This window comes from Rhineura floridana, chromosome 9, assembly GCF_030035675.1.
Source record: "Rhineura floridana isolate rRhiFlo1 chromosome 9, rRhiFlo1.hap2, whole genome shotgun sequence".
NCBI lineage: Eukaryota > Metazoa > Chordata > Lepidosauria > Squamata > Rhineuridae > Rhineura > Rhineura floridana.
Genome location: NC_084488.1, coordinates 39,450,610 through 39,561,721, shown reverse-complemented (window position 1 = coordinate 39,561,721; position 111,112 = coordinate 39,450,610). Strand labels below are relative to the sequence as shown.

At 41.7% G+C, this 111,112-nt stretch overlaps 2 protein-coding genes across 3 annotated transcripts; both read left to right on the top strand.

The window, feature by feature from the left end:
• Positions 1–16,710: 16,710 nt before the first annotated feature.
• On the top strand, positions 16,711–39,453 carry LOC133364189 (cytochrome P450 4V2). The gene is made up of 11 exons (XM_061584396.1): positions 16,711–17,005; positions 23,128–23,240; positions 29,116–29,201; positions 30,638–30,828; positions 31,953–32,022; positions 32,564–32,690; positions 33,327–33,518; positions 35,683–35,785; positions 37,144–37,278; positions 37,392–37,571; positions 38,894–39,453. Exons 1-11 carry the CDS (start codon positions 16,810–16,812, stop codon positions 39,064–39,066), a joined length of 1,566 nt encoding a protein of 521 aa, XP_061440380.1. The 5' UTR covers positions 16,711–16,809; the 3' UTR covers positions 39,067–39,453.
• Positions 39,454–47,116: 7,663 nt separating this feature from the next.
• Positions 47,117–82,783, top strand: KLKB1 (kallikrein B1). Of its 2 annotated transcripts, XM_061583855.1 has the most exons (15): positions 47,119–47,266; positions 50,094–50,152; positions 58,012–58,171; positions 58,431–58,534; positions 60,188–60,347; positions 64,142–64,251; positions 66,210–66,366; positions 67,747–67,856; positions 67,972–68,131; positions 68,246–68,361; positions 74,706–74,880; positions 75,643–75,818; positions 76,045–76,140; positions 78,658–78,797; positions 80,512–82,783. In XM_061583855.1, the coding sequence occupies exons 2-15, from the start codon at positions 50,095–50,097 to the stop codon at positions 80,665–80,667; spliced, it is 1,878 nt and encodes a 625-aa protein (XP_061439839.1). In that variant the 5' UTR covers positions 47,119–47,266; position 50,094; the 3' UTR covers positions 80,668–82,783. The 2 variants fall into 2 exon arrangements, with proteins under 2 accessions (XP_061439840.1, XP_061439839.1); XM_061583856.1 differs by lacking the exons at positions 74,706–74,880; positions 75,643–75,818; positions 76,045–76,140 and having other exon boundaries at positions 47,117–47,266.
• The last annotated feature ends 28,329 nt before the right edge of the window (positions 82,784–111,112 follow it).

The following is a 111,112-nucleotide window of genomic DNA, read 5'->3' as shown; positions in this document are numbered from 1 at the left end:
TGAAAGATGGACAGTGAAAAAAGCAGATAAGAGAAAAAATAAACTCATTTGAAATGTGAGAGCTTTGCAGATTCCATGAACTGTGAAAAAGACAAATAATCGGGTGTCAGAACAAATTAAACCAGAACTATCACTAGAAGTTAAAATGATGAAACTGAGGTTATCATACTTTGGACACATAATAAGAAGACCTGATTCACTAGAAAAGACCATAATGCTGGGAAAAACAAGGGAGTAGAAAAAGAGGAAGGCTAAACAAGAGATAGATTGATTCAATAAAGGAAGGCCTGAATGTACAAGATCTGAACAGGGTGGTTTATAACAAATGCTCTTGGAGGTCGCTGATTCATAGGGTCTCCATAAGTTGTAATTGACTTGAAGGTACATAACACACTGTAATCAAGCTGTCTAGATAATAATCGTTGGAATGAAATTACACCAGCAGTAGCCAATGTGGTGACTTCTAGATGTTGTTAGACTACAATTCCCATCATCCCTGATCATTGGCCATTCTGGATGAGGAGAGTTGTAGTCGAACGGCAGCTGGAGATTACCATGTTGGCTATTCATCTTGTGTACTTAACAAGATGTATAACTGCTTCCTCCCCCCCCGATCTAAACACTTAAAAGGCCTCACAATTTTCCATCTGTGCAGATAAATGTGTGCAGGGCATCCTCCCCCCACCCCCATCAGTTCTGCCTAGTTGCTTGCATCCTGCCTGGGTTTTCAGAAAAAGCCCTAGCTAGCAGCAGTAAGGAAGAAAAGCACATCATCAACATAAGTTTGAGCTGGATAAATTCAGGAGGCATCTTATGGTTGATAGAATGTCTTAGCTATGACAAAGAATATTCCCTCTGAAGTTCTTGCGAGGAAGAGCTTGGGTTTTAATCACTATTGAGAGAGACTGCTACAGCTGAAGGTGAAAACTGGATGGATGGACAAGTCCAACAGAAGCAGAGAATCTTCTTTTGGAGGAGGAAGAACTTACGAGACTGGGTTTGCTTGGATGTTCAGGCTTTGGCCAGGTCTCCACAACTTTTTGCTTTAGGGCTGTACCCAAAAGTGTAAAGAACATGAAATGAGAGGTTCGAGAATAAGAATTAACTATGCAGGAACAAAACAGGTCACTGTATCCAACAATGTTCACCTCTGGGAAGTGATAAACATCCCTATAATTTGTCCCTAGCCTCTGAAAAATAAAAGAGACAGACAGTGGCTCTGAATATGGACTTTCCATTCTTAAATATAGAAGCTACTGATGGATTCATTCTCCATTAATACCCAACATCATAGGTGCTAGTGTCCATTACGACAGCTTGTTGAAAGTAAATTCCATAGTTAATTTGTGATTTATGGAATTATTTTTGTTTGTCCTGAATCCACTACTAATTAATTTAACTGGAAGATCCTGAGCACTAGTGTTTTCAGAGAAGGAGGGGTGGGAAAGAATCATTTCCCCCACATTGTTCAGACAATATAGCAGACCAGTTTTTGTGTGTGGGTAGAAATAGCTTTTCTTGTGTGGAGCATGCCATACATCTTATATCTATACCATGTAGACAGGAGAGCAGAGTATGATCTGTACAGATGTGCTTTGTGTTGAAATCAGGTGGACTAAAATAGCATACCCAGAACATAAGCCTATATACAGAGACATTACCTAAGGGACACAACACATTGCAAAAATTCTACAAGAGACATGAGGTGACATGTAGATTGTTACATGTTACCATTGTACCTCGTGTGGGTTTTGCATCATGAACACAGCAAAAACAAAAAATGAAGTATGTGTAACCATCTCCCGTAGCAATAGCTTGTATATTATTTTGTACACAGACGTTCCTTTGTTGAAGGAATTTGGTAATATGAAATTGCCCTTATTAGGGGATTATCTAAATGGATAAATGTTTATCCATTAATGGATTCCTTTTAAGTGGAATGTTTCTGATATTGCATAACAGGTGCCTTTTTTAGTACCAAGTATATAAAATGAATGGACCATGATATGCCTAGGTATCTTCAACCAGAGATAAAGAGGTACAAATTACAAATAGTATGGCATACTTCTAAAAAGCTAAATTATTTGTAATATGGATAAGGCACAGGTTAAAATGAATTATTGAATGTTTAAAGTAGGCTTACAGTTGTTAGACTCCTATTCTCCTGACAGTGGCCAGAGTGGTTTAACAGTCAGTCCCTCTTCAGGGGATTGTAGCTCTGTGAGGGGAATAGGGCCTCTGCTAGCAACTCTCAGCACCCTTCACAAACTACATATCCCAGGATTCTTTGGGGAAAGCCATGACTGTCTCAAGTGAAATAAAGGTCTGGTGTGGATGTGGTCAGGGACAGCTTTGGTTTAAATTTGTGTGGGAGACTACCTGTGCCTGCTGTAGAATAAAAAGGTGGGGGAAACCCTGGAAAAGAATGATACTGTTCACAATGTTTTCCTTTTGGAAACGAAAGGGGCTTTTCCTCTGCCCATTGCCCACCCACCCAATCCCCTCCCTCTCCTCCCCTTTTCTCCTCCTTCCTCCCCCTTTGTGCCTCCCATTGAACTCAGTAAGCATACAAATGGTCAAACCTCCCCTCCCACCTGCTTCCCTCCCGTTCCTCCACTCCCTCCTCTTCCCCTGCCCTTCTTCCTCCCCTTCTCATTCCCCCATGGTCAGCTTCACCTATCCTATGTATGATTCCAGGGGAGTAAATCCCATTGAACTCAATAAGCATGCAAATAATGCATTCTCAGCAAACTTGCACAGGATCCCATTTCTTACCTCCTGGCTTAAAAAGCAGAGGCACAGGTTATCAAATTATTCCAAGCTGCACAGGAAGTGGATTGGACTGTGAAAGACCAACTCAAATTGTGTTTGCATTTTGACAAATTTGTAGGGAAGCATGATATCTCAGAGAGGAGGTCAGGTCTCCTGCTCCCCTGGTGCATTCACTATAGCTGCCCAATTTCCCTGCTTTTTAAAGTTTGATAGAAATATCTGTTGGCTATAGGTAAGTTCTTAAACCACAAGTTTTTTTGCCTATTAGTGAATAGTTATGTGGATGGTGGTCCTTATCTCCCTGAATTTTACTCCCTGGGTATTAGAAATTGTTGGGACATAACTAAGAAAGAAAGGTTAGAGTGAGCTGCTTCTGTACTGTCCCATGTCTTCACCTCCCAATATTTCATGTAAAACTTGAGTACGTATACTAAGGATGAAGCATCCTTTTAAAAAACTGCTTTATATTATTCCAAGGATGTAGCTAATGAAACTACTCTAAACATGCTGCTATTCCTCTTGTAGATTTGGATTAAGGAAAAATTAAAAGTGTGTTTCACTTCTTATATTTAGCAGGGTGTGCACACCCTGTTGGAATGTATGAGGTTCATGTGGGTTGAGGCTGCATGGGGCTAAAGGCGTAGCTAGAGAGGAGACCTCTTGGTTGCTAGGCTATACCTGTCATTTGATCTCCTGCTGTCTCTTCCTTCTTGCTAGACTGATATGCAAGGAATGTTGATCTCAGTTCCTTCCTGCCTAACCAGTGTCTTTCTTCTTTCTCGAGAGGGGAGCAGACATCTTTCCTTTGTCTCTCCTCTCTACCAGCATGAGGGCGAGTACTGGGCGCAGTGCTCGTTGCTCCGACATAGCTAGTTAGCTAGATCTAGAACTCTTTCCTATCAAGCATGTACTTCCAGAATAAAGTAGTTCTTTCTTATTTTAAAGCTTAAAGTCTCTGTCTGACTGATTTGCAGGGAAAGTAGAATCTTAGCAAAGATTCAAACACGCACACATAAGCTCGCTCAATACTCTCCGTTCAGCTACGCAACTCTGCAGGGTCCTACAGGACATTGGGCCCAGCCTCCTATACACCCTACCTTTTTTCCTATAAAGAAAATTATGGATGTTCTCTGCACTGCTTTCTAGAGTGAGTGGTTCATGTAACTGCCATGGAGCAAGAACTATGCACCACAGTTTGGGAACCTCTGATCTAACACATGATTTCAAATATTTTAATTTTGCAACATGTCCAAAACATATCTTTAAATTTTAATTTACCCGCCCTTCACCCTGAGGTCCCAGGTGTTGACCATTGAACCGCACTGTCACTGAATCTGTTTTCCATCAAGTCTGAAAAACTGTAACTAGGGGGAGTTATGTCTTTGCCCAGTCTGGGAATGGACTGCCAAGGCCGTTGCTATGGTAGCCATCACGATAAACTGGGAAAAGTTCTAGCAGCTATTTGTGTTGAGCTGAGTCTTCTGTGTATTGCCTCTGAACTGAGAGGTTGTCTTCTGTGTTTACCTTTGGAGAGAGAGGTACCAGAAGGGGGGTGACTGAAGAAACTCTACATGTATTTACTCTTAAGCCTTTGGCCATAATGTCTTAATAAAGATTCTTAACATGATCTAATGCTCTGAAGAAGTTTCTTGCTCAACTTAACTCCAACGTAATGTATGCTGTTTCACGCAACAACGCACACACGTCAACAGGGTTGCAACACTTATTTTAAATACATCAGATTAAAACCACAAGTCTAGTTACTATGATTTAAATGTTGCGCTGTGTGTAGTTGTGTTGCTTAATTTCGTTTAAAAGCAGCACCACAGCAGCAGAGAGTAACAGCAGATGCTGAAATGCGAGTGTGCCAGCGTGTGCGTGCATTTGCCTAAGAAAGCAGGCTTTTACCCTGCATCAGCATCACTGAGACTTGAAACTTAGTAAAATAAGAAAAGCTACTTTATTTATAGAAATACATAGTAGATAGAAAAGTAGATAGTTCTAACTAATGAGCTAAGTTGGAGGCATGACGCCCAGGTGTAGAAGTTAGCCCCATGCTTGGAGAGAGAGCAGAGACAAAGGGAGTCTCCTCTCTCCTGGTCAGCCGGAGGACAAAGGAGTGGAAAGGGCAGAAGGAGGAGGGGCAGGTAAGCTTCCCTAAAGGCGTCACAGTCTAGCGACAGAAGGAAGTCAGTCAGAGCATCACAGGTAAAAGGTAAACAAAGCCTATCCATCTGGAGGACCCTAGCTCTATCTTCCCTCTGGAGCTTAAACAAAAGCAGGAATTGCTGTTGCCCCACTTCCAACATTAAATTGTATATTTGTTTTAATTTATATGATGGGGTCACCAACCTGTTGCCCATGGGCACCACCATTTCTGCAAAGGCCTTCAATGGTGCTCCAGCAGGAACCCCAGAATCTGAGCTTTCATTTTTTAAAAAGCAAGTCTCTAGCCCACTAAAAAGAAAGTTATGGAGCATAATGTGCAGGTACCCTTCTAAGTGATTTATGTGAAATGAGCCAGCCTGGCTGCTCCTGCCTGTCAGTGGTATTGGCCAATGAGTGAAGTAAGAACTGTGAGTTGTTTGGACACCAGGTAATAGGAATCCCTGGGATCATAAAGAGCTGCTGGTGTGCCCTATCATTTAGTGCTCTTTTCCTGTTTCTGTCTTTTTTCCCCAGTCCTTGCAATCTCTATAGTTTGCCTGTCTTTCCCCCCAATCCTTGCAATCTCTATAGTTTGCCCTTCCCCCCCCAGCAACCAGGAAGTAAGTCTGTTTGTGTTTAATGGGGCTTACTTCCAGGTATGTGGGTACAGTATGGCAGCCTAGGCTTTGGTTTAGGGTTGGCACTGGGGAGAAATGGTTCTTGTGCCTTTAACAGCTACATGACAGACAGAGACTGAACAGGTCAAACCTTTTCTAGTATGGAAATACAATTATGTAAGAAGCTTCACCATGTCTACTCTGTTTTGTATTATGCCATCCTCCTATGGCAACTATTTTGTATTATGCTGCACCCTACATGGCATCCATTTTGTGAATGCTGCCCCCAGCACTCTCTCAAAATGTGAAATGTGCCCTGTGGAAAATAACCACTGCAAGCCTGGGAAATAAATAATACATGTTATAATTTATTCTAACTAATGCCAAAGTAATAAACCAAGTTTATTACTCTATTGTTACAAGGTAATTGCCACATTTATTGAACTGGCAGCTACAAGGTTATCCATTTTATTTGAATCCACAGCACAGGGTTGAACATCTTCAGTCTGTTGGACCTTGGGCAAACTCTTAGAAGCGCCGGCGCAGGATCCTAGTTCAGATACAGGCAGATAAGTGGTGGTATTCAGTGTACTTGTTCCATTAGCACAGAGAGGGGGAAGAGAGGGAGTAGTTCCACTGCAGAACAGAACAAGTTACTTAGCGCTACATTGGATTCAACCCAAGAACCAGAGATATGATCACAGACAGGTTAAAGATCTGGCACTGGATCAGTCACATGAGAAGCAAAGTTCCAGAAGCAATAGGTATGCTCAGAGAGGTACTACAGGATCATGCAGAGAAGAATCAGAGACAACTGTGGACTTGAAGCTGGGTAGAAGATCATGTTTGAAGGGAGCAAATGCTTGGAGGAGCCATGAGCAGCTATAAGATCAAAGGCAATTCAATTCAGAACAATGATCAGGAAAAGGAAGCAGAAGAATAGGATGATTTATTAGTCCCCTTGAAACATAGTTCTCAAGTTGTCATGCAATAGTGTAAAGAGAAGCAAAATTAAAATACAAGTTACATATAATACAAATGAACTGTATAGATTGCAGGGAGAACAAAAACATGATGCCAGTCACAAGCAAGTCACCTAACCATGCAGATTTATTTATTTTTATTTAAAGAATGTGAAATAAATACACATTTTTAAAAATAATAAACTGCCAAAACATAAAGGGCTGACAACGGCTGTCAAAAATAGAGGCTAATAATATTTATCTTGAAAAGATGCTGGATGTATCTTTTATGGTAAGCCATAGACCATGACTTACTGTGGATTACTCTAACGTTGCTCCTTCCTGAGTGGGAGCAACAAACTATGTTCTCTTGCTTACCGTGTTGTCTGCACTGCGATACAGTTTATTTCTCCCGAAACAGCAAGGCAAGAACACATCTTGGTTTCTGACCATAGTTTGTTTTTTGGTTTGGACATCACAGGCAAGGAGGTTCATAGTTTGTTGTTTCCGCTGTGCTAGCATGAGGGCAAAGCAAGGGCATTCTCCTTGTTTATGGCTAACCATGGTTTGCAGCTTACATGATGTGCAAATGCAGCCACTGAAATAATGATGTTAGAAGACCTGGGAATATTTAAAAAGTATTTTGCCTGGCTGAGTATTCACACTGAAGACATTATTCAATCTCTCTCTCTCTCTCTCTCTCTCTCTCTCTTTCTCTCTCTCTCTCTCTCTCTCTCTCTCTCACACACACACACACACACACACACTGCCTTTCACTTCAAAGTACCATGCCAGCTTACAGAACATTGAAATGACATATAACAACAACCATATAAATAAAACAGTAAAAATTTCAGTTTCAGTTACAGTAGCCAGAGATGCAAGGAGCCAGTATTAACAACCAGGAGTAGCTGGAGTTAACAGGTATGTTTTAGTTGTATTACATAAACATGTATTGTAAAATAGAATTATATTTTACTAATTCCTGCCCACTAATTATATTTGATAACAAAGTGTTCCAGTTAGGGATGGGTGAGAATTTCAATTCAGTTCGCATTTCAAGCCGAATCTATCAAATCCGCACTTTCTGAAAAAATACAAGAATCGAAACATGGCCATCCTTTGGAATTTGCACTTATTCAAATTTTGAAATGCAGTTAGCCAACCAACCAATGCTTACAAAAATGCATAGATTAGGAGAAAGCATGCATAATATATATATATATATATATATATATATATATATATATATATATGAGGGGAAATAGCATGCAAAAATGCATTATTTTGCTGCCCTGCTGGGAGGAAGGGCGGGATATAAATCAAATAATAAATAATTATATGACAAGAAATGGCTTGCAAAAGTGGCTACGTTAGGCAAAGCTGATTACAAAAATGTGTGTATTGGAATAAATTTGCACTAAATTGCTGGAGAATTTTCATGAGGATTTTTTTTTTATAAATAGCAAATTGCTGCAGAAATATGGAGAACTGAATTTAAGGTTGGAAAAATGAGAAATGGAGAGAACTGAAATTGACAGATCTTCCCATCCCTACTTCCAGTGGAATGTTGATGCTGGAAGTGGGGGAAGAGCAACTCCTGTTTTGGTTCTTTTGTTTGTATTCCAGAAGGAAGATAAAGTTAGGGTCCTCCAGCTGGCTAGGCTTGCCTACCTTCACCTGTGCTCTTCTCTGCCTAACTTCCTTCCATTGTAAACTGATATGCTCAGGGAAGCTGACCTGCCCCTTCTTCCTTTGTCGTCTTCTTCAACTGTCCAAGGAGAGAGGAGACATCTTTGTCTTTGTTCTCTCTCCTGAGCCATGAGGGCAATACCCAAGTCTGGGCATTGCACCTCCAACTTGGTTCGTTAGTTGGAACTAGGTATGCCTTTCCTATCTACTATGTATTTCTATAAATAAAGTATATTTTCTTATTTTACTAAGTCTCCAGTCTCAGTGATGCTGATGCAGGGTAAAAGCCTGCTCTTTAGGTAAATACACACACTGGCACACATGCAGTTCAGACGCTGAGTATCTCTGCATATTTCCATAACGGTTGAAATGGGCCTTAGGCTGTTTAAGTCCTCCTGTGGATCATCATTGCCTCTTCAGAGTCTTCTCTGCATCATTTCTATATGTCATTCATTTGCACAATATGTTTTATTTGCATGGTGTGTGCTCCAGTATTGCTAGATTATTCTTGGAGCATACTGGCATGAACAGCAACCATTATGCCACCTGCATTTCTGTCAACCCCCTACGAAGTGTCAGATCAGGCCCCTTTCTTTCAGAGAGCACATTGGTACCTGCTCTCTAATGGGATTAGAACCTCATCCTTCTCAAAGTGTGCTACTTGCTCATACTATAAGCAGTTCCCTCTGAAAGAGGGTGTAGACTTTAAACTGCTCATTAGGTAAATGAAATTGTTTTGTTTTTAGCGCAGGTAAGTTGACATTTTTAACATATTTTCTCTGCATTTATTATTTTGCAAAGAGACTGATTTTTGTCTTTTGAACATAGCAGACAGGCATTGTTTGCCAGTGAAGAAATATATTACTCTGAAGGATGAGTATGTGAATGAACCCTTGATGGTATGGCTGTTTGGTGTGCCTGCATGACACAGCTAGCATCTGGGGTTTGTTGCAGGACCTAATTTCCAGGTTTATATGTCTATCGATATATCATTATTGCTGCTGTGTTGCTGTTTTAATTTAGCAGGCAGTACGTGAGGAGAAGCCTACCATCTAAGGCCTGTGTGAAGGAAATCCAGGATTAAACATCATGGATGACATGCTGGAGCAGTTTTGGCTGAACTTGATAGCAAGTGATGTTCTGTCACTACTACTTCTAGGCCAGCCTTTCCCAACCTAGTGCCCTCCAAATATTTTGGAATACAATATTGGCCATGTAATAGTCTAAAATATCTGGAGGACTCCAGGATGGGAAAGGCTGTTCTAGTCTGTGCCTGGGTATCATTCTGTAATAGGCTGTGTCTATCAGTCTGGCCTTGTTGATCTGCTTTGTCACTCCAATGGGTGGATACTGTAGTTTGAAAAATACATGATGGAAATTCTTCAGGTGTGAGCTCTCTGACCAAAGAACTGGAACAAATAGTTTTATCATAGGACGTATGCATTCTGTGGTGTGCTCTGGGTGTTGCAGGAACTGTTGTTGCTGTGACCCAGGCTGGGAGGGGAAGGATAGTCGAGGATGATACAGACGATGATAACTTGGACTGTGAAACCAGAGAAGGGACTAGCAGCGAGGTACACCACAGCGTGCCCTAACCCCTGACATGGACAGTACAGCGCCCTCCGTTCCTGGTCCCCCTGTAGAAGTGCAGCCTGAACTGTCAGACACTGCTTTGTTGGACACGCCCCCGCTGCTCGTGCCTGGGACTCAGCCTTGCCCACCAGACATCTCCCAGCCAAGCGCCCCACTGCTTCCCACACCTGAACTGGCAGACAGCTCCCCTCTTTTGGAGGGGGAGGCTGAGATCAAACCACTTTTGCCCCATGCTCAGAGGTGTCAGAGGCAGGAAATTCAACAGATGGAGCTGAGGAGGAGTTTTCATTTGTGTGCGTGATTCCAAGCCTACTTAAGTTTATGCAGAGGAGGGGCCTAGTTGCTGAGTCAATGTCTTAGAGCTGCAAAAACATGCTTAGTCAGTGTTAGTTCAGGACAAAGGTTCCTAGAAAATGTGGTTAAGTTAATGAGGTGCACCGCTTTTGATGTATCAATAACTTTAATAAAAAGAGAAAAAATCACAGACGCATCTGAGACTGAGTTCTTTGACTTCAGGCAGAACAGCTGTGATCATAAGGAGAGCCTACTGGATCAGGCCAGTGGCACTTCTAGTCCAGCATCCTGTTCTCACAGTGGCCAACCAGATGCCAATGGGAAGCCTGAAAGTCGGACCTGAGCACAAGATCACTCTCCCCTCTTGCGGTTTCCAGCAACTGGCATCTGGAAGCATACTACCTCTGACTATGGAGGCAGAGCATAGCCATCATAACAAGTAGCCATTGACAGCTTTATCTTCTATGTATTAGTCTAAACCTCTTTTAAAGCCATCTAGGTTGGTGGCCATCACTACCTCTTCTGGGAACAAATTCCGTAGTTTAACTGCGTGCTTTGTGTACCTTGAATTTCCAGTACAGGATGGTGCCTAAATGGTCATTTTGTAATTGCACAATAGTGTCTAGAAAATTAATCGTCTGCCTAGAATCATCTAGATAAAAGTGGCTGAAGTCCTAGTGGAACTTCTCATTATATTCTTTTATATTTGTTAGCAAACTAATGTGCAAAAACTCTCCTTAGCAGAGGGGGCAAGGGACTGGAACACTGGACCTAAAATGTTTAAGCCTGAAGAGAGCATTTAACTGATGACAATTTAGAAGAGCAAGAGGAAGACATTTTATTACTGCAACAGAGGGATTGCCTACAGTAACAACAGAATACCTATAATAACTAGGAAAAGAAGTTGATGAAACATCAACTGGTGAAAAGATAAGGTGTTGACCGTATTTTAGTAATGTTGGATTGCATCATCTCAGTATTTACTATTTAATGTGCTGCCTTGGATAGGCATCATATACAAATTCCTATGCATCTTTTCCAGGTCACAGATTCTTATTTGTTTGCTAGCTCTCGTTTCTTCCATGGGTGTTTCCAGGTAAGCGGCTTCTAGCACAGGGATTGCCAGTCTTTGGGGCTTATAGGGATTTTTGCAAACCAGAGCAATCTTTGTGGTTGCTACACATCACACTGCAACCAATTCTACTAACTATCGTAGAATGCTTCTTCATGCCTACTGTCAGCAGGGGGAAAGAAGAGAGGATGCCCTGTGGACACCAGAGAAGGCCTCTGTGAACACGTGTGCACTTGTGGGCAACATGTCAGCAACCCTCTGTTGTAGAAGAGCACTACTTTACTCTTTCATTTCATTTATTTCATTTTTAAACCGCCCATAGCGAATAGCTCTCTGGGCAGTGAACAAAACAAGATTAAAATACAATATTACAATAAAATTACAATAAAATCAGCAACAAGTTAAACTCTTCCGCATCCCTCACTAACAACATAAGCTTGGTACATGTGCATTAAGAAGTAAGCACATTTTAATTCAATGGGCCTCACTCCCAGGTAAATGTGAGTAGGATTGCAGGCTTATTGTCCCAGGCAACTTTAACAGGGAGCTTCCCTGTAGAGCTGCATTAATATTGTTTGGCTACAAATAGCTCACTTTAAATCAGTTCTCAATGAATGATCACTCCTCATGCATTTTGTGATATGTCCCTAGCAGTGGCCTTTGGGATCTGTGCAGGTTGTGTTGGCATGATGTCTCTACTATGTCTCATCATCACTGCTGTTGCTAGCGCACATCGGCTCTCCATTTGGCTTCACCAGCTGGTTTCTTTGCAGCTATAATTGCTACCAGGTCCTTTCCCATTATCAGGTGCACCAGGGCAGGGAAGGGTGTGGTCGAGAGAAGGAGATAAACATTGTTTCTATGGAGTCATGTGCAGAGCTTGGAAGACTATTTTTAAAAAATAATTACAATTACTGTTACATGGCCCCCAAAAGTAGTAATTACTGTTACAATTACAATCCCTCTGAAAGTAACTGATTACTTTACTGTTACTCAAAAGTAATCACTACAATTACAGTTAAGTTACTTTTTTAAAAAAAATTGCCTACAAGGTGCTGGCCTTGGCTGTTGCACATCTAAAGTAGCCTAAAACAGCATTAAACACACACACACACACACACACACACACAGAGGGTATTAGAATATTTTTTTTATCCATAAGATTGACAGAATGGCATAACAGAATCTCGCATCCCCCCAGCAATGATGATACCCCAACACACATATAATTCAACTGAAATCAAATTTTACACTTGAAGTGCTGCTTTTACAATGCATTTCCGTTATGTCTCAAAAGAACAAGATGCTCAAAGAGCACATCAGACAAGGAATGTCTTTTTACAGTCGTTATGTTCCCACTGGTACTGAACAGGCATTCTACTGCGGCACTTGAAGGCATACCTGTGCTGTGCCGCAAAAAACACCGCAGCACACATGGAAAGCCATGGAATGATGACAGTTCCCTGCTGGGAGACCTCAGGTACCTCAATTCCTCATCAGCAGTGTCCACTGCTGACTTCTTGCCCTGGGGTTGGATGTTAAAGAAGTCATTTTCCAAGTCATCTCCTTCCTGGTCTTTGTCTGAAGACTGATCACTGTCCTCATTAAGCGCATCCATCTTTATTTCACCTTTCAACAAGGCTTCCATTGTGTATCTAAGAGAGAGGATATGTTAACACATATATGTTAGGAAACCACCATTGCTCTTGATTTCCTGATGCTTGTCATGTCCCTTGATTCAGGGTCCAACTGTCAGCCTGAGCCTGTGGATGATGACATGGAAGGTAGGAAGGTGACCAAGTCATCACACTCATGGGGCAGCACAGCAGGCCCTTAAGGATTACCTGCAGCACCCAAGGTTGTGATGAAGAGCCATCTGCATTTGATTGCTTGGGATTAAACAGTGGCAGTATCGAATCAACAGGGAGTTCTGCATACAATAATTAACTTTAATCCTTTCAATGTTACTGTAATGCAGATAGGTCAATATCTGAGTTCAATTTCATATGATGAGAAACTGAGATAGTGATCAGGAGTCATTCATTAAATGGATTCCAAGGGTGGTGTGTGTGTTGAAGAGCTCCTGGCACCAGGCACACTCCCCTTGCTATTTTGGAACTTGAGTGAAACGAACAATTAGTCCCAATTGCTTTTGTAAACAGATTTCTAAACTACACAATGGTCTTTCAAGCTCTGTGATATCTCTGGACAGATTGGTTTTCTTAAAATGATGATAGAATCACCATGTTTTCTTTCATTGGTCCTTCTTCTGTCCCTCTCAGCAGCCTGGCACATGGAAATTTAATAGATGAAGCCTTTCCTGTCACTTTTTCATGAAAGCAAAAGCAACACCTGCTAATTTTTCTTTTTCTAGCATGATGATAAAGGGTGCCTTCAGACTGTTGCTATTTTGTGGAGAGGTTCAAACACATACCAGAAATTTATACTTGTGCAATCAAAGCAAATTAAAGTGCTCTGTTGCTCTAGTGGAACAAATCCACTTTTTAAAAAGGATTTTTTTGTGGTTCGGAAATGCCCTGAAAAGCATAATAATTAACAAATTATTAAGAAGATCCCATAAGTAGATCAGGATGAGTGCTCATTGTTGCATAACATCCTGCAAACAAATCAGACAAAGTGCTCAATAAAAACTGGGTGTAGTCTAACCTTCATGTAAGTGTACTGCAAACAAATCAAGATAAATGATTAATAAACAAGTCTTCTGGAAGAGCCTGCTGGATTGGAAATGCTTCATCTACTAAATGTCCATGTCCATGAAATGCTGCACCTACTAAATGTCCATGTCCATGAAACGCTCCACCTACTAAATGTCCATGCTGTTAAAGAAACAGGACCAGTGGGATGGGGTGGGGAGTTGCCAATTCTAGATGAACTGGCAAAATCTTTTTGGGAAGATGACAAAAGAGATAAATATACACAATCCACTCATTCACAAACAGGAGCAGGATCATCCTCACTGACTGCATGGCCCCTACTGGCACAGTGTTCAGGGTCAATGTGAAGGGGCCACTTACTCACATGCGGCCAATGGCGGCTGGTAGTTCCACATCAGTGGGGCAGTGGAATCTACTCCGGGTTTCAGTCTGAACTTTCAAGGATCTGTCCAAGGTGCTGAAGCTTGAAAGTTTGGACTAAAACATGGAGTGGATTCCACTGCCCCACTGACATGGAACCACCAACCACCACTGCATAGGGCTCCTCCATGTTCAGCCCTTTCACATTAAACCTAAATGCCTGCTCCTCCCTTGTGTTTGTGAATGTATAGGACAGGTCATGTGAATCCCCCAGAGCCATTCTCAGATATAATAGGCTTCCTTTTCTTCTCTGTAATCTAACAGTGCAATCATATGCATGCTTACTTACAAATCACTCAGTTCATTGGGGCAATTGTGCACAGGACTGGGATCTAAGTGCTAAGTCCTTTTAGTACAGGGCTGGGGAACCTGGCCCAACTTATGGTAAATAGCATGTTCAAGCTTTATCATCCTATTTTTCCAGGAGTGTCTAATCCTCAGTTCAGGGGCTTAATGCAGCCCTACCCTCTGACCCTATTTATTTGGGCAGTGGCAGCAGCAAAAAGGCCATACATTTAAAGTAAATGCAGCACTGGGGTGGGTAGAGCCCAGCACCCTGATGGGAATCAAACTGATCATTTGATGAGCAGAGAATGGTAATAAGCCAGAGGTTCAGCATGGGGCGGGGGCTGTGCACATGTGTGTCTACCTGTCTGTGTGTGCAGGAGAGTGTATGGGGTGGCCACAACTACTTGGCCAACAAGTGTGGCCATGCTTTGTGGTGTTCAGAGGTGTAGTTGTCCAGGGTCTCAGTGGGTCGTAATTGTTGTTATGTGCCTTCAAGTCGATTACAACTTATGGCGACCCTATGAATCAGTGACCTCCAAGAGCATCTGTCATGAGCCACCCTGTTCAGATCTTGTAAGTTCAGGTCTGTGGCTTCCTTTATGGAATAAATCCATCTCTTGTTTGGTCTTCCTCTTTTTCTGCTCCCTTCTGTTTTTCCCAGAATTATTGTCTTATCTAGTGAATCATGTCTTCTCATGATGTGTCCAAAGCATGATAACCTCAGTTTCATCATTTTAGCTTTTAGTGATACAGTAGGGCCCCACTCATACGGCGGATTACGTTCTGGACCCCAGCTGTAAAGCAAATACCACTGTAAAGCGGAACCCATTGAACAGAATGTGGCATGATGCCCCCAAACCGCCGTAAAAGCGGAACAAGCGCCGTATGAATGGGGCTTTAGTCTAATTGTGTCTAGTTGAGACCGCTGTATTAGCAAATTGCTATAAAGTGAAGCGCCATAAAGCGGGGCCCTACTGTAGTTCTGGTTTAATTTGTTCTGACACCCAATTATTTGTCTTTTTTGCAGTCCATGGTATGTGCAAAGCTCTCCTCCAGCACCACATTTCCAATGAGTCGATTTTTCTTGGATGCTTTTTTCACTGTCTAACTTTCACATCCATACATAGAGATGGGGAATACCATGGTCTGAATGATCCTGACTTTAGTGTTCAGTGACATATCTTTGCATTTGAGGACATTTCCTAGTTTTCTCACAGCTGCCCTCCCCAGTCCTAGCCTTCTTCTGATTTCTTGACTATTGCCTCCCTTTTGGTTAATGACTGTGCCAAGGTATTGATAATCCTTGACAAGTTCAATGTCCTCGTTGTCAGCTTTAAAGTTACAGAAATCTTCTGTTGTCATTACGTTAGTCTTCTTGACGTTCAGCTGTAGTCCTGCTTTTGTGCTTTCCTCTTTAACTTTCATCAATATTCGTTTTAAATCACTAGTTTCTGCTAGTAGTATGGTATTGTCTGCATATCTTAAATTATTAATATTTCTCCCTCCAATTTTCCCACCTCCTTCATCTTGGTCCAATCCCGCTTTCCGTATGATATGTTCTGCATATAGTCGTGGACCCCTTACTTTTTTGGGAGCAGGATCCGAGCAGGGTCCCTATGTCTCCAGCATCCTACGAACCCATCAGCATAAAAAGGGCGTGAGGTATAGCCACTGAGAAGAAACTTTTAACATGCTTCCTTGTTCTTTCTTGCTGATTGGAGCCAATTCGAGTGAAAGTAGGTGAGAAGACTTCTCAGTAAGTACCAGCCTCCTCTTTAATGCTTGTTGACTCCTGGGGATGTCTGTTGTTGTGGGAGAAGGCATTAACAAGGATCTCATTCTCAATCCCGCAGCAAAAAATGGGGGTGGCTGTAACATGAAGGGACCCCTGCACTTCTGCATTTGCCACTACACTACTGGGGGTGTTTGAGGACTATCATGAGGAGGGGCACTTCCACATTTACCACGACACTCCCCCACTGCTGACGGGGTCCCAAAAGGCATCTCAGGACTCCTGTTGCAATTCCTCCACGCCCGCCGGCAGTCTGAACTGTTTTCCCGGGCTCGATGGAGGCGACCCCGCCTCTCTCTGTCCTTCCTTCCTTCCTCCTGTCAGGCGTGACCTTTTCCCTTCCCGCAGGCCTGGCCCTCCCTCGCTCCGCCTCCGCCTGCCCCTGCCTCGGGGCGTCTCTCCGCGGTAAAACAATTCGCTTCACGAAGCGACGGGGAGGCTGTTCGGCACTCGGCTGCCGTTGAGCGAGGTGGGGCTTTTGGAGATGGCCTCGGAGGGCGAGGGGCTCCTCTACTGGGTGTCTGTAGCGGCCTCTTTGCTCGCCACGCTGCTGGCCGTCTTCGCCTCCTGCTTGCTGTTTGAGCAGTTTTGGACACGGAAGAACTTGAAGGCCATCCCGAGGGTAGTTCCCTGGTATCCAGTTCTGGGCAACGCTCTGATCTTTGAACGCACTGGGGAAGGTAAAGGCAGACAGGTCCCCAAAAGCGAGCAATCGCCTCTTGTCCGGGCAGCTGTTGCGCCCAAACATCGCTTCCCCCACTTCAGGAGCCGCCATTGCATTAATACTCAGGGCGGGGTGGGGATGCAAACAGGTTTTTGGGGGGGGGGGCAGAGAAAGAGAAGATGCAATTGGCTCCGATTTCTCAAAGTTTGAAAACAATCATCTGAGCACCGTGACGAATTATTTTATATTTCTGAGAGGCATCACATTGTAGCGGCGTTTCCTAGGGCATGCGCAACAAGAAAGCATTGGGAACCAGCCACCCTGCGTCTCCCAAAGGTCATCTCTTCCCTGACAGAGTTTGAGGGTGTCTCTTTTCTTTTTCTTAATTTTTCCCCATTGAATTTCAGTAAGGATCCTTGTTCCACGGCACATTTAATTTGTTCCTCGTATGCAGAATGGGGGTAATTTTGGTATAGCGATACTTCTTTTTGCATTGCAAATGCACAAATAACCCCCCCCCCTTAAAGTTAGAGATACTTGTGAAAGGGCTTTTCTTCATCGTACCAATGCAATGAAGGGTGGACTCCAAGCCAGTCGTGAATATGCCATGGGTGTGCACGTGTTTGATTGTCCAAATTAATTAGCAGACTGCAAGAATGTGATCTGGTATGTGTTATATAATTTGGGAATGAGTTAGAAAATCAGAAATCGAGTCACAGAATCGAGTGTGCAGAATAAAAAGATGTGTTCTTGTTTATAACCTCTGTGGAAGTTTCTTCTTTTTAATTATCAGTATTGAGGCTGGATAACCGAGAGCTTTTTGACAGACACTTTAAAAGCAAAAGTGCACTTTGATTGTAAGCATGGAGTGGTGCCCTTATCTGTCATCTCCACTATGGAGTGAAACCTACACTTGAGGCTTCTTTGACCTGAGCTCCAAGCAGTCAGTTACTTTGTGGGCTTCAATCTTCAAAACCTATCCTTTATTTTGGAGCAATTGGAGCCAGTTTCTACAATCAGTAGAACTGAGTGTGCAGGGCTTTCCTTGGACAGTTGTTTCATAATGCCGGATGACGACATGTGATTTAATGTTCACCTGCATCAAAAACAACTGCAGCAGCAACAACACAAACCACCTTTGCAGTAGTGCAAATCTTTCAAATCTTCAAAGCATATTGAACTTACCAAAGCTACCGCATTAAGATCATGCGGAGCGATTCTCAATTTTTACAGGACAGCAGGTGGCAATCTTATTGCCCCAGCACTAAAAGTTTTTCAGTGCAAGGTTCTCGCACAGATCTTGTATGGGGCAGCAGTCTGGGGCTGGGAGGATTCTTATCTCTCCAACCTTGAGGCTATCCAAAATAACTTTCTAAAAAAACTCTTGCGTTTACCTATTGGTACTCCGGCGACGCTACTTTGAGCAGAGACCGGATTACCTCCAGTCAGAGCTCGTGTCCAGTGTGCCCTTCTTACTTTCTGGGGATCTATAAAAAATGCACCAGCAAAGCTAATATTGAAATCCTGCTACGAACTGGCCTCAAAGGATAAGTTCTGGCTATCCAGACTTTCTCATTTTTATCAATTGTATCATATTCCGGCCCAGGCTTCAAATCTGCCCAATAGAGCGAGGTTGCGGGAGACAATTTTCCTGCATTGATTCTGGATAGATAGATTGGCGATTATTAATGCTAAATTCTCCAAGTGGTACAGAGAAATTAAACAGGATCATCTGCAAGCAAGATACCTGACCTACCCCATATCAATAAATTTAAGACAAGCTTTCACAGCACTCAGGTTTCAGACAATGCCGACCACAGTCCTGTCAGGCCGTTACCTTCAGCTGCCATGGGACCAGCGGTTGTGTATTTGTGGAACAGCGGTGGTTGAGGATCTGCCCCATTATTTGCTGGAGTGTCCTTTGTACTCTCAAAAGCTCCGATCTAAGCGTGTTGCAGAGTTGGCATGTGATTGATCAACAGTAGTGCAGTTAGGTAATTTCAGGCTCTGGATTTGATAGTCTTATGTTCTTCCATCTCTGTAGTCTTACTTCACTTATTTCAGCATGTAGTAAACTGGCCCTGCAACATTTGCAAGCCCTCTGGCTTTTCCTGGTGAGTAGGGCCTTGGACAGCTGCCCCAAACTAAGGATGGAAGGATCTGTCAGTTTCGGTCCTCTCAGTTTCTCATTTTCCCAATCTTAAATTTGGCGCTCTGCATTTCTGCAGCAGTTTGCATTTTTTTTTAATTCTTATGAAAATTCTCTAGCATTTTAGTGAGAATTTCTCCTACAAAACACAATTTTGTAGGTAGTTTTGACTATTGTACACATTTTTGCAAGCAATTTCTCCTAACATAATGTAATGTTGTATGTTATTTTCACTATGTTCATTTTTGCACACACTTTCCCCTAATACTTGTATTTGTGCAAACGTTGCTTAGTTGGAGAACTACATTGCCACATTTGGAGAAGTGCAAATTTTGACAGATGGCTGTGTTTCAGTTCTCAAGTTGGTTCGGAAAGTGCAAATCTTACAATTTTGGCTTTAAATGTAAATGGAATCAAATTTGTCTCCCACCCCTACCCTAAACTCTTGCCTTTACGGCACCAGTGCCTCTTTGCATATACAAAACTTGGATGTCAGGACCAATAGTTCACATTTGCCTTCTCCATGCTAGAAATCGCCCCATGATCAGGAACCCTCCATGATCAGGGTTCTGTGTGCATTCAACTAATCATGCTTAGAAACCTTTCAAACCTTTCCACTCGATTCTGGAAAGTCAGAGTGGAGTGGATGGGGGGAAAGGGACATTGGGAATGGGGCTGCTATGCATAGCTCCAAGCCCCCTGCTCATGTTGTAATTCTATCTTCAGGCATAATGCCTGAACAGGGTTAAGGAGCAAGTCTAATTGATCCCTACTTGAAAGTAAACTTTGTAGTTTTCACAATAGTGAACATCTCCCAGAAGAATTAAAATGTTTCCAAACAAAGTTTGTTAAGAGCATGGAGCAGTTACTTGAAGAGTAGGAAAGAAAATACTTCAAGGAGTTGGGTCAATTGGTGCAATAGGATTTTAAAAAAAGTATTCTTTTAAAAAGTTTTCCTAACCAACTCTCAAAAAAACTTAATAGTCTCCTGAAAGATTTCCTTTGCAAGGCTGAAGGATGTGCAGCCTACAGTATTAGGCTTTTTTTTTTTTGCCGCTCACTTATTACAAATCTGAGACACCTCTCTTTTTCTTTAAAGAACATTTTAATCCTTACAACTCCATGCAAAATGTAACAGCTTTTTCTTTTCAGAGGCTCAGAATTAATGAGCAATGCATGATTTCTAGGGGTATTTTTGTCATTTTGAACTGCTTCACTGTGCAGGCTATAAAATTGGAAATGCCAGGGCAACAGGTTACCATGTCTGGCAAGGCTCTATTTGCAGGGGAGTATGAGTTAGGTAGAAATACTTGTCTGAAATGGAAAGCAGAAAAGGGAGCAGTAGATGTGGGACTTCAGGCGGGGGAATTGTTGTAAGCTAAAATACTGAAAAATAATCTCTGTAACAATTGTACCTACATTTTAGACAGATTAATTATAAACATAAAGCTACTACCACTTTCCCCCCATAATTTGTGAACATAAAATATATATGTGAAGTTTCAACTTTAAAATGTCTACAATTTCATAAGTCTGCAACTTTTTCCTGTCCAGGTCCACATGCTGATAGTGGGCAGAACCAGAGACAATAATGGGCAGAGCCAGAGGCAAAAGTATTCTAGATTCACTAATTTTGGGGGAGGAAATATTACCGTCTTCAATTTTCACCATGGCTATCTCAGATTTGAACTCCCAATCATACGCATCAGGCAGCATCAGGAGGTGTTGGGGGATGCCTAAAATAAGGGTGGAGGCTGTATGTGTGTGCCCCTGCACTACAGGTTGCCCACCTGTATCCTAAGTACTCCAAGAAGTGGCTCTTTTAGACTATACATTTATAAAAAATTATAAAAGTCTCACCTGGTGGATTAAGTCATGTTACTATTGTGTTACTATTGAACAATGTAGTTGACACCCCTGACAAAAGTAAGAGTGTTCCAGCTTTAGGGTATGAGGCACCTTCTTAACCTGGAAGGGGGAGGGGGTCATACAAAGCAAGGTACTGCCTCTGACCTTTCTGGGTGCCTTGTTCAAAGCCAGAATAGTCTTGGGTCTCCTGTGAATACTTAAGCTTGTATCCTCTAATGTCTGGGATAGACAACATGGTGCCCTCCAGATGTTTTGGACTGCAAATCCCATTAGCTTCAGCCAGATGGCCAATGGTCAGGGAATATGAGAGCTGTAGTCCACAAACATCTGGAGGGCACATGTTGACTACTACTCTAATGCAAAACACGTACTAACATTGTAGTAGAAAGCTGTAATCTGAATGCTCTGAAGTTGCTTTTAATTCTGGGTTGTTCCTCAAAGAATTAAAATAGTAGACTTAAAGTAATCTCCGAGTCTAAAGCTCCATGTCCCAACCAGAGTTAAGACTACCTGAACCCTATTTAAGATACGTTGGCATAATCTCAAAAGTTGGTCCCTTCTCCATTATGGTGTTGAGCATATGTCTGGTGTAGATACTGAATCGCAATTTCATCCCTCTGCATCAGGGGCTGCCTACCTTTTTGGACCCATGGGCACAAACTAGAGTTGTTTGGGGCAGTGCACATGTGCGTGCATGCACACACACAAGAAACCAAGAATACTTCATTCAGGCCTAAATTCATTGGGAGGAATGGGTGGGGAGGGGGACCTCGTGGGTACCAGGGAAGGCCTCTGTCCCATGAGCACCTATGAGCATCACATTGACCACCCGACCCTACCTGTTTATTGTATTCACACCTGCACAGAGCTATAGGCAAGCAGCAAATTATTGAAAGATGAGCCATGAGAACTGAACGTCAAACCTTTCAGATGCCTTTTGAATAAATGATTTGTTTGTTTATTATATGGCATTTGTATACCGCCCTTCATGCAAATATATCCCAGGGCAGTTGCAATAAAATGCAATTGCATAATTAAAATCTCACAGATAAGCCATAAACATAATTGCAGCAAGAAACTACAGCAATTTCTTATTCAACTTAGTCTTAGTTTTTCCCCTCTAACCTTTTTTAAGTTAAAACAAGTTTTTAAAAACTAACTTTTTTTTTTTTAACAGAATGAATTAATTAACAATAGCATTTTAACCAGTGCCATCAAGTATTTCCAATACAGGATGTCATTGTAAGGAATAATGTTCTGTGTTGTTAGGTGTTGTTACTGGTGGTTCAGTGTCAGTGGAGCAGTGGAATCTGCTCCAGGTTTTAATCTGAACTTGCAAGTTTGGCCTAAAACTCAGAACGGATTCCACTGTCCCACTGACATGGAACCACCAGCTGTCACTGAAATTAAGGATAGCAGGGCTGTGCTGTAAAGCCATCCTCCAGTGTAACATCTGTTTCCATGGCTCCATACTCTGTCCCCCATGCATCAAGAGTAAGGCTGGCTCCTTCACTTGATAGGAAGCTTGGGGCCTCCATGAGTAAAGTCATCTTTGCCTTCACACCTTCTCTCAACACATGGAGAGGCTGGGGGACAGCGCCAAGCCAGCAGGTGCACTGTCAGAGTGGTGCCCACTATCCATTAATCACATGTAGCACCTTTGTATGGGATAGCGCATGAAGGTGGCTCATTTGTATGGGCAAAATGAGTTACAGGCAAATGTATACATGCTCTAAGAGTTTTTAATGGTCACAGGGAAAGCTTGAACATGATGCATAAATTAAAACATCATCTGAAAAGATGTTGGAAAAAGGCCCTTACTATCTCCTGCAATCTGGATTTAGGAAGAGAAATCTTCTGCTATGTGGTTGTTGATTTAGCTTAGAGTATACTGGGTGACCTTGGGCCAGTCACTGCCTCTCAGCCTCAGAGGAAGCCAATGGTAAAACCACCTCTGAATACTGCTTACCATGAAAACCCTATTTGTAGGGTCGCCATAATTCAGAATCGACTTGAAGGCAGTCCATTTCCATTTTCACATGCTATTCTCATGAGAACAAGTAGCATAGCTATGAGATCATTGAATTTCTCCTTTTTAAACTGGATGCATGCTTTTCCAGCTTTCTTTAAGCAGTTGATGGATTACACTGATAAGTTCCGGAATATACCACTGGTACAGCTTTGGCTCGGACCACAGCCCAATTTGATCTTAATTCATCCAGATACTGTAGAGGTGAGTCTCTCATTCTTGGTCTTTATGGCAGGGCTGGCTTAACTCTTTCCTCCACAGCTACCCCCTCCCTGTGTGCCACCCACACAGCAGTTTTTTTGTTTTAAATGCAGTTTGCAATTTAACATCTATATGAAGCTGCTGGGAGTGGTCATCAAAAGGTTTGGAGTAAGGTGTCATCAGTATGCAGACGACACCCGACTCTGTCTCTCTGTTCCATCTGAATTGGGAAGGCAGTTGAGCTGTTGAACCGGTGCTAGGAGGTGGTGATGGGTGGGATGTGGGCCAGTAAATTGAGGCTGAATCCTGAAAAGACAGAGGTGTTACATGTCCCAGGTTCTCATGTCCGAGAGATGGAGAGACAGCCTGTTCCGGATAGGGTTGGACTCCCCTGGAAGAAGCAGATCTGCAGCTTGGGATACTCCTGGATCTAACATTGTCACTGGAGGCTCAGGTGGCATCAGTAGCTAGGAGCGCCTTTTTCTAGCTCTGACTGGTTCACCAGCTTTAGCCCCTTTTGGACAGAGATGACTTGGCCACTATACTCCATGCTCTGGTAACTTCCAGATTGGATTATTGCAGTGTGCTCTACCTGGGCTGCCCTTGAAGATGACTTGGAAACTTTAATTGGTTCAAAATGCAGTGACCAGATTACAGGCTGGGGTTCCATTTAGATCTCATATAACCCCTGTTTTAAAACAGTTGCATTGGTTGACATTTCGTTTCTGGGCTCAATTCAAGATGCTCACAGTAGTGTTTAAAGCCCTAAATGAAGGGCCCAAATATCTGAAAGACTGCCCCCTTCCCTACAGACCCTCTCGGATCTTAAGATCAGCAGAGGGGGCCTTCTTGGTAGTTCCACCACCCTCAGAAGCCCAAGGGGTGGCCTGGGAGGGGGCATTCTCCCTGGCGACCCCTAAGTTTTGGAACTCCCTCTCCACCGAGGTGCATTTGGCAACTTTACTGTACCGTTCTTGGTGAATGCTGAAAATGCACCTCTTTACCCTGGCCTTTGATACCTGAGATGTATGTTTTTAGATCCTACCTTATTTTTTGTGATGTTGTGATTTTGACGTGTCCTGAGTTTAAGTTGTTTTTAATGGGATATTTTAAACTGTTGTAAGCTTTTTAGGGACCTCAAGGTGAGGGGCAGGTAATAAATTAACACCATCATAATAATATAATAATGCTTAAAACCTGCATTTAATAAATTTAGCATCAAGTGTAATTTGGCTCTAAGATCTGACTCTGGGGATTGTCTGGAAACTATGTGAAAGCTTTTTTTTGGAAATTTGGACAAAGAACATACACGTGGGCAATGAACCTCTATAGTCCTGTGTCATAATAACCTTATGCAAATACCACTTCCATCTATCTCATTCAAATAAACTGTATGCCTTCCAGGCCATTTGGATGGATAACATGTAACCTTTTTTAAAAAAAGTAATCTGAATGAGAATTCAGTTAGCTGTCCTTTCAGTTGAGAAGATAACTTAACAACTGTTAACATTCTAAGACAGACTTGGTCATCCCCTGGTTATAAAACCAAATGAACCCAACACAAGTTATGTAGGCCTGTTCTAGGCTGACTGTCATTTTTATGCCATGAAAAACTTTTGCCAAGTAAGTACTAGATTTGGCATATGCATGCCTTTGTTACTGCAGGGAGAGAGAGGAAATAGGAAAAGGGTGTTGAGATTCATCTGCTGACCTAGGTTTAATCCAGTAGATGCCTACTCAGAAGTAAGCTCTATTGGGTTCAATGGGGCTTACTCCCAGGTAAGTGTGTATTGGATTGCAGCTTTAGGATAATCTGAACAGACATCAAACTGGGGATAGATAGAGCTGTAGTAGGGTTGCCAGGTTCAGTCCCTGAGACTGATCCTGTATCTTTAGGAGAAGAGAAAGTCAGCCAAGTGCAACCCTGTAATGGGAAAAAGCACAAGGTGGAATTCTCCCTCTCCCCTGCACAACTTTTAAAGATGCAAAAGACCTCTTGGTTGCCAGGCCCAGCCTCCAAGAGGTCTTTTGTATCTTTAAAAGTTGTGCAGGGGGGAGGGAGGATTCCACCTTGTGGCTTTTCCTGTTACAGGGTTGCAAGAACACCTGCACTTGGCTGACTTTCTCTTCTCCTAAAGATACAGGATCAGGATCAGGATCAGGGATTGAACCTGGGAACCTTAAGCTGTAGGTACATCTTGCTCAACTGTATCCTAATGAAGTTCATTTTCAACCAAGTAAAGAAAATTAAAATTATTCAGAAATAAGTTCCATTGTGTTTAATGGGGCTTTCTTTGTAGTGTGTGTTTAGGATTGCAAACTAAGGCTGTAATCCAATACATGATTACTCAGAAGTAAGCTCCATTGGGTTCAATGGGACTCACAAGTAGGTGTGTATTGGATTGCAGCCTAAGGCACACTTACCTAGGAGTTAGCTCCATTAGACTCAGTGGACCTTATTTTTGAATAGATTCATATGGGATTATATTTTTAAAGGCTACAATCCTCTGCATGTTTACCTGGGAGTAAGTTCTGTGGAAGCCACCAGGACTTTATTCTTAATAAACATAGATAAGGTTGCTGGGTCAAATTTTGGGTCCTGCTGACTCTTCTGTTATCTGAAGCTACAAGAGAGAGAAATTGTTTTTCCAATGCTTGGACTCTCAAAAACCTTTGCATAATCAGCATAAGGGTTACGTTGAATGCAGATGTTGTGTTAATAATCCACTAGTTTCTAAACCTTAACTGAGTGCTTTCTATCATCTGTGTACATATGTTTCTCCCCCCAAGCAAATGCTATTAAAGTGATATGCATTTTCCATTAAAAAAAGCCAGTGGAGGGTTTTTTCGGCAACTGTTTTATTGCAAATTACTGTGTATAGCTAAAGTAATCAAAATAACATCCACCAGTCACATTAACGGACTCAGTATAAGATTGCTGCCACTTATACTGGACAAAGAGCTTTAAAGCAGATGGTCCCCTTGATGTTGGATCCCAGCTCACATCACCGCTGACTATAGGCCATGCTAGCTGGGGCTGATGGGAGTTGGAGCTTCTCCACTTCCACTTTAAATCATGCAGTGCAGCAAGAGAAGAGCTGCCACATTTGTTCCTCCAGTCCCATCATCTGTTCCCCCATCCCCATCTGTAAAGCATAGCTGGCAGCCTTGCTGCAACAGATGAGGGAGGTAGACAGCAGCAGCAGCAGCTGGGAGTGAATGGGTGGGAGGAGGGGCTATGGCTTCTTGATTCCTTGAGATTCCAAACCAGCCCCGTAATCCGAGTTCTGGAATATGTGATGAAATTCTATAATAAAAAACCTCATGGTTCAAGAGCATATCTATAGCTACCAAACTCTAAAAAGCAGCTATAGGGAATGTGCCAGGGGAGTGGGAGACCAGACCTCCTCTCTGAGATATTGTACTGGCCTACAAATTTGTAAAAATGCAAACACAGTTTGGGCTGGTCTTTCACAATCAAATCCACTTCCTGTGTAGCTTGGAAGAATTTGTTAACATGTGTCTCTGGGCATATGGTGAATGCTGGCAAAACCTGCAATCAGGCCAAATAACAGAAACAAAACATGTGACACAGGAAGTGGATTCGGAGCCGGCTGCATTTGATCGGGGAGGTGAGGAGGAAGATTTGGGCCTGTTGCCTTGTCCCCTCAAATGACCAGAAACCTATAGATTGAGGTGACCTGGAGAAGACCCCCAAAACCAGAGTATCCAGGTGAAAGCCAGAGATCTGGCAATGCTATTGCACTCTGTGACGTCCTTCCTTGGTTCTCCCTGTCAGGTTCCCACCTGCTTGTGGCTACTGCCTTTCACTAGGCACCACCAGGGATACCACCAGTCCGGACCGTCCTTTATATGGTTTCTCACTCCACTGTAGCACAGATCTCACTAGATCCCCCTGCTAGGCAGCACCACCAGTCACGTCCTATAACCAATACTCCCAGAGACTTTGCCTGAGTCTCTCTCTAGCTGGTTACTTTTGTGACTGCATGCTTATGCTGTTCCCAACCCCCTTGTATCTTTATAGATAACGCATACAACTCTGGGTTGCTCTGGATACTTGAATTGTTATTATTCCTCCCTTCACCGCTGCCACCATTAGATACTGCTTCTGTTCAGCCTTGGTAATTACCTTGCCCTCCCTTCTGGTCTGTATATCCCCCAGCCAAGGATCAGGCCTTTGGTAAACCAAATAAGTATTTATTAAATATCAGAAATAACAAGATTAGTTTTAGAATGTTTCACAAGCGTATGGTTTCATCTATTCCTGTTTTGTCCTTGACTTATTATTAATCAGAACTCCAACTTCCTCTTTCTCCACACTCCTGACCTCCACCCTCAAACACCTCTTTCTCCACACTCCCAACATCCACCCAGATTCAACTGTCATTCTTCCATTTATACTCCCAGCCATTCAAACGCTCAGCCAATCATCCGGCATTCTACTGCTCATGTACTCCCCCCTCCTCTTTCACTCCACTTACCATATGTCTTCTATATAAACAGCACTTACCATATTTACACTATAAGCAGGAACATCACACACTCCCATACGTGTATAATGATTACTTCAAGACTAGTTTGCAGGCGCTTGCATTCATGTGGATGGCCAGATTCAAAAGAGGGCAAGCAGGGCTCCAGCTCTTGTAAAATTCCCTCTCCTACATACCTATTAAACTTGTAGGAGACCTGTCCTCTTTTGCATATGGCCACCTTAGTTCCAAAGCAGGTCCTCCAGGTCAGATGGAAGGACTCCCAGGCAGGCTAGCGATCAGCCTCCTTTGGTTATGAACTAATAGCACAGGCTATTAACCTTACAAAGCTGTCTGAGGGTGGGCTGTGGGGGTAAGGACAGAATTGACATAGTGAAAGAAACACTCAACAATTAGGCTGGAGAGAGGCTGTGCTATTACCTGCATCTCCCTATGCAGGCCAGCCTCACACTTGGAGAATGTGCGTGTAATGCTGCAGGAACCAAGAAAAATTGCCCAGTGTGGTCTTGTCTGCAACATTCACCTTCCTGATCATCTCAGCTGCTTCTGCTGCTTTGCTTTAAAAATAAAAACTTGGTTATAGAGAACCATTTGAAAATGCACAAGCAATCTCTGATGAATATTAGAAGCCTACTAAGTTGATCTTAGTTGATTCATGTGACACACATGGGGAAATCAGTGCTTGAGTGGAGGGGTAAGTGCGAAGGGACTTGATTGCACCTGCAGGCCTTGTCCTTTTGACCTCTGTACATTGATTTTAGTCTTCTGAACACAGCCTATGTGTGAATGAGCTGTGTGCTCATAGGCCCTCTCCTTGTGTTCTTATTCTGTGTGTAAGAAATGTATGGGGAATCAAGAGGTGGGCTCAGTGGGCATTGTCCTGCTTCTCTCTTCCCTTTATTCCATGTGTTAGTATTGGCAGATTGCGAACAGAGCTTTGCTGGATAAGATTTGCCATGGTCAGAGTGTAGGGCTTCAAGGTGCTGTATAGGTCTTACCAGTTCTCAGGAGAAGCAAGAAACTCAGCTAAGAGCAATACTAAAACAATAATAACACCCCACAGAATAAATTGTGCAATATTTAATTTGATTTGCATACCCTCTACAGAGTGCACTATTTAGTTTATGGTATCAGAATTTGGCATACCTTGGGGCAGAATCAAGCCCTGCAGGAATCTAAAGAGAGAGCAAAGGTGCCTGTTGACTGCCTTGCTAACCACTGGGGAGTATCGATTGTCAAATCTGCTAAAGTCATCGTTTTGAACTCAAATACGATACATTTAGGTAGAAGGCTTTGAAGGCGGAATAACAGATAGCATAGAAAGGCCAATTCTCAAGGTATTATGTTTTGTTCTCTTCTGTTGGCAGGTTGTTTTGAGTAGCTCTAAGCATATTACCAAATCCAGTTCCTACAAGTTTCTTCAACCCTGGCTAGGCACAGGACTTCTAACCAGGTAAGGCGGAACTCAAAGGTGGTTGGGCAGTGTATCCTTTGGCCATACCTGTTGAAACACAGTCTAGCTGGAGTGTCCAGAGCTGGTTGAGTTATTAGTCATGTTTGCAAGCCCCCCCCCCGAATAACGAAGGAGGACGTTGGACTGAGACCCTAGGCCACATGCCGGACATCCCACTGGGGACATCCCGACCTCTGTGCGTTTTACTGAATGTGTGAAAAGAGACCCTCCATGCATTCAGCTGCATTTACTACACCTAGGAGACCCCTCTCAGATGTGGACTTTGGAGGTGGGGCCAGTGGGTACAGTCCTGCTCCATTTGCCCCCTGTTCACTATCTGCACATCCTTTATTTTTTGATCAAGAAAAAAGTATTGAAAAGCTGATTGGTGCTGACTTTAAGCCCTGCTTTCGGCAGAGGTAAGCTGCTCGATGAAGTTTCCCACTGCGAATTCTGTAGTGCAGCTGATTATAGAAGGCTTGAAATCCTTTCCAACCAGGTGATCAATACTGATTTTCACGCTCTTGATTGTTTTTTGGTATCTGTGTCTCTACCTGCCCAACACTGGATATTTCATATGGCATCAAGTATGGGGCAGGTGGCCATGGTTTGGGGGAAATGGCCTCATGGGCTAAATTGGGACCCATGTTGGCCAGAGGTTTCCCACCCTGATATTAAGGAACATAAAACTAGTCTGGAGAATCTGCATGCGTACTGAAGGGGTAGATAATTTGAGGCTATCTTTTGTACATAAAAATGCCTGTAGCTGAGATATAGGCAGTCTTGCTACCTTGAAATGGAAGTTTTGACAGGATATGCTTCCCAAAGTAGTAAAGCTGAGGATTGTGCATTGAATCTGGAAGTAGAAGTCATGATATTGAGATTGTGAACTGGAAGCTCTGGGCTGGTAACTGAAGCAGAAAGGGATAGAGAGAAGGAAGAAAAAGCCTTAGGGAGTGACCCCTCATTGGTGACTAATCCAGAATTAGTGTTGAGATCCATGACTTGGAGTTTTGAGAAGTGTTTTAATGTAGGGACATAATCATCTCTCATGCTAGTGGTCTCAGTTCACCAAATGCTGGTCCTTATGCAGTCAAAACAGCACCTTTTATGTAGCCTAAATGAGAGAGGCATCAGCAAGTTCAGGGGAACCCTAAAGTTTGCCAGACCAAAAATCTTTTTTTGTGAGGGGAAGGGAAAAAACCCAACAAAAACAGCCCAGCGAGGACTGACTATGCTCAGTTACTGTGGGATGCCGACCAACTGTTAAGAGAAAAAAAATGAAAAGATAGAGGGAAATGCAATGGCTGTAAATGTGAATAGGAGCACTGTGTGCGGCAATATTTTGTTGCAGGGCCTGCTGGTAGGCATTAAATGCATTTTGTTTGAGATCTGGTTGTGTAGAGAGAGATAATGTTTAAGTCTTTGTTTTGCAGCACTGGAGGCAAATGGCGGTCCCGAAGAAAAATGTTAACACCTACCTTCCATTTCGCCATATTAGCAGATTTCCTTGAAGTGATGAATGAACAAGCCAGTATCCTTGTTCAGAAACTTGAAAAGCATGTGGACAAGGAGACATTTGATTGTTTTTCATACATCACACTGTGTGCCCTTGATATAATCTGTGGTAAGTCCAGTGGTTTCTATAAAGGTGTTGCAATAAGTTGAGGTTAAAAAATTCATGCTTGTTTGCTAGAAGAAAGATTTCTGTGTGTGTGATCCAAAGAATTGTTTGCCTTGTTAACAATATCATTACGTTTTGCTATGTAAATTGGGTACATTCCATTTTTAAAATAATGTTAACAGCTTGCTATTCGCTTAAATGCTGACTCAACCATCCATGGTGGAGAAATCTACGCTGATAGTGAAGGAAAATGAATAATTGTCCAATTGTCCAATCAGTTGGAATCAGTGTCAATTTGTAGTCCATCTCAATATGGAGGAGGGTTGAGACACAAACGTACATGTGGGGGGGGGAAGGGAGGGGGAATCCCAAGAGAGATTGGCTGCAATGATTGTGCATTATAGGGACAGGATGCCGTCGACTACAAAGTGACCATATAGCTCAGTGGCAAAGGTCATGCTTTGTACATAGCAGATTCCAGGTTCAGTCCCTGGCACCTCCAGATAAGGCTGGGAAAGGCCTGTCTCTGAAGCCTGGGAAACCATTGGAGTTCATTGTAGACAACCTTGGGCTAGATGGGCCAATGGTCTCAGTCAACAGAAGGCAGCTCCCTGGGTTCCTTTTATTCATTATTGGTTTGTAGATGAAGGGCTTTTCTTTTAAATAATTTTATTGAATATATAATATACAGAACAAAAAGAAAAACCGAACAAACGTTAAACCGAAACAACAACCGTAGCCCAGGATCACTGAGGATATATATATGTAAAAGACAGAGCTTGGAAACGTTACTTTTTTGAACTACAACTCCCATCAGTCCAATCCAGTGGCCATGCTGGTTGGGGCTGATGGGAGTTGTAGTTCAAAAAAGTAACTTTTCCAAGCTCTGGTAAAAGAATAACATTATTTCCTCAATACATTGAGAAAAAGAGTAAGAGAATTATAAATACACTTTATAGAATGCAATTCAATATTTATGAATTGGTTAGCAAAAGAAAATTACGAAAAAGGAAGTTTCCTTTTACTTTAAGAAAACCAAATAGATCTAGCTGTAGATGGTAGTTAATCATGTAAACCATGTTTCGTTGATGAAGGCTTTTTTTGATTTCTCTTTCTCCTGTTGATAGAAACAGCAATGGGCAAAAACATAGGAGCCCAGGACCATAAGGATTCAGAGTATGTCAGAGCTGTCTATAGGTAAGTGTAAAGGTCACAATCTGTCCCAGCGAAGCAGAGATGAAGATTATGGGATTATGGGAGTGGGAGTCCAGCAACATCTGAAGTGCTATAGCTTCTCCACCCCTGCAGCAGAGCCTTGCTCAGCAATTCCTTTTACATGGAGAAAAGGCTGTTTTCCCTTCCGTGATGCAGATAGCCTTCAGTCTGCACTTGGCTATCAGCATGATGAAGTTCATAGAGGCTCGGTTTGTGGGATCTCCTCCCCACCCCTTTTTTTGAGGCAGATTGCACAAACTGGGCCTCTGTGTGGGTTGAATGCTTTTGTGGAAGCCCAGTTCACTCTGGAGATGATTTGTGCAGTGGAGGGTCGGGGTGCTGCCCCAGCTGCATGTAGTGAGCTGGGGTTATGCCTCCCTGTTTTGCATGCAAGCCATTTTTCTTGGCCTCTTTGCATGACACTCTGTTTTGCTCAGCCTAGCGACAAGACACTCGGGCTCATTGCTGTGCTTTACAATGCTTTCCTAGAAAGATAATACAGCATTGTCGCTTGTTTCCTTAGGATGAGTGATCTGGTTCATCATAGACAGAAGTCTCCCTGGCTGTGGCCCGACCTTTTGTACCTTATGTTCCAAGAAGGAAGAGAACATTACAGGAGTCTGAAGATCCTTCACAGCTTTACTGATTCTGTGAGCTGCTGCATTTTCCCTTTCGCATCATGTTGCATAGGCAAAGCCACCAAACCGTATTCCACTAGCAGGCACAATTGTGGCTCTCCCAGGCTCATAGGCCTGCTTCAGGCATTCATCCTGAACAAGTGAGGGCAAAAGTCAGCCGAGGGACAGGGCTGTGTATGTTGACGTCACCCCCAACATTGCGGGGTGTGTCCTCTCCAGTCATGGCCTTTGCATGTTTAGGGCAAAGGTCTGAAAAAGGCTTGTAAGTGTGTTTGCCTGAATGCCGTACAAGCCCCAATTCCCAGCACCCTTAACTACAATTCCCAGGATTCTCTGGGGCAAGTTCATGTGTTTTAAATGTGCTTTAACTGTCTGATGTATATACAGCCTTAAATGCTTTGTAGCCTGGTCCTATGTGTGTTTACTTAGAAGTAAGCCCCCATGTCCATGAGAGTGTTCGCGGAATTGTACCGTTTAGACAAGTTGAGTGCCAGTGATAATATTTCTTCCCTGCTTGTCAGTGCATTGCATATTGCTAGGTCCAGGGTACGCTAGATATAGTTAATCATTTTATATAGCACTGCAGGGAGCACCCAATGGATTGTGCAACCTGATATATGAATGGCGTTTTTGTTTTTAATATCTAAGGTTATTGCAGAAAAAGCTCGTGAACTAAAAAGCCGGGAGCAGCATAAAAGCGATGTTGCCAGCAATGGAGAGCAAAGTAAAGGCAAAATCAGGAGAGCTTTCCTTGATATGCTTCTGAATGCCATTGATGATGATGGGAACAAGTTGAGCTACCTGGACATTCGAGAGGAAGTGGATACTTTCATGTTTGAGGTATAGAATTTACAATACAGAGTGCCGGAGTAGCATGGTGGTTAAGGTTGCAACCTGATACCCACAATGGAAACCTCAGGCCCAGGCCACACTCCACATTGTCCTTGCTTTGCACCATCCTTGGGTGTTTTCCTGGCCTGAATGCTTCTTGCTTGCATGGGTGGAGCATAGAGAGGAGTGTTTAGGTGTGTGGAAGGGCTGTGACTCAGTGGTAGAGCATGCGCTTTGCATACAAAGATCCCTGGCATCTCCAGGTAGGGCTGGGAGAGACTTCCTGTCTGAATCCCTGCAGAGCCGCTGCCAGTCAGTGCCAACAATACTGAGCTAATGGTCTGACTCAGTATAAGGCAGCTTCCTATTTTCCTATGTGTGGAAACTAGCCAACTGTACCAAGGTGAAATTCACTTTCATTTTCCTGCCTATTTTGCCTCTGGCCCTGCCCACCACCGGTGTGTGACCCCTAGAAGGTTGCTCAGAAGAGAATGTGGAACTTGAGCTGAAAAATATTCTCCACTCCTGATTTAAAGGGTTACAACAAGCTAATTGTTAACCAGTGGACTTGACCATTTAAGGTATATCGGTTACTGCCACCAAATGACAAACGCATTAAAATAAGCTGAAAAGAGTAACTCTATAAAAAATGGCATCCAAACAAAATGGATTCACAAAAGTTAAAATGTTGAAAAGCTTGGGAAAATAAGAAATAAGTATTTTCCTGGCTTCAGAAGTGAGCCTCTCTAGGGAGAGTATTCCAAACCCAGGACACCACCAGTGAAAGGGCTCTTTCCCCAGTATTTATTTACTTTTTTTATTATCAATATTTCTATACTGCCCAATCACAACCTCCTCTGGGCAGTTAACAATGAAATCTTGCTATAATTCTCTCCCAAACATTGACTAAAAATAGACAAACTTAGATCAGCCACACATCCAGCTAAAGTAGATGAAACCACCACCAGCAGACCACTGATGCAGGAAAGCAAAAACTAACAATCATTGATGCAGGAGAGCTAAAATAAAACAAGTCTTCACCTGGTGCTGGGAAGACCATAATGAAAGGGCAAGATGAGCCTCTCTGGGAAGGGTATTCCACAGCTGGAATGCTTCATGGTAGCTATTCACCACTCCTGAGAGGGTGGGGGAACCAGGAGAAGGACCTCTGATGAAGATCCAAAGTGTGCGCAGGCAAGAATATAAGACATAAGTGGAGCCCTGCTGGATCAGGCCAAAGGTCATCTACTCCCGCATTCATTCCTCACAGTGACCAACTGGATGCATGTGGGAGGACGGTAAACAAAACCTGAGTGCAACAGCATTCTCCTCACTTGGGATTCCTATCAACTGATATTCAGAAGCATACTGTGCCTCTGACAGTGGAGGTAGAACACCGCCATCATGGATTGTAGCCATATCTTTCATGAATTTCTCTGACCTATTTTTAAAGACATCCAAGTTGGTGGTCATCACCACCTCTTGTGGAAGCAAATTCCAGAGCTCTTTCAGAACTATGGAGGTGAAGGAGCTCATGATGATATATGGTTAACTCATTTTATCCTTACAACAATCTTGTGGTTTAAGCTGAGAAAATGTTGTGACCCAGGTTGGGAGGGGAAGCATTGACGAGGGTGATACCGACTTTGAGGACTGGGGCAATGAACTGAGAGAGGGGCCAAGCAGCGAGGAGAGTTCATAGCGCGCCCAGTCCCCTGGACTTCCTGCTGGAGCGCAATCTGAACTATCAGAGACTGCCCCATTAGACATGTGCCCCTCGCCCACGGCACCGCCTTGTCAACCTGCTGTTCCCCAGCCGAGCTGCCCACGCTCGAGCAGACAGTTAGCCTCCACCAGTAACCATACTAACAAAGTATTTTTAGATATGGGAGTGACTCAGGAGTGTCATTTTGCCTTCAACACATGGGAAGTGATCAGGGCTGGAAGAATTCTAGGCACCTGGTCTTCCCAACAAGTTTAACATTTTGAAATATTCACTCTTGCATATGAGGATGGTTCCTTTGAATTTTGGATTTGCTCTAACAAAAAACAATGCTGGTACCGGAAGATTTGAAATATTTCCTGTTCAGGCCCAGGAATAGGCTGGCATTATAGTGGCTGAGAATCCTAATTTTTGTGATTAAAATATTCACTTTTAATTATCTCCTCCTAGGGTCATGATACCACTGCTGCTGCGATGAACTGGGCTATTTACTTGCTTGCAAGTCATCCAGAAGCCCAGAGAAAAGTTCACAGTGAACTGGATGAAGTTTTTGGTAATTTTTCCTTTTCTCCAGGCCAACATTGGACAAGTATAGTATGCCCATGTATTTCTTTGTAAGGGCACATTTATGACCTAGTTCCTCTAACACAGAGATGGGAAACCTCTGGCCCGTGTGCCTCATTATGCTGAGAGTTGGTCTCAGTTTGGCCCACAAGGCTGTTTTCCCCAAATCACGCTCACCTACTCCACATCTGATATAGTATGTGACTTTGGGGGTGGAGCAGCTAAGGTTGTTACTACAAAGGAACAATTGGGAGCTTGAAGTGAGAATGACCACTGTGATTGGCTGTGCTAAGTCCCTATTGGGAACCAAGGGGGTTCTCTGCCAGTGCCAATCAGCTGAACAACATTTTCTGCAGAGGAAAAATGTCTGTTTGCAGATGTGGTTTGAATTCGAACCGCACCTATAAACAGACTTCAAAGGGGCTTGCTGTAACCACTGCTCGGTGGTTACAGCAGGCCCTTGTGAATTTTGGAAGGCAAGTGGTCCCACTGAGGGGGAGGGAGGGGGAGGATTAAGGGTCTGGCCAGATCCATTTCTCCAGACCTGCTCTAACACAGTAGTGGGGGACCTGTGGTCCTCCAGACATTCTTGGACTCCTAACTCCCATCAGCCCCAGACAGAATGGTGAGGAATGATGAGAGATGTAGTCCAGCAACTTTTGGACAGCCACAGCTTCCCCACCCCTGTGCTAACAGGAAACCTTTAAATAAGAAACTCTGTAGGTGGAGCCTTTTACTGGCTTTGCATAATCATCAAAGGCTCCCAGGTGACATTCCCAGGTGATCGTAAAAACAATCAGTGGTTCATAGCATCCCATCCTTTCACTCAATAATGACCATCCACTGATTCAGCTTTCTTAAGAGGGAGCACCTATAAAAGGATTGCAGTTAGTCCCATACTGAAAACAAACAACAAAAAATAACACTTTTTTTTTTTGCTGGCTAAGTAGGCTGTGAGTGCTTGGAAGCCCTGTGCTATAGTAGCCTTAGTAGCTGACAACTCCTTCTGCTGACAAAAAGCCCTTCAGGAGATTGAAATCCAACTTTTCGCAACTCCAGTGTGGTCAGATCTTCTGCCAGTGAAAAGGAAGCACTGATGAACTGATTAGCCAGTGTATGACTTTATCATAACCTTTGGTGTAGGAAGGCACGTTGACTTAAAACTTCTATCCAGGCACACTAACATGCCAAGCTTAAACAGAAAAATGAATTATGACAGTAATTGGACTAGACTGAAAAATGTCCCCTGCTCCATCACAGTGTAAAATAGATCTTTAAGGTTAGGATGCATGTTTTGCAGGTTCTAAGTAATGTATGTTTCTCTCACGCTGCTTGTTGTCTTATCAGGGGACTCAGATCGTCACATCACAATGGATGATTTGAAGGAACTACGGTATCTGGATTGTGTTATTAAAGAAGCTCTTCGTCTTTTCCCTTCTGTTCCACTTTTAGCCCGCACTCTGAGTGAGGAATGCTATATCAGTAAGTAATCCAGGTGGGCTGCATGCATTGCTGCACTATGGGCATAAGTTCAGCACTAGTGGGGATGGTCTTGTAAGAAACAGCTCTCATGAATATTCATTCTTTTTTGACAGGAGGATTTAAGATACCAAAAGGGATTAATGCCATAATTGTGCCTTATGCTGTGCATAGAGAACCTGATGTCTTCCCAGAGCCAGAGGAATTCAGACCTGAGCGATTTTTCCCAGAGAATGCAGCTGGGCGGCACCCATATGCATATGTGCCTTTCTCTGCTGGGCCCAGGAACTGTATTGGTATGTATGAGAGACAAAGATCTGTATCTCTTCAAAACTCCAAAGTGCTATGTGTTACTATGACTTAGTAAAACCTTTCCGAAGAAAAACATTTCTCTTGATTTGAAATTGATCTAGCAAAAATGAATGTTTTGGATATATTGGACTCCACAACGTCTTTACAGGAAGATGCTGGAGGTGTAATTCTGAAAATGCCTCATTGAGGTATATGATGTGAGCGTGTCCAGAGATACTTTCTTGTTGGTCTGAAGTTGTTGTCTGTATCAATTTTGTACTGACAAACTTTGATATTTGCAGATGTTCATGTACTTTTAACTTATGTTCCTGTAGTATTGGGTTTAATAGCAGGACAACAAAAGTGGATTTTGTGAGACCTATACTACAAGCCTGGAAGGATAACCACCCACCATCTATTACACAATGGTCTGAGGACCTTGCCACCCTTGTTACATTTGCACATATTTTCTATAAATGCCAATCTTGTGTGGATGCCTATTTGGACATCTGCAGGGCTTACATTGACATATATTTTTAATTTCAGATGAAAGTGCTGATGGTTATTGTATTCTTAATGTGAGCTGGTGGAATTTTGTTGTTGTTTTTGTCCCTGTCCCTTTTTAAAAACCTTTCTTTTTCTTGTTTATTAAATTTAATATTTTAAAAATTGATAAAAAGAAAGTTTTGTTATGGTACTTAGAGCAAGGCCTACAAATGCATACTTGCTGTGTCAGGACTAGCCCTACCATTAGGCAAACTGAGGTAATTGCCTCAGGTGGGTGTGAGGGGATGGCACATTGGCATCCTCCTGGTTCTGACACTTGACTCCTCTGGCTTGGCTGGCCCTACCACTGCCCTGGTGAGGCCTTCCACCTTCTCCCTCCCTGCATTGCTCTAGAAAGGAAAAAGGGGCTAATCAGTCAATAGCAGGGAATGTCTAAAGGGGATTTTTGTCTAGTAGCAAAGCTGAAAGTATGTGAAATCTTATTTGGTCTACCTGATGCTAGTCACACTCAGAGTAGACCCACTGAAAATAATAGACATGACTAAGAGCCATTAAATTCAGTGGGTCTACTCTGAGTAAAACTTAGTTGGATACAACCCAGTCAGTCAATTCATCCCTTCCAGTTTTCTACTTTCTTCTTCCAATGGCGGTCATTCTTCCCCCACCTCCATTTGTTTGGTGGTTTTTGCCTGTAAAATTATAGCAAACTGAGATGAATCTGAGAACTTGACCTCCGTGTCATGTGGCTCACACTGAATAATAAATAATTCTTTTTGCTGTGGCTAACTGTATCTGTCATTGCTTTCAAACTCCTGTGCAGGTCAGCGCTTTGCACAGATGGAAGAAAAGACTGTTCTTGCCACCATCCTGCGACACTTTCGTGTTGAAAGTGTGCAGAAGCGTGATCAACTTGGCCCTGTAGGAGAGCTGATTCTTCGTCCAAGTCAAGGCATTTGGATTCAATTGAAAAGGAGAGAGCCTTCCAGCTCTTGACATAAGAAACCTCAGAAACATTCCTTACCACACTGCACTTGGATTACTTCAATAAAAACCCAGTTTTTATATCAGTACATTTCAGACTGCCCAAGCCTACTAGTTGTTTTGTTTTTTTAACAAAAAATGTGTGGGTTTTTTTTAAACCAACAGCTGCAGTCCAAAAGGTGTCATTTGTTTAAATGGTGGGCTATTCAAAATGACTTTGGAATTTGTAGACTTCAACCTGGGTTGCTACTAGCTGATTTTTCTTATCCTAAAGAAAATGAGCAATTAAAAAAAAAATTCCTTTATTTCAGTTTTGATGCATGTAATAAATGGAAAACGTATATTTTAATGTATGTATTTTAATGATGTATCAATATAATTAAAAACATTGAAAGCAGAGTGAAATCAGCTATGTATTTTGCTAACCATGGAGAGAGGATGGTGAATCTGCTACTGTCTAGCCTGTGTCCTTCAGGGATTATCCCTCCTGACACCCCATGGTTGGTTCAGGAAATCCCAACCCAGTGGGACGCTTGCCTCAGACTGGGTTAGATAAGCTCTGTGCAACACAAGCTTCAGCTTTTGTCCCTCACAACAAGTGACCACTGGTGTGCCTTGTTAGCATAATAGGATGTAGGTACAGGAACTGAATAGGACCTTGATATGGTAGCCCACATGACCAGGCAGACATGCAGGAATTTAAGTGAACAAAATAACTTTATTAAAATATAAGATGTTAAATGGCATATTGATGTATAGTCCCTATCTTCCCCACCTGTCCTATGCCTCTCTAGCTAATATGTAATCCACCCTTTTCCACCCAGCTCACTCCCACAACACAACCTCCCTCCTTCCCCTCCAAATCCCAACAACAAAACTCCCAAGTGTCAAAACCAACAGTCTTTTATTCAGCCCGCCCTTAGAACTTTCACTCACCCTCCCTCACAACTGGCAGTCTTAAAACACTCATACTCCCAGGCAATTCATTTACTCATTCAAACCCATAACATATTTAATAACTGTTTCCAACAAGTGGTTTTGTTACAATCCCCTGTAGCCTAAACTGGAAACCCAAGGGTTGTATCTAGTGGTGATTTTTCCTTAGTGTTTTCATTCATGCAAGTTAGGGCATTCAATTTTTAACAGTCCCTCCACCTCTCCTCTGCCCACCTAATGCAGACCTCCATACTATATGCCATTCTGTTCCGGAGGCTCTCCTAATCCACACATGTAGCTTTGGAGGGGATTCACCAATAGGCAAAAAACCTTGTGGTTTAAGAACATACCTATAACACACAGATATTTCTATCAAACTTTAAAAAGCAGGGAAATTGGGCAGCTATAGTGAATGCACCAGGGTAGCAGGAGACCTGACCTTTCTGAGATATTGGACTGCCCTACAAATTTGTCAAAATGCAAAGACAATTTGGGTTGGTCTTTCACAGTCCAATCCACTTCCTGTGTAGCTTGGAAGAATTTGGTAACGTGTCTCTGAGCATATGGTGAGTGGTGGCAACACCTGCAATCAGCCCAAATAATAGAAACAAGACATGTACTGTGCTGATCTTGTTTTAGCAGGGAGGAAGCAACATTATTAAGACAGGTGACATAGTTCAGATGGTCACTTTAAATATGTTTGATTTACTTTGCAATTTTCGTGAAGTTTCCCATAGGAAATCATTTTCTTTTGCTTCTGTTTCTGTGAATATGTGAAGTACAGCAACACTTTGCAAAATTTACACTAAAAAAACTCCAAACATAATTGTGGAATAATGGCACTGACTGTTCTGTAGAATTGTCTCCAGTGGACATCAGGAATGTCTCAGTTTGCACAAGATAAAACAGTGGGAGGTGAAATATATTCTAGCAAAATGCTAGGTGTGCTCTATGTTTTAATTGACCATGCCCACCTTGCCTTAAAGGAAATGGTTTAAACATAGCAGGCTGAAAACATGCATCTTGGGCAGGCTAAGTTTGTTTTTTCCAACAGCTAGAGTTATTCCTGAAGTAGCAACATATTGTAATCAGTCTGATTTTACGTCAAAATGCAGTTTCAAATTCAACTGTTAATGCACCTAAAATAGAAACAGAACATAACCTCCAATTTGAAACACAAAAGGCTGTCTTCACAATCATGACACTGACCAATAAAAAGGCTTTGAATTAATAAAAATGAATTTGATACAGGTTTCTAGGATGAATAATGAGAAATAAAATTTAGATTAGGTTCTCTGTAGAAACAATAGTAACACAGGAATGAAGCAAAGTAAGAAGAACACCAACAAACATAAAAATGTAATTCTCCATCTTTGGAGATGGCAGGTGTTGCCACCACTCACCATAAGCTCAGATGCACGTTACCAAATTCTTCGAAGCTACACAGGAAGTGGATTGGACTGTGAAAGACCAACCCAAATTGTCTTTGCATTTTGACAAATTTGTAGGGCAGTACAACATCTCACCCCCCTTTTGGATGCACACCTTAACATGGTGGGGGGGGTTTGAGAGTGTTGGAAGAAGCTGAGAGCAATGCAATCAGGAGTCTAGACCAAGAGGCTAGACTCTTAGCAGGGGCACCCAAGGCAGAATGGTCAAAGCTGAGACAAAAGACTAAGATGCATCCAAACTCGGAGAAAGGCAATGGTAAACCACCTCTGAATACCTCTTACCATGAAAACCCTATGAACAAAATATCCAAACTGCAAGATGAGATAGTGCTGGAAGATGGGACCCCCAGGTCAGAAGGCACTCACCGAACTACGGGGGAAGAACAAAGGACAAGTACGAGTAGCGCTGTGATTAATGATGCAGCTGGGTCAAAGCCAAAAGGAAGCCCAGAGGCCGATGCGCACAGATGCGAAAGGAGAGATTGGAGTTGTACGATGCACACAATAGGAACATGGAATGTGAGAAGGATGAACCAGGGAAAGTTAGAAATTGTCAAGCAAGAAATGGAACATATCAACATTACAATACTTGGTGTGAGTGAATTAAAATGGAAGGGAATGGGACATTTTCAATCAAGCAGGAAATGAGAAATCAAGAAGAAACGGGGTTGCTTTAATAGTGAGAAGTGATGTAGCAAAAGCAATTAGGAGCTACAACGCAAGGTCTGAGCGAGTGATATCAATGAAATTAAACAGGAAACCTATTAACATAACCATCATCCAAGTCTACATTCCAACGGCAAACACAGATGAAAAAGAATTGGAGAGATTCTATGCAGAAGTACAGGAGGAAATTGATCACACACCAAAACAAGATGTGCTGATAATCATGGGGGACTGGAATGCCAAAGTAGGGAACAGAAAAGAACTAGAAATTATGGGGCAATGGGGCTTAGGAGACAGAAATGAAACAAGAGAAAGACTTATTGAATTTTGTGAAGCCAATAATTTGTTTCTTGCAAACACATATTTTGAGCAACCAAAAAGACGACTATATTGACATCATCAGATGGTCAATATAGGAATCAAATTGATTATATAATTGGTAGCAGAAGATGGAGAAGTTCCATACTTTCTGCAAGAACAAGAGCAGACTGTGGTACAGATCACGAACTGGTTGTATCGAAAATCAGAGTAAAGCTAAAGAACAACAAAGCAAACATAATGCCAAAATACAATTTAAATAACATCCCAGAAGAATATAAAGATCAAATAAGAAACAGATTTGAGGCTTTAAACTTAGTTGACAGAGAACCAGAAGAACTATGGAGTGAAGTCAGAGACATGATCAAGGAAGAATCCAAAAAGACAATACCTCTAGTTAAAAGAGAGAAAGACCTCAGTGGATGACTGAAGAAACTCTTAAAAAGGTTAAAGAGAGAAGGAAAGCAAAAGCAAAAGGAGATAGAAACACGGTTAGAACCCTAAATGCAACAATACAGCAACTAGTACGTAGGGACAAAGAAAACTATTACAATAGTTATTGTATAGAAATAGAAGATGACAACAAAAAGGGAAGAACAAGAGCCCTATTCCAAAAGATTAGAGAAAGGAAAGGGAAATTTAAACCAAGTGTAGCGATGTTGAATAATCAACAGGGGAACACACTGACTGACCGAGATGAAATAAAAGGAAGATGGAAGCAATACACTGAAGAACTCTATAAAAGAGATGCCAGGGTGACAGATTCATTCACAGAGGAACCGTATGATGAAGAACCAGAAATTTTAGAATGTGAGGTCAAAGCTGCTCTTAAAATACTTGGAAGAAACAAATCACCAGGAATAGATGGCAAACCAGTAGAATGGCTACAAGCTACTGAGACTGAATCTGTCCAAATTTTGAGAAAAATGTGTCAAGAAATGTGGAAAACTAAACAACGGTCCACAGACTGGAAGCGTTCAATATACATCCCAATTCCAAAGAAAGGGTATCCCAGGGAATGCAGTAATATCAAACTATTGCCTTAATACTCCATGCAAGTAAAGTTATGCTCAAGATTCTACAACAAAGGCTTTTACCATACATGGAGCGAGAAATGCCAGACGTCCAAGCTGGATTTAGAAAGGGAAGAGGCACCAGAGATCATATTGCAAACATACGTTGGATAATGGAACAGACCAAGGAATGTCAGAAGAAAATCACCCTGTGCTTTATAGATTACAGCAAAGCCTTTGACGCTGTGTAGATCATAAAAAACTATGGAATGCTTTAAAAGAAATGGGGGTGCCACAGCATCTGATTGTCCTGATGTGCAGCCTATACTCTGGACAAGAGGCTACTGTAAGGACAGAATATGGAGAAACCGATTGGTTCCCCATCAGAAAGGGTGTGAGACAGGGGTGTATTTTATCACCCTATTTGTTTAATCTGTACGCAGAACATATACAGAAAGTGGGATTGGACCAAGATGAAGGAGGTGTGAAAATTGGAGGGAGAAATATCAATAATTTAAGATATGCAGACGATACCATACTCTTAGCAGAAACCAGTAATGATGTGAAAAGAATGCTGATGAAAGTTAAAGAGGAAAGCACAAAAGAAGGACTACAGCTGAACATCAAGAAGAGTAAAGTAATGACAACAGAAAATTTATGTAACTTTAAAGCTGACAATGAGGACATTGAACTTATCAAGGATTATCACTACCTCAGCACAGTCATTAACCAAAATGGAGACAATAGTCAAGAAATCAGAAGAAGGCTAAGATTGGGGAGGTCAGCTATGAGAGAACTAGAAAGGGTCCTCAAATGCAAAGATGTATCACTGAACACCAAAGTCAGGATCATTCAGACCATGGTATAGTAGGGCCCCACTTATATGGTGGGTTCTGTTCCGGACCCCCGCCATAAAGCAGAACCCCACTGATTTTAATGGGGTGCGTCATGTGAAAATGCCGCAAAATGCCGCAAAAGCGGCTTTAAAAGAGGGAAGGAAAGCCGCTGCATTAGCGGAACGCCAGTAAGCAGAGCGCCGGTAAGCGGGGCCCTACTGTATTCCCAATCTCTATGTATGGATGTGAAAGTTGGACAGTGAAAAAAGAGGATAAGAGAAAAATCTACTCATTTGAAATGTAGTATTGGAGGAGAGCTGTGCGCATACCATGGACTGCAAAAAAGTCAAATAATTGGATGTTAGAACAAATTAAACCAGAACTGTCACTGGAAGCTAAAATGATGAAACTGAGGTCATCCTACTTTGGACACATTATGAGAAGACCTGATTCATTAGAAAAGACCATAATGCTAGGAAAAATAGAAGGGAGTAGAAAAAGAGGAAGGCCAAACAAGAGATGGATCAATTCTATAAAGGACGCCACAGACCTGAACTTACAAGATCTGAACAGGGTGGTTCATGACAGATGCTCTTGGAGGTCACTGATTCATAGGGTCGCCATAAGTTGTAATCGACTTGGAGGCACATAACAACAACAAACAACTTGGTTCAAGCAGACATTCTTTCTACCATTGAATACAACCCAATATTCTGTTGTTTTTTAACTGTGGTCCTACTTCTTGGCAAATTTAACTCATGACTCTGAAAACCTATCAGCCTAATCTGACATGGGAATTAAATACAATGCACTGTCGGTGATCCCAAGAAACCTGCAGAGGGAAAGATTCAATATGTTGACAAAATTATCCCTTTTTGTTATTTACATTTACACAGAGTTTCGTGAGGAATAAGCAAACTAGAGAGTTTTCATAACAGCATCATCAGCTAGTTTATTAAGGAGCAGCATTTTAAATAATGCTGTTCATATGTAAAAAATTTATCTTAAAAAGCTAATTTGTTATCTCACAAGTAGTAAGATGTGCTTAAACAGTAGGAACTTTGGTATATGTTTCAATGTGGATGTTGATGGATTTCACCTATGGATTGTCTCAAACATTAGTTTGTTCTTGCAAAAATTACAAAGAGCTGTGGCACCTTAAAAGACCAACATATATATTGTGCCACAATATATGTATTAGTCTTTTGTGGTGTCACAAGATTCTTACTGATCCTGAACACATTTCATAATATCTCCTGAATGCATATTTTATTAATGATATGATGAGCAATCATGCTGTGTGTTTTTTTAAGACAAAATAACAGACTGGGGGGGATTACCATTAGCCCTCTAGGACATGAGTAGGGGAAGGTCAGCTGCTACCTGTCTAAGGTCCCAGGAGTCCTCAGAACCCCAGGTGGTCTCTTCCCTTCAGAGAACCAGCTGGTGGGGCCTTATTTCTAGAGTTTGGTTATCCCCTTTTCACCACTGGACACTCCTTTTTTATGATTTCTTTGTTTTTATTTCATGTCTCTGGCCAGTTCAGTTCCTCACTGTGCTTTCTCCCTCCCCAGCATCTACTTTATCTGTCTTTCTTTCCCTTTCCCACTCACTGACTCACCACTGGGGTTGTGGGCTCCTGGCCCCTTTTTCTCCTCTCTTCCCTTTTCTGGCTTCCAGTAGTCTTTGTGGCAGGCCTGCTTTCCTTAATAGTATGTCCTGTTCTCTTCTACCACCTACTGTGTCTCCCCTTGTGTCTTTCTTTGCTCTGTCTCCTCGTCTCCTCTGTCTTCCTTTACTGCTGTCCCCTTCCTCTTCCTGCTCCTGGAACCAAGAAGGAATGCTTTCTGATGCTGCCTTTTAATCTGCTGTGGGACGCCCTCTGTGTCCTCCCCCCCGCCTAATATCCTTACTTCCCATTCTTCTGGCTCCCATGCTTCAGCTGTGTGTTGGGTCAGCTGCAGAGCTGTGCAGGGGGCAACAATGTCTATCAGCATCTCTTCACAGTGAGGTTTAAGCTTTCCTTTCCCAGCTGGGACCTTCATAACCCACCCACCCCGACACACAGCACAGTACTTAGAACTAGGGGAAAAACTCACTGATGCCAGTGGGAGACTTTGTTGGGAACATAGAAAGACCATTGGTCTATCTAGTTTGTCTACACCAGTGTTCTTCCAGTTTGGGTCCCTAAGGATGGTCATGACTATTGACCATGCTGTCTGAGGATGAAGGGAGTTGTAGTCCAACAACATCTGGGGACACAAGGTTAAGGAATAGTGGTCTACACTGACTGACAATAGCTTTGCTGGGTTTCGGGTAGGAGTGTCTCCCAGTGCTACCTAGAGATGCTGGGGATTGAACCTGGGATATTCTGCATGCAAGGCAGATGCTCTACCACTGAGCTATGATCCTTCCCCAACTTCTAACCAACTTCCATCCAGCTCCCATCAGCAGCACAAGTGTGTGTCCTGACAGTAAACCCCACCACAACAATAAATTAAATAACTAATAATGTGCTTCCCTTTTATGACAGCCAAAGTTAGCAGCCTGAAGTAGCTGCAAACAGAAGGAGTGTGAGGGATCTATGTTCTCGTACACTTTGATGCTTTCCTGTTCTATGCAATGCAGTTCCCATAGTAAACAGCAGAGGGCTTAACTACTGTAGTATAAATTGGACAAAACTGTGTTGATGTTTTTAAAGAAAAACCTCCTGTGTCAATGGAGCTCTGTTAACTTAGGTCAGCTGTGCATATTTTTCCAAAAAGCACAAGCAGTATTTACTGTGTGAGCTTCTCTCAAAAGTAAATATCACAGGTAGGTAAACACCGGCATGGGCAGCATAACACAGCATAACTGGAACTAGTCCATTTCCTCCCTAAGTATTCCTTTTTCTTCCTCCCTTTCCCTCCTCCCAGCTCCCCAATTTTTTGGGCACCACAGATTGCGTTTGTTCAGAAAGAAAAGTTACAACTAGTACGGTAACATTCTCCAGGTAATGAACTTTCTTTATTGTTTTCAGATAAAAGATGCATCTGAATCCACTGCATGGCTTACTTTTTAATTGCTTTCAGGTGTCTAATATAAGAAACCTGGATCTGTTAATGTTAGAAGTTAAAGGTGTAACTTTTAATCAACCAGTGAGCTAGATTAATCCATTTAAAAACAACCTTTTTAATTAACTCAAAAGTTTCTCCCAATTAATGGGACAGCAGATTTTTTAAAAAAAATATATGTGAAGAATGGCATGTAAAAATGTAAAGAGAAATGCCTCTTCTAAGACAATGTCTGCTATGAGATAGATATGCTTCATTTAAAAACAAACATATGCGTCTTGTTTCACAACAATTATTTTTATTCAAATGCAAATTTAATCAATAGATTAATCACTAAAGCTCATACAGTCAATCAACTAACAGTACAATCCTACACAGCATGCTGCACACTGTCTTGGGAGTAAGCCCCACTGAGCAAAATGAGACTTACTTTTGAGTAGGCTGGCACAGGGTTGCACTGCAAGATTTCTTTATTAGGGTGACAGCCCTATTGATTACAACATCACATGCATCCTTTTTGCATAAATAGGTGGATTAGAAATGGTGACACATAGAGATACATGGGAAATTAGATCTTTGCAGATCTAATTTCTGATTAGATTCTGGTATGTACTGACCTAATCTCTATCTCTTGCAGTAATGCACTGATTGAAATGTCACTATTGCATTGTGCACGTCTGTGAATGTTATGACACAGTTCTCAGCTGGAAAAGCATCAAAATGTATTTTAAAATACATTTTTCTCAAAATATGTTTAGAAATATGTATTTTAAGAGAAACATATGTTTTAAAAAGCACATTTAAATGTACATTTTATACACTTTTTAAAAATGACTGTAGCTAAGTCAAAATATGTAACTATTTGTAAAAAACGCATTATATTAGTGTTGACATATGCAATCAAGCAAGACAAAATTATTTCTTTCCATTTATGCTAGCGGAATTCCAGACCAACTCTACCACTGGTTGCAGCAGAAATGGTCTCAGTGCATTTCACTCATTCACTACTTGTTTACAACTAAACAAGCTATTAATCAACTCCCCAAAACAACAATAATTCAGGCTGTGACTCTAAGCACAATTGCATTGGAATTAACCCCCATAGAAGTTTGTGAGCATGATCCAAATCAAAATTAAATGCTCGTAAGTCGCATTGATTTCTAAAGGGGAGACTTGCAGTGTAATTTTAAGCATGATTACTCAAAAGCAAGGCCCTCTGAGTTTAATAGGACTTGTGCGCAAATGTGAGCATAAGATTGCAGGCTTAAACATTGAAATCAATGTGATCTTGGCTGGATTTTGCCCTGTGGGATTTACTTCAGTGTAAATGAGTCTAGGATCAGGGTCTAAGGCTGCAATCCTAAACACACTTACTATTAAGTCCTATTTGAACACAAAGGGACTCGCTTTTGAGTAAAGATGCATAGGACTCAGATGCTGGCTATTCGGTTTCTATGCATACTTTCTCATAAATAAGTCCCGCTTAGTCTAGTGGAGCTTATCCCAAGAAAAGGCACAATCCTAACCATGTGTACTCAGAAATAAGTCCTATTTAATTCAATGGGGCTTACTGTCAAGTAAATGGGGTTAGAATTGCAGCCTAAGTATGCATAAGGTTGCCACCTTAGGTAGTATATGTACTAGAGCGTAACTCCTTTTGAACTCAGTGAGATTTACTTCTGAGTAACTAAAGCATGCATAGAATTGTTGGAATGGGCAAAAGGAGATATTTATTATTTTATTTATTTATTACTCAATTTATATCCCGCCCTTCCTCCCAGTGGCAAACAAAAGCACTAAAAACACTTTCAAACATAATAAAAACAGATTTTAAAATATATTAAAACAAAACATCTTTAAAAACATTTTTTTAAAAACCTTTAAAACAAATTAGAAAAAGCTTTAAAAACATCTATTTTTTAAAAAAGAAGGTTTAAGAACATATTAAAAAGCAATTCCAACACAGAGACATACTGGGATAGGTCTCAACTTAAAGGCTTGTTGAAAGACGAAGGTCTTCAGTAGGTACCAAAAAAATAACGGAAATGGCTCCTGTCTAGTATTTAAGGGGAGGGAATTCCACGAGTAGGTGCCGCCACACTGAAGGTCCATTTCCTATGTTGTGCAAAGTGGACCTCCTGATAAGATGGTATGTGCAGGAGGCCCTCACCTGCAGAGCGCAGTGATCGACTGGGATAAGACAGTCTTTCAGGTATCTTGGTCCCAAGCTATATAGTGCTTTGTACACCAAAACTAGATGCTTGAAGTTAACCCTGTAGATAATAGGTAGCCAGTGCAATTCTTTCAGCAGTGGGATGACATGTTGGTGATACCTTGTCCCAGTTAGCAGTCTCGTTGCTGCATTTTGCACCAGCTGCATTTTGCACCAGCTGCATTTTGCACCAGCTGCAGCTTCTGGACCAACCTCAAGGGTAGCCTCACATAGAGTGCATTACAGTAATCCAGTCTGGAGGTTACTAGGGACATGAGATAGTACATGATTAATACAAAAGGACTTCATAGAATATGTTAACATATACAGTAAGTCAGCCAATAACTTATACAGATGTGAGCAAAAAAGATTCATCTTTATAAAACAAAACACTGTACATCTTTAAATTACTGGGCAATGTCCTTTATATTTTTTATAGCCTTTTGGTTAAGGTCTCACTCCGATCTTGGAAATATGGGCTCGAGAAATCTCATTGAAGTACACTATATAGTACATACTTAAAGTGAGCATTAAAATATTTCATTTATTTTTAGAATGGCTTGGATTTCTCAAACAGTTTACTTCATTGTGTTATTTTCTTCAGTATGTAGTGGTAAGTATGTCATATATAAACTTGCTTCTTATGATGAAGATTTGTGAAAATATATTTAAATGCTACCCTTAATCCAAAGAAGCTCAGAAAATAAAACTTGGAACATTAATAATTTATCTAACTTACAATATTGGAGGAAATCTAAACACTCTGAATTATTAATGCCAGGGCAGCCAAATTTCAAAATATTCTTATCTGTCAATGGATATTTACAGAATTCCCTAAGTGGAGGTTGGGGACTTCAATGAAAATGATGGGTGTGCCTTCAGACTGTCAGTATTTTGCTGGATGAATTGAAGTGCATACTGGGAAATTTAGGTTTACACAGTTAAAATGGATTAAAGTGCTCAATTGTCCTAGTGCAAGAAATCGATTTTTTAAAAAAGGAACAGGCTGTTTGTAGTTTAGAAAGTGGCAGGGAAATATATTGAAAAGTGGGGAATGAATGAATGAATGAATAATGGAAATGTAGGCCACTATTATACCACTTTAACATTTATGGCTTCCCTCAAAGAATCCTGGGAACTGTAGCTTGTTAAGGGTGCTAAGAGCTGCTAGAGGACCCCTATTCCCTTCCCCGGCCTGCAATACCCTGAGTTCCCTAGGAAAAGGGGTTGACCGTTAAACCAGTGTAAGAATTGTGGCTCTGTGAGAGGAACTGGGATCTCCTAATAACTCTCACCAGTCGTAACAAACTGAAGCTTGGTAGAATAATGCTTTAAATGTATGGTCCAGACGTGGCCATAAAAACACCCTGCAAGTAAACCAGATTCATTGTTGTATAACCTCCTTGCAAATCAGGATGAATGTTCAATAAATAGGTCAGTAAGGCAGAATATTTGGAGTTGTATAATCCAATATTGGCTTTGTATTAGTGGAGCACCTCATTTGTACTCATCTACCCCACACACTGAAGCCCTCTACGCCCCCTCAGATTTGTTCCTGACTGTTGGGAGACCTCTGGAACAGCATGTGATATGTCACAGAGGGTTGCACGAAGTAGGAAGGATAGGTGAAAACTGGGTGCCTCAGCTTGTGTGAGCAGAAGTGATTTCCGCTAGTGGAAACCACCACTGAATAAAATATCTGAGGTTTAGCAAAAATTGGCAGTGCCTTAAGATGTGGGAAGCTTGATGTTTTTTCAAGCGCAGGTTTTCACCAAACCTAACCCTAAATCAAAGATCTGAGGAGTGTACATGTGTTTCTACACAAACATTTATTAAACTTGCACTGACAGAAAGAACATCATGTACATTTTTGAAAGTGACAATTTTTTTGAAAGTTACTGCCTGTGCTGCAGTTGACATCTTGGGAATTCCCTCTTCTCTGTCTTGCCGATGTTCAAATCTTAATAGTACATACTAACAGTGAACTCATTCTCTGAGAGCTAATCCTCCATGTAGCCAAAATGTCACCATCCACACACAAGGGTAAGGTATCAGCACATGTGGGGGAACTCCAAGGTTTACATACGTATACAAAATATTTACAGGAAAAAACCTTCCAAGTCTGACCTCCCAGCAAAAAACAGAGGGCTGAGCATACTTAGTGGCTTCAGTATGTTGACTGTTAATGGCGGTGAGGCAGGGGTGTAGTCATCAGGGGTTTGGGGTGGTGGTCTTAGACCCTTTACTTTTTTGGGAGCAGGGTCCCAGCAGGGCCCCTCTGTCTCCAGCATCCTGTGAGCCAATCAGCATGAAAGGGGAGTATGTTAGCCACTGAGAAGAGTCTTCTAACATGCTTCCTTGTGTTTTCCTGCTGATTGGAGCCAATCAAAGTGAAAGGAGGTGAGGTGAGTCAGCCACTGAGAAGACTTTTCTCAGTAGCTACCACTCTCCCCTTTCATGCTTATTGATTCCTAAAGATGTCTGTGGGAAAAGGCATTAACAAGGATTTTATTCTCAACTCAGCAGCAAAAAACAAAAACAAATGGGGATGTGGCTATGGTTAACATGAAGGGACCTGCACTTCTGAATTTGCCACTGTATAGCTGTGGTGGGGAATAGAAAATGGCAGAGAGAAAAATGGAATGGACTGTTCTTGAAAGGGAATGGCTGGCTGGCTTGAAACCTTAACAGGAGCATTCTACACTGCAACAATTTTGTTTCATATTCCACCTGTAGCATTTGGCGGGGCAGGGCAGCAGTGCTTACCTGACTTCCTGACACAGGTGTTGCTGCAGTGTACCGGAAAGGAGAAGGGGAGGGGCAAGGTTGTGGTGTGATTGGCACAATGCAAACACATTGGCGAGAGCACCAACCTAGTAAGCCATAGTGATGCAAACGACGGGAGGTTAGTTGCTGTGCCAACTGCTACTGGGTCCCACTTGTAGCTTGCAAAACGTTTACTGGCCTTGTCTGCCCACAATGCACTCAACTTAATCATATGTGACTTGAAAAGAAAGGAAATGATGCCCCGCTCGCCGCACAGCTGACGAGCAGGGCATGGTTGCAGATGGGGGCGAAGCTGCCGCCTCCATCTTTGTTTGGGGCAACATCGTGCGTCGCACCTATTGTGTGCGTGCGATGTGCAGTGTGGAGGGGCAGGGCTTTTGGGCTTATTTAAGTCCAGCCGCCCCTCCTACCTTCCTCTTTGCCAGCGTGACGCCCACCCCGCCCTCCCTCTTTTATGGTGTGCCTAGGGGTTGCTTCGGGGCCGAGTAGGAATTTTTATCCTGCCCACCCTCGTTGGCGGGCAGGTTTTTTGCCTGCTCCACACCATGGGAGCGGGACGGAATTGGGTTAGGGGGCGTTGTGTTTAATAGGTGGTTTTGGCTTATTTGGCTAACTTGAGTGTATTTGACAGGTCAATGCCCTACCAGGCTATGCATCTTGCACTGGTGCGGGAAGGTGCGGGAAGGGAAATAGGTAAGGACAGCTAGGTGGCCCCCTTAGGCACCTTTGGAGGTGATTGGCGGTTCCAGAGGCCTGTCTGTCAGGGCTTTATGGCTCGAGGGCAGGATATGGGCTGCTTCTGGGGCCAACTTATCTCATCTACCCAAGGGTTATCTGGCCCTGGGTGGGGATGACGTGGGAAGGCCCCCCTACTCACCTACAAGGTGTGGCCAGGGTAAAGGGTAAGCAGATGGGCTTGCCCTTGCCCCAGCAGGGGCTGGTTGCCCAAGAGCTGTGTGGCAAGCTACTTGCTTATAGACAGTTCCCGCACCTAGGTTTCCCTCTGCAGGTCACTTTAAATTGGGTTTTGTTTGCTGTAATTTAATAAAGTGGCCCTTGTTCAACCCAAGCTGATGTCTCTGTGTCTTATTTCGCCCCTCGACTGCAATCACCTTTTGTACAGCTTTCATGGCTGGTCACCTGAAGGCAGTTTTTGTGTGTGTGTCTACTAGGGATGGGTGAGAATTTCAATTCAGTTCAAATTTCAAGCAGAATTTATCAAATTTGCAATTTCCAAAACAACATGAGAACCGGAATCCAGCCATCCTTCGTAATTCACATTTATTAGAATTTTGGGATGCAGTTTGCCAACTAAACAGTTTTTACAAACATGCATATATTAGAGGAAAGTGTGCATAAAAATGAATACATGAGTGAAAATAACATGCAAAAAGGCTTGAAATGATAAGAAATGGCTTGCAAAAATCTGCACCTTTGTCAAAACTGCCTACAAATGTGTTTATTGGGAGAAAATCGCACAAAAATGTTGGAGAATTTTCATGAGGTTTTTTTTTACAGATCGCAGTAGAAAAGTAGAGAACTGAATTTAACATTGGAAAAATGAGAAACTGAGAGATCTGAAACAGACAGATCTTTCCATCCATAGTGACTACTCTCATGGCACCTCTTTTTTTGCTGCCCATGGCAGCAATTTTGTGCTGGCACCCACAACATTTTTATCAAGATCTGAGTACTGGCACCTCATTTTTTACCAAAAAAGCATGGCTGGAAGTGATTGTTGCTTGACACAAATGAGTGGGGAAATGCCTTACAAGCCTGAAATAAAATATTATGTTTTAATAGCAAGAACTAGGAGGCATCCATAGTGTTTGCATATTATTAAGTGGAAAAGACTTCAGTGGGTGGCATCAATAACTTCTTGCTGTGAATTAGAACACCGTAGGTGGTTTTAGAGAAATCTGCAAGAGAGCAACAAAAGGGAAAGCTGAGCTGGGCTGTGCCTTTTTCAGTGTCTGCCTGAGTCAATGATTTACTTTCTGTGGCTTGCAAAACTCAATTACAAGAACATAGCAATCTGATGTTTTCACAATAGCTGCTCTGCTGATACATTAGGAAGACTATATGCGACCAATTGTTGTGTTCTCCAATTTTTTCAAAAAACTTGTCTTGAACAGGTTGAAACTTGGCATTATTGAACAGGCACAAATTGTGAGAGACTTCCCCTATTGCTTACTGCCATGCACTCTATGTGGGTCTTTTTTTTTTTTGCCATCCAATGAAGCTGAATGCTGGAAGATTCAGGACAGATAAAAGAAGTACTTCTTCACACAGCACATAGTCAAGCTATGGAACTTGCTCCCAGAGGAGACAGTGATGACCACCAACTTGGACTGCTTTAAAAGAGGATTCAACAAATTCATGGAGAATAGGGCTATCAGTGGTTACTAGCCATGATGGCTATGCTATGCCTCCACAGTCAGAGGCAGTATGCTTCTGAATACCAGTTGCTAGAAAATGCAGGGGTGGGGGAGTGCTCTTGTGCTCAAGTCCTGCTTGTGGGCTTCCCATAGACATCTGGTTGGCCACTGTGAGAGCAGGATACTGGACTAGATGGGCCACTGATTTGATCCAGCAGGCTCTACTTATGTTCTTAAGATGGTCTGGAAGCTGCAGTTGGTGCATAATGTGACTGCCTAGCTCTTGACAGGAGCAGCACAGATGGATCATGTCAGCCTGATCCTGAAGGTGCTGCACTGGCTACCAGTGAGCTTCTGAGCCCGATTCATGATTTTGCTTTTAGCATATAAAGCATCTTAGGACCAAAGTACCTGAAGGAGTACCTCCCCTTACCAATCATCTCATGTTTTATGATCAGCAGGAGAGGTCCTGCTAATTTCCTGCCTGTAACAGAGGCTAGGAGGGCAGTGACATGAGACAGGGCATGCTTGGTGGTGGCACTTCTCCTATGAAACTCCTTCCCAAGTGACATTTGGTCTGCCCCCACTCTAGAGATGTTTAAGAGGAAGCTTATTTTATTTACTTAGGCAATTTATAACCTGTGCTTCATTAAAATCAATTCCAGAGTAGGATGCAACATAATTATATGCAATTCATTACAAAACTAAACAATCTGAAGTATCAGCCCACCACCACAATAAATCAAATTTACATCATAGCACTGCAAGAGACTTTTGGAATATGAAGAAAATATTCTCTGGTTGAGGTTTTGTTAATATTATCACTACTGTTTTTATTATAGTTTTACTATGATTTTGTAATTTAAATTTTGTTGTTTTCTTTTGTTGTTAGCTGTCCTGGGCTCCAAATGGAAGGAGTGGTGGGATATGAACATTTTATATAAATAGCTAAATAAAATGTGACTGTTACATTATCATATGTCTTACAGTATTTGGGATAGAAGAGTTGTAGCTAGGGCTAAGGGAGAAATTCCATTCAGTTCAGATTTAAAGCTGAATTTATCAAATTTGCAATTCTGAAACAATATGGAAACTGAAACATAGCATTCCTTCAAAATTTGCACTTCTCCAAATTTTGCAATGCAGTTCTGCAACCAAACAATGTTTACAAAAATGCATAGATTAGGGGAAAGTTGGCATGAAAATGAATATATTAGTGAAAGTAACATACAAACATGCATTATATTAAGAGAAATTGCTTGCAAAAATGTGTACATTAGTTAAAAATGCATACAAATTTGTGTTTATTAGGAAAAGGTCACACCAAAATGCTGAAGAATTTTCATGAGGATTTTTTTAAAATAAATTGCTGCAGAAATGAGGAGAGCTGAATTTAAGACTGCAAAAATGATAAAGTGAAAGAACTAAAACTGACAGATCCTTTCATCCCTACCTGTAGCAGTTTGGACTGGGATGTGAACACAAGATCTCCAAGTTGGCATATTTGATAATGCACTGCCATGTTTGATGCTTGGAGTCAAGAAAGCACATGCACCTTAAGAGGTGTCAGGAAATAAAGGGATGTGGGGAAAGCATAGGTTTGCAAATGTGGATTCCACTTAGGGAATTTAACTGAGTGATGGACTTTCTCATGACGGTAGTAAACTGTGCCTGCACAAGGTGGATGAGAATCAGTACTGTCATCCCAAGATCTCTCGAGAGTCTCTTTAACCCTGTGGAGTACATGATACAGATTTAAGCAACTTTTCAAACATAGAAACTATTTGGAGGAGGCAGCATAAAAGCTGAGAAGGGTTAGTTGTACCATTAGGCAAATGGCTCCTCCAGATTGGTGTTCTATTGCGCATGTATTCTGCAACATGTTCTTGACACAATAGCAGTTCATTAGTGGTGGATTTATTCTTCGTTTGTGGTTCTGCTGTGCTTCCCCAATGCTACCACATTATTGCTGTCAGGAGAGGCTATAAAGCAACAAAAATGGGATAACTCCCTCAACACACACATTTTTATGGTATAAAAAGTAGAGGGATTTCAGCAGGAAGTTACAGGACATGCACTGACTTGGAAATGAACCAGTAGGACCACTCCAAACCTTTGCAGGCTTAAAGAGAGGGATTGTGGCCCTTATAGCATCATGGGCACAAATCATCATGACTGCATGATAAAAGGGATATTTGGAGCGACCCAAAATGAGGTGGCAACTGCAGATGCTGGGGGGGGGGTAGAGTGAGGGGAGGGCCAAGCTGTGTGTACTGCTAAGCTACTTCTGCCCTCAGTTGTGGTGGAGGATGCTGTTCTGTTGCTAGTGTTCAAATAAGATTCACCTGACAGTTCAGTAGGCTTTTATGCATGGAATAGAGGAGGGCACCATTTTTTGGTTCTGGTCTAAAAATGAAAACTGTCTTGGGCTGGTCCTGAAGCTGAGCAATCTTTTTTTTTTTTTTGAGATTTATTAAAAATCACAGATGATGAGGTGGAGCAAAGAGCTCCCATCCTCCCCATCCCATAATATACTTCTCTACTCAAGCCAACTCTGACTGTCTATAAGGGTGTGTCTATGTTTTCAGATATAAAAACCCAGGAAGGTACACTTAGGAAATGTAGCTTAGTAAAGAAGTTAAGGATATCTAACAAATATTTTTTTAGCTCCCTGTGTTCTTTGGAGGAACCTGTGACAGTAGAATCAGTTTAAATCAAATTATCTTTTTTAGTAGGGTGGTTAGGACCTGGTCCTTATTAACATATTGCTGGATAAGCATTTTATGGATTTTGTATGGTCATTTTTTTATTTTTGTGTATTTTATTTTATTTTATCAACCTGCTTTGAGACATTTTATTGTATAAAGCAACTGATAAACGTGATGATGATGATAATAATAATATGAAAGGGGTTAATTTGACCAAAAGAATTTGAAGCATAGTGGGTTGATGGATGCTGGAGGATTTCATTCATTTCACATTTTGATGCTGACAAAACCAATTTGCACTTCCTGAACCACTGCACAGAACAAATACCACAACAATCAGTTGGATATTGATGTTCTCCAAATTTTGCTGCATGAATACCTGCTCAGGAAATGCAAAAAAAGTGTGAAAAAAGTAAAACACATTTAAAATGTGTAAAATGCAATGAAAATATGGCAAAAACAGAGACTAGAATGAGAAAAGCTTCTAGTAACAGCTGAAGGTCTTAACACCAGTGACGCCCCCCCCGCCAGTCTACTCCTGCTTTGGAAAACAAACAGACTACGATTGTGGACTAACATTTTGCATTATCCTGTCTCAGAATGTGTGCGTGAAATCTACGAAAACACGTATTTCCAAGGAGGAGATGTCTCTATGGTTTATACACCAAATGAAGACTACTGCCAAATAATGTGCACGTATCACCCAAGGTGTTTAGTATTTTCCTACATGCCAGGAGACTGGCTGAAAAATACTTCAAGGTAATGCTCAGATCACAGCATATTTAATTTTTCATTCATTCATTCATTTATGCCTGTAGTGGCATCAATATACAAGGAAGTAACATCCTCAAACAAGATAGGTATCTCCTTTCCTGAGCAGCATACAATTAAATTTCAACAAACGGGATAATTATCAGAGAGGAAGTTTGTTTTTGTGGGTGTGGGATTCTTTCTTTCTTGTGTAATCTAGAAATGCATGCTATGTGAATAATGTATTTTCCCCTTTCCTTAATATCAGGTTTGCATGCTTTCTGAAAGACATTGATACTCAAGAGTTGCCAAAGATATCTGTGAGAGGAGTAATCTCTGGACACTCCCAGAAACAATGCCCTCGCGTATCTGGTAAGGTCTGATGATTCAGAGGCCCTGCAAAATAGTCAAAGGAACATAGGAAGCTGTCTTATACTGAGACAGGCCATTGGTCCATATAGTTTGCTATTGTCTGCATCAGCAGTGGTTAACATTTAGCCTGCAGGCCTGTTTTGGCCCACTTGGCCTCCTCATTAGCCTGTGAGGTCATTTTGGCCAAGGTTTGTCCACCTGCCCTACATTGAACATCATGATGTTTGGTGCAGGGCAGGTAAAGATGGGGCTTGAATGAAAGGGAGTTTCAGAGGTGCCTGCAAAGTCCTATGCACTGGGTTTTGCAAACACCAACCATCATCCAATCTTTGGGGCTTGCCAAGTGCTGTGTGCAGGGCTCTGCCACCACCAGCAATGAGCTGCCTGGGATTGCAAAGTACTGCGCCTTTGCCTGCATAGTTTGACTCTAAACCATGTGAGGAAAAACAGGCTATATAACAACGTGACAGTGAGTAATGGGAAGATGGGGCTGCCCACCTATCAACCTTGGCCTGGTGGGGCGGGATAAGGGTCTGGTCTGCTGGCTGGATCCAGTTCCCCAACCCTGCCTGTCTACACCAAGGAGTGGAGATTCTGTGGCTTTCCAGATATTGTTAGACTCTAGCTCCCATGAGACTCAGCTAGGCATGGACAATGATCAGGGATGATGGGAGGTGTAGTCTAACATCTGGAGAGCCACAGATTCCCTCTACACTGATTGCCAATATTTCCATATGTTTTTCCGACCCAAGTATTAACCAGGCCTTTATCTAAGATCTGACAGGTTGGGCTGCATTCAAGGTATATTTGTTAAAATAGCATTCTTATCTGTCATCCAGTTTTTTTATGTAAATAAATTAGTTGATTAGTCATATGATCTTGAGTTGATTAATCTGTTCATAGATTTAAATTACATATGAGTAAAAGTGATAGTTTTGAAGCAAAGGCATTGTTTATAGATGATGCACATACCTTCTTAGAAGAAGCATTCTCTGCTGTGCAAGGGAGAAGGAAGGAGTTGAGAATTTTAAGATGGGATTAGCCATCTGTAGTTTTTATAAGTTCTTATACCCCTGATTAATTGGGGGCACTTTTTCAGTTGTTACAAATATTTTTCACTGATCAATCATACTGTTTAATTTGATTAAAGGTTTGCTGCACATATTCTTGCTGGTTTAGGATTATTTTGCAAAGTACTGTTTTGCAGGAACTGACATAGTTGACAAAGATCCTTTAGTAGTGTCTAGCAACACCAAAGGCATTAAAGATCTGTGAACAGATGATAAAGATGATCAATGTGCCAGGCCTGAGCATGATCAGGCCTGAGACCCAGGAGGGATTGGCTGTCAGCTCAAGGGCCTGACCACCAAACTGATGAGTTGCCTCTGTGGCCTGGTCTTTATAGGAACTGATGCATTGGGCTTGTCTCTTGGGATCAGTTGACTGATACTGGAACCAAGATGGTGCCCTTGAATTCCAGACCTTGGCCTACCAGGCTTCCAGTTGGAGCAGAGCGCTGGGGGTACAGGAGGCAAGGTACCGGAGCCCGACTGCTGGGAGTCCTAGTTTAAGATGTCTCTGGATGCCCTACAATTGGCTTCCATCCACATATTCAGACTGCTGTTTTCTTTTTCTTTTCTTTTTCTTTTCCAGCTTGCAGCAAGAAAGTCTATGAAGGGTTGGACATGAAAGGAGAAAATTACAATATCACCACTGCAGAGAGTTATCACCACTGCCAAAAAAGATGCACCAATGACAATCACTGTCAGTTTTTCACATACACCACAGCTTCATTTCATAGTGCACATTTACGGTTAGCAATGTCAAGGCATTTTCTGCTTGGACCAGATAGACACCAAGGGACTTCTTAATGCTGAGGATCACCTTTAACAAACAGTTGCCAATGTTTTCCTGTATATGGCAAGTGGGACTGGGATGGCCTGCTCTTATGCCTTTGCTATTTAACAGTGACACTGGGTCTTTGTTCCAGGATCAATAAACTGACTGTAGAATTCAGGCCCCATCTGCACTATACATTTAAAGCGCCATTATGCTACTTGAAACACTCATGGTTTCCCTTAAAGAATCATGGGAACCGTAGTTTTGTTAAAGATGCTGAGAACTGTTAAAAGACCCCTATTCCCCTCACAGACTTGCAATTTCCAGAGTGGTTTAACGATCAATCCTTTCCAGGGAACTCTGAGAATTGTAGCTCCGTGCGGGGAATAGGGGTCTCCTAGCAACTCTCTACACCCTTAGCAAACTACAGGTCCCAGGATTCTTTTGGGGAAGTCATGACTGTGTAAAGGGTATGATACTGCTTTAAATGTACAGTGGAGATGGGACCTACATGTAACAGATTGTTGCTGATACAATTTGTATGGCACAACTATGCCCTTACGAACAGGGGTGAGGAACCTCAGGCCCAGGGGTTGAAAGCCACCCTTCAGGCCCCTCTAGCCAGCCCTCGGGAGTCAACCTATGCCATGCCCCATCCCAAGCCACACCATTCACTGGCCACACCTTCCTTGAGTGCTTTTGCCCAGCTGGAATGTGTCCTTGAGCTGTGATCGTGCCTCTCACTTCCTCAATGGAGAGAGAGATGTATTTGTGTATAGAAAACCCTCTGAATTTTAGGTGACTAGAAAGTAGCCTTCTCAGAAATTTCATTGTAAAAAAGGAACTAGTTTCAGTAAAAGTTGGTACTTGTATAAAATGAACTTGTTTAGTCCAGATTCATCCAAATGAACTTTTTTTAGTTCATAAACAGTTCATCCTTTGCATTTTTGTTTAGCATTCATAATGTTACAAGCAGCTGTGCTGAAGTAAAGGTTCCAAAAGTAAATCGGGGGCCACACATAACCAATAAGATATCTGACAGACAGAATGTCTGCAGGTGAAGCTTTCCCCATAATTGTATTTCCATATTGAAAAAGGCTTACCTTGTTTAATTTCTGCCTGCCACATAGTTGTTAAAGGCACAAGGCATCATCCACATTGTTCCCATACCTGTACTTCTTGCTGTAAGCTGCTCCTATTAGAAGAGAGCAAATCTCTTCAACAGGAAAGATACAGGAAATGCCTCACATTCCTTCCTTTTGGTTAGGGATGGGTAAGAATTTCACTAAAATTGAATTTGGCACCAGACTCCCCTATAGTTCGCACAGTCACTATCTTTGCAGACTAATCCTGAGTGCTGTGAACTTCCATGGCATTTGCTTACACTGGATTTTTTTTTAAAAATGCATAAAATATAATACTATTATCATTTTATTCTCTGTGCTGTGTTGCTGTGCTAACCTGAAACTGACCAGCATGAGTCTTTGCTAAGGTTAAACTCATCAGCATGCCTCTTTGCTTTGCTAACATGAAACTGACAAGATGATCTCTTGCTTGTTCCCAAGGCTGGATGGTGGCAGAGGGGGGATCCAATATGATTTGGGGGCAGCAGGAGGAGGAGGAGGAGGAGGAGGTGAGGGCATTGGGTGGATAGGGATGGAGAGAGAAAGCCACTTTCCTTTCCAATAGCAAAACATTGTTAGAAATAACGATTACAATATTGTTATTTTTTGGGGAGGAAAAAACAAATTGGTAAAAGCAAAGGATAGCAGAGAAATAATAAAAACAGACTATAACCACCTGCTAGTTGGCAGAATGCGATCTGAACTGGCACCACCAAGTGGATCCCATCCCTCCCTTGGCTTGCTTAGCAACAATGATTAATGTCTGAACCAGGGATCATGGTTTCTTGTTCCCTAACAAGTCATGATCGCTGGCCTATCCGAACCTATGGTTTGTTTGCTTGTTATGTGGGAGCAACAAACCAGGATATCAGGTTCAAATGTAATCAAAAGCCAAGGCTTCCTGATATCCCAGTTGCACCAGTGGAGTGTACTATTTAATCGAGATAAACCACAATGAGCCAGAAAATCTGACATTATAACACAGCCCCCGGAAAGAGTTTCAATCAAAGGAAGTTTTTAAAGACAGTTTTCACATTTCTGCATTTTGAGGTTAGATATTTGCAAGAAATCCCATTATGCTGGGCATGTAGAGATTATGTAAATTAGTTATGGTTTCTGCATCATGGTATATGCTCTCAGGCTGCAATCCTATACCTGCTTACCTGGGAGTAAGCCCCACTGAACTCATTGGGACCTACTTCTGAGTAGACATGCTTAGGATTGTACTGGTGGTAGCATTAGCTATGGGCATTCGTACCCAAGTCTATTCCTATTGCGCTAGACAGTGGTACTTTGCCTTGTCATAAAATGGTATGAAATTGCCCACAGTAGCACAAGTTGGATTTATCTATCCAGGAGAGTCAGTTTGAGTATTCTCTGTTGTGGATTTCAATGTGCTGATGATCCAGTGCTTCAGGAGTCAAATATATATTGCCAACAGTGCAATAGCATTACTCATTCATCTTATTAAAATGCAAAAATCTTGCCCTAAATCAAGTTTACAAGATACTTCAAACAGAATGGCAAATCTTTGTGCTTTATCGCCTCCATCTTTATATCTGGTAAATGAATTCTCATATACTTATAGAGATCATTATTGATCTCTATAATAATAATAATAATAATAATACTGCTCCTACTTGAAGGAAGGGCAGGATATAAATCAAATAATAATAATAATAATAATAAAATAATAAAATAATAATAACTACTACTACTACTACTTCTTTCCTTTGAAACAATGAGTTTTCTGCTGGTATAATTTGAAATATATACATCAACATTCTACTGTTGTCGTTCTTCAAACACAATGTATATGATCATTACATCATTAGTCACCTCACATATAAAAATATTTTATAGCAGCATTATTCCAATTAAGTCCACAAAGACAGTAATATCTGTCTGCCTTAGAGGACTGTCACTACAGTTAATTGGAGGATGCTTGTGAAATGCTATTCTAATAAGAATTAAGATCCAGAAGCATACTGGCAACTGTTGCACCTGCTTGCTTTCTACTCTCCTCATTTCAGGGGAAGGGTCAGGTTCTGGATCGTTTCTTTTAGTAAAGCTTTTAAGCAAACAAGATATATAACTACCTGGGTTTTACTTCTCTAATGCTGTAAAGCAGGGGTGGGTAACCTCAGGCTTGGAGGCCAAGTGTACCCTTCCAGGCCTCTCAGTCTCTATCTAGGCCTAGGGACTCTCCCCAAGCCATGCCCCTCTGCTCAGGCCTTGCCCCCACACGCCCTGCTCCACATTCTCCTGGAGTGCTTTTGCTTGGCTAGACTATGTCCTTGAACTATGATAATGCCTCTTGTTTGCCTGGACTGAGTGTGGAAAGGGGTGTGCGTGTGCGTAGAAACATCTGACTTTTGTGTGCCTGGAATGTAGCTTATTGTGCGAAGGTACAAGAGTCGCATCCATTGCTTCAAGTACCTTTGTCTCTGGCCCTACCCGCCACTGTCATGCACCCCCTGGAAGGTTGCATGATCCTTAAGCTGAAAAAGAATCCTCACCCCTGGGAGAGAGGAAGGCAGCAAATTTGGAAAATAATCACTCAGAAGCTGGGTAGTTTTCATTTTCTTTGGTGGGATTCTTATTTCATGCCAACAGTTTAAATCTCCCCTTCTTTCTTATTCAGCAAGAAATGCTACTTGAAATATAGCGCCACAGGAACGCCAACCCAGATAAGGCAGCTTAAGAACGTTATAGCAGGATTTTCATTAAAGTCCTGTCAAGTTGCTGAAACAGGTAAATAAATATTTATATCTATTTATAGAAAATAGGGAGGAGAGTATATTGTATTTTGATACAATGTCATGTGTATAAATATATCTCATGCAGCAGCCATCTCCAACTCAGTGCCCTTCCAATGTTTTGGACTCCAACTCCCATCAGCCCCAGCTAGTGCAGCCAATGGTTAGGGATGATGGGAGCTGTAGTCCAACAACATCTGGAGGGCACCAAGTTAAAGAAGCCTGCCATACAGGATGCAGCCCAAAATGCTGTGGGGCTCTGACATGCACAAGACGATGGTATGGATATAAATGTGAAGAAGAATTGTTATTGTAAAGGTGTTCAATCACTTTTATAGCTTATTTGACTTCATGAGTTGGGTATTGAGGGCACCTCATTGCGATGGTTCCATTCCTATTTGGATGGATGGCTCCAGAAGGTGGTTCTCGGGGAGCACTGCTTGGCTCCATAGGTTCTCTAGTATAGGGTCCCACAGGGGTTGGTTCTCTCCCCTATGCTGTTTAACAGATACATGAAACCACTGAGTGGTGTCATATGGAGTTTTGGAGTGCATTGTCATCAGTATGCTCCTTTTCATCTTCTGCAGGTGAGGCAGTGGATGTGCTGAATCAGTGCTTGGTTGTTGTAATGGACTGGATGAGGGCCAATACACTGAAGCTTAATCTAGACAAGCCTGAGATGCTGTTGGTGGGTGGTTCCTCTGACTGGCTGAGTGGTGTGTAGCCTCCTCTAAATGGGTCACACTCCCTCTGAAGGAGTGGGTTCAAAGTTTGAGGGTTCTCCTGGATCCATTGCTATCACTTAAAGCACAGGTGGCCTCAGTAGTGTGGAGTGCCTTCCATCAGCTTAGGCTGGTGGCCCAACTGTGACTCAATCTGGACAGGGATAACCTGGGTACAGTAATCTGTACATTGGTAAACTCAAGGTTGGATTATTGCAATGTGCTTTATGTGGGGCTGCCTTTTAAAAAGGGTTGGAAGCTTCAATAAATACAGAATGCGGCTGCTTGATTGTTGATGGGTTCAAGGCAAACGGATCATATAACACCAATTCTGTTCCAGTTACACTGGCTACCTGTGTGCTTCCAAGCCTAATTCAAAGTGCTGGTTTTGACCAATAAAGCTCTTTATAGCTCAGGACCTCAATATCTTCTGGTATGCCTCTCCTGATATGAATTTACACAGACCCTTAGATTTTCTTCTGGGGCCCTTCCCCAGTTCCCCCCTCTGAGGGAGGCTCAGAGGGTAGTAACAAGGGAGGGGGCCTTTTCAGTTGTGGCTCCCCATTTGTGGAATATGCTTCCCAGTGAGGCCTGCCTGGCACCTACATTGATATCTTTTCAGCATCAGGTAAAGACTTATCTTTTCCCCCAGGCATTTGATAGACTAAGGCTGCAATCCAATACCCACTTACCTGGGGGAAAGTCCCATGGAACCCAATGGAGCTTACTTCTGAGTAGACATGTATTGGATTACAGCTGAAGATGATGTCTGTATTAGTGTGCTGCCAAAGCTTTCTGTGGCTATATGGGGATGGTGGTTGTTTTATGGTATGATATATTTATTTTGGTTTTTAACAATGTTGTAAGTTGCTTTGAGACCTTTGGGTAACAAGCCATGATTAAATCTAACAACAACGACAGTTTATAAATCTCATAATATTTTCTTAGCTTATTCTCACAAATGTCTTGTGAGGAGGCAATGCTGAAAGGTAGTGCCCTGCACAAGCTGCTGAATGAGCTTCATCAGTGAGTTGAGAATATGGATTTAGGGAGAAATTGGCCATATAGTGTAACATTCTGAAGAAATAAGCATTTTCCAGACAATACATATCTTCTGAATAATTTGGCTCCACAGCTCACAGGCCAAGCTGGCACTATATGTATGTTTATTTCTTGACAATCTGATGACTGGATGGACTACTTTGACTGTAAAAAATAATTTTCTATGCAGACTGTCGATTGGACATTTTTCAACATGCATTTTCTGGAATTGCTGTTGGAAGGGTTTTGACACCTGATGCCTATGTATGTAGAACAACTTGCACTTACCACCCAACCTGCTTATTTTTTACCTTTTATAGTAGTGATGGAAATGTAAAAAACCCAAGGTGAGTATGATCACCCAGTACTTGAAGACATCATGCTTTCTAATAACATGTTTAAAACGATAATCATCTCTTTGAAATATATCTTCACTCTTTTTGCATGAGTCAATGAACATCTGGTGTGTGTGTGTGTGCGTGCGCGCATGTGTGCGTGTAGAGCAGCCTGCTGCCTGTTTCTCCATCCGCCTGATTTCAGTTCAACTTAGTTGTAGGGCTAGCATTGCACAGACAATTAGCTTGCAAAGTTTTGTGGATCTCCACTTGAGATATATGTCAATGCAGTCTAAGTTCGTGATGAACATTTATTTATTTGAAGGATTTTTGCTCTGCTTGTAGCCAAAAAGTGAAGTACAACAGTGGAGGCTGGTCCATTATGGCAAATGGGGCACTGCCCCACTAACCTCAGTCTATCCTCGGCTAGCCCCCATTTGCCTGCCTTACATCCTACCATTCCAGGGGGTGGCACTGCCTGTCAGTTTCCTCCTCCTTAGTGTTGCCCCTTCAGCTGGGAAGAGGCGGGTGACAGAATGAGAATTAGTTGGTTCCACCTATCATTGTCTCTGGCTCCACCCACTGTTTGGACTCCCTGCCTTCCACCCTACCAATCACAATGGGTACCAACCACCACTGGCTTACAGAGAGCAACAGTAAGACAGCCCCTGCCCTCGAGCTTGCAGTCTAAAAGACAGAGCACAAAAGAAAAGGGGCTTTGGAGGGAAGAAGACAAAAGGAAACTCAGGCACTGGTTCTTACAAAATTCTTAGAAGGACCAGCTGTAATGGAAACAATGAAAGGACAGCAAGAAACAAAAGTCCCTGGTCTCTCGGCTGAAACGTTTCTCCTTTGTGGTAGCCTGATGGAACGGCCATTGATGTTGCAGATGGCACAGGAGGAAATTACAGGAGTACGTCTTTGCAGGTGCCAATTAGGAGGATTGCCCCTGATGAAGGAATTTCTTGTTTCTGAAATACATTGGGCAATAATACAATATTTTGGGCACTTTGAGAAGTTTTTCTCTCTGATTTATATTATGTTCAGTTCTTTGTCCCTTTTTCTGATGTTGCTTTTACACACCCAGCATCCCATTTAAACCAAACCAGCATTGGGGAGGAACCAAGGCTATCTGATACCACACTGTACTATGAGACAGGACCATTCAGCCACCCTCAAATGAGATTTGACATACCAGGAACTGTTCTATTATACTGGGTGTATGAGTGAGGATGGAAAGGGTAGATAAGAGGAGGGACCATAGGGCATGACTCGTTCTTAATTCTCCAAATCATGGTTTGTAGGATCAGATAATATGATGTCGGTGTGCATCTAAAGAGGCCCAGAAAGACTGTCAGTATGTGATCAATATTATGTTGTGTTTTTCTTTAGATTTACCTGTCTAATGATGACATCAAGAAGTGGAATACCAGATCGTTTTGCAGAAGGACAAAAAGTTATGTCAGGCTTCAGTCTCCTAAACTGCAGGAGTTCTACGCCAGGTAATATATAAGTTATACTTATATAAAAAAAGAATATTATAATTGATCAGTTTCTTGTCCTTTTCATGATGATGTACTGGTATTTTTTTTACAATGCTCACAAACAAAATTGCAGCCTGTCCTTCTCAGACTTACCCCGATTTAAACTTTCTGGGGATGGAAGTGAATGCAGAATACGTCAGTGGTCACGAGCCATGTCAGCAGCTTTGCACGGACACAGTCCGCTGCCAGTTTTTTACTTACGATCCTCACCCAACATTGTGCAACCAAGAAGGGTAAGTTTCTTTTTAAAAAAAATAAAAAACTGATAGTATTAACATTTACCAATAAATTTTGTTTACTATGCAATCTTTTCAAAGTGATTCCATCTTTATTTCTTTTCTCTACAGGAAATGTAAATGCTATTTAAGGATATCTGCCGATGGGTCCCCAAATAAAATTGTGCGTGAGAATGGAAAGGTTTCTGGCTATTCTTCAAGACTATGTCAAGTTAAAGACCACCCCGGTGAGTAAAGTTGACAGGATGCAGTTCACTCATCTGCTTGTGGGCTTTGTAAAGCATCTGGCTGCCCGTTGTTGGGATGCAGATGCTAGGCTAGTTAGCTGGAGTGGACTGCAGGGCAGCACTGTGCCCCTGCCATCCTGACAATGGCTTTGATGCTGTTTCCAACATGGTTTGGGGCCAAGTCATGGTGGCGATGAAGTCTACACTGTTCAGGTGCACCGGTAGAACCAATCTGACACTTTTGCCAGTGTGTCTATGCAGCCGTAAACTTGCTGCCACCTTGCTCCGCCTCCACACCATCCTGGTAAGGTTTGGCAACACCACTGCTGGGAGGGCGGCAGCAAAGCACTGCTGCACCATGCTGGCCACTCCTGTTAGGAAGGTCTTTGGTGGTGTGTTCCATCAGGCCTGTTAGAATGTGCTTCATTTTACTGACAACTTGATTATTTTGTACTACAGAATCTCAGTTGAAATTCTTTCTTTCTTTCTTTCTTTCTTTCTTTCTTTCTTTCTTTCTTTCTTTCTTTCTTTCTTTCTTTCTTTCTTTCTTTCTTTCTTTCTTTCTTTCTTTCTTTCTTTCTTTCTTTCTTTTGTCCAGACACCTTGTTTAGTTATTGGATAAATAAATTTGCTCCCAAAAACCCACCTTGGAATTCTCTTCTCCATTTTTAAAATGGAATATTCTCTGGATATTCCTTGGATGCTTTAATATTTGCTGAATATTCATTGAAATTTGATATCTCTTTCTCATCTTACAGTATTTGAAATGTCCATAATTGATGGTATTTGCAAGCTAACATGCAATAATAGTTGACAAGGGTTGTCATGCTGTAATTGATGGGTGGCATGCAATGGTTTGTTATACAACCAAATTTGACAGCTGAGCAGCTTATGAGATGTCATATTTGATAGATGCTAAAAAAATCAGACTTGTTCACAAGTCTATACCACTAGGAGTTTTGAGATAAATATTCAGATTCAAGTTGTATGGCAGCAATGGGAAAATCAGCTAAATTCAAATATTTGTTTTAATTCTGCTTCTAAGTAAGCTGCCTTATAACTGGAGATGTCAGAGATTAGATGTGGGACCTTCTGCATGCAGACCATATGTTCTACCAATCAGCTATGGTCCCTGCTTCTCACAGTGAATCTGTGTCTTTCAAATGCACTGTGAGGCACAGCGACCATAGCTGATTGTCAAGAGACAATCTACTTCTGGTATTTCCACTTCCAATCCCGCTGTAAGCAAGTATATATATTATACAGCAATATAGAATAACTTACTACTATCTATGTAGACTGTGTTCAGTTCAGTAACAAAAATTATATATAACCTAGAATTTAACAATCTTGATATTGCTTTCGTTTTGTAAAGCAAGTGTCTCTCTGTTTTATGAACCAGATTCTAGCTGTTCAAAATGTAATTCACGTCCCTGAACTTTCTGAGGTAGTTCTGCACAAACATTTCTGTACAAACATTTATGTGGTGGTTCTATCTTGCTATCAAGCGTCTGTTTGCTGGTCCATGTTTACTTTTCTTCTTAAAAAGTATTGCACCGAACATGCCTCTTATGGCTTAATTTGTGTTTGGAGCTGGGAATGGATGAATCTGTCAGTTTTAGTTGCTTGCAGAATCTCAGGTTTCCTGTTTTAAATTCAGGTCTCCTCATTTCCACAGCAGTTTGTGATTTTTTAAAAAGAATCCTCATGAAAATTCATTAGCATTTAGGTATGAATTTCTCCTAGTATACACATTCTTTTATATGTGGTTTTGACTTTCCCCCCAATATAATGCACTTTTATATATTATTTTCACTATGTACATTTTATGTACACTTTCCTCTACTATATATATTTTTGTACACAATATTTGGTTGGGGAATTGTAGTGCAACATTTGGAGAACTGCAGATTTCTATCTACCTATCTATCTTTTGGCTCACATATTTGTTTGAGAAGTGTGAATTAGTTTTTCCTCAAAATGTGAACAGAATGGGATTTCTTCTCTATCCCTAGTTGGAGCTCAGGGCTCAGCCCCAAAACTTGTTTTGAATGTCAGGGTAATAATCAAGACGGTAATGCCTTTGAGAATGCTCAGTGTGCATTTCCCAGCACTTCTATGTAACTGCACCTGGGCTTTACACATCTGTTTTAGAGAAACATAGTGGTAGACGTGCCTCCTAGAGAAATCTGAGTCCTGGATCCTCTCTTTCTTTTAAAAAGAAGCAAAATACTACAACCTCTTCATTTCCAGGGTTCAGTAATTCCACCTGCTGATTTTACTGGAACCAAATATTATTCTCTGTTATCCACCCATTAAATCTCAGGTGTGCTTATGACCACAGGGTCATTCACACATTATGCAAAGGATAGCATGGATTTCCATCCCACATACAGATCCCTGATGGTTGTGATGCAAGTGTGATGCAGGTCTTTGCAAACATGCAGGGAGAGCCCTTCTGTTATGCAAACTGAAGCAATTGTCCTTGGTCGTGGAGTGGTGAATTTGCACTCTAGGACTCCACTTGCTTGACTAGGCAGCTGGCCCACCTATCCTGTTGCTGCTGCCACCTGTCCAGCTCTTGCAAGGCTCTCCAGAGTACCTGCCCCATCAGAGTCTTTCCTCAGAGTGAGGCATTTGGGGTGAGGTGATCTGGAAGAGTGTCCATGCTGCCACTGCTTTCCACAGCAGCTAGACATTCTTTTTGAAATCGAATTAAATGACTAGAGTTAGTAAAGTAATTGCAGTTAAAAGGTAACTTCTGAAACAACTGTTATTGTTTATGCCCAAAGGCAATACTTGCCAGTAATTTATGGGTTCAAACAGGCTCAAAGGTATACAAGAAATGACAATGGCAAATACAAACACTGAAAATACAATGCATATAAAGCACAGTAAATAAAAACAGTCTCCAAGGAATAGCAAATAACAACCAGGAATGACAAAAACAAGCAACAAAGCAAAGGATTAAAAAACAACAAAATAAATAATGGAGTTATAATCAAAGTTTTGCATGGTTCCTTGCAGAAGCCAGTGCAAAGGAGACCTACTATAACTCGCAAAAAGTCAGAATCTGACAATAGATAACATATATATTCTGAGATGCTTTTTTAGTGTGATTCCCAATAAAATCGTTCCCAGAAAAGTAAAATGATTTCCAAATACGAAGGACAAAATAAAATTATCGTGGAAGTTCTTCTGTCTCAGCGCTTCCACAAAGACAGCTACTTTGGGCCAGAGGAGTCTGACGATATCAAAGAATGGCAGATAACAGAGTCTGAAAATAGGTACCATAAAGGATTGCTTGTTTTGGACCGGCAAGATTAACCGGATAGGAAGCTTTACAATGGTAATGTTTATACGTCCAAAAACACGTAGAATTGGTTGAACTTAAAACGATTGCTCTATTTGACAGTGCACTTTGTTCAAAATTCCCATCTTTGAGATTAACATCTGCATTGGGGTTGACCAAAGAGTGTGTAGAATTAGAATAAAATCTGACTATCCTATGATATCTGGGAACCTAGTTCTTGAAACTCTGTAACTGAAAGAAACACAATTTAGAAAAAATATTTATCTGTGGAGTTTTCCAGTTTTTGTTTTTGTTTAAATAGCTAATTGTAGCATTACAGTCTAGGGCCACAACTGAAGGAAGTGCACCACATGAATTAGAACTGACGGAGTACAAGGGGGTCAAAAGTAGCAATATTTCAAAAATATGTTCTGTAGAGATTTGTATTTCACTGTTTGAGAATCATTCCAATCCCAAACTTCTGCCCCGTACAAAATCTGAGCCAGATTAAATTTTATTGTACAAATATGGATTTGAAACAGTTTCAAAGCTGGGTTAATTACAAATCTATATTTGTACAATAAAATTTAATATGTTTCCCAAAGTTCTTGAAGCTAGAGTCTGAAAACTTTATAATATCCATATGAAACTTCCAAAAAGTGTATCCGAGGTATTTAAATTCATGGCATTGGTCAATCAGTTGCTCATCTACTGACCATCAGAGCTTTGAGTTTCCAAAGACCATAACCTTGGTTTTGAGTAATTAATCTATAGGTTTTTCTCTTTACAATATTCACCAAGCATAGATATTTGCATGTGACAATAGAATAACCATATCATCTACTTATACAAGAATAGATGGCCTACAGGTTCCAACTGAAGGGAGAAAGAAGTCTGAGCTGGATGTACAGCCTTAGAAGGGTTTGGTTGAGGAAAAGGTTGAAGAGCAGAGGAGCTAAAATACACCAGAGCTTGGAAAAGTTACCTTTTTGAACTACGACTCCCATCAGCCCAATCCAGTGGCCATGCTGGCTGGGACTGATGGGAGTTGTAGTTCAAAAAAAGTAAGTTTTTCAAGCTCTGAAATACACCTATGTTTAACTCCTTGATTGACTGAAATGCATCCATCAAAGAGCCTGGGATTTCTACTCTGATTGTAGCAGTAGTGTTGGTGTGACACTCCAAGAGCAGATATAAAAGGCATTCATCTATATTAGTGTTACCTAACTTGCACCATAAGCAGTTTCTGTCAAGTCCACATAAAGATGTTTAGTGGAGATGGGCAAGATAGTGGGAAGAGTTACACAGCGGTCACTGGTACTTCAGTCTTTTCTGAAACCAGCTTGTTCAGGAAGTGTATGATATGATATATTTCCTCTTATTCTTCCAAGTTGTTCAAAAGATATTTATCATACACTTTGGAACGAAACATCCAAAATAATTATTGATAATTATACTTTCCTGGATCCCACTCACCCCCCTTTTAAAGAATGGTAATACTGTGTCCAACCATCTGGGAGCACATCTGTCTCATTGATCTGGCTATTGGAAGAAATTTTAACCACTGCAGAAAAACAGCTCCTTGGCCTCATTCTGGTGCATTACTGCCCACAAGCAGTAACAAACAATTTTACCGTAAATGAAAGGCCTCTAAAGCTCCAGATTATTCTTCAGATTATTCCTGAATTATTCATACTTTACAGAGTGACTAAACAGTGGAAAAGCTGACCACACAACCTTTTTTAAAAAAAAAATGTTTTTCAAATTTTTACCAGAAAGGTAACACAACACATTATGTATGAATCCTCTTTTACCGGATTCATCTGTCCCACTGCTTCTAATCTCTTATATTCAACTCTCATCTATGGAAAAGCTTGTGGAGAGAGACAGGTATTTTTCTACATTTGGGACACACATTTCCCTCCTGGGAGAGATGGATAATTTCTCCTCTCTCAAACTTTCCAGATGGCTAACTTGTGCTTTCTGTTTACATGAACATTTAAAATAATTTTAGTTTAACAGCAGCTGTGGCACCCCCTTTCATGAACTGAGTTGGGGCACCTGTGCTGTGGAAGCAGGGATTTCACTTTTCCTCTGTATGACATTTTCTTCATCAAACTTACCCTCTGCAGCTGCTGTTAGCCTTGTTAGGGGAGCATACTACTGAGGTGGGTTGAGAATGGTTAGATATCCTGAGTTCCATCCCACCTTTGAAAACATACTGCTTTCCTTACCAGGGCTAACAGCAGCTTGTTGGAAAAGTTACTTTTTTGAACTACAATTCCCATCAGCCCAATCCAGTGGCCATGTTGGCTGGGGCTGATGGGAGTTGTAGTTGAAAAAAGTAACTTTTCCAAGCTCTGGTGGATTGGAAACATAAAGCAGGGAATAAACTAACTGCCCCCTCCCCGCCCCTAGACTACTGCTCCAATCATCCAAAGGAGGGGCGGTCCCACACCTGCTGCCTGGTTAAAATGAAAACATCAAGAGGCCACTCATTGGCTTTCCCACATCATGTCTGGGTTGGATCTGATCTCTCAAGTCATGTCCAGTTTGGCCTTGAAAACAAGCACAAGCACTCCATGGTGGATGAACTTTGTCCTGTAGCTATTACTTCATTTATCCCCCCTCCCAAAAAAGTCTGAGAGATACACAAGATTGTACTGTTATGACACCTGGTGGATACAAAGAGAATATGGATTATCAGGAGTTTTGATAATCCTAATTCAGAGTGTTGGTGATACTCTTCTAGCAGCCCACTAAGTGGTGACAAAGTCCTAAAGGACTCAGAGGTTGTGGTCAGTTCATTTTGTCGCAATTTAATTGAACTCACAGGCCTGTTGTGGTGATAACCCACATAACCCTTGGGAGAGGGCATAAAATCAACTTTAAAATATATAAATAAATATATTAATGGTAAACTTCAAAGTTGTATAAAATTGACCAACCTATGTTTTATGTTGTAATAAACAAAAAAAATGGGGGTTACCAGAAATTAGCATTAAAAAACACTAAATCAAACTTGGCTGTATATATTTAAGTATTCTCTTAGCATGTGTGCAGAAACCTAAGGGAGAATCACGGATTGTGGGAGGAACAAATTCTTCTTCTGGAGAATGGCCCTGGCAAGTCAGTTTACACGTGAAGCTATCGGTTCAGAGTCATCTATGCGGTGGTTCAATCATCAGCAACCAATGGATATTGACTGCTGCCCATTGCACAGAAGAGTGAGTAAAACCTCTGTAAAGTAAAGAAAAAGAAGTTGTTTATCTTCTGATTAGCAAGGGATGAACCTTGAAAAGGATGGATGAAATCCAATCATGTCTGCCCATTTGAGCAAAAGGAACTCCACTAGTGCAATGGGTCCTTTGGTTTCTCTCCTCTTCCTCGCCTCCAAATCTGCTCTGAGGGTCCCTTGACCTCCTGGATTAGATTTTGGCCATCTGGTACAGAGGATAGAGAAGCCCCAATGTGCTAATGGGCATCCGCTCATGCTTTTAATAATATTAGTGAAACTGTTTATCTCACTATAGACATGACTGTAGATGAGCTTCCTGGAACTTTGGTAGGATATTTACAGGCTAGATTAGATGAATCCTTGGTCTGATCCAGCAGAGCTGTTATGCTTTTATGGTATTATGAGAAAGGAAAGACTACTAAGGCTTCAAGAAAGCATGAACATATTATAAAGGGTTTCCAGATGTTAAAAGGTACCAGGAAAATGCACAAAACAGTATTAGTTGAGTGAAATTAGCTGCTACAAGAAGAGAAATGACAAGAATAAAATACTTTAAAATGTAAGGGAAAGAACATAAGAGGAGCCTGCTGGAGACCATCTAGTCCAGCATCCTGTTCACACAGTGGCCAACCAGGGAATAGCTGGACTTCTGTTTAGTATGGATCCGAGGATTTCCTGCCTAAATAAATGGAAAAGAGCTTCGCATAACTTTTACATAACTTTGATCTTTTAAAATTGTTTTTCTGCTTAGCCTTCTGGAAACTGAAGTTTGGCGTGTTTATAGTGGCATTGTGAAACAGTCAGAAATAAATGAAACCACCCCCTTCTTCAAAGTCCAAGAGATTATCATTCACCCTAAGTATGAGCTTTCAGAGACAGGATATGACATTGCTTTAATGAAACTGGATAGACCTATGAACTTCAGTGGTATGTGGAACTTTTAAGTTTATTACAAAATCCTAAATGTTATCTTAATGAACTTAGTATAACTACCTCTAAAGCTAAAGTAAGCTGACTGTAGTAGCTTTAACCAGCTATTGTTTCATCTGAGCAGAAAGTAGGATTGGCATTCTAATAGGAAAACAATGCATTCAAAAGAATACCCTTTTCCCCACATTTAACCCCCTCACCTTTCTTTTAAATGGACATTCAGTTTCACAGCAACCACTGTGCCTGCCATACCGACAAGAAATGGATACTGAATACACCAGCTGCTGGGTAACTGGATGGGGTTACACAAAAGAGAGAGGTATTAAACTTAGAAATGTGTAGTACTTACCTTTGTAAATGATCATGTGATGCTTTTACATAGAGTAGACATTTATTTATCTATAGGCAGTGGAAAATTGAAAACTACCAGAATGTGAATCTCACCCATCAGTTACCCTTTTGGTAGCAGGCAACCCTCCCCTCCAGAGCATGAGGATTCTCTATTAACGTTACTTCATCTTGTCTGGGTGCAGTATAAATTCACTAATAGGCAATATTTGATTATAACTGAGAGTTGTTAGGAGTCGCTCTATTCCCCTCACAGAACGAAAATCCCCAGAATTCTCTGGGAAGAGGGGCCAACTGTTAAAGCACTCTGGCCACTGGAGCTCTGTCAGGGGAATAGGAGTCTCCTAATAACTCTCAGCACCCTTCATAAACTACACTTCCCAGGATTCTTTGGGGGAAGTCAGGAATGTTTAAAGTAGATTAAATGTCTGGCGTGGGTGTGGCTCCCTGATAAGCCAAGCCAAACAGCTGTTAGTGTGGCTTTTAGAACATTGACAGTTGGTTCTTACTGAGCATGCCTGTGCTATCATAGACTCCAATGTTAATTTTCTTAAATTTATTAAAAATCACCCATGTGTTTTTTTAACTTTTAAACTGCAGAAGATGAAGGTCAGAGTATGGGGCAAGGTTAGTAATAGGATTACATGTACTCTGTGAACATGTAATTAATTATTTCAACACATTATGAGACTACTGGCAGAAAAAAGTCCAACAGGGGTCTGTATTTCCCCCCTCTTGTTTTAGACTTTGAACTCTGGATTCTCTCTGAGTGTTATGTGTATCGCCATAAAAACTTAGAGGGTTATTAAGCAAGCGTTTCTGAGTTCAGGACTATAAATTTTGTAACATTTTGTTTTGAAGTGATCTTATGGGAAGCAGCAAAATGGCATGGTCCCCCCCCCCCAATTTAACATGGCAGAATGTGAAAAATCCATGCTGGCTACAGTTTCTAGTCACAGTCTATTAACTTGCATTCCCTTGACTTGACCACAAATTCACAGGGAAACACAAATACCAACCAGTCAAGGCTACAATCATCACCCACAGAACATATCTGTAGTAATGGCCCAGATTGTCCATAATGCTAAACTGTAGTCTAGCATTATGTGCATGAGCCTTGAGGTTGCACGCTCCCTTTCCCCTTCTACCCTGGCATAACCAAAATGAAGAAATTGGAAGCATCTGGTTCTGGCTTTTGCTTTAAAGTAATCAGAGTTCCCTGTTATTATGTCTAAACCTCAGGAACTATGGTTAGTTTAAGCTATAGTTATTGAACAAGCAAGGATCATAAACCACAGTTTGATCCTAGTTTGCTTGCCGTCACCATAGTTTGAACTAATAAGAATTCTCCTGAGTTCAAATGGAATGGGGAACTCAGGTTAAATTTAAAAGCAGAATCAGATCCTTTTGAGCTCTACCTTGCAGCCATGCCAGAGGAGGAAAGGGGAGGTGGAGCTTGTGAGCCTGAGCCTTGAGCCTGAGCCTTGAGCATGCTGAAAAGAGCTGTAATTGCATGGTTGTTTTCTCTTGGGTACACAGGCAAACAGTTCTAAGCATCTATGATGTATTACATGCAACCCTCTCTGAATGTGCCCTGATAGAGCCCTCTTCACCTGTTATAAGTTCAGTGGCACAGCACATGCTTTGCACGCAGAAGGTCCCAGGTGTAGTCCTTGGTATCTCCAGATAGGTCGGCTGAGAAAGACCCCTGTTTGGAACTGTGGAGGGATGTTGCCAATCAGTTCAGACAATGCTAAGCTAGGTGGATCAATGGTTTGACTGGGTATAAGACACTTTGTCCATTATATTTGTATCCTGCTGTTCAGATAGTCATTGCTCAGCAACCTACATGTGCAGACATGTTGCTGGTATATAACTAAAAGCATGCATGATGGGGGGGTGAGCCTGTTTCCCCCTTATAAGCACGTTCATTCAATGTGTTGATAAAGCAAAAAGACACAGGTGTCAGTGCATTTAATTTGATATTAGAAATGATGTCCTTAATGCATTATTTATTGTTTATAAAAATATATATCCTGCCCTTCCTCCCAAAGGAGCCCAGGATGTTTTTTCCAGAGGAGTCAATACAAGTTGATTTTGCCAAATAAGTCACACCACTGATGTGCAGACAGGGCAGAGCCAGTGAAGCTGCATGAAAAGAAGCACACCAGAGCAGTGCATGGAATCCTAATATCGGAAGGGACCTCAAAGGTCATCTAGTCCAGCCCCCCATCAGTGCGTGAAATCAGCTGCTATATAACCTTGATATATGGTTATTCTCTGTATGTGTACAGATGAAGCAGGCAGCCTGTTTGGTGGGTGGGTAGATATTCTGGGCTCCCAGGAGCCTTTAATTGTTTCTTGTGGCAAACTAGTGGGTCCTAGCACACAGACTAGGAATTACTGACTACAAGGGATTGACAACATGACTGACACGTCTCTCCCTCTCTTGCTTTGTGTCTCATTTCGGTCATTTGTATCCCTCCAGGTGTGATACACGATGTTCTACAAAAAGTCAGCATCCCCTTACTATCTAATGTAGAATGTCAGTCACGATACCAAGAACACATGATAACTGACAAGATGTTGTGTGCTGGCTACAGAGAAGGTGGAAAGGATGCTTGTAAGGTAACGGCTTCTTATGTGCCTATTTCATTTACAAATATTAATCACTTAGGGTCTATTTCATTTACAAATATTGATCACTTCAATTGCCAAAGTATCCTGGGAACTGTAGTTTGGTGAGTGAGGGGGATGGGAATTCTGTTAGAAATTCCTTGTCATCCTTCCCACAACAGTTCCTATGGTTCCCTGGGGCTAAACAATAGGAAAACCACAGTTCCCACCATACATGCTCTCCATCTGATTTTCAAGCTGACTTACGACTTCAGCTGTCTAAGCATTTCCATCAACCTTGGGTATAGCAGTGTAAGCTAAAGCAGCCATCCCTGCCCCACTTGTCAGGAAGTCAGTATTACTCTCAAATATGACTAGAGCTACTTTACATTGTCCTCTGTAGATCAAATGGGACAAAAAAGTTCCCACCACATGTCTGGTGTAGTGGGTAGAGTGTTAAACTGGGTAGGTCAAAGCTCAAAGCCCATCTTCAAATCTCCCAGGGGATCATGAGACTGACACTATTTCTCAGCTTTGAAGCCTTTTTGTGACTTCCTGGAGCTCCTTGAAGAAGGTTGGGATGATGAAAATAATAAGTACTACTACCAGTAGTAGTACTACTAGTAGTGATATAGTTGCACTGCTAGTAAAAATAATTTATTCAAGAGTGTTGCAGGGGAAGCTACCACTTCCCACTGCCTTTCTAATATTGTACATTACAAGTGTATCTTGACAAACAAGGTTTGGAATCTGGTTCTAAGGCCAGGATTGGGATCCTAGAGCCTGGTCCTACAAAGTACTGTCTCACTGTAGTAGTTGGTAGAGTCAGACAGTAAGAGAGGTTGTGCCAATGACTGCTAGGATTTCCTTGGAGTCATGTTAGATATGTGAGAATCAGGCTTCATTTAAAGAAGAGTGATGGATGAACCAACCCCATCATAATTTTAAATTTGTTCACTGAGTTACGAATTCAATGTTATAAACTCAGACAAAAGAACTCTGTTTTAATGAGATTTTGAAGTATCTTCAGTTTTTTTGTGCATGTCACCAGACTGCATCTTGAGAATGTGACATACATAATATGCTGTTCTTTTCCACCCTGCACATCACCACTTCTTGCATCATGACACATTCTTCTCTGATTGGCTGTTAACACAAATGCTTTGTTTGCAATAGTAGATCAACACAGAGGAGGAACCAGGGGTGGAACGTGGTTGTGAAAGCAGACCATTTGTCAGGAACAAAAAGATATGTTTGTCACAGGGCTTGATACATTGTTGATGCTGTCAGAAAAGAGAAGAGGGTTAAGTAAAATCATTCTGCCTGCATGCACACTGCAACGTGAACACTTAATCTTCTTTGGCAAGTTAAAGGTAGCAATAAACAACTAAGCATATGCAAAAATGGTAGAGTTTGGCCACTTAGTAAAGCTAATCATGCAGCCCACGTATGTGCAGAAAAAAAATTAACTCTTAATTAGTCTTGGTTTGAATATTAAAGTTCATTCAATTGAAGTGTGCTTCTAATACATTTGAGAATTACAATCCTACTACTTTTTAACAGATGACAGATTATTGTTGAGCTTCAGTAGCTTTGCTAATTAAGAATATATTTCTGACTCTGTGGTAGTTTGTTTTTGCAATTGTTAATTTGGATACCCTGTTGCAGATCAACATTCTAGCACAGGTATAATACTAACACTATGTTTTTTCTTCTCTTACTATAGGGAGATTCAGGTGGTCCTCTATCATGTAAACACCAGGGAACCTGGTATTTGGTTGGTGTTACCAGCTGGGGTGAGGGATGTGCGCGTCCAGGACAACCAGGAGTTTACACTAATGTGGCTGAGTTTGTAGACTGGATTCTAGAACAAATCTCATAAGAAATGTCCAGTGACCTGAATATATTTGGAACATGATGTCAGACAAACAGCTCTGGAATTCTCAGAGAAATACCATAGATGTTCTGTAAACCTCATGATTTTGAAAAGGCTAGCAGGGTTAAATAATACTCCTAAAAGTGTGCTTTCAAGTGGCAAAAGTCCCTCCCCCTCCACATATTGAAACTGACTGGTGTGTATTCTTATTACAAGGGGGAGAAAGTGTGCCTAAGCCAATCAGTGCATCGTGTAGTCTAGTTTTATCGTGGGTACTCATACAAGCATTCCCCACTGTTCAGAGGGATAACCTATCCTATGCAGTCACACCTAAGCATATTGATTTCAGTGGGTTTAGGCATGCATAATTCTACAAAGAATCAGATTGCAAGTAAGCCATGAAGGGAGCATTTAGTGTTCAAATCCCATTGATCTAACTGTGATTTTTAATAATAATAATAATAATAATAATAATAATAATAATAATAATAATAATAGGAATTAGATCCATAGAGCCACCATCATCCCTGGGGGGCTTGCAACAAAATATTAAAAGCAAAATATACAGTAATAATTAAACCAACACCAAAAGACGTAAATACATTCCTTACATAGGATTTACAGCATAAAATAATTTACAGTCTGGTTTGATGACGCAATCTAAAAGCCTGGGTGAATAAATAGTTCTTTGCCTGGTGCTGAAAAGACAAAAAAGGAAGATGTCAGGCATGCTACTGGGGGGCAGCTGTTCCATAGGTCACTTCCCCTGGATTGCATTAGATTCCTAAAACTTATCCACTTATTATTGGAATTACACATTTTACTTGATACCATTAACATTCCCCCCGCCTTTTAATTACCTGCAGTTTCAGAGGAGAAGAAAAACAACAAAGCATTGGTTCACCTAAAAAATAACTAATACAAAGTTGGACTATCAGATTTGGATGAAGTAAAGCCTTGTTGTTTCAGATCTTTCATGGGAAAAATGCATTCTAAGCAGTAGGTCTCTTTCTTCCTCCTTCTTGCAGTCTACTCTGCATTGGTATATGAAAGACCGCCTCCTTCCCTGTAGACCTCTCAGGTGTTATGATTGGCAGAGGGGTGAGGGGGCCCTTTGGATAGTTCCACCACCCTCCTAAATTCGGGGACGGCGGCCTGGGAGAGGGGAACCCTCTCTACAGAGGTATGGTATAGCTTCACGGTATAGCTTTTGTCATATGCTGAAGACACACCTTTTTACCCTGACCTTTGACACCTGAGATACATTTTTTTTAGGATCTACCCCATTATTTTGATTGTAAACTGTTTTCATTGATCTTAATACTGTATTTTTACATTGCCAAAACTTGCCCCTGATCCTTATGGTAAAGGGTGGGAAAGAAATCTAATAGAAAAACAACAAAACAAATAAATACAAACCACAATTCCAGGTTTAGACATAATGGGAAGCCAAGGCTTCCTGGCTTGTTTATTCCACTTTCTTTGTATGCTGAAGATTCACCTCTTTCCGCTGTTCTTTGATAACTGAGATTTTATTTAGCACCCACCCAATTCTTTTGATTTAAATTGTTTTAACTAATTTTAATATTGTGTTTTTATATTATTGTAACCCACCCTGGAACCTTATGGTGAAAGGCAGTTAAGAAATCCTACAATTAAATTAAAGAAATAAAAATAATTTCTCAGCTGAATTTCTCAGGTGAGAGGGGGCCATTTTCTTGGTGGATGGCCAGGGAGGGAAATATCCTTACCAAAGTACTCCTGCACTATAGAATGGACAGAGTACCCAGGTGAAATTTCTGTTTTTCCAGTTATAAAATATTGTGGTATTAGGAAGATGCCATATCCTCACAAAAGAAGCTGACCTTGAGAAATGTTGGTTGGATCCCATTCAACGGTTTAGCAGTGTAAAGAAAATGATCATGTAGAATGGCACAAGAAATATGATCAAATATGAGTATATGATCAAAGAAACCTGTATTCTGAATAAGCGTACCAGTAGCAGACTATAGATACAGACGAAATATGCCCTTCTTTTTATTGGGGTTTCTATGGAACATTTTGTGATGAGAACAAGATATGAGGTAATACTATAACAAGAAAATTGATTGAGCAACCTGTAGTTCTCAGATGCATCCTCTGCAGTTTTCCTTTCGTGCAAATCATTATATTATCTAGAGATCTTTGCTTTATCATTTATCTGAGAAGAAGCCTGACTTCATGTTTCCAAAACATTAAAATTGTTTTTCTCCTCTCCACAAAAATATTTCACAATGGAGACGAGATATTTCACTGCCAGCCAGCAACACAGCCAACAAAACCATTTAAAAAATATGAACACGTGATGAAACTAGGTATGAAGAAAAGTGTGCACATCAGTGATGGAGAACCAGTCGCCCTCCAGATGTTGTTAAACTACAGCTCTCATTAGCTTGTGTGTGTGTGTGTGTGTGTGTGTGTGTGTGAGAGAGAGAGAGAGAGAGAGAGAGAGAGAGAGTTCATCAGGATCCTCCCCCCCAATGGAGGGGTTCTGTGTGTGTACATCTCATATGTGCATGGAGCCTCTTCTCATGTAGTTTGAATGCATTGTTGGTAGGAATGTGGCTATTAAGCATTGTGTGCAAGGCTAGCATGAATTGCCTTCTGACCCCTTCATGTATTCTTTGAATATGTGATGGAGAATGCATTGTATTTTGAATTAGATAAAATTATACATTTTAAAGGGCTGGTGGTAAGAACACAATAAGAGCCCCGCTGGATCAGGCCAATGGCCCATGTTGTCCAGCATCCTGTTCTCATGGTGACTGGCAAGATGCTTATGGGAAGTCCAAAAGTAGGACCTGAGTGCAACAGCAGTTGGTATGCAGACACACACTGCCTACAATAATTGTGGGAGAACATAGCTATCATGGCTAGTAGCATGTGGTATGTGAAGAAGTACTTTCTTGGTGGTGGTACAAACTGTGGTAATGAGCCAAGGAACTGGGGTCTCTGTAACTCATTTTGGAGTCAGTGATGTTAATTTTCAAACACACCTTTCAGGGGTGCTGCACAGAGTTGTCTTTAGGGTCACACAACATCAAGAGGTATAATGGTGATGTCATTTTTTGCATTAAAAATAAAAACAACTTCTCTAAAGTTTACACTAATTAGGACCTCACACAGTGGCTTACAAACGGTCAAGCATAATAAACAGTAAGGAGAAGAAATGGGGCCAGGAGGTTCCAGGGACTGGCAGTGGGTCCTGTGATGTTCCTGCTTATAGTGTAAATATGGTAAGTGCTGTTTATATAGAAGACATATGGTAAGTGGAGTGAAAGAGGAGGGGGGAGTACATGAGCAGTAGAATGCTGGATGATTGGCTGAGCGTCTGAATGGCTGGGAGTAAATGGAAGAATGACAGTTGAATCTGGGTGGATGTTGGGAGCGTGGAGAAAGAGGTGTTTGAGGGTGGAGGTCAGGAGTGTGGAGAAAGAGGGAGTTGGAGTTCTGATTAATAATAAGTCAAGTACAAAACAGGAATAGATGAAACCATACGCTTGTGAAACATTCTAAAACTAATCTTGTTATTTCTGATATTTAGTAAATACTTATTTGGTTTACCAAAGGCCTGATCCTTGGCTGGGGGATATACATACCAGAAGGGAGGGCAAGGTAATTACCAAGGCTGAACAGAAACAGTATCTAATGGTGGCAGCGGTGAAGGGAGGAATAATAACAATTCAAGTATCCAGAGCAACCCAGAGTTGTATGCGTTATCTATAAAGATACAAGGGGGTTGGGAACAGCATAAGCACGCAGTCACAAAAGTAACCAGCTAGAGAGAGACTCAGGCAAAGTCTCTGGGAGTATTGGTTATAGGACGTGACTGGTGGTGCTGCCTAGCAGGGGGATCTAGTGAGATCTGTGCTAGAGCGGAGTGAGAAACCATATAAAGGACGGTCCGGACTGGTGGTATCCCTGGTGGTGCCTAGTGAAAGGCAGTAGCCACAAGCAGGTGGGAACCTGACAGGGAGAACCGGGGAAGGACGTCACATGTGGTGGCTGTAGCGGTGGGATTTGAACCCTAGAGAGTCCCTAAAAGTGGTGTGGCTAAAAGAAATAACAAATAAAGATTACTTGTGAGAGTGACTGGCAAAGAGTGTGTGGCAAAGTGCGAGTGAACTCCTAAAAACATGGCTGAATATATAAAGATGAAAAGAGAGGAGCTGGTGGAGAAGTGCATAACATTCAATTTACCTCACGAGGGTAAAGGGGTAGATGAATTGCGAGTAGCATTGATAGCATTCGCATCTGTTCAACAAAAACAACCTGTCAGAGAAGAGAACCCAGAAGGGTACTCAAGCAATCCCACTTATATAGAGTATTTGAGAGAGAAGTTAAAGTTGGAAACTGAGAGATTGAGGATGGAAGGTGTAGAGAAGGAAAAACAGTGGGAGTTGGAAATTGAGAGAATGAGAATGGATACTGAAAGGATGAGAATGGGGTTTGAGGAGAGGGAGAAGCAACGAGCATTGGATGCTGAGATACAGGTGGAAAAGTTAAAATTTGAAAGAGAGAAGTTTCATTTTGATGAAACAAGAAAGGACAGAAATGAAACCAAAATAAAGGTTACACCAAAAGATTTTGTGGTGTTTGAACCTGGACAAGACCCACAGATTTACCTCAACACCTTCGAAAAGGCAGCTCAGATGTGGGGGCTACCGGAGGATAAATATATGCAATATTTATCAAATCTGATCAAAGGGGAATTGGCAGAGGTATACCAATATTTCCCCTCAGACAGGCCCATCACATATGCCGAGTTTAAAGAGGCAGTGTACAAAAGATTCAGACTGGGACCTGACTACTTTAGGAAGTTATTTCGAAACTGTCAGATCCAAGCAGGGAGGTCTTTTGTTAAACCGGGAGCAAAATTGATGGACATATTTGGAAAGTGGACGGGAAGTGCCAAAGCTCAGTCAGTGGAAGAGGTGAAAAGCCTCATGATACTGGATTAATTATACCATCAGTTACCACCAGAAATAAGGCTCCTGGTCAAAGACCGTTCCCCTACATCTGTTCAAGAGGCTGCAGAGTTGGCAGATCACTTTGCCTCCAATAGAACTGGCTGGGTGGGGAAAACATCAAGAGAGTTTAAACCCAGACCATATAATGGTGGCAGAAAGGATGTGGTACCACAGCGAGTGAGTCCTCCAATAAAGTCTGAAGGGCACAGGACACCCCAGAGTGGATCTGTGTACCCTAAAATGGAGGAGAAATTATGTTATAAATGTGGTAGACCGGGGCACCTACGTTTTCAATGTGAGGTTGCCAACCCCATTGGTAATCCTGCTCAGGGAAGGGCAGTGAAAACAGAACCAAGGGAGTTAGAAACGAAGATGGTTCAGTTCTGCCAGATAAACTGGACAAATGTAAAAGACTTTGATTCGAGTCTGAGGGAAGAAGGGAGTGTGCAAGGGGCAAATTATTGGGCATTGCTTGATACTGGTGCCGCTCAGATGTTACTGAGGCCAGATTTCATAAAATCTGAGGAAATATTACCTCAGGAAACGGTGACAATCCAAGGAGTGAGGGGTGAACCAGAAAGCATACCCATGGCCCTGATAAAATTAAAGTGGAGAGGAAAGGAGGAAATATGTAAAGTAGGTATTAATGCCCAACAACAAGAACCAGTGATACTGGGAAGAGATGTTATGGGGGCACAAGGAAAAATATATGTGGTGACCAGACAACAACTTGGCAAAGTAACAGAAACCATGTTAACAGAGGCCGAAGAAAACAGGGTGGAACCTGTTATCGAGCCTAAGGTCGCCATAGCAACCCCTGGCAGGCCTGCTAAAAGAGACAAACTGTATCGAATGGTCTCTAGTGAAGAGGCAGAGCAGTTCAGGGAAGAGCTGGATAAGGATGCAAGTTTGAAGCAAATGAAGGACCAAGCCCTTACACAAAAGATTCCCTTTACTGACAATCTGAGGAATCAAATTGTGTGTGAGAATGGGATTTTATATAGACTGTGGATGCCTGCTGAGAGAGAGAATGAATGTGAACCAGTGAAACAAATGATGGAAGTTGTGCAAAAGAATTTAAGTCAAGCTCAGCAGAAGCAAAATTACTAGTATGATAGAACAGCCAGAGAATGTGTGTATGATGTGGGAGATATGGTTATGGCATTCATACCCAGGAAGCGCAATAAATTACAGGCCAACTGGGAGGGACCATATACCATAAGGGAAAAGCTTGACACAGTGACGTATGTGATAACCACAGACCAATTAAAAAAGCATAAAGTGGTTCATGTAAATATGTTGAGATCTTATCACACCAGGGATGCAAAGGTGTTGCAAGTTACCTTATTCCCTGAGGGAAGTGGGCCTGAACTTCCAGATTTGGTACAGGAAAGCAAAGCAAAAGGAGGGGTAGATCAATTGGAATGGTCGGAGGAGGTGAAGGAAGAAGTCAAGAAAGAGATTCTAAGAGTTTTACAAAATTATGGGGATCTCTTCAGTAATAAACCTGGCCGAACCAGAATAGCCAGACGTTCAATTGATACTGGAAATCATGCCCCAATCAGATCTGTTCCGTACCGTGTGAATGGGAAAGTTTTGAATGAAATTAGAAAGGAGGTTGAAGACATGTTGGAACTAGGAGTGATCAGGGAATCCATCAGTCCCTGGGCCTCAAGTATTGTACTGGTTCCAAAAAAAGATGGAACCACAAGGTTTTGTATTGATTATCGTTTAATCAATAAAATTACTGTCCCAGATGCGTATCCTATGCCTAGGGTGGACGCAATGTTAGAGCTATTGGGAGCAGCAACCATTATCTCTACCATAGATCTGTGTAAAGGATTTTGGCAGATGGAATTAGACGAGCAATCCTGAGCCAAAACTGCCTTCAGTACACCAGATGGGTTATATGAGTTTGTGACTTTACCCATGGGACTAAGGAACTCACCAAGTTCTTTTCAGAGACTAATTAATACTGTGTTGCGAGGCATGTCAGATTTCGCAGTGGCCTATATAGATGATGTGGCCATTTTCAGCAAGTCGGTGCCTGAGCATGTCCAACACCTGACAGCAGTATTAGAGGCATTTAAGAAAGCAGGGCTAACAATAAAAGCCAAGAAATGCCAGTTTGGGTTGAATGAAGTGATCTATTTAGGACATAAGGTGGGGAGTGGGAAAATAACCCCCTTATGGAGCAAAGTTGAGGCAATACAATCATGGCCCATCCCCTTAACTAAGAAACAAGTTAGGGCATTTTTAAGTGTGGCTGGTTTTTACCGTAAATTTGTAAAAGATTTTGGGGAAATCGCAACCCCCTTGCATGAGCTAACAAGGAAAAACTGTGCTGAGCGTGTGGTGTGGACGGATGAATGTCAAAAGGCTTTTGACCTTCTGAAGCAAGCCTTGTGCCAAGGTCCTGTATTAATAGCACCAGATTACGAGCAACCATTCATCGTGGCTACGGATGCGTCGGACCTAGCGCTGGGAGTTGTCTTGCTACAAGAGAGAGGAGGCACCAGACATCCAGTGGCGTATCTTAGTCGCAAGCTGACATCGAGGGAGAAGAATTATTCGTCGGTCCAAAAGGAGTGCCTAGCGGTCGTGTGGGGACTGAGCAAGTTGCGCCCATACGTGTGGGGACGAAGATTTACAGTGACGACGGATCATCGAGCATTGTTATGGTTACAGACTATGAAAAATCATAATACTATGCTGCAGAGGTGGTCCTGGGCTCTACAATATTACCAGGTGGACTTCAAGTTCATAAAAGGCAAGGACAATGTATTGGCCGATGGACTTTCAAGGCAGGTGGCAGGGACTGCAGTGACGTGACCCAGACGTGGGTGCAAAAAAGACATTTTCCCCAAAGAGACTTGTTTTTTTATTGTTAATGCGTCGTATGAATCCTAGAACAGGAATAATACTTTGCTGTTATTTTAAGGGGGGGAATGTGATGTTCCTGCTTATAGTGTAAATATGGTAAGTGCTGTTTATATAGAAGACATATGGTAAGTGGAGTGAAAGAGGAGGGGGGAGTACATGAGCAGTAGAATGCTGGATGATTGGCTGAGCGTTTGAATGGCTGGGAGTAAATGGAAGAATGACAGTTGAATCTGGGTGGATGTTGGGAGTGTGGAGAAAGAGGTGTTTGGGTGTGGATGTTGGGAGTGTGGAGAAAGAGGTGTTTGAGGGTGGAGGTCAGGAGTGTGGAGAAAGAGGGAGTTGGAGTTCTGATTAATAATAAGTCAAGTACAAAACAGGAATAGATGAAACCATACGCTTGTGAAACATTCTAAAACTAATCTTGTTATTTCTGATATTTAGTAAATACTTATTTGGTTTACCAAAGGCCTGATCCTTGGCTGGGGGATATACATACCAGAAGGGAGGGCAAGGTAATTACCAAGGCTGAACAGAAACAGTATCTAATGGTGGCAGCGGTGAAGGGAGGAATAATAACAATTCAAGTATCCAGAGCAACCCAGAGTTGTATGCGTTATCTATAAAGATACAAGGGGGTTGGGAACAGCATAAGCACGCAGTCACAAAAGTAACCAGCTAGAGAGAGACTCAGGCAAAGTCTCTGGGAGTATTGGTTATAGGACGTGACTGGTGGTGCTGCCTAGCAGGGGGATCTAGTGAGATCTGTGCTAGAGCGGAGTGAGAAACCATATAAAGGACGGTCCGGACTGGTGGTATCCCTGGTGGTGCCTAGTGAAAGGCAGTAGCCACAAGCAGGTGGGAACCTGACAGGGAGAACCAGGGGAGGACGTCACAGGCCCCTATTGAGTCACGGGCCTTGGCAGGTGTCCAACAATGCCTACCCCTGGTGCCAGCCCTTGTGCAGCTATTTTTAGGGAGTTGGCAACCAGGCAGATATACCCCATAACCCCCCCAATCATTACAATATTGCAGATACAGACCTGATGGGAACATTCCTGACTTGGAGAAGGACAATAGATCCAACATGTCATGACCCCTGGACCCTCAAGGTACTGGGTTCATGCATCAGACTCAGACCCCCACCCTTAGGGAAATGAGACTGGAACCAAAAAAGCTATTACTTCACCCTTGCCAAGGCTGTGTACGCTCACAACAACCCTGCAAGGTAGAAGGTAGGCTGCCACCACCCCTGTATACTGGTCCACTCAGAGCCAGGGGATCTCTGAGCCCAAAAGATATATAAAACCAAGGTCCTAAAAGGCAAGAGTCACAGTTACACTCCTTGCCAGGCACCTCTGGTTTAACACTTAAAATCCAAGCCTTTAACTTCTTAACCCTCTTTGGTAGTTAGTGACTGAGATTGGTCAAGGTACTGAATCCAGAACCACCCCTTCTCTCAATTGAACACACCAGGTTAAATAGAAGTAGCTTTATTAAGATATATAAGTGCACATAACATATAGCAGCAAGTAATCCTTTAAGACCATTCACCCAACAGGGGGTTTAGGTTCTTACAAGAGAATTCATACACACAACAAGAAAATAACAAACTAACTCACCTAACTACTTACACACGAGGTAGTTGGTTGCGTGGCACCTCTCCTAAGAGAGATGGATGTTCAACATAAAGCAATGGAACCAGACATAGGTTGCCTTCCCATAAGCAACCCCTGGAACCATAAGGCAGAAAGGTTTGGAACTCTGGTGCCAGTCAGCATAGGCAGAGAACAGAGAACAAAGGCTATGGGTCTCTAGCCCTATACTTAAGGGGAAAGGATCCTAATGGTCCAAAATTAATTGACCAATCAGGAATTGGCTGATGTAACTTTCTTCTCGATGTTTCTCACATTTTCGCGCCTTCAGGCCCCCCTCCCAACTGTGTTTTCCAACTGTACAGGCCAAGGATGACCTTGGGTACCAGGCACTTGCTAATCAGCAAAGATAAACAGGTGCAGCTTGTTAAGGCTTCTCTAACCATCTTCAGCTGGGAAGTGAAACTCAGATTTGCAAATTGGCAAAGGCTTGTCTTTTCCAACTGTAACCATCTCCCAGAGTCCCTTACTGGAGCCAAAGTATTGCTATTAGATTTTTAATAACTCATGACCATTACAGGTTCATGACACAACAGGTGAGGGATAAAACTGCCCCTGAATTGGTTACCAGTACATCTAAGTCATATCTTGTATGAAAACAGAACAGGGTTTATATATATATATTCGGCACAAGCATCCTTCTGTTGTCACTAGGTGGCATTTTTGCTCTTATTAGTTATGCTTCTTTGCATGTGTGGAAAGCTGATGCAGAAACAAAGAAAGGAAAACCTCTGCACAATCTTCTGTTGTCACTCTTATGGCATTTGAGAAACATGAATGTATTGATAAGCTCTGAAAATACCTTCATTTTGTATTGCTGTTAATTTCAGGACAATAACTGCCAGGCATAGAAATTCAGGGTTATGAAATATGGTAGTAATCACTTTACCCATCATCCCCATCTCTTTCTCTCTCTCTTTCTGAAAATAGATTCACCCTTCTGAATTGGCAGAACGTCTCTCAGATGCTACAGCAAAGTGGTGAATGGAGAGCTCTTACCTTGCAGCTGCCTCTTTCCAAGGCTGGCTCAGTTTAACATCATAGATATAAAGCTTTCACTAGTTCTACATCTGCAGAGGGTTGGTCATAATACCACCAAGCTCTCAAGTCCTGTCTGTATCTATCTACAGACACACAGGCACACACACATATAAACTGCAGGGCTACAATAGGAGCCAGGCCTGCCCGGTCCTGGCAAGGGATTGCCTGATAATAGTCTCCCTTGGTAATTTCTAGCTGATTCAAATCCACTCTGTGCCAGTTGGACAGAATTGGGGATGGGCAAATGTCAATTGTGGTTTCTTGTTTTCCCAATTTTAATTTAATTTAATTTAATTTAATTTAATTTAATTTAATTTAATTTAATTTAATTTCTATACCGCCCAAAGCCAAAAGGCTCTCTGGGCGGTGTACATAAAAGTAAAACAGCAACATAAAATACAAAAACATAGAAATAAATAGCAAACTCAACAGAACAAATAATTAAATAGCATTAAAATACAATAAAATACAATTAAAGTGTAGTTAAAACAAGCAAAGACTCACATACATACACACACCAATCTCATTCACATCACACAGCATACATCCGGCGACAATGTCCCACGCCGAAGACTCTCCTCACGCAGTGCAGCGGCAACGATGAAATAGGCTGGGACCTGGTCCTGCAGGGCGTGGCAGCTGTTAATAGCAGCAGTCCAGCAGGAAGGGTGGTGGTGGTGACAGCCAGGGGAAGCAGCACAGCAGCAGCAGATGACGAGGGGCTCTCCCTCCCTGGCAGCGCAATGTTCCTCTTCCTGCAGGCAGAAGGTCTCTCCACATTTAAGTTGCTCTCTCCACATTTCCACATCAGTTTGTCATTTTTTTAAAAAAAAAAGTCCACATGAAAATGCATTAGCATTTAAGTGCACATTTCTCCTAATATATGTAAGCAATTTTGCCAAATATTCATGTTTTTGCAAGAAATGTTCCCTAGTATAATGCATTTTTTTGTTATTTTTACTAATAGATGCATTTTATGTACACTTTACCCACTTTACCAGTGGCCTGTGAGTGTGTCTGTTAAAACACCATTAAAAATCATACAGCATTTAGCACAACACATTACAATAGCTACAACATGCAGAAAAATCAAGTGGCCTTCCAAGACCCTTGGCAGTTTTCAAGTGGTCCAAGGCGGAAAAAAGTGTGAGAACCACTGCCCCAATATATGCACTTTTGAACATATTATTTGGCTAGAGAACTGCAGTGCAATATTCAGAGATGTGGACATTTCAAGGGACAACTGTGTTTCATTCAGTCCATGTATTCAGGGCCGGTTCTAAAGGGCAGCCAGGTGGGGCACTGGCCCGAGGGCCCCTGGAGCTACAGAGGGCCCTCTGCTCTCCTTCCGCGATCAGTAGAAACATCAGCGGACCGCCATCCCCGCTATCCCCCCGCTTTACCTATCTTTCAGTTTTTTTTGTGGCTTGCAGATTTGCCATCAATCAAGATGGCGGCCGAGGTTTCCTTAAGGAGCTGAAGCCTCTGCCGCCATCTTGGCTGATGGCACGCATGTGTGCTACACACGGGCATTGCTGCCATCAACAAAGATGGCGGCAGAGGCTTCAGCCCCTTATGGAAACCTCGGCTGCCATCTTGATTGCTGGCAAACCTGTGTGCACTGCAAAAAACAACGGAAAGTTAGGTGAAGCGTGGGGATAGCGGGGGGATAGCGGGGGGATGGTGGGCGGCGTGGAAGCTCCTGTCTTGCGGTCCGCAGATGCTTAAGTTCTGTGGATCGCGGAGGGGGAGTGGAGGGGCCCAGGGCAGGCTGGTACCCAAGGGCCTTGGCATGCCTGGGGCCTGCCCTGCATGTATTGGTTTAGGAAGTGTGAATTGGGTAGTTGCAAAGTAAATGGAATTTCTGCCCCATTCCTAGACAGAATAGAAATATTTATGCTAGGTGGCTCTAGGACAACTGGCTATTAAACCACACTATAGCCAGGAGTGTAGTGAGCCAATTTTCATTCGGGGGGGCAGAAGGGTTGGGGCATTGGCCACTATAAAAGGGAAGGGAAGTTTTCATAGATAATAACAAAAATAAACCTCAATTAATGCATTTTAATTTGGAACTATGACTTGTGAAGTTTACAAAAAAGCAAACCAATTTAAAATACAATATTTTCCACATGCAAAATAATTGTGTAAACTAACAGTGACTAGGAAGTAAATGTATATTGTACAAGTCATCCTACCATAATGATCTGAGCTGTTAATAAAATCTAATGTGCCATGATTTCTCTGCAAGCTTGCAGAGAAACTATTCACTTGAAATCCCTTCAAATATGTTACTTTCAAAAGCCAAGATTACTAAGTTTGCTTTTCTTTGATGAAGTGTTGAATGTCTGTATGATGTCAGGACATGTGTCAAAATTGAGAATGAATTTTCACACACAGCTGTAGATGCAACAAAGGTGAGTCCTGCAGCATACAAATTTTACATGTGTGGAAAGACTGCCTTGTATAGGTACAGTGTTTTAGTAAGCTTGTGAACTGTGAGTTCGGTTCTCCTGAGGCAGCTGCTTCACAAAACTATTATTTATTTATTTATTAAAATTATACCCCACCCTTCCTCCCAGAAGGAGCCCAGGGTAGCAAACAAAAACCCTAAAAGCACTCTAAAACATCTTAAAAACAGAAGACTTTAAACAAAAGATATATTAAAATAAAACATGTTAAAAAACATATTAAAACAAAACTTCTTAAAAACATCTTTGAATAAACATATTTAAAAACATCTTAAAAAGCAATTCCAGCACAGATGCAGACTGGGATATGTCCTCTACTTAAAAGTCTTATTGAAAGAGGAAGGTCTTCAGTAGGTGCCAAAATATGACAGAGATGGTGCCTGTCTAATATTTAAGGGGAGGGAATTCCAAAGTGTCGGTGCCACAACACTAAAGGTCCGCTTCCTATGTTGTGCGGAATGGACCTCCTGATAAGATGGTATCTGCAGGAGGCCCTCACATGCAGAGTGCAGTGATTGACTGGGTATATAAGGGGTAAGATGATCTTTCAGGTATCCAGGTTCCAAGCTGCATAGGGCTTTGTATACAAAAGCCAAAACCTTGAACTACCCTGGTCTTCTTTGCCATGCCAGGAAAGCAATTAAGAGAAGTTTCACTTTAAAAATTAAATATCTATAAACATCACTTTTCATACGGAAATGCTTGACAGCATGTCACATAGAAACTATACATCTCTCCAAACTACATGTGCTTAGGGTTGCCAAGTCTCTGGTTTTCACCCGGAGACTCCAGATTTTTGGGGTCCTCTCTGGGTCTCTGGGTGAGTCAGCTTAATCTCCAAACGCTCAACTTTCATTAAAAAACAGTTTCTAGGTGGTCTGGTTCTCAAGATATACACCAAAATGTCAGCCTCCCCCTTGCAACTTCAGTTAAACGAGCTCGTAACTGGCTGCTCTAATCCCGCCCTTTCAGGTTTGTAGTCAATAAGTGAAGTCAGGGTTGTGATTTACAAGGCAGTAGCTAGACCTCTTTGCAAGTCAGAAAACTTGTTTTTTCCTGCTTTTCCGAAAATCTCATAAATTGAGTAAGTATATAGCTTTCAGTCTTTTTCTTTCTTGTGTCCAGGAGTCAAACAACTTTAAATTTTCCTGGGCTGCTGAAGAGAGCAGTGTTTTGAAAACCTTCCCAATATGAAGCTTTAAGCCAATACTCGCTTTTCTGGAAGGAAAGCTGCAGTGCTAATCCCACATACCCAGAGTAAACTGCATTGAATTCAATAGGATTTACTTTTGAGCAGACATGGTTAAGATTGTGCTGTAAATTGATGGGACTTTTGAGTGAACATAGCAAAGAATTGTGTTTGTGCTGTAAATCTTCCTCTCCCTCTCCGATCCTATTTTTAAAGAATTAGGCAGGGCTTACTTAGGTATGACTGCTTTTATTATGTTGGAAACAAATACTGATTTTATTAATTTTTTAAAAAAATGTTCTGCAATAAGCAACTGGTTTTGACAATAAACTATTATATGGGGTGTATTTATTTTTACATCTCCAGTGTGTGTGTGTATGGAGTCTTTCCAACAACCCTGTGAGGTAGGGTTGCAAACTGCAAATCAAGGCATCTCACAATAATTTTAATGCCAGAATGGGTGCATCAGATAATGACTTATATTCTAAATATCATCTAGAACCCCCAGCGATAGATGATCCTATAATAATTCCCATAAGACAATCTAGGGATAGAGGAATAAATTATGCAGGTTTGTGCCTAATGCTTATGTCTGTGAAATTAAATTTATCCCTGTTAAACGGCCGTATAAGGGGAGACTTCGATGGAGAGCTAACATGTCTAGGGCCCAGGGGAGCATCTGTCATAGACATGATCTTTGTCCCGCTGGAACTTTTTGCTCAAATTAAATGCTGCAGAGTCTTGTCACGACCTGAAAGTGATCATTTTCCGATATCTTTAAATGTCTATGGTACAAATAAATCCCCTTTTTTAGAACAACGAACATTCGCTGCCACGGATGTTGAGATACGCCCAGCGCGGATTAAGTGGATTCCTAAACTCCAGGAAAAGATCGCTGAAGGTCTCAACTCCTTCGAATTACAGACTATCAAAAACCAACTTATAACAGCCGCCTATAGCTCTGTAAGCTACCATTACTTATACCAGTTGATTAATAAAATTCAATATTTGATTAGAACAGACCCCAGGAAGTCACTGAGAAGGTTTACCAATAAGGCGAACCTGTGGTTTGATAGTGAATGTTATGAAGCAAGAACACAAGTAAAATATTTTCATCAAGCATTTAATTTGCATAGATCTCATGAACATCTAGATAGATTTAGGACAGCTAGGAAAAAAATTAAACAGCTAATTAAGCGGAAGAAGATTCTTGCCCTAAGACAATCGTGGCAAAATCTCCTTCAGGCTTCTAAATTAAAAGATTCGACTATGTTCTGGCGTATAATAACCGAACACTGGCCTAAATCCAATCTTCGATTAGAATGTGCCATTGCTCCAGCTATTTGGGAAAACTATTACACCACTCTTTACCAGGGAAATTATATCATGGAAGACTCCAAACTAGACCCCCATATAGAACCCCCTGTATGGCCACCAGTTACTTCAGCTGAAGTCCTAGATCTTATAGCTACCCTTAAACCAAATAAGGCACCAGGGCCAGACAATATGAAGTCTTTAAAGCAAACGCAAAGTGGTGGGCCCCCACCTTGGCTGCATTATTTACTAACATCAACTCTTCCATGGTTATACCACAAGGGTGGGGTGCTGCAATAATAATTCCATTATACAAAAAAGGCTCTCGACTGGACCCTGCTAACTATAGACCGATAAGTTTGCTTAATATAATTAGTAAGCTATACACCACTTACCTCTATAGGAAATTATTAGATTGGGTTAACCAAACTGATTTGTTAGCACCTGAACAAGCAGGTTTTCGCATAGGACGATCGCCATATGACCATGTTTTGGTTCTTCAGCATCTTATTACCAAATACAGCAAAACTAATGGTCAGGCTCTATATTCGGCCTTTGTAGATTTAAAGGCGGCCTTTGATTCTATATCTAGATCTAGACTCTGGGTGAAAATGCAAAACTTGGGAATTGATAGGCGTCTTTTCACCTTGATACAGGGCCTTTATCACAATACTTCCTTGCAGATTCGGTGTAATAACGAAGGCCATTTAACGAAGCGTATCTTTACCTATAAGGGTGTCAAACAGGGGTGCATTTTAGCACCCTTACTATTCAACATCTATATAAACCCCCTAGTGGCTAAACTTACATCTATATCATCCCACCCTCCAATGCTAGCCTCTAACCCGAGAGCATGCCTGTTATATGCAGATGATATACTGCTCCTTTCACAGACACCCATTGGTCTCAAAAGATTGATGGCAGCTCTGTCATCCTTCTGTCAAGAAGAAAAACTAGTAGTAAATCGGCAGAAGACTAAGGTTCTTGTCTTTACTAAAAAAAGGACAAAACATATCTGGAGGATTGACAACTTGCCGATTGAGCAAGTAAAAACTATTAGATATCTCGGTATTGTACTTCAAGCATCAGGTTCCTATCAGATGCATATCTCCTCCTCCCTGTTAACTGCCAGACGTACAACAAAAGCCCTATTATCTTTCTTCTATACCAAAGGGGGCAAATTTATCTTTCCAGCCATAAAAGTATTTGCTGCGAAAATCCTCCAGCAACTCTTATATGGGGCTCAAACTAGTACATACACCAATTTTACTAAACTAGAAGCCATACAAAACTCCTTTTTAAGATCGATATTAGGAGTCCCTACTTGTGTTCCAAACTTTATATTGAGACTAGAATGTGGTCTCCAATCCATAGAGTCTTGCGTGTGGAAACTGAGATTACTATTATGGTTGAAATTAATTTTTAGGCCCATCGGGTTGGCTCCACATGTACTTACAGATAAAGTTCGTTCCCCTTGGGAAAAAATGATTCATGACAAACTTTTAAGCCTAGGCTTTTCTTTGCCCTACATTCTCCAGTTGGGTTATGACTCTGCTTGTGTGATAATTAAACAACGGTTAAGAGATATTGACTTCCAGCATCATTTACTCCTTGTAAAGAAACAAAGACACAACCCGAAATTTTTCACCTTAATGTCTTACCTCATGAATTTGGAACTCCCTAACTATAGAAGGGCTTTTACTCTAATTAGATTAAATATATTGCCATCCGCTGTATTGTCTGGTAGATATAATAAAATCTCATATTCTGAGAGACTTTGCCCCTGTGCTGATGGAGAAATTGAATCAAATGAACATGTTCTTCTTCGTTGTATATTTTATCATGATTTAAGATCTCAATTGATTATGCCTATTTTGTCATCTCTTCCATCTAGTCCTGAATCCTTTTACATAGATTATCTACTAGGCGATTATGTACCTGAGGTGACACTTGCTGTCGCCAAATTTAGCGCTGCTGCTATTAAATGTAGGAAAATAAAAGTCCAATAACCAATTTTAATGCGATTGTTTTGTATATTGATTTTATTTGATATATATCTCCTTGCTGTTAAATCAAATGGAAGTCATTTGTATTTGTTTTACTTTGTAATATTTATGTATGAAGGGTCAATTTGACTGTAAATAAACTCGAACTCGAATCTCACAATAAGAAATAATTGCCCTGCCCTCTCTTTGGATGCCTAAGTATTTAGTATTTCTCAAAACTCAACTGAAATGTTAAGTTACTGCAATGCTAGAAACTTGGCAACTAAAGGAAAATATCATTTTGGAAGGGCAAATTTTCATTTGGGGGGGCAATGCCCTCATTTGCCCCCACATTGCTACATCCCTGACTATAGCCCGTTACAGCATACACATCTTTTTCTGAGGCCAATGATTTCACTTTGAATGGGATAAACCACATTTGGTGGTTTATATAGTAGATTAGAGTAGCATGTCTATGAATGGTGTTTGGGCAATTGACAGTTTTCCAGGGTTACAGAAGCAATTCTGCAGTTGTTTTCATGGGTTTCCACCTGCACAGTCTCCAAGTGAATGTGCCCTGCCCTTTGTGACATCCCTGTTTAAGTGAATTGAAACTTAATTAATAATTTGTATGTGAGTCAGCAGTATTGGAAACCTAGATGACTTACTTTAATTTATTTATTTAGAAAGTTATAATGTGACATTTTAGCACTTTCACTCTACTCAGCACAGTTAACAATTAAAATAACACTTGCACAATGAAACAACAATTTAAAACAAGCCAGTATACAAATTAAAGGCGGCATAGTGGGTAAGAGCCCCAAACAGGGTTCGCCATATATAAAGCCTCATCCGCCTGGCAAGCCAAAAGCTTCCTAGAAGAGAAAAGTGTTCACTAATTGGTGGAAAGCAGTGACGGAGCATGGCAAATGAACCTCATGGGGCAATTTATTCCATAATCTGGAGGTGGCCACTGAGAAGGCCCTTCTTCTTGTTTGTCCCAACTGACCATGCTTCTGTCATGGGTGGAATATGAAGAAGGGCCTCTTCACCAGCTAAAAAGAGCCCTGCTGGATCAGGCTGTCACAGTGGCCAGTTAGATGCTGAGGAGAAGCCTGCAGGCAGGCATGAGTGCAACAGTGCTCTCCACACTTGGGGTCCCCACTATTCAGAAGCATACTGTCTCTCCAGTACTGTAGGTACTACACAGTCATCATGGCTAGTAGTCGTTGGTTGTCTTAACCTTCATGGATTTGTCCAAAGCTCTTTTAAAGCCATCCAAGCTGGTGGTTATTGCTACATCTTGTGGTAGTGAAGCCCACAGATTAACAAGGGCAATTTGAAGAAGTAGTTTGTCTTTCTACATATTGGATGGCCTTGGATTCTAGTATTTTGACAAAGGGAGAAAAGCTTCTCCCTGTCTACTTTCTCCATTCTATGAATAATTTTATGCATCTCATGCCCCAACTTAATCCCCCCCTTTTTTCTAAACTTAAAAAGCCCCAAATGTTATGACCTTTCCTCATATGGGAGTTGCTCCAACCAGATCTTTCGGAGTTGGCAGGCTGGGCAGAAAAACAACACCCCCACCAGATAATGTGTGCCAATGATATCACATCATTTCCTGCACTTTTGAAGGTGAATAGGAATATCTCACACAATCCCACCCCATTTTGTGCATTGATTATCTGGAAGAAATGTGACAGTTGCCAGAAAAAACATGGCCTTTGGGGGGTGACCATGTTTCCCCCCCACATGTCCTGGAACTTGACTTGATTTCTGAAGTAGTATCCAAAACAAACATCCTGGTAACCAGGAGCTGGTAAGAAGTTTTTAAAAAGAGTGTGTGTGTGTGGGGCTTGCATTTGTGGTAGGCCCTGCTCTGCAGCCCCAGCAGCTATCCAAGGATGCCCCTTGGTGGTGTCATGCCTGCATCAGGTTGTTATCCATATAGCAGGGTTATTCATCCTTCAGGCTTCCTAGATCACTTTACATCAAAATACAAAATGGCACTGCAGTATATTAGTATATTTATGTATTTATTTAATATCCTCACATTATTAGACTGAAGACTTTTGGAGCATCTTACTATGAAAGGAAATCTTTTTTAAAAAACCAAACCTGTAAAGCATACAAATATGAACTATTTTTAGAAGCACAAGCTTAAGTACATCCAGAATAAAAAGAAATGTAATTCCAAATTAAAAGACCTGAAACATAACATGTGCAGTCCATCCAAGTTATACATACTCAGAGGAAAGTCACATGGAGTTGAATGGGAATTACTCTCAGGTAAGTGTGTGCGTGTAGGATTGCAGCCTACAAGGTCTAGGCAAACAACATGGTCTTCACTTAGTGACAAAAAGGCAGCAGGGTTGCTGCCACCTGAGTCTCTCTGATGGAGATAGTCCACAACCCGGACAATGGGCAGAGAAATCCCTTCTCATAGTTATTCATCTGCTTCATTTCAGAAGACAAGGAAAATGGAAAGCAGCTGCTGAGGATGGTATTAGTGCAGGGATGGGGAATCTGGCTCTCCAAACATTGTTGGACTCTGGCTCCCATCAGCTCCAGCAAGCATGGCCAATAGTTAAGATGATAGGAGGTGGAGTCCAACATAATCTGGAAGGCACCAGGTCCCCCAACTTGGCTACTCCTGTCTTAGTATTGGTATAGCCCAGGGGTAGCCAACTTGTGGTCTTCCAGACTACAACCGCCAGCCAGCATGGCTGATGCCGAGGTCGATGGATGATGGAAGTTGTAGTCCAAAGCATCTGGAGGGTACAGTGTTAGCTACTCCTTGTATAGCCACTAACTTGATTAGTGCAAACCATCTTAAAGTAATGCCAACTCAAACATTTTCCAAACTTTATTGATCTCCTCTTGAGAAACATTATTATGCTTGTCTCTTTGGCCATATTTGAAGAAGATTGATTTCTTTTTCTTCAAAAAGCACACACACATATTTTCTGTACTGTATGTACAATTCTGGACAGAAAAATCAATCAGCAACCAGAAAAAAAAATTCAATTGCTTTCTACAATTAGTTTCCAAACTGCTTAGTTAGTTCTTTATACAGCAGCCAGTTAAAAAGTTTTCCCTGGATTGTGCAACATGAAAGAAAACATGAAGGAACAAAAGGAGGAGTTAGCAAACACACCCTACAGTATTCATTTTCTCTCTGCTCTTCCCTAAACTTGTAGCATGCACAAGTTTGTTTTTTGGGAATCTAAAACTGAGATACCTAATGCATCATCAAAGCTAAGCTCAGGAGCTCACTGTCATTACCAAAGTAGTTCAGTTCATGAAGAATCAGAACACAGGAGCACACGTGAAAAAGGACTGTAACTATAGGCAAAGTCAAGCTTTTGAGTGTGACATTCCTTGGGATCTCTCAAACAAAGGGTGAAACAATTCAACAGATAGAACTTCATTCATGTAACATAACACACTCTCTGGATGGAGGAGAAATGATGGGGAAAGTCACTGCCTTTCCCTTCTCCTGACGAGGCCCTTATATCCTCTCCACCAGTGAGGGTAGGGAATTGGTTGGTGCTATGCACCTCCCCCCATGCCCCACCTAGAAATGTGGCTGCCCCACCTAACAAGGATGGCTGGGGGTGGCAAAGGGTGGTCTAAGAAGCCCCTGGATGACCTGTTTCTTGAGCACTCATCCCAATTTTCTCATACAAAGCTTAGATGAAGGTTAGATTATAGGCTTATTCACATGTGAGCATTATTTCATACTAAAGATTCTGTTTTTACCTCCATTTCTATTTGCACTGTGAACAGTAAGGGCTCAATGCTAGCTGCAAACACGATGTTTTCTATTCACACTGAGGGGAGGATCAATCATGCAGTTTCCTAATGACCGTGCTCTTTAATTTAACATTCCCACTCCCTCTGCTTAACTGACAACAGTGCATGCTCAGTTTGTTCTACTAGTTAGTTTCATTTAAAAAAACAACAACCTGGCAGTGCAATTATTTGTATTTTCACCGGTACAATTCAACTGAAATACAAATCTTTGTTTGAGCAGTGTTATGCTTTTGCATACAAGCTAAGGGGAAAAGAAAAATAAGGCACCCTTTGCAGCAAAAAAAAAAAAAAAGCTTGCAGAATGGGAGAGAGCAGTCAGAAGCTGCCCTTCAGGCCACAGGAAATGAAATGAAAGAAGGAAAGAGGAGGGAGTGGGTGTGGAGAGGCGAACGATTAGCACACCCACCTAAAAGCATCGGAGTGCAGCATCTGCAAGCACTAGACATATGGAGTGAAGACTTTTCCCCCATCCCTTTTTGTAATCAGAGGATTAGGTTAGTACAGATTTACAGGGGGGGAAACTGCGTGATAGTTTATGTTTGCCAGTAACATCATGTCAACCGATTGTTGAACCAATTGGGAGCAGTGACCACAGTGCTATTAAATTAAACATACATGTAACTGGCCAATTGCCAAGAAAATCCAACACGGTCACATTTGACTTCAAAAGAGGAAACTTCACAAAAATGAGGGGATTGGTAAAAAGAAAGCTGAAAAACAAAGTCCAGAGGGTCACATCACTCGAAAATGCTTGGAAGTTGTTTAAAAACACTATATTAGAAGCTCAACTGGAGTGCATACCGCAGATCAGAAAAGGTACCGCCAGGGCCAAGAAGATGCCAGCATGGTTAACGAGCAAAGTCAAGGAAGCTCTTAGAGGCAAAAAGTCTTCCTTCAAAAAATGGAAGTCTTGTCCGAATGAAGAAAATAAAAAAGAACACAAACTCTGGCAAAAGAAATGCAAGAAGACAATAAGGGATGCTAAAAAAGAATTTGAGGAGCACATTGCTAAGAACATAAAAACCAACAACAAAAAATTCTATAAATACATTCAAAGCAGGAGACCATCTAGGGAGACAATTGGACCCTTGGATGATAAGGGAGTCAAAGGTGTACTAAAGAACGATAAGGAGATTGCAGAGAAGCTAAATGAATTCTTTGCATCTGTCTTCACAGTGGAAGATATAGGGCAGATCCCTGAACCTGAACTAACATTTGCAGGAAGGGATTCTGAGGAACTGAGACAAATAGTGGTAATGAGAGAGGAAGTTCTAAGCTTAATGGACAATATAAAAACTGACAAATCACCGGGCCTGGATGGCATCCACCCGAGAGTTCTCAAAGAACTCAAATGTGAAATTGCTGATCTGCTAACTAAAATATGTAACTTGTCCCTTGGGTCCTCCTCCGTGCCTGAGGACTGGAAAGTGGCAAATGTAACGCCAATCTTCAAAAAGGGATCCAGAGGGGATCCCGGAAATTACAGGCCAGTTAGCTTAACTTCTGTCCCTGGAAAACTGGTAGAAAGTATTATTAAAGCTAGATTAACTAAGCACATAGAAGAACAAGCCTTGCTGAAGCAGAGCCAGCATGGCTTCTGCAAGGGAAAGTCCTGTCTCAGTAACCTATTAGAATTCTTTGAGAGTGTCAACAAGCATATAGATAGAGGTGATCCAGTGGACATAGTGTACTTAGACTTTCAAAAAGTGTTTGACAAGGTACCTCACCAAAGGCTTCTGAGGAAGCTTAGCAGTCATGGAATAAGAGGAGAGGTCCTCTTGTGGATAAGGAATTGGTTAAGAAGCAGAAAGCAGAGAGTAGGAATAAACGGACAGTTCTCCCAATGGAGGGCTGTAGAAAGTGGAGTCCTTCAAGGATCGGTATTGGGACCTGTACTTTTCAACTTGTTCATTAATGACCTAGAATTAGGAGTGAGCAGTGAAGTGGCCAAGTTTGCTGACGACACTAAATTGTTCAGGGTTGTTAAAACAAAAAGGGATTGCGAAGAGCTCCAAAAAGACCTCTCCAAACTGAGTGAATGGGCGGAAAAATGGCAAATGCAATATAAACAATATAAACAATATAAACAAGTGTAAAATTATGCATATTGGAGCAAAAAATCTGAATTTCACATATACGCTCATGGGGTCTGAACTGGCGGTGACCGACCAGGAGAGAGACCTCGGGGTTGTAGTGGACAGCACGATGAAAATGTCGACCCAGTGTGCGGCAGCTGTGAAAAAGGCAAATTCCATGCTAGCGATAATTAGGAAAGGTATTGAAAATAAAACAACCGATATCATAATGCCGTTGTATAAATCTATGGTGCGGCCGCATTTGGAATACTGTGTACAGTTCTGGTCGCCTCATCTCAAAAAGGATATTATAGAGTTGGAAAAGGTTCAGAAGAGGGCAACCAGAATGATCAAGGGGATGGAGCGACTCCCTTACGAGGAAAGGTTGCAGCATTTGGGGCTTTTTAGTTTAGAGAAAAGGCGGGTCAGAGGAGACATGATAGAAGTGTATAAAATTATGCATGGCATTGAGAAAGTGGATAAAGAAAAGTTCTTCTCCCTCTCTCATAATACTAGAACTCGTGGACATTCAAAGAAGCTGAATGTTGGAAGATTCAGGACAGACAAAAGGAAGTACTTCTTTACTCAGCGCATAGTTAAACTATGGAATTTGCTCCCACAAGATGCAGTAATGGCCACCAGCTTGGACAGCTTTAAAAGAAGATTAGACAAATTCATGGAGGACAGGGCTATCAATGGCTACTAGCCATGATGGCTGTGCTGTGCCACCCTAGTCAGAGGCAGCATGCTTCTGAAAACCAGTTGCCGGAAGCCTCAGGAGGGGAGAGTGTTCTTGCACTCGGGTCCTGCTTGCGGGCTTCCCCCAGGCACCTGGTTGGCCACTGTGAGAACAGGATGCTGGACTAGATGGGCCACTGGCCTGATCCAGCAGGCTCTTCTTATGTTCTTATGTTCTTATGAACCATGTGAATTAAAAGGGGATATGAGTAGCACCAAACACACTAAATCACCATGTAGATGAGCCCTAGAACTCGTGGATATCCAATGAAGCTGAATTCTGGAAGATTCCCTTCTTTCATTTCTTTTCGTGTAGGCTGACAAGCAACCTCCTGCTGTTCTCTGCTCTGCTGGCCTTTTTTATGTTGCTGCAAACAGTGCCTTATTTTTCTTTTCCACCTAACTTGTGGGCAAAAGCATAACATTGCTCAAACAAAGATTTGTATTTCAGCTGTATTGTACCAGTGAAAATACAAATAATCGCACTTCCAGGTTGTTGTTTTTTTTAAAAATGAAACCTACTGCAGCTGGTAGAACAAACTGAGTATGCTCAGTTGCCAAGTAATCAGAGGGAGTGGGAATGTTAAATTAGAAGGTGTGGTCATTAGGAAACTGCGTGATTGATCCTTCCCTTCAGTGTGAATAGAAAACATGTTTGCAGTTGACACTGAGCCCTTACTGTGGATGGTGCCAACAGAAAACGGAGGGAAAATCAGCATCTTTAGTACAAAGTAATGCTCCTGAATGGAAAAGCCCTTAGTGTTAGGAAAAACGTTTCTCTGTCCACTCTCTCCATGCCATGCATAATTTTATATACTTCTATCATGTAATTGTACGGATGTTTAATTAAGCCTAATACCGGAGGGAAAATGGTGCCGAGCTGGTAGCAACGTTTGTTAGAGGGCTTGATTTGCTAGACTCTGTCAGATTTTTCCAACTAACCTTTCCAGATCTCTTAGCTTGTTTTGGATGGATTTTAAAGCACTGAGTATAAGACGAGAGTGGAGGAGGGAAAACAAAGCTTAAAAGAGGATACTTGGAAAACCTTGAAGATACAAGCACAGCTGGAGCACTGAATGCGATAAGTAATCCAGAAGCAGTGAAGACACAGATTGATTTTCCTACATGTTAGCAGCGTGCTCTTTGGACACTGCTTTTGGATTTGCCATTTAATGTATTAGAGCGAAGCAAAGGAGAGAGAGTGTAAGATTGATGAACTTTTTCTGCCCCACACTCCCACCCATATTGCAACCTTCCAGCCGTCGGCCAGGTATTCTCCAGAGGACAAGAAGGAGCAAAGCTACAGAGCTGAATTTGGTGGAGTAACGCTGTTTGATTGCTGTGCACAAACTCTATAAGTCCACTATCTGGAATTACAAGGGGCGAGAAGATCAAGACAGCAGCCCTGCTCTGGGGGCTCCCCGATCAGTATTTGCCCTAACTTCCCTTTAACACTTGTAGACGTTGTTTCTTTTTTGAGAAGCTTTTGTGGGGAGCATGAAGCGGAAAAAAAGACACAGCTCACTCAGTGACCTGACGTCTGAACCATGCCTAAAGCAGTGTAGACTTGATGAGTTTACATTTCTCCAAACTGTTCCAAAAGACAATCTGCTTTTTTCTATCCCAGTTACCAATAGATTCTCTGCGCTGGCTGAGGCTGAGACCTTCAATCTTCCCCCTGAACCCAAAGATGTTCCTTCCCCTCCTTCCCTTCCTTCTGATGATAAGATTGCAGCTGAATTAACTCCCCCTGATACATTTTCCCTTGAACTCATGGCAAAGCAGTGCTTTTTGGTGGCTATTACAATGCAAGACATCTATTCTAAACTACAAGATATAGGGAGCACTTTAAATCAGTTAGCTGTGCTTGTCTCAAGCAGAAGCCTGGCTTTGGGGGATGCTGGGGAGCCTAACCAGCTCCCTGAAATGGCAGGAAAAGCTGCCACTACAGATGTTTCTCAACAATCAAACAGGTCTGTGAACCAGACTACTAAGGCCAACAATTGTCAATCTAAAGGGGGCACGGGGTATCATCTGGTGTTACAGAACTACCAGGTTGTCCTAAACATCAGACTGTTCAGGGGCACAACTGAATTGGCCCAACACCACCTAAGACAACTATTAAGAATCAGATCTATTGTTCTAAGAGCAGTAGAGTTGCTAGGTGCTTTTCCAACCCATAGAAGTATACTCCTCAGTTTCACCAAACCAGACATCCCCACTACTTTAATTAGGGAAAGGTCATTCTTGGACTCATATGGTATCTCTCCGGCGAGAGTCTTTAAGAACTTCTCTCTCCATCCATTGTTACCTTCATTAAGACACAGAGCTATTACAAAAGGCTCTGACATTGCCACTGACAGCATGGGAGTTAGCCGGAAGGGACTGGATGGCTCAAAGAAACAACCTGGCTAGAGAATGTCTGGCAGCAAGGATCTAAAGGTTCTAAATGTGCCAAACATATTACCTTGAAGCTGCTGCCTACTCAATTTTCAGGTCTTGAGCCATATCAGGATCGTCTTCCTGATACCAAAGACCCAGATTTAATTAGATGGGATGAAGTGATATCCTTGCCTCCAAATCCATCTCAGCAGGATTTGGAGAAGATAAAATCTATTCCCTTGAAATTCCAACTTTCATCTCAGGCTAGCAACGATCCGTGGGAGGCAGACAAGTATCATCTCTTCGCCTCCTTCTCTGCTCTTCCACAAGCGGAGAAGGTAAGAATCATACAAAGACAACGCATGGTAAAGTCTAAACTTCTAAGTCTCTCTCTAAATCATGAAAATCTGGCTAAAACCTTAGAGGCTCCAATAGCTGAACCGATGCCAACTATTAAAGCTATTTCCCCAGTCCGCATAGTTAGGAAACCTAAACACACTGGAACATTTCAATCTATTGATTCTCCGTCGCAAGTAGGAAAAGAGAACATTAAATGCCACCAAAATTATGGCAGGCTCGGCCAGTTCCATAGACTGGGTTAGTTGTCAATTCTTGGAACCGAATGAACTGGGACCATCTCCCATCCTTGACTCTGGTATTCAACCCCTAAAGAAGCAGTTGCCACCAATTAAGAGCGGTTGTGTTTTCTTAGATCAAGACAATGTGCTAGAGGTATTGAAGCCTATTGATTGACTACCCAGGACACGTTATACGCCGTCTTTAATTAGATGTCTTTCTTGGAACATAGCTGGTTGGAAGGGGAAGATTGAGGACCGTTCTTTTATCGATTACATCAAGGCCTTTGACATTGCTCTGCTGCAAGAAACCTGGGCCTGTGACCAGATAATATTTGAGGGATACAGTGCTACCTTTTTGGCAGCTACTCAGCCCTCCAACAGAGGCAGGCCCAGAGCAGGATTACTCTGCCTGGTATCGACATCTCTTAAGGTTGAAATAACCGCACTACCCAGTTGCGGAACGCTTGCTATGGCAACTCTAATTAAGAATCACTCCCTCCAAATTATACTGTTTAATATATATATCCCTCCATTTAAAAGTCAATCAGAGAAGAAAGCTCAATGGGATGAGCTGGAACAATATATTACCAGTACTGAAGCACAGTTTCCATCTGCACAGGTCCTTATGACTGGCTATTTTAATGCCTGTCTGGGCCCTGACGACGTTGCAATAGCGGAATCCCGATATCCTCAAGGAAATGAACATACGTTAGGACAATTTCCTTATATAAGATACTCAAAAGATGTCATAAACAACTTTGCTGGTGCTTGTTTAGCTCTCCTAGCCTACCGGCATAATAAAATTATTCTGAATGGAAGCACCCCAGGTGACCTGAAGGGTGAGTTCACTTTTAGCTCCCCAACAGGAAGTAGTGTGGTAGACTATGTTCTTGTGTCTCAGCCCTTAAGGAGGTTGATTCAGTCCTTTTGCATTGATGACCGCACAGATAGCGATCACTACCCCTTGGTTACTCTAATAGAATCTCCTATTAATATTCACCTCCCCAATGGACCCCCTTTGTTGGACTCTTCTCCAATAAACTGTGAGAAGCGGATCAAATGGTCTAATAGATCTCGGGGTAAATTTGCCTCTTTTATTGAATCTCCAGCTTGTGTGCAACTATATCAGAACGTTCTAGCATCAGTTGATGAAGAGAAGTTGCACTACTATGAGGCCCTTATCACTGATATTCAAAAGACCCTAGTTGCACACCGTAATTTAGCTGGCCCTAAACATTCTAGAAGCAAGGGATGGTTTGATCGAGATTGTGTGATGCTTAGCAACCAAATCATACAGGTGTATTCAAACTACCGTAGTGAAGGCGCTAATTGTTTGACTGACTCTTACTATAAACTGAAACGTGAATATAAAGCTCTTATCAGACAAAAAGCAGAAAATTGAATAGAGGAGGAAATGGAACATGTTGATCTCTGTCACCCAAAAGAAGGACAGCAAATCATTTTGGAGGATTGTCACGGGGGCAATGACATATCCTCAAGGAATTCCTTTTATCGGACTCTACCTCGGAAGTAACCACCAAGGTAGCAAGCTTTTGTGCTGCTGCCATACGCTGCAGAAGGAATTTGATTCCAGGCCAATAATACAGTATTGATTTTAACTTGAACTCACTTGTAGCAGCATTCTTGTTTTAACTGTCAAATTCTGAAAATGTCTGGTTGAATATTTCTATTTTTCTGAATTTTATACCTTGTATTTTCATGCTGGTCTATGTACCGTAATAAATTTTATTCATTCATTTATTCATTCCTCAAGGGCTGTCTCCCTGTTGCACTCCTCCACATGACTGGGAAAGATATTTTGCTGCAAATTTGCATGACCCCAATACTCCATTCACGTGTAGTATTCAGGTACCTGTTGATGCTCCAGAATGGCAACCCATAACCCTAGGTGAAATCATTGAATTGATCGCTGAGCTTACACCCGGCCTCCAAGAGTTCTTCTGTATCTTTAAAAGTTGTGCAGGGGGCAGGGAGAATTCCACCTTGTGGTTGTTCTCATTACAGTGTTGCAAGCACACCTGCACTTTGCTGACTTACTCTTCTCCTAAAGATACAGGATCAGTCTCAGGCCATGAACATGGCAACCCTGCTAATAAGTGAGGTTAGAACTGCAGCCTTAGAATAACTATTTATGATCACTCTTAGACCTAGCTTAATTCAAATGCTTCCCAAAGAGAAAAATAAAATCCAGATGTCTGCCTACATGTGTGCAAGAATACCCATGCAGGCAGAACTCCACACACTTGGGAATCTGACTCTCTCTCTCTCTGTGTATGTGTCTCCCCAAACAATACAAACAAATGAAACAATGTCATCTTCAGTATTTCCATTTTCAATCACAAAAATAAGAAATGCTTTTTGCAGCTTTATGACAAGCAGCTTTCAAGCAAAAATTCTACAGGCAAAGTTTTTGGAGGCATGCTGAGGCAATGACAGGAAAAGTGTTGCATGATGAATTCTGCTTTTCATGGAACTATTATCTATTTATTTATCAGGATTGATGTACTGCTCAGTAATTAGAAACGCTAAGCGATTTACAATGCATATTCATGGTGCAGGTGCTCCCAGCTCTTAATCATTCTAATTTCTATTTTCATTACGCTTTTCAGCTCATCTCCTATTTTTTTGAAGATGAAGTGACACAATATTTTAAGTTTGGTTGCCAACTTTTTGTTTCTCTACCCCCATTGCTCTCCCCTTTTACTTAACATCTAGCATGATAAAGAGCTCTGGAGAACCCAGCAGCTTGCTCATTATTTTGTGACTCAAATGGCCTACGGAAGTGATTGTCATACTGTGGATTACAAAATAAGTGCATGTCCAGAAGTGCATTTCTTTTCTACAGAAGAGTACTTACAAGAACAAGTGTGCCCTCAGAAGAGACGGAAATGTAACTGCTCTTTTGGATGTAACAAGCACCAGCAGTGACTGGTGGCTCCATGTCAGTGGGGCAGTGGAATCTACTCCTGGTTTTACTCCAAACTTTCAAGGAACTGTCCAAGCAGCTGAAAGCACTTAAAGCAGCTGTTCCTATTCAGGAAGTACAATAGGAACCAGCTGGGACATTTCCAAACTTAGGGGCTGTCTGAGCTTAAAAAACCTTGAGTTGAGAGAAGGGAGGTTTCCCAAAATATGACCTTCCCTGTGTTCTTCTATTAGGAAGCAAATTTGCACTGCACATTGAATACGAAGCCTCCTGGGTTGTGTGGAGCTCTTAACCAGCAAATACATGGCATCTTGTGGAGAAAGTATTGAGACATAGGAAATGTGTTATCTGCAAGAACTGTGTGCAAATGA

Coding starts and splice junctions, on each gene's coding strand:
- LOC133364189 (XM_061584396.1), top strand. CDS start 16,810: ATGGCCTCGGAGGGCGAGGGGCTCCTCTACTGGGTGTCTGTAGCGGCC. Junction 30,829..31,952: donor TGCCCTTGATATAATCTGTG/GTAAGTCCAGTG, acceptor TCCTGTTGATAG/AAACAGCAATGGGCAAAAAC. Junction 37,279..37,391: donor GAGTGAGGAATGCTATATCA/GTAAGTAATCCA, acceptor CTTTTTTGACAG/GAGGATTTAAGATACCAAAA.
- KLKB1 (XM_061583855.1), top strand. CDS start 50,095: ATGGCTTGGATTTCTCAAACAGTTTACTTCATTGTGTTATTTTCTTCA. Junction 68,132..68,245: donor ACATTGTGCAACCAAGAAGG/GTAAGTTTCTTT, acceptor TTTTCTCTACAG/GAAATGTAAATGCTATTTAA. Junction 76,141..78,657: donor GGGTTACACAAAAGAGAGAG/GTATTAAACTTA, acceptor GTATCCCTCCAG/GTGTGATACACGATGTTCTA.